Here is a 144,179-nt window from a genome sequence, read left to right as displayed (position 1 = left end):
TACGACCTAGCAAGGCGCCATTATCATTTGCTATTTATCTTGTGATGTATGTACCGTCAAGAACAATGTTCACCACTTATGGATTAAAGTTAAGTATTCCAGCAGCTTCGTACTATATTTGCTAGTCTCAATTACTTTACCTGTTCCAGACCTCACGCCAGCCTCAGTGAGCTTAAACGCGTGCCTTTGGGCTTCCTCTCATAGTAACTTGGCTGTCTTGCCAAGTCACAACAATTTAAATATGTTAAAATGTGAAATAATCTAGAATAAGCTGTAGCCAATCAGATAGACGGCTCCAGGAAAGGGAACCGCGCTAGTCAGTTGAGCGGAGATGTTCGGCACGCGGGAAACGCGGCCGGGGACGGGCAGTGCTGGTTCAGACGCGAAAGTGGACAGTTTGGATGCACACGCGAAAGCGGACGGTCGGTCTTTAGGCAGCTAGGAAGGGAAACGACTTAGAAAATTTCGCGTTGTATGGTATCGCCGGACTAGTCTCTGAGTGGTGAGCTGCCACGCGCCTGGTGTGAACTCTAGATAACTTGTATTTCGCGATGAGATTGTGAATGATCCTGTGCAATATGTATATCCGCCCGAATGTAACAGTAACTCTAAATACTACTACTTTCGCAATTGGTTTGCTTTCCGAATAAACATTATTCTAGCCAAATCGCAACTGTGTGACCTACATCATTTATGGGTCGTTAATTTAGTTCCCGATATTACTATTACCGTTAGTATATGTTATGTTAACTTTGTATTTCGCAAACTTGTCATCAGCCAGACAATTTAACCAATGGGTCACAAGTGTCTAATTTAGGGCGTGTAATGCGACACGTGCGGTTCAAATCCTAGACGAGTTTGAGCCAAGACATTTCGACGAAGAAGAACCGCACGTGAGCCCGATAATCTTTGAGATGTTATCTCGCGTAAGGAAGGGCATGTAGTCAACACACAGCTCTGCCAGCCGTTGTCAATTTTCGTCACAGGAGCAGTCAAGTAGCTCCTCAACTGCCCCCACAAGGGCTGAGTGCACCAAACTTCCCGACATCACTCGGCAGACCCGGACGACAATCCATCTAAGTGCTAGCCACACCCCAAAGCACTTAACGTCCGTGATCTAACGAGAAACGGTGTTACCACTGTAGCAAGGCCGTAGGCAGTTAATAAGTCATTGTTAATAAGTCCTAAGGCATAGGTATGCCTTATTTGTAGTTTTAGAGAAAAATTCTGGCAATGTCGAATACACATTATTCTTGGAAATTTCGAAGGTAGTGGGGATAAAACACAGGGACCGAAGAGATATTTGTAGCTTCTACAGAAACTAGACTGCAGTTGAAGCAGTCTGAGGCCACGAAAGGTAAATAGTGGTTCAGAATGAAATGAGACATATTCATAGCCGGATGCCGACGTTATTCAGTCTGTAAACTGAGCATGCAGTAGACGAGACAAAGGAAACATATGATACAAGATTTACACTGGTAAATTCTCCAGGGAGAGGAAATGAGAAATTTGATGACACTGTAATAGTCTAGGAGTGGGAAAAGGACTCCAAACAGCAGTTGGACTATATAGGTGGTGTCTTGGAAAGAGGTTATAAGGTAAACGTCATTAAAAGTTGAACAAATGTACTAGAATGTAGTCGATCTAAACCAGGTGATTGTGAGGTAGAAAATGAGATACTAAATGTAGCTGGTGAATTTTACTGTTTGGGCAGCGAAATAGATGAAAATGGATGAAATACAGCGGATATGAATCGCAATCTGGCTAAAGCAAGGAAAGTGTTTTTTTTTTTTTTAAAAAGCACAGTCTGTTAACTTCTAATTTTAGTTTAAGTGTTAAGCGTTCTTCTCTGAACGTATTTGCACGGGTAATCTTATGCGGAAGTAAAATGTGGATGATAAGCATTGCATATAAGAACAGAATAGAAGCTTTAGAAAAGTGATGCTGCAGAAGAATGGTGAAGGTTACACGGGTAGATCGAAAAACTTAGGAGCCGGCACTGAATCGAATTTAGCTAAATAGAAATTTGTATCATATCTTGACTAGTGACCAGAAGAAGTAATCGGTTGATAGGAAACATCCCAAGAAATGAAGGACTAGTCGATCTTGTAATGGTGAAAGTGAGGGAGTAAAAAATTATAAAGGCACGATGACATGAAGTAGGTTCAGATAGATGTAGGCTGCAATAGTTGCTGAGAGATGAAAAGTTTTGCGTAGCTATTGCGGAGAGCAGCGTCAAGATAGGTTTTGCCCTGAAGAGCACAACAACAATAGCAGCAAAAGCAACAATAAGGAGAAGGTATAATAAAGACACCACCACTTTCCTCTCTGTATTTTGTCTCTACTTTATTCAGAATTTTAAAAAAAATGTATTCCAGTAGATATTTTCAAGATCGTTGTCTACAACTATAAATTCAGTAAATAACTACTTGTCTTTTTAAGTCGAGAAGTGTACGAGAAAAGCAATAACTTGTAACACTGCGAACGATATGCCAGCATTGCGTTGTACTTGTGTAGATCACTGCGATCAGATACTCAGTCCGTGTTTCAGATCTGTACAGCCATCACGTGATTTTGAGAGCGCCATCAGCAAAGTTATGTTTGTGTTAGGAAAAGGGCGAGTGGAAGTTATAACGATGCTATGCCACCAAGTTTTGTTTTAAACTTGAGGAATCCGCGAGTGTGACCTATGAAAAGTTGAAACAGGCCTAAGGAGAACATTCCTTTTTCAAGCGCGCAAGTTTTTCACTGGCACAAATCATTTTTGGAAAGCCGAGAACACGTAGAAGATGAACGTCACTCAGGGATACCTTCAATTTCAAATACCGACGAAAACGTCGAAAGTGCGCATGCTCTTCTGAGATCATACCGACATTTAACAGTAAGGATAATGGGTGAAAATTTAAACACTTTCACTGTACATCAAATTTTGAATGAAGTTTTGTTTATGCTAAAGGATAGATGCTATAGGATAAGAAGGACGATCGAAGAAACGTGCGCATTGATCGATGACTGCCAACGACCATGAATGGCTGAGTTGTGTGGTAACATGTGATGAATCCTAGGTGTTTGATAACGGATCTGAGACAAAGCGACAAAATGAGGAGTGGCTTATTGAGACAGCTCCTCGACTGAAAGTAGTTCGAATTGGCAAATCAAATGTCAAAACAATGATTTGCGTTTCGTTTTTGGTAGTAGAAGTATCATGCATAAACAATTTATTCTTTCAGCACATCTACCAAGGCCGGGAACAAAGATACCGCCGATGTATAGGTAATGAGTACAGAACATGAAGTGAGAGTAAATCGAAGAAAGGCAAAGGTAATGAGAAGTAGCAGAAATGAGAACAGCGAGAAACTTAACATCAGGATTGATTGATGCCAAGTAGGTGAAGTTAGGGAATTCTAGTAAGTAGGCAGCAAAATAACCAATGACGGTCGGAGCAAGGAGGTCATCAAAAGCAGACTACCACTGGCAAAAATAGCATTCCTAGTCTATAGAAGTCTGCTATCATCAAACAAAAGCCTTAAATATGAGGAAGATATTTCTGAGAATGTATGTTCGGAGCACAGCATTGTATGATAGTGAAACACGGACAGCAGGAAAGCAGGAACAGAACAAAGCATTTGAGAAGTGGTACTACAGACGAATGTTGAAAATTGAGTGGACTGATAAAGATAAGGAATGAGGAGACTCTGCGCAGAATCGGAGAGGAAATGAATATGTAGAAAACACTGACAAGGTGAAGGGACAGCATGATAGGACATCTGTCAAGACATCAGGGAATGACTTCCATGGTACTGGAGGGAGCTGTAGAGGGCAAAAACTGTAGAGGGAGACCAAGGTTGGAAATAATTGAGGACGTTGGATAGAAATGCTACTATCAGATAAAGAGTTTAGCACAGGAGACAAATTCGTGGAGCGCCGCATCAAACCAATCAGAAGACTGATGACTCAAAAAAAAATTAAACAAATAAATAAATAAATAAGTTCCGAGGGGGACTACTTTGATATGGATAATAAAGTCGTTTGAAAAAATGAAAACGTTGTTTGATAAGAGACTACTATTACGACACACCTCGTATGTTCTAACGTAACTCGCGTACGCCTGCATGGGTCCCCAACCCATTTTGATCTTCTTTTAAGTTGGCTTCTACTTATTGAACTCAGTGTTTGGTAATAATCATTATTTCCAGCACCTTCCTTCTTTACAAAATGAATTATTAGTCAATTCTGCTGGAAGTCTGAGGTTATTTCGCCTATCTCGCAAATCTTCCATACGACATGAACTAGTTTTGTCACAGCTAATCGTCCCAAAGTACGTAATAGTTTTGAGAGGATGGCGTCTACTCCAGCGGTGATTTTTCCTCTTAGGTCTTTCAGTAGTGTATCAAATGCTTCTCGCAGTAGAACGCCTGCCTTTCGTCACCCACTTCTTTTCCCTCTCCATAATACAGACAACAGGTTTCCTCCCTTTGTATCTTTCTGTATAAATATCACGTACCAGTAAGGGAGTAGTTTTGGAGGCGGGATCTGAAAACTTTCTTGGCTTTCCCAGAAAGAAAAAAGTCGCGGTTTTGACTGCACACATGTGTTTCATATGACCATTCCCGCCCACTCTGGTTCACATGTTACATCGTTGTAGGGCTGCTGGATCAGCATTCCCTAATCGCCAGGTCACGACGCACTGGTGTTTTGTGAATATTCAGTGACAGCAAAAAATCGCTACAAAAAGAATTATTAACATAGAGTAATGAAATTTCGGGAACAGAATTGTCTAGGTAACACATTTAACAGATTACATTGCAAGCTCACAGGTTAATGTATACATGTGACAAACGGTAGCAAATGTGAAATACTGGTACATTAATAATCGGTGTGACAAACAGAATGTTGAATGTCGGCATGCAGACCGCTTACGTAGCGTTGTACAGGCTGCAGAATGTGAGCTTTTGGGATGGAATTCTCTGCCCGAAGCGCTTGGTCGGTCAATACAGGGGCGGTTAATGCTGTTTGTGGATGACACGAGGTGTAGTCCGATGATGTCAATGTATGCTCAACAGGCCTGGTGATCGGGCTGTAGCCAGCCGGGGTGGCCGAGCGGATCTGGGCGCTTCAGTCTGGAACCACGCGACCGCTACGGTCGCTGGTTCGAATCCTGCCTCGGGCATGGATGTGTGTGATGTCCATAGGTTAGTTAGGTTTAAGTAGTTCTAAGTTCTAGGGGACTGATGACCTCAGATGTTAAGTCCCATAGCCCTCAGAGTCAGTTGAACCATTTTTGATCGGGCTGGCCAAGGCTTCATGTCGAAACTCTGTAGAGCATGTTGGATTGCAAGAACGGTATGTTGGCGAGTGTTATCCTCGTTGAAGACATTTCCTGGTATGCTGTTAATGAATGGAAACACAACAGGTCGAATCACAAGACTAATGTACAAATATGCATTCAGGTTGAATGGGATAACCAAGACAGTGTTCATGCTGTCATACGAAGTCATACCGCAGAACGTAACTCCACGTGTAGGTCCAATGTGCATAGCATGCTGACAAGTTGGTTGCAACTGTCCTCCTCCTAACCAATGCTCCTCCTAACCATCACTGGCTCCGAGACAGAACCAGGTCGCGAATTCGCGCTTGATACCACTGCAGTCACGAATGGTGATGGTTTGGCGACAGTGGAATACACGCCATAGGACATCTGGTTCGGAGCTGTCTTTGAAGTAACCGAGTTGTGACAGTTCTTTGTGTCACTGCGATGCCAACTGCTGAAATTGCTGCTGCAGATACAGTACAACGCGACAGTGCCATACGCCGAACACGATAGACTTCCCTATCGGTAGTACCACGTCGTCGTCTGGAGCCTAGTCTTGTCGCGACGGTACATTCTCGTGACCACCGCTGCCAGTAATCATGTACAGTGGCTACATTCTTGCCAACTCTTCCTGCTGTATTGCAGAAGGAACATTCTGCTTCTCGTAGCCCTATTATATGACCTAGTTGTAACTGAGTGAGGTATTGGTTCAAATGGCTCTGAGCACTATGGGACTTAACATCTGAGGTCATCAGTCCCCTAGAACCTAGTACTACTTAAACCTAAGCAACCAAAGGACATCACACACATCCATGCCCGAGGCAGGATTCGAACCTGCGACCGTAGCGGTCTCGCGGTTCCAGACTGTAGTGCCTAGAACCGCTCGCCCACCACGGCCGGCAAAGATGTGTCACATAAGAAATTTTGTGTCTGTGTATATGAAGAGCATGTTTATCAATTACGAACGAACTAAGTACTTCGTTCAACGAATCCACATCTCTCCCTTTGCGTTTGCCATATCGAGAAGGTAGTCGTTATAGATACGAAGTAAGATCGTTTTTAATAACACTTTCAAATTTCGTCCCTGGGATGAAAACATGAACTGCATGGGGGACGAAATCAAGAACAGCCACAGACTGATAATCTCCACTACAGTAACGTGGGCCAAACACCTCACTATAATGACTCCACATCGGAAACTACAACACATAACTGAAATATAGCCCGAAAATTGAACACAAATCAGTGCTAATACTTGTGCAGTCCTGAAGCATATACTGCACACCTACCAGTGCAGTGCCACAAAATGGCAACAAGAAGGCGCTAACCTGTATGCCAGTGGAAAAAAATGGTTCAAATGGCTCTGAGCACTATGGGACTCAACTGCTGAGGTCATTAGTCCCCTAGAACTTAGAACTACTTAAACCTAACTAACCGAAGGACATCACAAACATCCATGCCCGAGGCACGATTCGAACCTGCGACCGTAGCGGCCTTGCGGTTCCAGACTGCAGCGCCTTTAACCGCACGGCTATGCCAGTGGAATGAGTCAGCAGCGCCACACCTCCAGGAAGAAAGATTTCGCCTCCCCCTGTCAACACTGATTTAGTCAGCTGGCCGTCGCTGGTTGGCACGAGTTTGCTCGCAGTGTTCAAGAGCAGCAGACGAGATTCCATCTCGAACTGTGGAAACCTGAAACACCTGCCGCTCACACCTCCTAAAACGGTCATCAGCCTCACCACCATGTTTAGCAAGGTCCTTGAGACCGTTCTGCTCAATGTATCGAGAAACATCTACAACAGCACCTAGCAATTCCTGTCTGTCAATGTGCTTCCATCTTAATTTTTCGTCCAATGACCAACTCCCATACCTTACGTATCTCCTATCCCACCAAATGAAGAACCGCAAATCCGCCACTTTTGTGTATATAGATCTTGAGGTAGCTTAAGACCGTGTATGGAATTCTGGGCTCCTCTTTAAGCTCCAGTTCTATGCACTTCCCCTTAAATTACGCCTCCTCATCTCTCCTTTCTCTGTTACCATCTATCTTATGTCACTATAAACAGCACCAACTCCAGTATCTAATTATTAAAACTGTATCTATTTACTGAAACAACTAACGGGCCAAACATGTTAATTGCATCCTTCCACAATCCTCCACGCCCTTAAAGCCCTATTCCAATGTATCCTCTGCTATGCCATTCTGGCATGGGCAACTGCTCCTCCCTCCTATTATCACGTCCTATGGATCCTTCAACGCCATCCTTCCCACATAGCCTTTCAAATCCGCTCACCCTCCTCCACCCAAATCCTCTACCTACCAAATTGCCCAGCCTGCTCCTCGATCTTGATACTTTTGAATGTCCTATGTTACCCACAAACTCGACGCTACCCACTCCCTAGTTTCCCCACTGCTCATTCATCCTGGTAGTCTGCTGCAACTCACCACCACATTGCCCCAACACTACGCCTCCATGCCCTTCGCATTCTCTCCCAACGAAAGTTTAATCGCCTTCCCGTACCTGACAGTGAAATCTGCCCTCATATGTATTCGTCCTATTAGATGTAGGAGATGCATACCACCCACACCCTTCCCCTCCAATCCTTTCCACTCACTTCCTAAGTCTTGGTTTGCAAACGTGTTCATCTCAACTCTTCTCATTCCCTTCTCTAAACGTCCCCCTGTAAACCACTTCCTACACACTAACTTTAAATACTGGGTTCCCCTTCCTTCTGGCAGTATATTACCACTCAGCTCTTCATACATCCCTGTATCTCTTTCAATAAATCACACAAGAACCATTCTATTTTACTTTATGCAACTATCTATCTGTTTATATATCTTCGTGTGCGTCACTTATTTTCCATTCATCTGTATCTATATTTTAATTAATCACCGAATCGGCCTTTTATATTTTAACTTATGCAACTGACGATCTATATTTTTTCCTCTACAAAGTGTTTATTTTTTTCAAACAACATGTCCAGTTTTTTGGTATTATGTTCTTTTTTTAAATTTTACTTTCAGGTGCCTGAAGAGCGGCAAATTGTATCCACTAAGAGCCCACCCTGCACATATGGTTTGAGAGGAGATGAAATAATCATAAAGAAAAAAATAAGAGCACTGGGATAGTGGGTTTCTGTTCCTGTATTATTAACCATCCTTATGTTCCTGTCAGCAGCTATTCACTTGTGGACCGGCAGGAGACTACTCCCTGCAGTTCAATGATAGTTTACCGTCCTATTATTATTACCCATCCGTCCCACATAGGGCTACTGGCCTTACTGACTGGAGCTACTCTCTAGTGCTAGACCAACAGCGGAAGTATTCTCTCTACGTCCAGCAGCTATTGGCGAGCATGGCTACGGCTACCCTATAGTGCTTAATCAATGGCAGCTACTCCTCCCCAACTATTGTGCTTTATAACCAGAGAAAAAAGTTTGGATTTTCCCGCAGATTTTGAATTTCTCGCTAATATTTGAGTTTCCTGCAAATATGAGTACTGGAGTTAGGCTGCACCATCTTGGCTTGTAACGTCAAACTTTGACTGCACCAGTATCCCAAAGAAGATAAAATAAAGAGAGTACTCTACATCCTTACACACCAGATAAGCAATACGCAGATTGAAGTATTATAAACAAAGAATATATTATTATCAATTATTATTATGTCGTCTTCAATGCAATGTAATTATCATTTAAATTTTACCGTCAAAATTCCAGTTTACCAGGCAAAATTTGAATTTCACGCCGATTTTTTAATTCCCCGCCGATTTTTGAACTATCTGCCAATAGGGCTTGGGGAGGGGATGGCTGGAGATTTCGGAGAGGGGGAGCGGGGATCCTCTGACGTATTAGGGATTTTCTAGAGGGAAGAGGGTAATTAATTGATCAATTTAATTAATTATTCAATTAACTTGATATCAGATTTGCGCTAGAACTTCCTCTTTTATCTTCCATACTTCAAAGGCAAAGGTCCCAGTTTCGAGGCCTGGTCAGGCACACGAGTTTGATCTCCCAGTGGGGCGGGCTTGGGAGGCCTGTGGATTTCCTAGGGGGGGGGAGGTTGGGGAGACCCTCTGATGGGTTAGGTATTTCTCAGAGGGAGGATTAATTGATCAACTTAATTAGTTAGTCAGTTAATTTGATATCAATTTTATATAAAGAGTACTCGAAAAAGAACATACTCCACTCTCACAGTGTCACAAAAATCACGAAAGTATTGTCAACGTCTGTATATTTTTATTCAAGCATTGTATGTTATGATGGAAGAACCAGTAAGGCTCTGAAATAAAACGTCGTTGTCAATATTCAAACTTTCTTAAATGATTCCCACTAAACAGAAACCCTATATCTTCGACAAGGAGACTATTTTATGTAAGAAAACTGTTGCTACTACGTCGGGACCGGAAACACCTGAACAGATTTGTAAGGTGCCTCTATCAAATGATACAGTACATTGGCGCACTGTCAACTAATACTTCATGTAATGTTGTAAATTTATTAACAAACACGAAATTGGCTCTACAGTTATACGGAAGCACTGCCATTTTCGAAAAAGCTCAATTAATATCCTCAGTGAAATTTGTTTGCTTATCAGAGATGATTGAGCAATATCTGTTTTGTCGAAAGCTCGATACAACCACTGGAGCTAATACACCAGGGCTATTCAGGAAGTAGGGAACGTTCAGGCATTAAAGAAAACTAAGTGCAGGAAATACATTTTATTATATACATCTGAAAGAGCGACTGCCATACTACTGTTCCACATAGTCACCAAACACCACGACGCACTTATAATAGGGGTGGACAAGCTTTGAAAGACCTTCGTCGTAAAATTCTGCCGTCTGTGACTTCAGCCAGTGAGTCATTCCCGCCTGGAATTCCACGTCGTCATCAAAGCGCTGCGTCGCAAGCCAGTTCTTCATCTTTAGAAACAAGTGGAAGTCGCTTGGTGCAAGATCGCGGCTGCAGGGCGGATGAGGAAAAACTTCCCATTTCAATGAATTAAGGAGTTCTTTAGTGCGGTTTGTCGTGTGCGGTCGGGCATTATCGTGCAAAAGCAAAATTTTGGACGTCAGCATTCTTCGGCGTTTGTTTTGAACTGCTCTACCAAGGCTGTGCAAAGTTTGACAGTACCAGACAGAATTTATGGTTGCTGCACATTCGAGATAATCAATTAGAAGCACACCTTGCCTATCGCAAAACACTGTTGACATCAGCTTCCTTGCTGACAAGGTTTGCAAACATTTTCTTAGTTTTTGGGGGGACCTTGTTTGCCCCCAACTCCATGGACAGTAATTTTGTCACGCAATTGACGTGTTTCACCCAAGTCTCACCAGTGGTTACGATTCGATCCAGCAATTAATCATCATGTTTGTGGTAGGCCTCTAGAAATTTCAGCGTTGCCCCCATTCGCTGTTCTCTATGGTGCTCTGTAAGCATTTTGCGCATCCATCGTGCACAAAATTTGTGGTAGCCTAGCTTTTCAGTGACAATTTCAAACAACAAAGGCCGTAAACTTGTCGAAAAGAAAGCGAAAGCTCAATTATTGTGAACTGACGGTTTTCATGAATCGTTTCATCAACTTTAGTGACAAGATGGTCGGTCACAATGCTCGCGCATCCACTCTTTTCTTCATAATGAACCTCGATTCGGCAATTTTCAAACGGAATGCACCATTTCCGGACGGAACATTCACTCATTACGTTGTTTTCGTACACTTCGCACTGTTCAGGATAAATTTCTATAGGTTTTAGATTTATTGCCAACAATAACCGTATCACAGACCGCACGTCACAACTGGCGAGATTTTCGTTTGCAGCGCACATTCCAAATTCGAATATCGATAAAACCAGACGCGCAGAAACGCTCCCAGTCTCACGGACGGATGCCTACTGAGCTTCCGAGCACGAAGATACCAAAATAATATACGCGATCGGCGCGCGCCTAACGGCGTCAGACGGAAACGTTCGCTACTTTCTGAATAGCTCTTGTACTTGCTGCTCTCGAGAATTTCTCTCAGGATTATGGAGTTAAGTTACAGGTTACATTGCTATGTATACTAAAGGCGCTGCTGCAGTCACAGGGAATAAAAATCCATCAGTAAAAACTAGGTATTGCGTTTTACATAAAGAGTATTTAATGTTGAAGACTAAGGGCGGAAATTGTTTGGGTGACATCATTCAAACGGTTGTTTGAATGATCATGTAAATAAAAGCTCGTCGCGGGAGTGTGAGAAACTCTGTAAAGAAATCGATGTAGTTCGTAAAGTGTTCTTATTACACAGCAAAATCTGATGGCTTTCGACAGGAAATTACTTACTAGAAATCTAGAACTTAAAGACGAACTAATTGCAGTTTTTAAAGCTAATGATACGAATTTGTTTGATGTCTGTGAATGTCTTTAAAACTCCGTTTGGTGTGCTGCACTAGAGATTGGTTGCGATATTTACAACAAACCTTAAACTTTGAATCCAAATAAGCAAAGAAGACATGATCATGTCATCAAGTGAAAAATCAGCTACATTTAAAAAAAGACCTCCTTTGCAATTTGGTCATATGAGAGAACCTTGCAACAGCTTTTCCAGTTATGAATATCTCATGAAATGAATTGCGTACAGAAGAAAAAAATGAGATAGATGTACACATAAAATGGCACCTACCTGGGCAGCAAGAAGAAATGTCCAAATATTTTCCTTGGATCTCAAATACTGACTGGGAACTGATTAATTGCAATTGATTAGGAAAATATACTCAAAGCAGTTTTGAACGGCACCTAAAAAGACCGATTTATCAAAATGTCATTGAATACAGTTCTGAAATCTAAATTTACTGAAAAATGCTTCCGAAGCATTCTGAATCTCAATCGAAAGTGAATATCTGGGTACTGCGAATTACGCAATATGCTATTTACTGCCCTTCGCAACGTCCTACTTGGGAAAGGCTGGATTCTTTTTAGTGAAGAACGTAAAATGTGCCAAAAGGTCCCACATTCTTGATGTGGATGTCGAGATGAGAGTCTGTCTATCACCTGTTCATCAACTTATAGATATACTATGCAAATAATCGCTACAGACATGTAACCCACTAGTTTAAATTTTATGTCCTTTTACATTTCTGATGTGATTGTTCCGTTTTGTGTCCCTGCTTAAGAGCCATAGTTTCTTGTATGTTCGTATGATTCCATTCAAGAGCCTTACATAATTACTTTGTAGGGTTTTTATGTCATAGACGTTTCCATAGCAAAAAAAAAAAAAAAAAAAAAATCGTATTGCCTGACTTATGTTTATTTAGATATGTTTCAATTCAAGTGTCTTACGCAATAAGCTCTTAAAGTTTGTATCTCATTGCTGTCCCATAGTAAAAGAAAGTTAATTTATTTACTTTATGTTTCTGCTCGTTTCCATCTAGGGAAGAGTCACATGAAGGGGTGCCGCGAAAATTTGAAACGGACTTGGTGGCCCCCAAGGGGAAAAGGTGAGAATCGCAAGTGTAATCCATTTAAAAAGAAGATTGCAGATACTTGGCCGATATTGCTGTCAGCAGCAAGTTTTATGTCTCTCATGTCATCTGAATAACGAGTATCGCCGGCCGTCGTGGCCGTGCGGTTCTAGGTGCTTCAGTCTGGAACCGCGTGACCGCTACGGTCGCAGGTACGAATCCTGCCTCGGGATGTGTGTGATGCATTCAGGGTAGTTAGGTTTAAGTAGTTCTAAGTTCTAGGGGTCTGATGACCACAGATGTTAAGCCCCATAGTGCTCAGAGCCAATAACGAGTATCCGTATATTACTTCGGGACAGTATGTATATGGTAATTCGAAGGGGCCAGATAAGTTAACAGGTGTGATGGTCGCCCGATTAGAAATGCTGGTACTTCAGCCTGGTCCCTAAAACGTGAAAAGTGTAGCTTCAATCTGTGACCTTCAGTCTTGTATCCACAGCTTGAAAAGTATACTAAGATACATTTTCCTGCAACAAAAGCAAACTTTTGTTTAAATTTACCCCGTAATTGTTCTTAAATGCCTCTTCCTTTTGTAATATTTTACTAGACCTGTGTTACTACGACACGTCCGACATTCATACTCCAGTGTTCTACTTTAGAAAAGTGAACGCAGTGCGTATTCTTCTGTTGGGGTAGAGAGAACAAAGTTAGCCGCCATATAAGTGCAGGGGGCGGGGACGTTGGCAAAGTTGGTGGCCTGGGCGTCGATTTGGCCGCGGCTAACTCTGGGCCCTGCGGGGATACAGCGGCCGGCGGGCGGGCTCGTTAATTTAGCTGTCAGCAGCGCCAGCCCCTGGATAAAGCGGGAGTTTTCAGCCTGCGCTTACCGCCTGCCCAGCCCTGTTATCTGTTACCACTTGCCACACCACCTAATTATAGATGTGGCCACAGTACTCGGGAACTGAGAGTATTTACACCTAGCAAGTAGAATGAACTTTAACAGCAACTACATAGTGAGTCAATGCAAGTATTGTGGCTTATATTGACTAAATCAAACATTTGAAGACAAATTCTTTGCAATCAAAATTGTGGTTTTGGTGACTGTAAAATCGATTGTATTAATATTTCAGTGCAATAGATCACTCTTAGAAGGATTATAGTTTTAATTAAGGGTCTCCATCACTACCGGCTGTGGAACTCGTTTTATACACATCAATAAATGTGAACAATGTGAACTTTTCTACTTATTTATTTATGTTGATTTTACTTTCGGCTCCGCTGTCAACTTAACCTACATTTTATGTCACATACTACGAAACGTTGGGGTGAAATTAATTTCAAATGGTTCAAATGGCTCTGAGCACCATGGGACTCAACTGCTGTGGTTATCAGTCCCCTAGAACTTAGAACTACTTAAACCTAACTAACGTAAGGACATCACACACATCCATGCCCGAGGCAGGATTCGAACCTGCGACCGTAGCAGTCGCACGGTTCGTGACTGCGCGCCTAGAACCGCGAGACCACCGCGGCCGGCTGAAATTAATTGAATTATTAGTTTAACACTATTATGGATCTTGTAAGGATACTTTTCTATTTTATGACACTTGATATAATTTCTTTGGGTCATTTGTCGACATCACATTATTGTGTGTGTACGTACGTTGCTTTTATCGGTGCTGTTCAAACTTCACAAAAAAGCTGTACTTTTCTGAAAGTGACTGAGCCACAAAGCATATAATATTACGCAGTCTGATTACTCTCGGGTTATGGTTTCATCGCAGACACACATACCTAAATGTAGCGGTATCTTCTATAGCATCTGAAAAGTGTTACTGTTGGTCACTGGCGAACATTCTACACTACTACCATTAAAATTGCTACACCAGAAAGATGACGTGCTAAGGACGCGAAATTTAATCGACAGGAAGAACATGCTGTGATATGCAAATGATTACCTTTTGAGAGCATTCACACAAGGTTGGCGCCGGTGGCAACACCTACAACGTGCTGACATGACGAAAGGTTCCAACCGATTTCTCACACACAAACGGCAGTTGACAGCCGTTGCCTGGTGAAACGTTGTTGTGATGCCTTGTATAAGGTGGATAAATAATACCATCACGTTTCCGACTTTGATAAAGGTTAGATTGTAGCCTATCACGATTGCGGTTTACCGTATCGCGACATTGCTGATCGCGTTGGTCGAGATCCAATGACTGTTAGCAGAATATGGAATCGGAGGGTTCAGGAGGGTAATAAGCAACGCCGTGCTGGATCCCAACAGCCTCGTCGAGATGACAGGCATCTTATCCGCATGGCTGTAACGGATCGTGCAGCCACGTCTCGAACACTGAGTCAACAGATGGGGTCGTTTGGAAGACAACAACTATCTGCACGAACAGTTCGACGACGTTTGCAGCAGCATGGACTATCAGCTCGGAGACCATGGCTGCGGGTACACTTGACGCTGCATCACAGACGGGAGCGCCTGCAATGGTGTACTCCACGACGAACCTGAGTGCACGAGTGGCAAAACGTCATTTTTTCGGATGAATTTAGGTTCTGTTTACAGTATCATGATGGTCGCATCCGTGTTTGGCGACATCGCGGTGAACACACATTGGAAGGGTGTATTCGTCATCACCATACTGGCGTATCACCCGCCGTGATGGTATGGGGTGCCATTGGTTACACGTCTCGGTCACCTCTTCCTGTTTACATTGTCGGCTCTTTGAACATTGGACGTTACATTTCAGATGTGTTACGACCTGTGGCTCTACCCTTCATTCGATTTCTGCCAAACCCTATATTTCAGCAGGATTCTGCACGATCGCATGTCGCAGGTCGTGTACGGGCATTTCTGGATACAGAAAATGTTCGACTGCTGCCGTGGCCAGCACATTCCCCAGATCTCTCACCAACTGAAAACGTCTGGTCAATGGTGGCTGAGCAACTGGCTCGTCACAATACGCCAGTCACTACTCTTGATGAACTGTGGTTCAAATGGTTCAAATGGCTCTGAGGACTATGGGACTCAACTGCTGAGGTCATTAGTCCCCTAGAACTTAGAACTAGTTAAACCTAACTAACCTAAGGACGTCACACACATCCATGCCCGAGGCAGGATTCGAACCTGCGACCGTAGCGGTCTCGCGGTTCCAGACTGCAGCGCCAGAGTGATTTCAGGTGTGCCGCAGGGGAGTGTCATAGGACCGTTGCTATTAAAAAAATATATAAATGACCTTGTGGATGACATCGGACGTTCACTGAGGTTTTATTAAGATGTAGCTGTGGTGTATCGAGAGGTTGTAACAATGGAAAATTGTACTGAAATGCAGGAGGATCTGCAGCGAATAGACGCATGGTGCATGGAATGGCAATTTAATCTCAATGTAGACAAGTGTAATGTGCTGCGAATACATTGAAAGATAGTTCCCTTATCATTTAACTACAAAATAGGAGGTCAGCAACTGGAAGCAGTTAATTCCATAAATTATCTGGGAGTACGCATTAGGAGTGATTTAAAATGGAATGATCATATAAAGTTGATCTTCGGTAAAGCAGATGCCAGACTGAGATTCATTGGAGGAATCCTAAGCAAATGCAATCCGAAAACAAAGGAAGTAGGTTACAGTACGCTTGTTCGCCCACTTCTTGAATACTGCTCAACAGTGTGGGACCCGTACCAGATAGGGTTGATAGATGAGATAGATAAGATCCAACGGAGAGCAGCGCGCTTCGTTACAGGATCATTTAGTAATCGCGAAAGCGTTGCGAAGATGATAGATAAACTCCAGTGGAAGACTCTGCAGAAGGGACGCTCAGTAGCTCGGTACGGGCTTTTGTTAAAGTTTCGAGAACATACCTTCACCGAAGAGTCAAGCAGTATATTGCTCCCTCCTACGTATATCTCGCGAAGAGACCATGAGGATAAAATCAGATAGATTAGAGCCCACACAGAAGCATACCGACAATCCTTCTTTCTACGAACAATACGAGACTGAAATAGAAGGTTCAAATGGCTCTGAGCACTATGGGACTTAACTTCTAAGGTCATCAGTCCCCTAGAATTTAGAACTACTTAAACCTAACTAACCTATGGACATCACACACATCCATGCCCGAGGCAGGATTCGAACCTGCGACCGTAGCGGTCACGCGGTTCCAGACTGTAGCGCCTAGAACCGCCTGGCCACCCCGGCCGGCCTGGAATAGAAGGGAGAACCGATAGAGGTACTCAGGGTACCCTCCGCCACACACCGTCAGGTATCTTGCGGAGTATGGATGTAGATGTAGATGTAGAAATTCGCGAGCAGTGGAGGTTCACGAATTCTAAAATCACTGAAACCTGATGTGTCATGTCGCAATCACCACGCGTGTAGGCACTGCTTCTTGTAATTGTGTGGGATGACGAGATTAACTGAAAGTATGATAACAATGATTAAATTGGCTGTCAATCGGCCCCGTTCCCCTAACGAGCATGCCATGTTAAATCGCACCTAGGGATCTGCTGTTTTCCCGACCGCGGCCAGCATTTCGCTCCATCACATCATGCTTCGGTTTCAGTATCCGCACAGATAATAAATCGAGACAACCGTGTGAAGCTACAGACAAACGAAAGGAAAACTACCACACAGATCTGGTAAAATGTTGCACATATTGTACCGAATGAACACATTAAGTGAGAGGTAGCCTGTTACCAGTGAATAACGGCTACTGCACACAATTTAAGCTAAGAAACGGCTGAGAATTAGTCTTGCTGCAGGTCAAGAGATAAGAACAATTCACCAAAACAAATTAAGGGCATTGTGATGAATGATTTAATCGTGAATTAACAGAGAATGTGCCGAGAGCTACGTGAAATGCTAATACACATGAGAATTCAGAAGATTGGATCAGGAAGTGGCTGTTCAGACCGCTGTTTCGGAAACATGATACATTCACCACGCCTATGGTTTCGTACAGGTACCACTGCATCGCATCGGAATTATTACCCATTAGCACGCACACAACGATAGTTCAGGTATACATGCCGACGTCGCAAGCTCAGTATGAAGAGATAGAGAATCTGTATGAGGAATTCAAAGGGTAATAGTGTACGTAAAGGGAGAGGAAAATCTAACAACTGGAGTGCAGGAGTAGAAGAAACGGTTAATGTGGACATGGAACAAGGATGGGAGCGGAGTAAGAGTAATTGAGTTTTGTAACAAATTATCGCAGTCTCTCAACGTGTTTTTCACTTAATGTCATAATTGCAATTTCAATAGCGTTTGGTGTGATTTATGTTTAGTTCCCAGTACACGTATGCAGAATTAAGATGTAGTGTCTTAATGCTGCTTGTGAGACAATACAGATGATAGGAAGAGAGAAGAGATCAGAGAATAAGAGAGAGTGAGAGAGGAGGAAGCAAAGAGATTGTTCTCATGTGTTAGAGAAATAGATGTTCACTGTAGGGGACATGAGATATGAGAACCGCAAGAAAGCTGTGGGGAAGGAGGAACCAGGCAGTTATATTTAATTTTACACTCCATTTTCTATTAGTCTAAAAAGTATTTGATTTTCCACACAAGTGATGCTGCAGTTATACCCACACTTGTACTCATTTTGTAACGGACACAACAAGATTAGAGGTTTATGAAACGCGAGATCTACAGTAAGTTGCAATATTTTGCCCTTGTTTGTGAAGTGTATATAAGTGTGGCATATTTGTGTGCTTGTGACGCGATAAATTAAAAGATGGTACTTTATTTTTTTATTTTTTAGAATTTACGTCGAACAGGCCACCCATAGACCAGTCTCCTGAATTCCAATTTTAGAATGGAACTGCATGTTATTTACTTTACTAAACTGATCAATAACTGAATATCGCGACAAGAAATAGTTTAACTGCATTGAAGTCTACATTGTACGATGTGGATGTAGATCATGACTGCTGGAAATGGAAACTTTTAGCGGCATACAGTCGACATATTCTTGGTAATTATGAACCAGACTGTAAGTTGACTGGTATATTTTCCCTGTTTCCATATATTCTGTTTACGACGTGTCGACTGCTCGCGAGCAACTTCCGCTGTTACCTCTGAAACGTATTCGCATTTGTAACCTCTTGGGATGCTTCATTATTTTTATGGCAATATATGGTTTTGTTATAGTTGTTCGTATTAAAGATTCGTTTAATTTTCAGCATTCTCAATTTTTATCTATCACAGTCTCATGTACTTTAGTCAAGGTGCTGTCTAATCACTTTTGTTTATTGCCTATAGTCTCTTGTTTTTACAGTCTTACAGCTAGATTAACTTAAGATTTACCGACAGTAGCGCTCTCTGTTGTTGTACTGCCTTATTTGAACTCTAGGTTCAATTTGGCTGTCTGTTACATCGTTTAGTCACCTATTGTCGAGTTTCATTCGATGACACTGCCGGCTCTGATTATTTTAAGGTATTTTCCGTTACTTTATTTCTCTCTGCCCATTCCTCCCCTTTATGTTTGCCTTCACACATTTATCTCTGGTTTTAATCCCTCTAACTTTATACACTTGGTTATGGTCTAGTGTATCTATTTCGGCGTTTCTTCCTCTAAATGTATTGTTACCATCGTTATGACCAACCGCCCTACCAGCCACTCGTACGTAATGCTTTGATAAAATTTTATGAGATTTAATTTGCTTTTTAAATTTCTTAAAACGATGTTCAGTAGTTTAGCGTAGCTTAGATGTTAAATCGTAATTTTGCATAATTATATCCTTGTTTTTCCTTTTTTTCCTAGAAAGTCTGAGGAAGCTTTAACCAGGCAAAAAGCGTTGTTTGTTAAAAATAGCTTGCAGCCGATAATGTTTCTTTATGTAATTAAGAAAACCTGATGCTGTACTAATCAGCCCATCATGGAATGGAAAAGTTTTAGATTCCGTTCTGGTTATGACCTGTGTTTGATTCGTTGTTAGCCATGGTAAGGCGATACTTGATTCAGCTGACAGGTTTTCAAGCTCACATGCTTTTTCAGACATACGTCATGGGTCAGGTCTTTGTGCCACTGCACTGGTGTACAGGGATCTCTCATGTAAACTGAATCGTATTGTCCTGCATAAAGTCTTTGTGGTTCTGCAATCAAATAATAATTACAAGGTTAAAAAATCTCATATCCTTACTTGAAATTCATTTCTTTTACAAATTTAACTGAATGGAGTAAGAATTCTCCAGGACGGAAGTTGTGAATAGCCATGCGGCTTTGCATCAATACTTCATGCGGAAGTAATTAATGGCATTACCCGGTCACAACAACGAAATGTGATAAATTTGTGCATATGCTGCTGATCAGGTAAGAACTAAATGTTATTTCAGGTATTTAAAGCTGTTTTCAATAAATACACTACTGGCCATTAAAATTGCTACACCAAGAAGAAATGCAGATGATAAACGGGTATTCATTGGACAAATATATTATACTAGTGCTAACGTGTGATTATATTTTCACACAATTTGGGTGCATAAATCCTGAGAAATCAGTAGCCATAACAACCGCCTTTGGCCATAATTACGGCGCTGATAAGTCTGGGCATTGAGTCAAATAGAGCTTGGATGGCGTGTACAAGTACAGCTGCCCATGCGGCTTCAACACGATACCACAGTTCATCGCCGGCGGAAGACTTCTCTCCATTGAGAATTACATGCTGCGTTCTGTTAACTAGGAACTCTTCAATCCAATCACACAATTGTTCTGATAGTCCATATGCTCTTACTTTGTTCATTAAACGACTGTGGGAACTGTATCGAACGCCTTGCGGAGGTCAAGAAACACGGCATCTACCTGTGAACCCGCGTCTATGGCTCTCTGAATCTCGTGGACCAATAGCGCGAGCTGGGTTTCACACGACCGTCGTTTTCGAAACCCATGCTGATTCCTACAGAGTCGATTTCTAGTCTCCAGAAAAGTCATTATACTCGAACATAATATGTGTTCCAAAATTCTACAACTGATCGACGTTAGAGATATAGGTCTCTAGTACTGCACATCTGTTCGACGTCTCTTCTTGAAAACGGGGATGACCTGCGCCCTTTTCCAATCCTTTGGAACGCTACGCTATTCTAGAGACCGACGGTACACCGCTGCAAGAAGGGGGGCAAGTTCCTTCGCGTACTCTCTGTAAAATCGAACTGGTATTCCATCAGGTCCAGCGGCCTTTCCTCTTTTGAGCGATTTTAATTGTTTCTCTATCCCTCTGTCGTCTATATCGATATCTACTATTTTGTCATCTGTGCGACAATCTAGAGAAGGAACTACAGTGCAGTCTTCCTTTCTTTCGGTGATAGCCGTTACTGCCTCAGCATTCTTTCTGTCCGCACTACTGACCCAACACTACATCTACATCTACGTGATTACTCTGCTATTGACAATAAAGTGCCTGGCAGAGGGTTCAATGAACCAACTTCAAGCTGTCTCTCTACCGTTCCATTCTCGAACGTCACGCGGGAAAAACGAGCACTTAAAGTTTTCTGTGCGAGCCCTGATTTCTCTTATTTTATCGTGATGATCATTTCTCCCTACGTAGGTGGGTGCCAACAGAATGTTTTCGCAGTCGGAGGAGAAAACTGGTGATTGAAATTTCATGACAAGATCCCTTTGCAACGAAAAACATCTTTGTTTTAATGATTGCCACTCAAATTCACGTATCATGTCTGTGACACTATCTCCCCTATTTCGCGATAATACAAAACGAGCTGCCCCCCTTTGTACTTTTTCGATGTCATTCGTCAGTCCCACCTAATGCGGATCCCACACCGCATAGCAATACTCAAGAATAGGGCGGACAAGCGTAGTGTACGCAGTCTCTTTAGTAGACCTGTTGCACCTTCTAAGTGTTCTGCCAATGAATGGTTTGCTCTGCCCACAATATTATCTATGTGATTGTTCCAATTTTCGTTATTTATAACTGTAATCCCTAAGTATTTAGTTGAATTTACAGCCTTCAGATTTTTGTGACTTATCGTGTAATCGAAATTTAGCTGACTTCTTTTAGTACTCATGTGAATAACTTCACACTTTTCCTTATTTAGATCAATTGCCACTTATCGCACCATACAGATAACTTATCTAAATCATTTTGCAAGTCGCTTTGATCATCTAATGACTTCACAGGACGGTAAATGTCAGAGTCATTTGCAAACAATCTGAGACGTCTACTCAGATTATCTCCTATGTCCTTAATATAGGAACAACAGAGGGCCTATAACAGTTACTTGGGGAACGCCGGATATTACTTCTGCTTTACTCGATGACTTTCCGTCTATTACTACGAACTGTGACCTTTCTTACAGGAACTCACGAATCCAGTCGCCAAACTGAGACTATACTCCGTAGGCACACAGTTTGATTAGAAATTCTTGTGAGAAACGGTGTCGAAAGGCTTCTGGAATCAATTTGACATCCCCTGCCGATTGCACTAGTGACGACAGGAGCAGTACCTGCTACCCTCTTTAAGTACTGCAGGTGGCGACCGGATTTCGTTACCAGAGTTGCCGAGAGAGAACTGTTGTTGCTAGATGCAAGTATAAACACTATCCTTGAGGGAGAGGCTGACATGTCAAACAGACCGTCAGGAAGTGGATCCCGAACGGGCTGTTGGACCAGGTGGCCATCTTCAGGTTTCGAACACATACGAGGAAGCCACCTATGTTGGGCACACAGAGTATGGGGACCGGCCGACTTTGCCCATTGTCGCGAAGAGTAAAGTCGCCCCCAGTGCTGAACTGTCAACTGCAGACTACTTCATGGATGCCACTGCGGGGCGACCACTGGGGACGCCGGCACCACCACAACTGCCCCCGCCAGCAACGACGCCGCAGACGCTACGCCTGGGCAGATGCGGCCCTACTGACGCACAGGTGCCGAGGCACCACACTCATCGACGCCCGGGTGCAGACCAGACTAACATGGCAAGTACAGCTCCGGAAGCAGATGTTGTCCCTTGCCTTGAAATGAGCATGTTTTCTCAGCTAATGACAATTTTTGATGCCCAAAGAGGCGAATTAGAAGAGATTTTAGTCACTAAACTAACCTCCCAAAGGATGTTCTAAGAGCTCAAGACAAAAGACTGATTTCCCGGTAGAGACAAATAGCCGATTAGAACAGCTTGTAAATGTTTAGAAGCAGTTAGTGATTAGGAATACAGAAATACAAGTCGCTGAGGAATGAAATAAATAGGAAGTGCAGGGAAGCTAAGACGAAATGGCTGCAGGAAAAATGTGAAGACATCGAAAAAGATATGATTGTCGGTAGGACAGACTCAGCATACAGGAAAGTCAAAACAAACTTTGGTGACATTAAAAGCAACGGTGGTAATATTAAGAGTGCAACGGGAATTCCACTGTTAAATGCAGAGGAGAGAGCAGATAGGGGGAAAGAATACATTGAAAGCCTCTATGAGGGTGAAGATTTGTCTGATGTGATAGAAGAAGAAACAGGAGTCGATTTAGAAGAGATAGGGGATCCAGTATTAGAATCGGAATTTAAAAGAGCTTTGGAGGACTTACGGTCAAATAAGGCAGAAGGGATAGATAACATTCCATCAGAATTTCTAAAATAATTGGGGCAAGTGGCAACAAAACGACTATTCACGTTGGTGTGTAGAATATATGAGTCTGGCGATATACCATCTGACTTTCGGAAAAGCATCATCCACACAATTCCGAAGACGGCAAGAGCTGACATGTGCGAGAAATACTGCACAATCAGCTTAACAGCTCATGCATCGAAGGTGCTTACAAGAATAATATACAGAAGAATGGAAAAGAAAATTGAGAATGCGCTAGGTGAAGATCAGTTTGGCTTTAGGAAAAGTAAAGGGACGAGAGAGGCAATTCTGACGCTACGGCTAATAATGGAAGCAAGGCTAAAGAAAAATCAAGACATTTTCATAGGATTTGTCGACCTGGAAAAAGCGTTCGACAATATAAAATGGCGCGAGCTGTTCGAGATTCTGAGAAAACTAGGGGTAAGCTATAGGGAGAGACGGGTCATATACAATATGTACAACAACCAAGAGGGAATAATAAGAGTGGACGATCAAGAACGAAGTGCTCGTATTAAGAAGGGTGTAAGACAAGGCTGTAGCCTTTCACCCCTACTCTTCAATCTGTACATCGAGGAAGCAATGATGGAAATAAAAGAAAGGTTCAGGAGTGGAATTAAAATACAAGGTGAAAGGATATCAATGATACGATTCGCTGATGACATTGCTATCCTGAGTGAAAGTGAAGAAGAATTAAATGATCTGCAGAACGGAATGAACAGTCTAATGAGTACACAGTATGGTTTGAGAGTAAATCGGAGAGAGACGAAGGTAATGAGAAGTAGTAGAAACGAGAACAGCGAGAAACCTAACATCAGGATTGATGGTCACGAAATCAATGAAGTTAAGGAATTCTGCTACGTAGGCAGTAAAATAACCAATGACGGACGGAGCAAGGAGGACATCAAAAGCAGACTCGCTATGGCAAAAAAGGCATTTCTTGCCAAGAAAAGTCTACTAATATCAAATACCGGCCTTAATTTGTGGAAGAAATTTCTGAGGATGTACGTCTGGAGTACAGCATTGTATAGTAGTGAAACATGGACTGTGGGAAAACCGGAACAGAAGAGAATCGAAGCATTTGAGGTGTGGTGCTATAGACGAATGTTGAAAATTAGGTGGACTGATAAGGTAAGGAATGAGGAGGTTCTACGCAGAATCGGAAAGGAAAGGAATATGTGGAAAATACTGATAAGGAGAAGGGACAGGATGATAGGACATCTGCTAAGACATGAGGGAATGACTTCCATGGTACTAGAGGGAGCTGTAGAGGGCAAAAACTGTAGAGGAAGACAGGGATTGGAATACGTCAAGCAAATAATTGAGGACGTAGGTCGCAAGTGCTACTCTGAGATGAAGAGGTTAGCACAGGAAAGGGATTCGTGGCGGGCCGCATCAAACAAGTCAGTAGACTGATGACCAAAAAAAAAAAAAAAAGAATAGTGATTAGATTCTTCAGTTTCTCCTGGCGCATTTGTTGCTCTAACAGCCCACCGGTATACTGCCCGTTCATAGTGTCCATCGTCAGGTGCGCTGACTAACTGAGCTCAAACCGTGTGAAAGGTGACCTTAGTTTGAGGAAGGCCGGCAGATACCAAGTTCCCTGTGAGTGTGGGAAGACTTATATCGGACAAACAGTACGCACCATCGAAGATCGTTGCCGAGAACATCAAAGGCACACTCGACTGAAATATCCAAATAAGTCGGTGGTAGCAGAGCACTGTTTGTCCGAGAAACACGAGATGGTTTATGAGCGTACCAAAATCCTGGCTCAGACCTCTAAATATTGGGACAGCGTTGTAAGGGAGGCTATCGACATTCGCACCAGGGAAGATCTTATCAACCGACATTGCGACTACAATCTCATCAAGGCTTGGGACCCGGCATTGAATGTAATTAAGAAGACTCTCAGCAAGAAGTACGAACTGGCGACCAGGGTGGACGTAGCAAGCACATCGACGCTACGACAGATTCCGACGCCCACGTCCTCGCAACCGCCGGCGCGCGGGCGTGGACGGCGAAGAGAGCGGCCCGCGGGGGTAGGGGATTTAAATCGGCCGCCCGCGCTCAGGAGCTCAGTTCGTAAGCGCACCTGACGATGGCAACATGTCTGATGACCGAAATATTGTGCCCGTTGGACACTGTGAACCGGCAGTATACCCGTGGACTGTTGGAGCAGTTAGTGATTAGTTTGCAGTACCTTTTACAGCTGCAGCCTAATAAAGTTACAGAGCAGCTTTACGTTCAAGCTCTAGGAATAACTGCACAAGGCGAGAGGCTGGACACTGCAGTTCAGGGAAACAAGGAGGCTTTATCTATCACAGAGGAGCGAGGTCGAAAGTAAATTTGCCGGAGTAAATGAACGAGTGATAATAATCCTTCAGCAAGTACACAGTCAGCTAACCACTCTAGGAACGCCTGACGAACAGATGACATACGGAAATGTTGCGTGCGATGGAAATATGGATTCACTCAGCTGAGGAGAAATTCCCAAGAAATTAGTACCAGCATAATGAAGAGAGTTCCTCACGGTGTCGGTTGTCTGAGGAAATAACAGAAGCCGAGTTAACTGGTTCGTTATGCGCCACGACAGAACAGCAGGCGTTAAGGTCCTAATAAACGATCAAACAATTTGTAAAACGTAACTATGCTTGCCAAACATTTGACCGTGTGCGGTGCTGATTGATGTGTTTGCCATGTACAGATCGTGTTTGCGAGAAATTTTGATTGACCGAAAATTTGACACGACGGGGGACTTTCTTTACGTCCATGTGTCACCACATATGTTTAATGAAAAAGTGTTTTATTACAATTTCTACCACTGTATTGCGATTTTCCACAACTATGAAAACCATAAAGTATAAAAATAAAAGAGCACTGACAATTGCTAAAATGGTAGAAGTATCACATCTTTCGCAGACTTATATTACGCATAAAGTGGTTATGAACAAAACCAATATTTTACGCATACAGTAGCATACAAGCTGAGTGGAATGAAATAAAAGTCATCGACATTCTCGGGTTCCTCCAAGGACGATGTGGGCTACGTGTTCCCATGTTGTGTTACAGTAATGAACTGACATTAGAAGATCATGTAGACGTGAATACATTTTTTCATACTTGTGCCTTCTTTCTCAATGTAAGGGCGAAGTAACATTGAATAAGTTATTAAACGTTTCACAGTCCGTCTGCAGAAAGATAGGTAATCATCAGATTTTGAGTGTTACACTTCCATTAACGGGTTTTCGGTTGCATATTGCTCATTTTAATCCATTCCCTGAACCAGAGTCATGATCTTCTTCTTTAAACACAGTGTTAACCATTCTTACTAGTGCCAAAATACAGCATACGCGAAAAGCGTGTGCTTCAAAGGTAAGGTTAAATTGACAGGCTTACTCGATACGTGTGCAGGCTTGTTTGACACATCCATTGACAGACAAGTGTGCTGCGTAGGAGGGCCGTAACTAGTTTTATAAGGCTATATTGTCCATTCGCAGAAAGTTGTTGTAATCATCAGGTTCTGATATTAATATTTCCTTTAGCAGATCTCTTATTTTAAGACATGCTCAGGACCAGTGTCGTGTTTTCTTCTTCCTCTTTAAACGCAATACCAAAGTCAATGCCATGGCTGCTCTGTCTGCATTTGTGGCCATTTTCACTACTGTCAAAATACACACGAACACTAACAGCATCAGCTCCAAAGTGAAGTTAAAGTGACAAATAATGTTTGAACTTGTACGGGCATGTTTGGCAAATCCGTGGCTGGATATTAGAGATTTTGGCAAACATGTTTGATCGTTTACAGGGCCTATGGGGCACAGCGTAGTTACGTCATCGAAGACTTGTTACACACGATCGCCCACCATCCTGCAGCAGAACCAGGGAGGCTGTCCCGTTCACCGTGGAGCACACCTCCTCTGCCGCCACCTGCCCGCCAGGCGTCACAGGTGTGCCAAGTTTCTTTTTACTAGCTGTGCTCCTGACTTGTCCTATTGAGTCTGCACCAAGTTGGGAAGCTGCCGGCACTATTTCTTTCACAGAAATAGAGACATCACTCTGTCTGCAGGATAGAACCCACTGACTTCCGTGCACAAGGCCCGATTACACTACTGGCCATTAAAATTTCTACACCACGAAGATGACATGCTACTGACGCGCAATGTAACGGTCAGGAAGAAGATACTGTGATATGCAAATGATTAGGTTTTCAGAGCATTCACACAAGGTTGGCGGCGGTGGCAATACCTACAACGTGCTGACATGACGAAAGTTTCCAACAGATTTTTCATACACAAACAGCAGTTAGCCGTCGTTGCCTGTTGAAATGTTGTTGTGATGCCTCGTGTAAGGAGGAGAAATGCGTACCATCACGTTTCCAACTTTCATAAAGGTCGGATTTCAGCCTATCGCGATTGCGGTTTATCGTATCGCGACATTGCTCCTCGCGTTGGTTGAGAGCCAATAACTGTTAGCAGAATATGGAATCGGTGGGTTTAGGAGGATAATACGAACGTCGTGCTGGATGCCATCGGCCTCATATCACTAGCAGTCGAGATGACAGCCATCTTACCCGCAAGGCTGTAATGGATCGTGCAGCCACGTCTCGATCCCTGAGTCAACAGATGGGGACGTTTGCAAGACAACAACTACCTGCACGAACAGCTCGACGACGTTTGCAGCAGCATGGACTATCAGCCTGGAGACTAAGGCTGCTGTTACCCTTGACGCTGCATCACAGACTGGAGCGCCTGCGACGGTGTACTTAACGACGAACCTGGGTGCACGAATGGCAGAACGTCATTTTTTCGGATAATCCAGGTTCTGTTTACAGCATCATGATGGTCGCATCCATGTTTGGTGACATCGCGGTGAACGCACATTGGAAGCGTGTATTCGTCATCGCCATACTGGCGTATCACCGGCCGTGATGGTATGGGGTGCTATTGGTTACACATCTCGGTCACCTCTTGTTCGCACTGACGGCATTTTGAACAGTGGACGTCAAATTTCAGATGTGTTACGACCCGTGGCTCAACCCTTCATCCGATCCCTACGAAACCCTACATTTCAGCAGGATAATGCACGACCGCATGTTGCAGGTCCTGTACGTGCCTTTCTGGATACAGAAAGTGTTCGACTGCAGCCCTGGCCAGCTCATTCTCCAGATCTCTCACCAACTGAAAACGTCTGGTCAATGGTGGCCGAGCAACTGGCTCGTCACCTTACGCCAGTCACAACTCTTGATGAACTGTGGTATCGTGTTGAAACTGCATGGGCAGCTGTACCTGTACACGCCCCCCAAGCTCTGTTTGACTCAATGCCCAGGCGCATCAAGGCCGTTATTACGGCCAGAGGTGGTTGTTCTCGGTACTGATGTCTCAGGATCTATACACCCAAATTGGCCGAAAATGTAATCAGATGTCAGTTCTAGTATAATATATCTGTCCAATGAATACCCGTTTATCATCTGCATTTCTTCTTGGTGTATCAATGTTAATGGCCAGTAGTGTATGTTCAGCTGTTTTTACACAACCACCCTAGTACCCTCCTCCACAGATTACCCGGTTACTTCGGAAAAATTCAGCGGGATGAATTCCTAAATAGGTCTAGTGGATTTTCTGAAGAGTTTTCGAGACTGGGCAGAGATTATGTGCATTACGCATGAGCAGTTACTTAATGTGTTCAGACAGCATTAAACCTCCGAAGTGAATTCCCAGTGCACTATTCTATGGGTTTCGATCAATTAAGCTACGAGAGTTCCCCAATACTTGAACTGTGTGAGTGGGGGAACTTGGCAGGAATTCCTCTTCTGTGACGTTTACTCACTGCATCACTTGGACCCGTTCGTGTAAACGGAGAAGATCATATCTGTAATCTACCAGCGCATGGCCAAGAGAGCGGTAGTGAGCCAGGAGCGGTCGCTAGACGTGTTGGTCATACTGGTCGAGTTTCAAGAAGAAAGAAACAGATGTCTTGCCATCAGTGGAGAGCAAAACCTGGCTCGGAGTAGCGCTCCAAATACTAGAAGTAATAATGAACGTCATTCGGGACGATCTAACATCAATATTCGCAACGGAAAGGTACAGGAAACCGGACAGATGTTATCAACAAAACAACAACGACAGAAATATGTCTGTGGGACGCTCTAGGGGGTGAGACGCACGTCTGATTACTGGCGGGGCGCCGCGGCCCAGACAGAGAGGGATAAATCTCCCGAGGAGGAAACAGCTGTTGAAACCGACCTTAGCTCGGATAACTAATGCCCACTACCCAATTCTCCCACTAGTGTGTGTGGGAAATCCAGATAGGGAGGTCGATATTCCATACTATCCGCTGGAGGACATGTTATCAGCGGGGTTAAATTTTTCAGTGCAGAGCAGAAGTTCGTTCTGGACACAACTGCTGCTATCTCGGTGTTGTGCACATAGTTCCGCGTAGTCAGTGGGTACACAGCTTTCCCACTAGAGCGCGCCCCGCTAAGCACAACAGCGCAGGCGCAGTGCTCGTCCGTCTCCGCACTACGAGATGGCGCTGTCTTAGAGACGGACCAAATTCTGCTTCCGCCGATCCACGTATTAATATGTAACGCAAAATGAGATTACTGCTAATGTAGAACCTTTTCTCCTCGCGGATCACACTCGCGCAGTGATACCTGAACGCGCGAGGTATTATAACGAGTGTACAGACCTCCGATTAGCCAGTCTGCATTAGTCTGTAGTCAAGTTTCAGTCTGCACCTCATAAGATTATCATATTCCTGTACACAGCCATGAAGAGCAATGTATAGACACTGCGTCAAGTATCAGAGATATGTGAGAATAAGATTAACGTACCAAGACGAAAGGAACTTCAGATTGTCAATGGTAAATAGCATCCAGAATCAAGTTAAGTAAAGTTTATGATTGTTATTATTTTAATAAATGTGTGTGAAAATTAATCAAGTTCTGTTTAAAGCTGGTCACCGTCAATCTGCTACTCTAAGCGTGCAAGTGGCATTTCTATCGTCTGACCTAACGGCAGAAGATAAACACGCCACGATAAGACCACGAGACATATTGCTGACACTCGCCTACTTCGTTAGAGCGACAAGTCAAATAATCTGATGGTATGTGTACCGAAGGTCTTACAGTACGCACACCACACTCGGTAATTTCCAAGACTTTATTCAGAGCTTTTAAATATAGAGTCAGATTAGAAGTACTTACAGTGAAAGCAATAAGTATCAGATGTGCCATAGGGGGCACGTAACAGCCTGTAAACAAACAGGTACTGTCAGAGGTCCCTATCCAGGGAATTAAGGTGTTCTAACCAGCTGTTGATTACCACTGTTCATGACACGGACTGGTGAAGTCACACTTAAAAGGTGATTTATTGCAAGAGGGAAGAGGTGTGCATAACACTGAATGGGGAAAAAGTGTGTTTGCCAGTTTGCTAACCACTTCCAGATCAAGCGAGGGGTGATCGCCCCCTCCCCCCTCCCTCCCCAGTCAGTACGAACTATCCTTGTCTCTGTGGTAGAGGCCGAGGGTCGGGAACCCGTTTATGTGCCAGCAGGCAGCCGTGACCGCCCTCAAGGACGACCACTCACCTCTGCCCCCCCCCCCCCCACATCGCACGATCTCTTACAAAATCTCCAGAGGAAACTGTTTACCCTCAGAGCAACAGACAATCCTGTTAATAACTTCCAAAATAAACCAGAGAGACTAACTTCCTATGTTTGATGTCTGAAAGACGGAGGACCATTTCACACACCACAGAGTAATATACCATTAGTCAAGCCGGTCAAATTAACCAGGTATTAGTTACAGAAAGAGACCACCCATAATCTGGGGAAGACCTTCTGGCGTGATTAGAGGGAGCATAGATTTTTTGCCGCTCTGGATATGGCCGCGTCGTAGAGGCAGATTCTTCTGTCGGATGTTTCCAGAAAATGTACAGCATTTCTAGACAACAGCAAGAGTTATGAATACAACGTTCTGCCATTTGAGCTTAATCTACAAGTCAATACATTCATCAGTGCCGCAGATTCGACTTGGGTCTAGATCTTCCCAGGCAAGTCACTTTGTATCTCAACGACATCGTAACCGCCTCAACGAGTTTCGCAGATCACTGCGGAACTCAGAAATAAGGATTGCACACAGTGGCTCATGCAGCATTGATCCTAAGACAAGAGAAATAAAAGTTTGACTTTCAGGAGGTAAAATCCCTAGACCATACCCTGAACAGTGAAGGTATGCGTGCGGGGATACAGAAACTGGAAGTTATTCGCCGGTTTCCGTCTCCTAAAAACCAGCAGCAGTAGAGAGCGCACCTAGCTAGGCTTGACGGCAATTTTTCATAATGACGTTGCAGGCAGTAACGTTCAGCTGACTGGGCTGATAAAGAAGAACGTCCTCTTCTGCCGGACTGAGAGCACAAACACGATTTCTGCAATAGGGTAGGACAAATAAAAGTGGTCAAGACGAGTGACTGGTTTTGGATTGACAGATTAACGCAGGAGGAAAAGACTTACAATTACTTCCAACAGGATGCAGCAACTGCTGAGACAGCGTTCCGAATCTTGAAGCATATTGACACAATCTTCGCGCCTGACCTGAGTTGTTAACAGTGTTCAGTCTGGTTGCGGCCGTAGCTGACCACCCATGTCACCTGTGTGATTGCTTGGTGTGGGGGGTCCTCAAGTCTAAGGTGTATCGCAACAACCCTTATGGTCTTCAAGAACTGCAGCATTTCGGATGAGACTGCAGCAACTCCATCAGTCCCGCTTCGACCTGCCTCCAGCAACTTGCTGACCAGGGCCCAAAAGTGCCAAGAGATGAACTGTGGTCACTTTCATCATATGTTATAGACAGGTTATTAGTGTATTTCGTTTCCTCTGCTGTATTTCTTTGTATCCTGGAACTCTGTTCTCTGAGATACTTTTATTTGCCACGCCCTGTATGTTTATGACTCGCTTCTAAGTAATATTTCAGTCCACCATACTGATTTTAGCATGGAATTCTTATTAGCCACAGACAATTCTTACTACGCCATTGCTGTGGAGTTATATAAGGAGTGCGGATTAGGGAGAAAATAAATAACATTAATTGGTTTGTTTTGACACCCACACTTTAAACGAATTCGAGAGACGGCACGGGGTGACTGAGAAGGAGCTACTATACTTTGTATGGAGCGTGCATGGGGTCCGACAGTACCTTTTCGGTCATCAGGTAACAGCAGTGACCGATCACTGGGCACTTACGTCCCTGAACAGCTGTCAGCACCTCAACGAAAGCTGCGCTGGGCATTAGCCCTCATGAATTACAGTACACCGTCCAGTATGTGCCCAGAAAAGACAGCGTGATACCAGATCTGTTGTCCCTTCTTGGAAGGCTCAGGGTCGATGGGGGCCATCAGGAGAGTAAGGAAATAGATGTACATCTGACAGAAGGTGATGCCGTTATGCGACAGAAACTCGAAGACATAATTCCACTACAGTCTCTCGAACCGAAACTTCCAGGAGCAAAGAACACAATGTTCATACATCGAGCAATGGAGTCCAAACATACATATTACAATGCGCTAAACAGGGTGCTGTATGTCCAAACACATCGTAACAGTAACCTCTGGAAACTGTGCTTTCCTCAACGAACGCAGGCCGACCTAGCAAGATGCTTCCACCTGCTATTCGCACATTATGGCGCTGCTTAGTGTCTCGCCATTCTTAAACAGGACATTTACTTCAAGAAAATGGAATCCGTCACAGTAAAGCAACTGGCGAAGTGCAGCTTGTTTCTAAAGGCCAAACCTGCTGTGGGAGGGTGTCCGCTGGGGTTAAAGGGGGGGGGGGGGGGATTACAAGTTTGATGGTTGATGGAACATCGGAACATGTTACTGCTTCGGCCCCAGCGGAATTAGTGTCAGTTGTCGTCATGGGTAACCTCAACGTCGGAAGCGGAGCAGCCTTGAATGCATTCACTAAGTGCTGCGGCCGAGCGGTTCGAAGCGATTCAGTCCGGAACAGCGCTGCTGCTACGGTCGCAGGTTCGAATTCTGCCTCGGGCATGAATGTGTGTGGTCCTTAGTTTAGTTAGGCTTAAGTAGTTCTAGTTCAAGGGGACTGATGACATCAGATGTTAAGTCCCATAATGCTTAGAGCCGTTTGAACCATTCACTAAGCACATAAAACCGTACCCAGTCAGGACGACGTCCGCTATAGGGTTGGTTACATGTTTTCGACGATATGCAAACGTTTTCGGCAGCGTACAAGGAATACTGTCGTATAACGGTCCTTGTTTCACTTACCGAGCCAGGATCACCGAAATGCGCGAGCGAGGAATAACCCTGCGCTGAACGAGCCTCTCAAGCACTGTTGCGAATCCGGTAGAGCGCTGTTTTCGCCTTAAGGGAAAGCTTGGTCGCATCCACTGTTCTGTAAAACACAGTAAATAGGTTGGGTACCAACTTCAGTTCGGAGAAAAAATTAATAAACTAGTTTACGATACTAATGGTTATTGCCCAGAGAAAATGCTGTTAGGGGAGCCAGTAGCGATACACGTTAGAACTGCGGCAGAACACCTGCCTCTACCGGTGGAAGATGTAGAAGTCAAATTCTGTAGAATGAGGAAGAAAGAGGAGCTTAGATAGGATTGTCATACCGTACTGTCAAGGCGCCCATAATTAAGGAGGAAGATTTTTCTTTCTGTTAGAAGTAAGGAAATGTATCAAAGTTTTATTTACTCTCTCACTGTCTATTTAAGGTGTAGAAATAATTGGGTTATCTTTCATATGACATTGTACACCCTGAAATTGATAAACAAAAAGGAATACTAAATATAGCTGACGCCTTTTGTTCATTTGTTGTTCGAAGGTTGTAACTGTTTCTATGTGTTCCGAGTTTAATTAGCAGTCAGAGGGAAGGTAAGTGCAGAGTGGTCCACGGAGATGTCGTCTTCAGTTTTTTCCGACATGGCAGATCTACATGTGTAATGTATAATACAAGCTCAATCAGTATTTTAGTCGTGTGCTGCATTATTTGCTTCTGTGTGTACATTGCCTGAGATCTGGTAACTTCAGTCTGGAGACTGCCATGGAAGCAGGTAGAGAGTACTGTCAGTGAAGAATTGCCGAGTTCGGCGGGTGGGCGATTGACCGTCAGAAAGAAAGGACAAAGTCGGTAGTTTAGGATCGTTGAGTGGAGACAGATTTCAGAATGTCCCTCCTGTGGCAGAGCGAACTAGGATAGTGCTTACCAAGGCACTGGGCGTAAACTGGGCACCAGAAACCGCTCCACCACCAAGTACACTACAGGCCATTAAAATTGCCACACAATCAACATGGCGTGCTACAGACGAGAAATTTAACCGACACGACGATGATTATGTGATATGCGAATGATTAGCTTGCCAGGGCATTCACACAAGGTTGGCGCCGGTGGCGACACCTACAACGTGCTGACATGACGAATGTTTCCAACCGATTTCTCATACACAAACAGCAGTTGACCGGCGTTGCCTGGCGAAACGTTATTGTGATGCCTCGTGTAAGGAGGAGAAATGCGTACCATCACGTTTCCGGCTTTCATAAAGGACGGATTGTAGCCTATCGCGATTGCGTTTTATCGTATGGCGACATTGCTGCTCGTGTTGGTCGAGGTCCAATGACTGTTAGCAGAATATGGATTCGGTGGGTTCAGGAGGGTAATACGGAACGCCGTGCTGGATCCCAACGACCTCGCATCACTAGCAGCCGAGATGACAGGCATCTTCTCCGCATGGCTGTAACGAATCGTGCAGCCACGGCTCGAGCCATGAGTCAACAGATGGGGACGTTTACAAGACAACAACCATCTGCACGAACAGTTCGGCGTCGTTGGCAGCAGCAAGGAGTATGAGCTCGGAGACCATGGCTACGGTTACCCTTGACGCTGCATCACAGAGAGGAGCGCCTGCGAAGGTGTACTCAACGACGAACCAGGGTGGACAAATGACAAAACGTCATTTTTCCGGATAATCCGGGTTCTGTTCACAGCATCATGATGGTCGTATCCGTGTTTGGCGAATTCGCGCTGCACGCAAATCAAAGGGTGCGTGTATTCGTCATCGCCATACTGGCGTATCACCCGGCGTGATGGTATGGGGTGCCATTGGTGACACGTCTCGCTCACCTCTTGTTCCTATTGACGGCACTTTGAACAGTAATCGTTACATTTCTTTTCCGGGACTGTTGTTGTCTTACTTTAGTATCATCATACACATTAATTGACGTTACTATTGGGATGGCTGAATGTGCTCGGCACCAAAGACAATAAATTGAAAAAAAAAACTTGTGGGAAAACTCACATATGACGGAGCCTGGTCCCTGAATTTTCTTTGTAGATAAAGCACTGTGTTTTCTGTTTGTTATCATGTTTCTTTCTTTTTATTTCGTCACATTAGCATTTTCAGAGTTTGGATTTGTTTGTTAATATTATCATAATTCTCACTAATACTCCCATTTTTAGGTGACGAATCTCACCCTAGTTAATGTTTCGGCTGATCAAAAAGTCAGTATAAATTTGGAAGCTTAATAAACCACGGAATAATGTAGATAGAGAGGTAAAAATTGGCACACATATTTGGAATGACGTGGGCTTTTATTAGAACAAAAAAAAAAAAAAACGAAGTTCACAATATGTCTGACAGATGGCGCTGGACAGCAAAACGTCAGTGACTGCTCATGACAATCGTGTATAAAAGAAGTTGTAAAGAGAGAGAGAATCAGATGCGCCAGCAGTTGCAGTAAGTTGATGTTACCTGAAAAGGTGCTTTTAGTGAAGCTGTATGATCAGAATGGGGAATGTGCCAGTTCAGCGTTACGATCCTATCGCCATAGGAAGGGGATTCGAATGGGTAGAGGTCCATTGACAAATGCAGCTGTGGCGCGAATGATTTCGAAATTCGAAGCCACGGGTTGTTAAGACGATAGACCCTGTAGCACCAACCGAGCACAAGGCGTAATGTTGCTGAGACAGTTCAGGAAGAAATGGAGACTGTAGCGGGTTCGTCTATGCACGGGGAAGTCAGCGCTCGTGCAGTCGCACGTCGCACCGGCATTCCATACACTACTGTTTGGTTGGCACTTAGGTTTATCCTCCAATGCTATCCGTACAAAATCCATCAGCATCATGTACTGTTACCTGGCGATTTAGCGAAGCGAAGGGCATTTGCGGTGTGGGCGTTTCAAAAGATGTCGAAAGATGACGATTGGTTGAGTAACGTGTTGTGGACCGACGAAGCTCATTTCACGCTCCGAGGGTCTGTCAACGCCCACAACTGCAGGATTTGGGCTACCGAAAATCTTTGAACTGTCGTGAAAACTCCATTGCACGACCAGAAAGCCACGGTATGGGTTGGATTTACCACAGCTACCGTTATCGGGCCTTTTTTCTTCGAGGAAATGCATGATCCTGGTTTTGTAATTGCTACCGTGACGGGTGAGAGGTACGCCGATATGTTACAGAATCGCCTCATCCCCAGCCTGGCTGATAGACAGCTGCTGGAACGTACGATGTTTATGCAGGATGGCGCTCCACCCCATATTGATAGATGCGTGAAAGATCTCTTGCGCGCGTCGTTTGGTGATGATCATGTGCTCAGCCACCACTTTCGTCATGCTTGGCCTCCCAGGTCCCCAGACCTCAGTCCTTGCGATTATTGGCTTTGGGGTTACCTGAAGTCGCAAGTGTATCGTGATCGACCAACATCTCTAGGGATGCTGAAAGACAACATCCGATGCCAATGCCTCAACATAACTCCGGACTTCCTTTACAGTGCTGTTCACAACAATATTCCTCGACTACATCTATTGTTGAGGAACGATGGTGGACATATTGAGCATTTCCTGTAAAGAACATCGTCTTTGCTTTGTCTTACTTTGTTATGCTAGTTTTTGCTATTCTGATCAGTAGAAGCGCCATCTGTCGGACATTTTTTAAACTTTTGTATTTTTTGGGTTTTTTAGTAAAACCCCATCTGATTCAAAGCATGTGTGTCAATTTGTTTCTCTCTATCTACATTATTCCGTGATTTATTCAGTTTTCAAGTTTATACTGACTTTTTGATCACCCGGTATTTAAACAACAAATGCTGATGATAATTCCTGCTCTGACATAAACGCAGATGTGACATGCGTCATGGGATGTCTCCTAATATAATGTCGGACCATCTTTTGCCCGGCGTAGTACAGCAGCTCAACGGGGTACGAACTCAACAACTCATAGGAAATCCACTACAGAAATATCGAGCCATCTTGCCTTTATAGCCATCCATAATTGCGTAAATGTTGCTGGTGCATTGTGTTGTGCACAAGCTGATCACTCAATTATGCCTCATAGACGTTCGATGGGATTCATATCGGGCACTCTGGGTACCCGACACATTCTCTCGAGTTGTCCAGAATGTTCTTCAAACTAATCGTTAACAACTGTGAGCAGGTGACATGGCGCATGGTCATCCATACAAATTCCATCTTTGCTATCGGACATGAAGTCACGAACGGTTTCATGTACCCTCCAAGTAGTCGAGAAAAACCATTTCCATTCAATGATCGCTTCAGCTGGACCAGAGAAGCCAGTCCACTCTCTGTAAACACAGCTCTCACAATTATGGAGCCACCACTAGCCTGCACAGTGCTTTATTGACAACTTGAGTCCTTGGCTTCGTGGGGTCTGCGCCACACTTGATCCCTACCATCAGCTCATATCTACTGAAATTGAGACTCATGTGACCATGCCACAGTTTTGCAGTCGTTTAGTGTCCAGACGATATGGTCACGAGCAAAAGAGAGGAGCCGCAGGCAATGTCATGTTACCAAACGCACTCCCGTCGGTCGTCTACTGCAATAGCCCATTAACGCCAAATTTCGCCGTACTATCCTAACGAATACGTTCGTCGTACGTCCCACTTTGATTTCTGAGGTTATTTCACGCAGTGTTGCTGGTCTGTTAGCACTTTCTTTCTTTCTTTCGCTACTGCCTTCATCCCGCATTGTGGGCAGGGTCGGGAAGGTTAAGTACATATTTCGCACGGTTAAGTTTAAGGGGTGGCCGGATGCCCTTCCTACCGCCACCCCACACCCCCCGGGATGGAATTGGTGTACTCCAGCTGTCAGCGTCTAGTGTAGATCGTGAAATAGTGTGAATGTGTTGCAGATTTCTGAGAGTCTTGTAACTGAGGCGGGACGTGGGGACCAGTCTGGTATTCGCGTAGTAAGATGTGGAAAACCGCCTAAAAACCACATCCAGGCTGGCACACACACCGGCTGTTGTCGTTAATCCGATGGGCGGATTCGATACGGGGCCGGCGCGCCTGCCCGAGTCCAGGAAGCAGCGCGTTAGCGCTCTCGGCTACCCTGGCGGGTCGCTGGTCTGTTAGTATTGACAACTCTAAACACTGCTGATCTCGGTCGTTAGGTGAAGACCGTTGGCCACTGCAGTATCTGTGGTAATGCTTGAAATTTGGTACTCATGGCACACTGTGATTATCGGAATATTGAATTCCCTAATTATTACCGAAATGGAATGGCCCATGCAAAGAAGTGAAAATAATTGCTAAATCAGGTATTGTAGCATGTCACCCACGTCATGAAGTTCTAAGCTCATCTTTCAAAACCACTTTGATCCAGTCTTCCTTTGCTCCTAACTGTGGATCCACATAACATTTTTATATTGTACTTGCTAATGAACTTAACATGTTTTCACACTTTAATATGGATGTATCATGAATAACCTCTTCACCGGTACCTGCTGAATGACCAAGATAACAAAATCGAACCAAGTATTCTTCATCTATAGTATCGTGACACAATCTTAATGTATAACAGGTAATTCCCTAACTGACTGGCTCATCAGCACCAATCGCATATCCCAAAGGATATAAACTTGAAACTTAGCGAGGGCGTTAATGCTATACTGTATGCATCCTTTCAGGAAAGATTTTTCGAAACTAGACCCCTAAAGGTGTGAAGTATGGTTGAAGGTTTTTGGAAAATATGTTGCTATTAAGGTACTTTTCAAGCTAGAATTAAGAAAATTGGGTCGTGCTGTGTCGTTCAAAAATAATGAAATACGGATTTCAGCATTTCTGGAAGTTTAACACCTACAGAGGGTGAATTTGAAAAAAAAAATTATTAACGAACTGCTAAAGCATCTTAAAGCTACACATGTGAATACTAATATTTGAATTCCCGGTTAGAAGTTAAAAAAATATGTGTTTCAATGGCTTTGGAAAATCAGCCCCTAAGTGGAGGAAATAGGGCCTGGCTAATTCACTAACCCACAATCGCATAGTGCAAACTACTAAAGCTACAAACCTGAAATTTGGACAGTGTTTGTTCTTGTACTATAGGCATCGTTTAGTAACGGATTGTTCGAAATTCCGCCTCTAAGGGGATAAAAAACAGATTGACGGATTTTTGAAAAATGTAACAACTAAAGCAATTTTGAAGCTAGAGTTACGAAAATTGGTATTTGGTTTCTCGGTCGGAAATAAAAAACGCGTTCTTCAGCATATTTGAAGATCCAACTACTAAGGAGGTAAAATAGTAGGTAAAAGCTTTTTTGAAAATAAAATATTAAAGTACTCATAAAGTATTTTTAAATCTACATCTGGTATCTGACTCCTCGGTTACAAATTACAAAATACCTGTTTCGACGTTTTTGAAAACTGGGAAATTTGTGGTAAGTCCCTAGGCTTACGCGCTACTTAATCTGAATGAAACTAACTTACCCAAAGGACAACGCGAGCACACACACACACACACACACACACACACGCACACACGCACACACGCATGCCCGATGGAGGACTCGAACCTCCGACGAGGAGACGCGAGAACCGTGGCTAGGCGCCTCAGATCACGCCCCTACCCTTCCCTGCGCATTTTTGGAAATTCGACACCTAGGGAAGTGAAACAGGGGATGAATATATTTCATGAAAATTTTCATTATGTAAATATTTTTTGAAATTTAGCTTCTGAATATCTTGGGTCCCTGTTAGAGAAATTTTATGAAAATATTTCGTTACATTAACACATTTTTAAAGCTACGTCTATGAAGGCTGACATTTGACTTATAAATAAATGTGACTTATAAATAAATGTGTCTTAGAGAATGAAAGTTTCTACCGAAACACCAGCAGGACAACTCAAAAGGCAGGGTTAACAAAGAGCTCCGAGTCCAGGTGCCGGATTCAGAAGTACGTTCTACGGCCTTAATTTGCGTGAAGGGCTTAAAAGATGTTGCGATTTGTGAACAACATAAAAATTCGATTCAAAAAGAAATCTCTGTGGGGCGTACGGTCCACGCGAGCAATGCAGCGTGCACTGCGCTAGTGTATTATAATGATACACTCTGGAATTAGGAGAGTAAGCAGATTTTCATCGTAGTTTGGGAACATTTCTGAAGTTTTTACTTACCACTTCAATGATATGTATATTTATTTATTATGGTCCATGAACTTTCCTTTTTGTCGCCGTTCTTAGTGGTAGCCAATACATTTGAATGGATACAGAGCACCAACTTCATTACTTTATTTAGGAAATAGCGTAACACTTCTAGGTTACCTGAGAAGCAAAAATACTAACACCTTGTTCTCTCTTCTCTACGTACTATGATCCATACTTATTACGGAGAAATCGTCTTCCTGTGCTGCGATGTGAGTGTCGTTTTTTGGCGGGTTGAATGATCTTTCCATGAGATACCACGAGAGACAGTAACTGTATCACAAACTTTTGTCTCAAATGTATGAGTAATAATTATCTTTTTCGAAGATTAAGTAATAAAAGAAAAAATAATGTATCTAACATGTATTGTTTTTAAAGATGAAGCTTAGAACATAGAACTGAAATCATGAATGACAATTACTTTATTAGTAGAGGAAGAAGCTCAGTTTCACTTACCATGATTTTTTACTTCCTCCGTGGGCTAGTTCAGCAAAGGTAATTATTACTTTGGTATCGATCTTATGAAATATGAGTGCAATGAACTTAGTTGGGTTGGGCTGTTTGAGGGGGGAGGACACCAAACAGCGAGGTCATCGGTCTCATCAGAGTAGGGAAGGACGGGGAAGGAAGTCAGCCATGCCCTTTCAAAGGAACCATCCCAGCATTTCCCTGGAGTGATTTATAGAAATCACGGAAAACTTAAGTCAGGATGGCCGGACGCGGGACTGAACCGTCGTCCTCCCGAATGCGAGTCCAGTGTGCTAACCACTGCATCACCTCACTCGGTGCAGTGAACGTAGACCGAATTATTAGTAACCAAGCAGTTATAATTACAGTTACATTTTTAATACAGGGGGTAAAGGTTTTCAATAGGGCTTTCTACTACCAGTTTCAATTCTCTTGAAATGCGGAAGTGGTTGGTAAAGCAAGCTACAATTTAAATGATTTAAGATGAACCAAGGGTAATTTCATGTCTGTGATGATAAAGAGCTAATAAATAATTCAAATTATAAAAATGTCTCGACAGACTACATTATTAAATATTCACTCGTAATTATTCCTTTCAAATTCATTTCATTATTTCGTCCCGACTTTCGCTTCGGATATCTGTTCGGCCCAAATTACCGCCATTTTTGTAGTTCGTCTGTTTCAATTATCCTAATAAGCAAATACTGTAACAAGTAACAACGACCGCGATTCAAATGGAACAATTCATTAGAGAAGACTTAAACAGGTTCATTACTCTATTTTTCGAAAGCTGTCGAAGGATTTTAATTTATTGCAAGCTTAGACATTTTCATTTATCCGAAAGTTGAGACATTCTAAGTATATCGCTCAACTTCTATAATATCTCTCGCAGCTAAATATAAGAGTAATTACAGGCAAACAAAAGTATACATTTCTAAATGGTGAACTTCTTTCTATTTACTTGTCTTATTACGTTTTATTAAAATTTTTTTCGCACTACGATTTCCAAGAAATATGTATTCAAAAATACCAGCTACTGCTGTTTTCATATAAATTTGGTCTCCTCATGAAGAGCGAAGTAGCCTTTCAAGTTGCAGCTCTAAATCTCTCGAAAATTGATGCTACTACTATAATTACTTCATCTAGAAAAAGCACAATACGACGTGGGTATGCTCGCTTACTTAAAAAGTAATGTAAATAATTGACACGAAAACTGTAAACACCACCGTACACCACAGTAAACCACAGACCACGAGTGATACACAAACAAACGAGAGAGCAACCCTAGAACCAACAGAGGACGTTCCATGCAAACTGCACAGCAGCTGCCTAATGACCAATGACGTCACGCCTCACCAGAAAGGGCGACCGCCTGAAACTCAGCAAACTTGAATACAACACTGTGTTTGCAATAATTCTGCCTATAGTTGTTCATCGAAGGAAAGGACGTTTGGTACATTATGTCAACGCTACAGGTATTGCCTAAATGTATTTTTCAATATTCGTTTGTGAGAAGAAGTTGAAAGAGTGCAATTTTAAGGTAAAATGGATCTCGAAGAGTGTATGAAACAGTTCCTTTAGTTCAGTATGGGTTCCTGTATTGTTCCCTTACTTCCCACTGTTCTTGTTTTACTTGAGATGTAAGGCAGCATGCTACCACCCTCGTTTAATCTCAGACAAATATTAGTCTTGTAGTGAGAAACCCCCCCCCCCCCCCCGCCCATGATCCATTGACCTTGCCGTTGATGGGGAGGCTTGTATGCCTCAGCGATACAGATGGCCGTACCGTAGGTGCAACCACAACGGAGGAGTATCTGTTGACAGGCCAGACAAACGTGTGGTTCCTGAAGAGGGGCAGCAGCCTTTTTAGTTGTTGCAGGGGCAACAGTCCGGATGATTGACTAACCTGGCCTTGCAATATTAACCAAAACGGCCTTGCTGTGCTGGTACTGCGGACGGCTGAAAGCAAGGGGAAACTACGGCTGCAATTTTTCCCGAGGGCATGCAGCTTTACTGTATAGATAAATGATGATGACATCCTCTTGGATAAAATATTCCGGAGGTAAAATAGTTCCTCATTCGGATCTCCGGGCGGGGACTACTCAAGAGGACGTCGTTATCAGGAAAAAGAAAACTGGCGTTCTACGGATCGGAGCGTGGAACGTCAGATCTCTCAACCTGGCAGGTAGATTAGAGAATTTAAAAAGGGAAATGCATAGGTTAAAGTTAGATATAGTGAGAATTAGTGAAGTTCGGTGGCAGGAGGAACAAGAATTTTGGTCAGGTGAATACATGCAGGAGTAGGTTTAATAATGAATAAAAAAAATAGGAGTGCGGGTAAGCTACTACAAACAGCATAGTGAACGCATTATTGTGGCCAAGATAGACACGAAGCCCACGCCTACTACAGTAGTACAAGTTTATATGCCAACTAGCTCTGCAGATGATGAAGAAATTGAAGAAATGTATGACGAGATAAAAGAAATTATTCAGGTAGTGAAGGTAGACGAAAATTTAATAGTCATGGGTGACTGGAATTCGAGAGTAGGAAAAGGGAGAAAAGGAAACATTGTAGGTGAATATGGATTGGGGCTAAGAAATGAAAGAGGATGCCGGCTGGGAGAGTTTTGCACAGAACATAACTTCATTATAGCTAACACTTAGTTCAAGAATCGTGAAAGAAGGTTGTATATATTGAAGGATCCTGGAGATACTAGAAGGTATCAGATAGATTATACAATGGTAAGACAGAGATTTTGGAAACAGGTTTTAAATTGTAAGACATTTCCAGGGGCAGATGTGGACTCCGACCACAATCAATTGGTTATGAACTGTAGATTGAAACAGAAGAACTGCAAAAAGGTGGGAATTTAAGGAAATGGGACTTGGATAAACTGAAAGAACCAGAGGTTGTACAGAGTTTCAGGGAGAGCATAAGGGAACAATTGACAGGAATGGGGGAAAGAAGTACAGTAGAAGAAGAATGGGTAGCTCTGAGGGATGAAGTAGTGAAGCCAGCAGAGGATCAAGTAGGTAAAAAGACGAGGGCTAGTAAAACTCGTTGGGTAACAGAAGAAATATTGAACTTAACTGATGAAAGGAGAAAACATAAAAATGCAGTAAATGAAGCAGGCAAAAAGGAATACAGACGTCTCAAAAATGAGATCGACAGGAAGTGCAAAATGGCTAAGCAGGGATGGCTAGATGAAAAATGTAAGGATGTAGAGGCTTGTCTCACTAGGGGTAAGATAGATAGTGCCTACAGGAAAATTAGAGAGAACCACTTGTATGAATATCTAGAGCTCAGATGGAAACCCAGTTCTAAGCAAAGAAGGGAAAGCAGAAAGGTGGAAGGAGTATATAGAGGGTCTATACAAGAGCGATGTACTTGAGGACAATATTATGGAAATGGAAGAGGATGAGGATGAAGGTGAAATGGGAGATACGATACTGCGTGAAGAGTTTGACAGAGCACTGAAAGACCTGAGACGAAACAAGGCCCCGGGAGTAGACACAATTCCATTAGAACTACTGACGACTTTGGGAGAGCCAGTCCTGAGAAAACTCTACCATCTGTTGAGCAAGACGAGCAGACTTCAAGAAGAGTATAATAATTCCAATCCCAAAGAAAGCAGGTGTTGACAGATGTGAAAATTACCGAACTATCAGTTTAATAAGTCACAGCTGCAAAATCCTAACGCGAATTCTTTACAGGCGAATGGAAGAACTAGTAGAAGCCGACCTCGGGGAAGATCAGTTTGGATTCCGTAGAAATGTTGGAACACGTGAGGCAATACTGACCTTACGACTTATCTTAGAAGAAAAATTAACGAGAGGCAAACCTACGTTTCTAGAATTTGTAGACTTAGAGAAAGCTTTCGACAATATTGACTGGAATACTCTCTTTCAAATTGTAAAGGTGACAGGGTAAAATACAGGGAGCGAAAGGCTATTTACAATTTGAACAGAAACCAGATGGCAGTAATAAGAGTCGAGGGGCATGAAACGGAAGCAGTGGCTGGGAAGGGAGTGAGACAGGGTTGTAGCTTCTCCCCGATGTTATTCAATCTGTATATTGAGCAAGCAGTAAAGGAATCAAAAGAAAAATTCTGAGTAGGTATTAAAATCCATGGAGAAAAAATAAAAAATTTTAGGTTCGCCGATGACATTGTAATTATATCAGAGATAGCAAAGGACTTGGAAGAGCAATTGAACGGAATGGACAGTGTCTTGAAAGGAGGATATAAGATGAACATCAACAAAAGAAAACGAGGATAATGGAATGCGAATTAAGTCGGGTGATGCTCAGGTAATTAGATTAGGAAATGAGACACTTAATGTAGTAAAGGAGTTTTGCTATTTGGAGTGCAAAATAACTGATGATGGTCGAATTAGAGAAGATATAAAATGTAGACTGGCAATGGCAAGGAAAGCGTTTCTGATGAAGAGAAACTTGTTAACATCGAGTATAGATTTAAGTGTGAGGAAGTCGTTTCTGAAAGTATTTATATGGAGTGTTGCCATGTATGGAAGTGAAACATGGACGATAAATAGTTTGGACAAGAAGAGAATCGAAGCTTTCGAAATGTGGTGCTATAGAAGAATGCTGAAGATCAGATGGGTAGATCACATAAATAATGAGGAGGTATTGAATAGAATTGGGGAGAAGAGGAGTTTGTGGCACAACTTGACAAGAAGAAGGAACAGGTTGGTAGGACATGTTCTGAGGCATCAAGGGATCACAACTATCATTGGAGGGCTGCGTGGAGGGTAAAAATCGTAGAGGGAGACGAAGAGATGAATACACTAAGCAGATTCAGAAGGATGTGGGTTGCAGTAAGTGCTGGGAGATGAAGAAGTTTGAACAGGATAGGGTAGCATGGAGAGCTGCATCAAACCAATCTCAGGACTGAAGACCACAACAACAACAACAGTGAGAAAATGTTTTCTTCTGCGTACTAATAGCACGAAACCCCACAGAAATTGAAGTTTAATTTGTAGTTTCATGTACTCATCAATCATTCCAGTATGTGCCGTCGTATGATAAAGCAGCCTGTAATACTGCTATTCTTCGGCTGTTAGCGACAGTATGCCAATGGATTGATTGTAACTGAATTTGCATAATTCCTTGCGTCCATTCACAGCTTTAAATAAATTATCGTACCAAAATATTTTGATGGAATGTTCAAAATAGTTTTTTTAGTAGTTGTTTTACTTGCATCTTGCCAAGAATGTACAAAAAAGAACTTTGTAGTTGTACCTGAAAAAAAGAGTATACACGGTAAATTCATATCGCGTGAGTAACTGATGGGCAGTAAAACCGACATTTATTGATTATGAAAATACTGTCTTTATGATATGAACAACAAGATGAAATGCATCAGAGCAGAACTGAATGATAACTTATCAACAATATTGAGCAGAAAAGATAAAAATATTTAAAACAGAAGGAATAAGAGGATCGTCATAACAAAGACAACACGCTTCGTAAAGTTAAAACAGGGACGACTGAAACTAACTAATACAATGTTTCATTTGTTCTATTTATTGGTTTCCCCGGCTAATAGCTGATGCACTGGAGAAATTAGATTTATTTTTTCAACGTAATTGCTCACTCTTATTGTTCGTGGGTAGGGCGTTGAACATACCGGTTACAGACTGAACAAATTTTTGAACACCGTCGGATACCTCCATCGTGATATAATGTCGTAGCAATGTAACGTTTATAATGGCTACGTACGTCTCGCCGTGATCTCTCCCAGGCCTGAACGCCGTACTGAAGTTGTCTCAACGTACGGGACAAAATTCTCATGCTCCGTTTTTGGTCTTATTACAAGATGTCGGGTACACATTAAACTCAGAAAGTAAAATGAGATACTTTCTGATTATGCGTACAGTGTGAACAAGGGTTTCCCATGGGAAATATTAACAATATAGTTGTTGTACAGCCTTGTCATTCTCTTCAGTTCCTGGCAGGAATACAATGTCAGTATTAATTCAAATATGCAGGGTGGAGCAAATCAAAGTGGCCCGGATGAGTGGATACGGTTGGACGTAAATGTATGCATGTAACCACCCCGAGTGACGCGCACGCCACGTGATCCACAACGGTTTAGTGCGTAGTGCGGGTTTAGTTAGTGCGAGCGGAGTAGTGCAAACGGAACGGTGGAGCAGCGGGTGTTCGCTGTGCAAAGTTACGCGACAACAAAGTTGTGGCAACGGTGTGGTCAGTTGTTTGCTAAGAAGTTTAATGGTGTCGAAGTGCCAGCAAAGAGAGCCACGCAATGCTTAGTCCGAAAATGGCGTCAGACAGGATCTGTTTTGAGCAAGTCGAAAAACATTTCGTACGTGCCCGCACACCAGAGAACGTGGCTGCAGTTCACCAGGTAATCATTCAGAGTCCTACCAAATCAACCTGACGCCTGACGCAAGAAACCGGCGTATCACGTCGATCATGCAGCCGAATACTCCACCTGGACCTGTACTTGGATCCCTGCCGAGTGTCTATTCTTCACGCATTATAAAAGGCAGACGCTCCTAAGCGCCTCGAGTTTTGTGGTTGTTTTTGCACTGAAATAACAATGAATGGTTTGATTATTGATTTCTAATGAAGTCTAGTTTCTCCTAAGTGGTTATGTCGACTCACAGAATCACAGGTTCTAGGCAGTGGAGAATCCGAATAACTTCCACGAAACACCACTGCATGATCAGAAGGTTGGAGTTTGGTATGCAGTGTCTGCACTCACCATCATTGTTCCCATCTTCCTTCACCAGAAGCTGACTTCAGCGCGTCACATTGCCAACATTTTGAAATCATTTGTGGGAGCATTAACGGAGGAGGCAAAGACCTACAGTTACTTCCGACAGGATAGAGCAATTGCCCATAGAGAGAGCCGATCCTTAGAGCCCATTTACACAATCTTCACAACTGTCAGAGTTGTTAGCACACATCCACATTTACATTTAAATGTATACTCTGCAAATAATCCGTAAGTTACTGGCAGAGGGTTCATCAAACCACCTTGGCAATAATTCTCTATTATTCCAGTCTCTAACGGCTTGAGTAAAAAAAACCAACACCCGTTACTGTCCGTGAAATACCTGATTTATCTTATTTTATCATGACGATTGTTACTCTCTATGTAGCTCGGCGTCAACAAAATATTTCCGAGGAGAAAGTTGGTGATTGAAATTTCGTGGAAACATTCCGTCGCGACGGAAAACACTCTTGTTCTAATGATGTCCACTCATGATACTATCTCCCCTATTTCGGAATGATACAAAACTTCCTGCTCTTCTTTGAACTCTCTCTCTGTACTCCGTTAATCCTGTCTGATAATAACCCAGACCTCACAGCAGTACTACAATAAAGGTACAGTGGGCAGACTCTTTAGAAGAAATGTTACATTTTCTAAATGTTCTGCAGTCTTTGGTTTGCCTTCCCCAAAAGATTTTCTATGTGCTTTTACCAACTTCAATTGCTCGTAATTGTAATTCCTAGGTACTTGGTTGAATTTACGGCCTTTGTATTTGCCTGTTTTATCGGGTATCTGTAGTTTAAGCGATTCCTTTTATTTGGGGTCAGTTGCCAACTTTACACGATACTGATATCTTTTTGCAATTAGTTTTGATCTTCTGATGACTTTTCTAGACGATATACGACAGTATCACCTGCAGACAACCTAAGAGGCCTACTTAGATTTTCTCCCAAATCGTTTATCTAGATAAGCAACAACAGAGGGTCTATGAATGTACATTGTGGAACGCCAGAAATCACTTCTGTTTTACTCGATGACTTTCCGTCAGTTACTACGAACTTTACCTCTATGCCAGGAAATCACGAATACAGTCACATAACGGAGACGGTACTCCACAAGCAGCAATTTCACTACAAGCCACTTAGATGGTACAGAGTCGAAAGCCTTCTGGAAATCTAGAAATGCGGAATTAATTTGATATCCCTTGTCAGTGGCACTCAGCACAGTGTGTGAGTAAACAGCTAGTTGTGTTTCACAATAATGGTGTTTTCTAAATCCGTGTTGAATGTGTTTTAATAGACCTTGCTCTCCGAGGTAATTCATAATGTTCGAACACCATATATGTTCCAAAATCCTCCAGCATATAGACGTTAATGATATAATTTATTGTATTTATATGTATCTAATTTATTGTATTTGTGATATAAATTATTGTAATCTAATTTTTATGCTGCTTCGTCTTCCTTCAGTTTACAGTCAATCCAAACATATTGTTAAAAATGAATGCAAGGAGTGTAATTTTCATAATCGAGTCCCTACAATTGTGGACATAAAAACATCCATTAATCTCTGTGGAATCAGATATCTGCGCTTACTATGCAAGGGCACCGACAAAATCTGCTGAAGTTCTTCCACGTGTAGAAATTTTCCGCTGTCACAACGAACATTTTATGGGCAGCGAAAAATACTCTGCATCTGGAATAATAGGTCGCCATAAATCCCAGGGACAATGGTGCTGTGTGGTAATATTTTTATTCGAATATTTTCCTCGGTCCCTGTATCTGTTGCTGGTATGCAATATATGAGAGTCTCGAGGCTTCCACTCCAGAACGCGACAAGAAACGTACCCTGCAGCATCTGAAAATCAGACTGACTGAAACTGCGTGTCTCGTGTTAGAGGCTCTCTCTCCTGCAGGTAATTCAGAGAATTGGTGGTGCTGATCGAGAATACCACAATGACGCACAGACAGTTTCCCTTATGGAACATGTGCGAAATGTGATTCTAAAATTCGCAATAGTTAGCATTCCTGGATTATACGCGGGATCTCTGGTGAAATGCATCTTTTATAGAATAGTATGATTGTAAAATGTGATGTGAAATTACCGAACTATCAGTTTAATAACTCACAGCTGTAGAATACTTACACGAATTCTTTACAGACGAATGGAAAACTGGTAGAAGCCGACCTCGGGGAAGATCAGTCTGGATTCCGTAGAAATGTTGAAACACGTGAGGCAATACTGATCTTACGACTTATCTTAGAAGAAAGCTCAAGGAAAGGCAAACCTACGTTTCTAGCATTTGTAGACTTAGAGAAAGCTTTTGACAATGTTGACTGGATTACTGTCTTTCAGATTCTAAAGGTGGCAGGGGTCAAATACAGGAAGCGAAAGGCTATTTACTATTTGTACAGAAACCAGATGGCAGTTATAAGAGCCGAGGGGCATGAAAGGGAAGCAGTGCTTGGGAAGGAAGTGAGACAGGGCTGTAGCCTCTTCTCGATGTTATTCAATCTGTATATTGAGCAAGCAGTAAAGGAAACAAAAGAAAAATTCGGAGTAGTTATTAAAATCCAAGGAGAAGAAATGAAAACGTTGAGGTTCGCCGATGACATTGTAATCCTGTCAGAGACAGCAAAGGACTTGGAAGAGCAGTTGAACGGAATGGACAGTGTCTTGAAAGGAGGATATAAGATGAACATCAACAAAAGCAAAACGAGGATAATGGAATGTAGTCGAATAAAGTCGGGTGATGCTGAGGTAATTACATTAGGAAATGGGACACTTAAAGTAGTAAAGGAATTTGCTATTTAGGGAGCAAAATAACTGATGATGGTCGAAGTAGAGAAGATATAAAATGAAGACTGGCAATGGTAAGGAAAGCGTTTCTGAAGAAGAGAAATTTGTTAACATCGGGTACAGATTTAAGTGTCAGGAAGTCGTTTCTGAAAGTATTTTTATGGAGTGTAGCCATGTATGGAAGTGAAACATGGACGATATATAGTTTGAACAAGAAGAGAATAGAAGCTTTCGAAATGTGGTGCTACAGATGAATGCTGAAGATTAGATGAATAGATCACATAACTAATGAGGAGGTATTGAATACAATTGGAGAGAAAAGGAGTCTGTGCCACAACTTGACAAGAAGAAGGGACCGGTTGGTAGGACATGTTCTGAGGCATCAAGGGATCACAAATTTAGTACTGGAGGGCAGCGTGGAGGGCGACCAAGAGATGATTACACTAAGCAGATTCAGAAGGATGTAGGCTGCAGTAGGTACTGGGAGATGAAGAGGCTTGCGCAGGATAGGGTAGCATGGAGAGCTGCGTCAAACCAGTCTCAGGACTGAAGACCACAACAACAACAACATGAGGTACGTTCTATGGCCACTATCGAACGAGAGATGCTATGTTTGTACTTATGCCGTTAATTTCTTATGGCCACATATGGCTTTCTGACGATAAGGAATGTCGATATACGGTAAATCCACGTTCTATCACTAGCGCTCTGCTGTTAATCAGTTGACATTTGCTAATGAAGAGGATTGAGGTTATGATGCGCTGTGAGACCGAACACTGTGCTGGTCCAACAACAATGAAGAGACAATGTGAAAGTGTGACTAAGTGAGTGGTGGAGAAGAAAGAAAAACCTGTGGTTTATCGTACAAGACAGGAAAAGAAAAAGAAGCTCTCCAGCAACAGCCAAGCTCGCCGGTATGGGACCAGTACATCAAATGTTAATGCTTCATAATAAGAGTATCTACGTGAGACTCATATGACTGAAAACAAATAATATAACATTATATAATGTGTCACAATATTTGGTTTTAGGTGATCTGCAAATGTATTATTGTCACTCCTCGTCAGCAGAACATAAGACGAACTTGTTTACTACGCTCTACAAGCAAGACGAGCATATAAAACGCTCGTTCTTAATGGGCGCATGGGCACTGTTCCAGCAGAAGGTCGGCGACGTGGGAACTACACCGATTCAACGGAAAGATACTGCCAGTGTACATTGATTTTCATCGTTGCTGGTAGTGAGGGTGCGCATAAACAGCTACGTAAGATCTTTATGCCAACTGCCTTGCCGCAGTGGTAACACCGGTTCCCGTCAGATCACCGAAAGTTAAGCGCTGTCGGGCTGGGCTAGCACTTGGATGGGTGACCCAAGCGGGGTGAACTGAGCCCTTGTGAGGCAAACTGATGAGCTACTTGATTCAGAAGTAGAGGTTCCAGTTCCATATCCGCATTCAATGACGCCTGTGGGCTGAGGATTACCCGGTGGCAGTCGGTGCCTTTGGGCCTTCATGGCCTGTGCGGGAGAAAAAAAAAGATCTTTATGAACGTTTTTGGTATTTCAAAGAAATACTGCATATGTGAGTCACTACAGTAGATAGCGTACAAGGAAGTATTACTTAATGCCCAATCTCAATAAGAACAGATTCTTCACTTCGTTCACAGTAAAATATCCCAGTAGCACTGTGACATATATGTTTGACAGAAAAGTTTTTCTGGCGGATTTTCCTTCCGTATCGTTCAGAAAGCCACGATGCAGAAGATGTGACCGATTAGTGCTACAAAGTACGGCAAACCACCAGAATGCTGACAAAGATAAGCAAGGACTTGAATTTTACCATCGCAAAGCCGAAAGGGCCGCACCACACTTAAGTACTGTTGCACCTGTTGCAATGTTGCCAGTGATACTTGCAGGCTATCATACATCTCGAACCGGTTATGTTCGTATCGCTCCTTATACATTAAGACTGTTCTGTCGGAGACAACTCTCATGTTACAATTTCGATGTACATATGCATGTCACTGGTAATGCGACTTTGTATGTGTGGAACGAGACGGCAGATGGCAGGGGAGCCAATGAAATCGCATCCTGTTTATATGCATTTCTCAATAAAGTACTTAGCATCACAATGAAGAAAAAGCTGTGCGTATGGAGTGACAACTGCTCTGCACAAAATAAAAATAAAATTCTTCTATTGATGTACTTGTTTCTAGTGCCTTATGGCACTTTGACCATAAATATGCAATTTTTGGACGTAGCTTTCTGGCATGCGATCGAGATTTTGTAACCACTGAAAAGAGAATGAATGCAGCGAAATATTTTGTTCCAGGTGAGCTAATGAAGTTAGCGACCTTATCACATCATGCAAAACCACTCAAAGTTCTGGAGATACATGACTCGCACTTTCTTGGCTTTTACACAGCAGCAGAAAACTTGACCACCACCAACAAACTTTTGATATTAACTGCCTCGTGGATTCGAATAAATGCTCCTGGACAAGTCAAAATAGGAACCAGCTGAAAGAATGGACAACGTTCAATGTCCTGGAGAAGGGCAAATCAATCTCTGGAACTGATGGAAGTTAACAACCGAAAGTGCTTATCACGAAAGAAGAAGACGGACCTATTACGTAAGATACAGTATTTACCCAAATAACACAGAAAGTTTTACCAGAACATTTGTGTTTAAATGCACGTAATATATCACAAGATGTTATTTGATACTCTTATTCTCGGTTGCTTTGCTCCTGTAATCATTGTAAAAACAATACAGGAACAATGAATTTAGCCGTCTACCATGATGTCATGTTCTCTTTGATTTTGATGGGATACTATTTGTTCAGTTAAGTCCCTGTATTACTTACCACGCACTCGCTGCGGCCTACAATGTGACTTACTAATGTATTAGTTGTATCAATGCATGCCACACAGAATAAATTGGTTTTCTTGCAATAGCTCGAAAGATTCTTTTTAGTCCCTTTTGAATTTACGATCTTCAAATGGCGTCAGTTATTGTCATTGCGTAAACGATAGAGCACGATACTGCTCAGCCTTTGACTCCTACATGATTGTTACTACCGTCCCATGTACAAGTTTTGTATCGCTTGGTTAATCAGTTTTAGGATACCAAACGAAGAACATGTATGGCAACACCGTCTCTGATGAACTGCTTGAATTTGTGGTGGAAATGGCTTGATGCTTAAGATCAATGCTAATTTACTCGAAAACGGCGCAAAGTATTGAACGTTTTTCCTAACAGTTATTTCTCAGCGCTGCTTACCCTGCAACGCCTTTACGAACTGTTGAGGTTGTACAGGCTGAATCGCCTGCTTCGGGTCATTGCTTCAAGGAGATTCCCTTTGGTTATCAGGATGCTGTTATTGGATTAGCCACCCCAATACACACAACTTTCAGGCCTCGCTGCCAACTTTTGTGGATTTAAGCTGTACATGAGCCCAACAAGCGCCGAAGGGAAAGAAATGACAGCTCCAAACAATACAAGCCCCACTAAAATATATTCTACACTAATTTCACTCATTAAAACTATACAGCTACATAATATAATTGACACCAACACCAGGACTTAATAAAACTTTCTGCAACAACAAATACGAAGAAGAAATTTAATTATAGCTCCCCGTACAGTCTGCTGTCTCGCGTAAAATGTAGCATCTGTGCCGGATCATTCAGTGTCAACAGTTCGATGATAGACAATTTCCAAACCACTTTGGAACGATGGCTAGTTGCCTAACGTGTCTCTATAGTCTTTTTTTCACCCCACAATATTTTCTTTTATTTATTGACAGTGTATGATACCAATGAATGTTTGAAGCACACTAAAATGGATGATCTGTTCTGATCACAAAACCATCAGGTACGTAGACGTATCTCCGAGAATGTTTCCTCACGCCCTATCAGCAGGAATCTAAATGATCATTTGGCATTCCATCTTCTCAGACGTGTACGACCTTTCGCAGTAGTCGGTACCCTACAACATGACATATTGTCATGGGCCGTGGACCAAGCTGCTACTTACCGAACTTTCTCAGTTTACACTGAATAAAGGAAAAGTTCGTGAAACGACGACGCAGTCCGTCACCATCTGCAAGGGACATCTAAAATTACTTGATGGACTTCTTTGTTTTATTTTATTTGCATTCCAGTTCAAGAATGCAGTTGCTCGTTTGGTTTGTTCACACGTTTCCAGTTTATTCATCTTAAAGGTAGAAACTCTTCCGCGAAACACCCTGTCGAATTAAACGTATGTTTCTTGTAGTTAGAAGTTAACTTACCCCCAAGATTGTTCCACAAGTTATCTCCAAGCTATCGATTAATGTTTACTACTATGATTTTAATGTCAAGAAATTCAGACATTTCTGTACAAGACGCTATAAATTCGTCATTTTAGAAATTTCAAGCATAAATTTGACTGAACGGAATCCTCATAACAATCCCAGCAGTTGCAATTAATTTTATTGTTGATGTCAATGTATTGATCTTGTATTGATACTCAGAACGAAGGACAGTTTTCACAAAATGAAGTATTTATTACGTACTATAATTTTTTTAGGGAACAGTATGTTTCGTAATGTGCTGGGGATTGATTATTCACATCAAAACAAGATTTACTTACAAGGAAAAATATCATGAAATCCTTTGTTTCTACACTACTGGCCATAAAACTTGCTACACCAAGAAGAAACGCAAATTTTCCCTATTCGTCTGCGTCACGTCATCGCCAATAGTGGCACATGTCATAACCAAAATCTGAATACCTTTAGAGACGTTTACATGCTGAATATAGTGTGTACACTCCGTAGTTTGTAACTAATTTACATTTCTTTCATTTAATTCAATAACTGTCAACCTTTGTTTATCAACGCTAAGTCCGTTACTTTGTTAGGTGAGCGAGCCTTCTATCGAAAACACGCCTTGGATTAATGATCGTTCGCCTGGCACGTCGGCCAGCCTAAATAACCTTTTCAGGACTCTTTTCACACACGTTTCGGAAAAAGCACGGCTGACTTCAAATTTGGCATCATGAAACATGATACACATACAGGTTACTTTTGATAACTCATTGAATCATTCGTACAGTTGATCGGCAGATAGCGGACGCGATCTTTCTGCCATAATCTGAGTGGCAGCGATACACTTCTTATCGCCAGACTCAGCGCCAAAGCCGGAGTTAAATTCCAAAGCCTCTCTACAGTGTGTCATGGAATCAGAGCATGTAACATTGTTCGTGACGGGCCACCTGGTGGATAGAGACATAAGTCTCGGATGTCTACTTGTTGCATTTCGTGTAGATTAGGTTGCGTGTCAGTATGGGATTTCATTTTCTCCCTTTGAATCGTATAAAGCAACACAAAATTGGCATTGAATTCTACAAGCACTCAAGATAGCTATCCACACAACGCAAGTACACCTTCGAAACACCGTATTTGAGCGGAGGAACGAAAGACAGACGACCTTCACCAGGACAGCAAAGCCAGCTTCCTGAAGATGCTCCTATAACTAATTTCTTGCGTCTGCGACAGACTTTATACATGTATACATACTCTGAAACTGTTCATAGTGAAGTATCGGTACCCGATGTAGATGACTGCCGTATTTTCTGATTGACTACTACTTATTGTATGTACATCACCGCACTACTTATTCGCCTCGTGTGGATAATCTTTCGAAACATTGTTGCATCGCCGTTTACTATTCAGGATTTTTTATTGTTTGACAATATTCGTTCATAACAGTAACATACTGTCAAAACTGGGATTCCGAAACTGCATGCTATATTTCCTCTATATTAGTAAATATTATTTACAGGTATGTTGCCTCCACAGGCGGAGAACAAGACAGTTACACAATCCGCAGTAACCCTAATATGACGCCCACTACTATGGTGATTTTATGAAAATTAGTCTGTATTTATTTCTGATGGTTCCACGAGACATATCCTGGCCGTTCGGTAGTTACACTAACGTAACTATCCGGGAGGCAATGTTTATTTAAAAGCAAACGCATTTATTATTGCTCAGAGTAAGCTCTTACAAATTTCAGCTGTACCTGAATGATGTTTTCCTCGCCTCATCTATAATCTATTGCCGTCAAAACTACAATATCAACTAGCGTCCGGTTCAAAACCAATGTTCTCGCAGCCGATTTAAAGCCTAAATCGTACTTCTATAGTTCATACTTGAATTTATAACTTTTTGCCTCAAATACTATGGTGAACAGCAGCTATCCACTAACAGCCTTATACCGTACTAAATGTCAGCCAGTCATTGAAAATGAAGGTAATTAATGTTAGAAAATTTTATTTTAAAGACCACAATGAAATCCTTACAAGTATTATCCCAGAGTAACTTTGGCTGTGCGTACACGTCACTAGCTGCCTACCTTTCAGAAACGAGAAAGGTCTGCCTGGTTAAAACTACTGACATAAGATGCCTTCTCCTCCTACTGAAGCTTACCTGCATATTCACGTCATCGGTTTAGCTAATATCGTGCAGGCGAGACAGATTACGTGTAAGGAATCTAGAGGGTTCTGCAGAGCAGGACACAGTATCTTCTCTCACCTCGACTATAACAGACGTCTTTCTTTGGAGGCAGAACCTCTGATTCTCCACCGCCCGACCAGCCACCAACAGAACACGAATCGAATGCCCTCCTCTCCTGTTGCCCACTTTATTCTGTTGCTCGACCTCCTATAGTGGCCTACACCTGCTAACTGCCTACCCTATGTGCAACACGTGTTCGCCGTATACTGAAATACACTCCTGGAAATTGAAATAAGAACACCGTGAATTCATTGTCCCAGGAAGGGGGAACTTTATTGACACATTCCTGGGGTCAGATACATCACATGATCACACTGACAGAACCACAGGCACATAGACACAGGCAACAGAGCGTGCACAATGTCGGCACTAGTACAGTGTATATCCACCTTTCGCAGCAATGCAGGCTGCTATTCTCCCATGGAGACGATCGTAGAGATGCTGGATGTAGTCCTGTGGAACGGCTTGCCATGCCATTTCCACCTGGCGCCTCAGTTGGACCAGCGTTCGTGCTGGACGTGCAGACCGCGTGAGACGACGCTTCGTCCAGTCCCAAACATGTTCAATGGCGGACAGATCCGGAGATCTTGCTGGCCAGGGTAGTTGACTTATACCTTCTAGAGCACGTTGGGTGGCACGGGATACATGCGGACGTGCATTGTCCTGTTGGAACAGCAAGTTCCCTTGCCAGTCTAGGAATGGTAGAACGATGGGTTCGATGACGGTTTGGATGTACCGTGCACTATTCAGTGTCCCTCCCGCATGCCCACTATACGCCCTCGCTCAAAGTCCGTCAACTGCACATACGGTTCACATCCACGCTGTCGCGGCATGCTACCAGTGTTAAAGATTGCGATGGAGCTCCGTATGCCACGGCAAACTGGCTGACACTGACGGTGGCGGTGCACAAATGCTGCGCAGCTAGCGCCATTCGACGGCCAACACCGCGGTTCCTGGTGCGTCCGCTGTGCCGTGCGTGTGATCATTGCTTGTACAGCCCTCTCGCAGTGTCCGGAGCAAGTATGGTGGGTCTGACACACCGGTGTCAATGTGTTCTTTTTTCCATTTCCAGGAGTGTATATTCGACCGCAGTTCCCATGGTCGTGGAAACTCACGATACAATGAGTTAAATTTTAATTTTTTTTTTAATTTTCACTAAACATATGAGGCGAAAGTTAGTCACAAACATCGCCTCCCATCTTGTCAAACTTTCGGTCAATCTGAATTTCTGGCAGACAAGTCAAACACGATCTATGCTTGACAAACACGTCAAACAGCACCCTACCATGAGTAAATATTTGGCATGTCAAGTTTGATAAAATGCTTGATCGTGTACGAGGGCCTTTAGGGTCCTAGCTTCAACACCGGGGTCACCTACTTTCGCCACTACGCAGCCAGCCACCCCCGCCGGCCATGCCGCTGCTGTGTGGTGCCACGTGCATATGGCCCCTGCATACCGCCCTGCCGTCGCTGCCAATTTCTGCGCATCGCGACGCCATGAGTGAATTTAAAGTGTTGTCATCAATTAAAAAACTGCAGCCATTTTTCAGAGCAGAACGTAGAGAGCGAACATGGACTCTCAGATCAGTCATATACTATGAACAAATACTGTGGCTTTCACAACTCAGTTTTGCATCAAATGCGATTATTTTGCTCCTACTGCTGTAATGTAAAAATATCTTGAGTGAGATCTATTTTTCCAGAATGTCACAGAACGTCTTATGACACGCTCAAATACAGGGTGATTCAAGAAGAATACCACAACTTCAGGAATTTAAAACTCTGCAACGACAAAGGGCAGAGATAAGCACTATCTGTCGGCGAATTAAGGGAGCTATAAAGTTTCATTTAGTTGTACATTTGTTCGCTTGAGGCGCTGTTGACTAGACGTCAGCGTCAGTTGATGCTAAGATGGCGACCGCTCAACAGAAAGCTTTTTGTGTTATTGAGTACGGCAGAAGCGAATCGACGACAGTTGTTCAGCGTGCATTTCGAACGAAGTATGGTGTTAAACCTCCTGATAGGTGGTGTATTAAACGTTGGTATAAACAGTTGACAGAGAATGATTGTTTGTGCAAAGGGAAAAGTTCTGGACGGCCGAGAACGAGTGATGAAAATGTAGCACGCATCCAGCAAGCATTTGTTCGCAGCCCAGGAAAATCGACTCGCAGAGCTAGCATAGAGCTGCAAATTCCACAGTCAACTGTATGGAGAGTCCTACGAAAAAGGTTAGTTATGAAACCTGAACGTCAACTGCCCGGGGCGATGGATCGGCCGCCAGGCAGCCTGTGACAGAGCACTTCATCACTGGCCTCCAAGAAGCCCTGATCTTACCGACTGCGATTTTTTCTTATGGGGGTATGTTAAGGATATGGTGTTTCGGCCACCTCTCCCAGCCACCATTGATGATTTAAAACGAGAAATAACAGCAGCTATCCAAACTGTTACGCCTGATGTGCTACAGAGAGTGTGGAACGAGTTGGAGTATCGGGTTGATATTCCTCGAGTGTCTGGAGGGGGCTATATTGAACATCTCTGAACTTGTGTTTGAGTGAACAAAAACCTTTTTAAATACTCTTTGTAATGATGTATAACAGAAGGTTATATTATGTTTCTTTCATTAAATACACATTTTTAAAGTTGTGGTACTCTTTTTGAATCACCCTGTATATTTGGAGAAAAACATTTTCTTGGACGTTACAATACTAGGCTGTGGATATTATGTCCCATTAATGGTACAGCTTCTACGGTTTTGTTTCTCTCAACATTTTGAAATATAATATACAGAGTTAAATTTTGAATCTTATTGTCTTTTGTTTGGACGCGTCCTTACTGGAACGACAATTTAAACATTAAAATGTTGGTTGTTTGATTAGGGGAGGGAGGCAGGAGACTAAACAGCGAGGATATCGGTCCCAGCGTAAGAGGGAAGCATAGGGAAGGAATCGGGCAGTGCCCTTTCAGAAGATCCATTCCAGCATTTGCCTGAAGCGATTTAGGAACAGTACGGGAAATTTAAATCAGGACGGCCGGACGCGGGTTTGAACCGTCGTCCTCCCGAATGCGAGTCCCGTGTGCTAACCACGGCGCTCGCTATTAATTTTTTTGTCAGTATGCTTACTGTGAGGTATACTAGTAGATAAGCACATCAGATGTGTGTCAGTTGAGTAGTTAATGACTGTAAAATTGATACACATAATTCAATTGGATCCGTCTACTGCAGTATATTTCTTATCCTCGTTTAAAACTCTATTTGTCGTTGAAATATTTCGTGCTTAGTTCTTGTGATGAGGAGAATTTTCTGTATGTATGTTTCTTAGAGTTTTCGACTTATCCCCAGGAATTTTCGGCTACCAAAATGTGTCTTGGAAGCACAGAGTCTCCCAGCCGTTCATTGTATTTTCTTTTGTTTCACTTTCGTGCCACGATCCATCCTATATTCTTTCAACTATTCCTGCACCCAGATAAAGATGACGTGAGAGAATTAAGGCTACGGTAAGTAGATACAGATAAGGTTAATGAGAGGGAGATGTAGGGAGATATTTACACATGTATTAAAAACCCCTTCTGTTCGCAATTTTTCACAAACACAACTCTTATTGATGTAAGTTCACAAGATTGATGACTGAACAACAAACGAAAGGTAATAATAATGATGCCTGTAAAAGTCTCCCAATTGAGGTAAACAAAAGTTCACTTCTAGTTTTCCAAAAAGGTTCCTGGTAGCAAAAACACACACTAGTAACAGTCCAATTCAAAGACGAAGACGTTATCTTAAACGGTCGCAGTACACTAAGTCTCCATTCGGCGTGAACTGAACTTCGGGTCTGGTTCTAGCCCTAAATAGCTGTCTCCAGTCAATCAGGTTTTGACGTAGTTGTACTTCCTGCAGGCCATGGCTCGAGCTCCCCCTGCGGGAAGTAGTGCTCGGAACGTCTGTTTCCATTATCTTGTATGTAAATAGCCGGTGTTTACCATGGTGCTTTTCGTACGCCTTCGGCATAGACGACTCCATCCTCTGTGGTGTAATATGGGTTGCCGGCCCTCAGGGGCTAGCTTGGCTCCGGTATAAAACCTTCCATTAAAAATATTTCTGTCTTTCAAACCTCCTTTGCGTTACCACATATGACGTCTGACTGATCTCATTTGTACTAAGAATGCAGTATATGCGATGTGCCTATTTGCTTACAACGCCCAGACTGGGATGCGTAAGTTCTAGTAAATGTTCACCAACCTGCAGTCTTTTATAGTTGTTGTCTCCTGAGCAGAAAACAGCATGTAGGTCGTAAATCAGTTATCTGGAGACTGTAATAAACTCTTAGTGAGGAACTGTTTTGTTAGAAATGATTAAGTTTATAATAAGTTTGTTTATGCGGGATGCCACATGCTTTTTATTAGCAGAACACGAGAAACTACACATTTGCATTCAACTTTAGAGTCACAAATGATTTCTGTTCTTGAACAAATTAATAAAGTTCATATTTCCGTAATTAGTATCACACTGTTCCCAACTATATATCCAAATAACCACACATTGCTAATAAAATGTTAACTAACAGCAACCAAGGAACACCACATGTATGTCGTCCGGCACTGCTGAACCAGTTCTGATCTTACAGTCGAACCACTTCGCCCGCCATCCAAGATCGGCGAAGTGCTTCGTCCGCCTTTTCGTTTTGCATTTGTTTATTATTCTGCTGGGGATTAGTACTTGTGAAACAAAGGAGTGATAGCGCGCTATTGAAAGATACTTTAATTTGAAATTCAAGTAAATACGCTGTTTAATTTTTCAAATAATAATTATAGAAGATAACCATTTTGGCACGAAACTTCCAACTAGTGAAGCATGAGAAGGAATCCGGCCGTGACCTTTGAATAGAAGGGAAAAACCACGATTTAGACGGTCTTTCTCACGATACCCGTACCGAACAAATCATCTGTCATGGGAACCTCACACCACGTTACGTTATCTTGCAACTGCTGTCTTCTCAACCGCTCCAAATAGAGCTTCTAGTACCTGAATATGATGACTCAAAGTCAGAAATACTATGAGGTCTACATCTAAATCTACTTGATTACTCTGCTATTCACAATAAAGTGCCTGGCAGAGGGTTCAATGAACCACCTTCAAGCTGTCTCTCTACCGTTTGACTCTCGAAAGGCGCGCGGGAGAAACGAGCACTTAAATTTTTCTGTGCGAGCCCTGATTTCTCTTATTTTATAGTGATGATCATTTCTCACGATGTAGGTAGGTGCCAAAAGAATGTTTTCGCAATCGGAGGAGAAAACTGGTGATTGAAATTTCATGAGAAGACCCCACGGCAACTAAAAGCGCCTTTGTTTTAATGATTGACACTCCAATTCAAGTATCATGTCTGCGACACTTTCTCCCCTATTTCGCAATAATACAAAACTAGCTGCCCTTCTTGTACTTTCTCGATGTCATCCGTCAGTCCCACCTGATGCGGAACCCACACCGCACTGCAATACTCCAGAATAGGGCGGACAATCGTGGCGTAAGCAGTCTCTTTAGTAGACCTATTGCACCTTCTAAGAGTTCTTCTAATGAATCGCAGTCTTTGGTTTGCTCTACCCACAATATTATCTATGTAATCATTCCAATGTAGATTATTTGTAATTTTAATCCCTAAGTATTTAGCTGAATTTACAACCTTCAGATTTGTGTGACTTATCGCGCAATCGAAATTTTGCTGATTTCATGTAGTACTCATGTGAATAACTTCACACTTATCTTTATTCCGGGTCAACTGCCACTTTTCGTACCATACATATATCTTATGTAAATCATTTTGCATGTAGTTTTGATCATCTTATGGCTTCAAAAGACGGTATATGACAACATCATCTGCAAACAATCGAAGAAGGCTACTCATATTGTGTCCTATGTCGTTAATACAGGTCAGGAAAAATAGGGGGCCTATAACACTTCCTTGGGGAACGCTGGATATTGCTTCTCTTTTACTTGATGTCTTTCCGTCTGTTACTACGAACTGTGACCTTTCTGACAGGAAATCAAGAATCCAGTCGCACAACTGAGGCGATACTCCGTAGGCACGCAGTTTGGTTACAAGACGCTTGTGAGGAACGGTGTCGAAAGCCTTCTGGAAGTCTAAAAATATGGAATCAATTTGACATCCCCAGTCGATAGCATTTATTACTTCATGAGGATAAAGCGCTAGTTGTGTTTCACAGCCGGCCGCGGTATTCTAACGGTTCTAGGCGCTCAGTCTGGAACCGCGCGACTGCTACGGTCGCAGGTTCGAATCCTGCCTCGGGCATGGATGTGTGTGATGTCCTTAGGTTTGTTAGGTTTAAGTAGTTCTAAGTTCTAGGGAACTGATGACCGCAGAAGTTAAGTCCCATAGTGCTCAGAGCCATTTTTTTGTGGTTCACAAGAACGATATTTCCTGAATCCGTTCTGACTATGTGTCAATAAATCGTTTTCTTCGAGGTACTTCATAAAGTTTGAATACAGTATATGTTCCAAAACCCTACTGCAAATCGACGTTAGTGTTACAGGCCAGCAATTCAGCGGATTACTCCTACTTCCTCGCAAACGCCTACGAATACTGAGTCTGCAAGGTTTCCAAAATAACTGGCGCACACAATCATTTGAACCTTATTGGGAGTGTGTTCCTATTGTAAGACCAGGCACAGATGTGAAATCCGCGTCTAGGCCTTAAGAAAAGAAGGAAACCCTTAGATTCTAAGCATCCTGGCGTTGTGTCAGATCTGGAACTAAGCGACTTTACGCCCCAAGCACTTACACGGTCGTAATTACATGATTAGCACATGTATGTTGAAACCGATGAGACGTTGTATGGACATGCCGGACAGCGAAACAAAATGGTTCAGAGGGTTCAACTGGCTCTGAGCACTATGGGACTTAAATTCTGACGTCAACAGTCACCTAGAACTTAGAACTACTTAAACTTAACCAAGCTAAGGACATCACACACATCCATGCCCGAGGCAGGATTCGAACCTGCGACCGTAGCGGCCGCATGGTTCCAGAATGTAGCGCCTAGAACCGCTCGGCCACTCCGACCGGCGCTACAGCGAAACGAAAGAAATTTACTTTGTCTGCCTTCATTCTCTGTTCTTTCTGCATCACTAAACGTTTCTTCTCAACACCTTTTTTATTTTCTGTTCATTTCTTCTGTGTTATATATTTGGCAATTGCTTTTTACTCGTGAGCTAAGTGCACGAAGCTTCGATGTTATAAGCGACGTAATATACTATAAGCTACAATGAATGATGGACAATTGCTCCGTTGTACCACGGTACGTTGCTACGTGAAGATGCGATAACTTCTGGGTATTATCCAACAGAGGACAACGAAGGTTTTTTGATGTGGAGATACGTATGAGGCTTTTTTTAATGAGGTTACTTGCGAGCAGACAAGACATCCTGTGGTTAATGTGGCTGAAGGTATCTACGTGCGGACAATTGTTCCTGTGTCAGTTCGTTTAAGTAATTTTTCTGTTGCGCAGATGATCTTCTCTGGTGGAAGCTGAGGCGGATTCAATAAATATTAATTATGTTCCTCTTTGTATGAGAGAGGATGGCTGAGTGATGGTAAAGGTGTAATTTCATTGTCGCCCCATATGGGTCACTGTGGAACCGTTAACCATGTCTTATGTTAATGCACAGCGAGTTTCCAGTGAGACAACAATTTCTTCTTCATTCATCCTACAATTAAGTCAAATAACTAAGAAAGCCTTAGCAGAAACTTTTCAGTCTGTTTTTGCCTCATACACGAAAAGATTTGTTACTCTGAATCGCGGTAGTGTCTACAGATGTGGATGTTACCAAATAATTGATTAATAATTTAGTGCATGTTACAAAAAAGAGAGTTAGAGAGAAGTGTGTGTGATAAACCCCTTCCATCAAAGACATTTCTCTTCTTCATACTTCACCTGCGTTACCACAGTAGAAGTGTCACTGATTTCATTTCTACTAAGGTTTCTGTACACGCGAGGTGGCTATTTGGTTACACCGCCCTGTGTGGAATGCATTCGTTCTAATACACTACTGGCCATAAAAATTACTACACCAAGAAGAAATGCAGATGATAAACGGGTATTCATTGGACAAATATTTTATACTACAACTGACATGTAATTACATGTTCAGGCAATTTGGGTGCATAGATCCTGAGAAATCAGTATCCAGAACAACCACCTCTGGCCGTAATAACGGCCTTGATACGCCTGGGCATTGAGTCAAACAGAGCTTGCATGGCGTGTACAGGCACAGCTGCCCATGCAGCTTCAACACGATACCACAGTTCATCAAGAGTAGTAACTGGCGTATTGTGACGAGCCAGTTTCTCGGCCACCTTTGACCAGACGTTTTCACTTGGTGAGATATCTGGAAAATGTGCTGGCCAGGGCAGCAGTCGAACATTTTCTGTATCCAGAAAGGCCCGTACAACACCTGCAACATGCGGTCGTGTATTATCCTGCTGAAATGTAGGGTTTCGCAGGGATCGAATGAAGGGTAGAGCCACGGGTCGTAACACATCTGAAATGTAGCGTCCACTGTTCAAAGAGCAGTCAACGCGAACAAGAGGTGACCGAGACGTGTAACCATTGGCACCCCATACCATCACGCCAGGTGATACGCAAGTATGGCGCTGACGAGTACACGCTTCGAATGTGCGTTCACCGCGATGTCGCCAAACACGGATGCGACCATCATGATGCTGTAAACAGAACCTGGATTCATCCGAAAAAATGACGTTTTGCCATTTGTGCACCCAATTTCGTCGTTGAGTACACCATCGAAGGCGATCCTGTCTGTGATGCAGTGTCAAGGTTAACCGCAGCCATGGTCTCCGAGCTGATAGTCCATGCTGCTGCAAAGGTCGTCGAACTGTTTGTGCAGATAGTTGTTGTCTTGCAAACGTCCCCATCTGTTGACTCAGGGCTCGAGACGTAACTGCACGAGCCGCTACAGCCATGCCGGTAAGATGCCTGTCATCTTGACTGCTAGTGACACGAGGCCGTTGGGATCCAGCACGGCGTTCCGTATTACCCTCTTGAAACCACCGATTCCATATTCTACTAACAGTCATTGGATCTCGACCAACGCGAGCCGCAATGTCGCGATACGATAAACCGTGGTTGCGATAGGTAACAATCCGACCTTTATCAAAGTCGGAAACAGGATGGTACGCTTTTCTCCTCCTTACACGAGGCATCATAAAAACGTTTGACCAGGCAACGCCGGTCAACTGCTGTTTGGGTATGAGAAATCGGTTGGAAACTTTCCTCATGTCAGCACGTTGTAGGTGTTGCCACCGGCGCCAACCTTGTGTGAATGCTCTAAAAAGCTAATCATTTGCAATTTACGGCACCTTCTTCCTGTCGGTTAAATGTCGCGTCTGTAGCACGTCATCTTCGTGGTGTAGCAATTTTAATGGCCAGTATTGTAAATGTTCTCCAACCTGCAGCTCCTATAGTTGTTGTCCCCTGTGCAGAAAACAGCTCGTAGGTTGTGAATCCGTTATCTGGAGGCTTTAAGAAACTCTTAGCGAGGAACTGTTGTTTTAAAAATGATTAAATTTCCAGTCAGTTTGTTTATAAGGGGTGCCACTCGCGTTTTATTAGCAGAACACGAGAAACTGAGCAGTTACATTCCACTTTAGAGTCACAAATGATTTCTGTTCTTCAACAAACTAATGAACTGAATATATCCGTAACTTCTATCACACTTTTCTCAGCCATATGTCCAAATAGCCACATATTGCAAATAAAATCTTAACTGACAGCGATCGCGGCAGACAACATGTCTGTCTTCCGATACTGCCGAACCAGCTCTATTAACTAATCATAGATTATTAACAAGGATTTAACTAACGCCGACAGCGGCAGGCAATATGTCTGTCTTCCGACGCTGACGAACCAGCTCTGATCTAACAGCCGAACCACACTGAGAACGGTTGTATAAATTCCTACGTAAAAAGTGAACTTCGTCAGAAGATGCCGGTTCCCGTGCCTTACTCCGCCCACAGGCGTCACTGTATGCGGATACCGAGGGACATGTGGTCTGCACACCACTCTCTTGACCGCATGTCAGTTTACGTAACCCGAGCCGCTACTTCTGAGCCAAGTAGCTCCTCAGTTTGCCTCACAAGGGCAGAGTGCACCCCGCTTGCCAACAGCGTTCGGCAGACCGGTTGTTCACCCACCCATATACTAGCCCAGCCCGACAACACTTATCTTCGGTGAGCTGACGGGAACCGGCGTTACCATTGCGGCGAGTCCGCTATAAATTCCCACCAGCGTAATATAAATTACGTTTCCCAAATTCGAACACTTACCACACCGTGGCTGCGACTGATTATACGCTGTCCAGTCACTTTAATGTGACCGTCTGTCAAAAGCTGGAATAAAAATAATTTTGAGCACATTTCCCTTGGAGTGCAGCGGCTCTTTTTTATTGCTTAAAATGGAACATGAACAGTCACAACCGCAAGAAACTTCTTTTTTCTCGTGAAGTTACCGGTTGCGGTCTGTTTTAAACCTTCTTCAGACATAACACCATGTTGGGAGGCGGTGGCAGTGAACGGGGTGGGCTCAACGACTCCGCAATCACTGTTCAGCCAATTAGCGATCATGAAGTCGTTCTGCCTCCTCCGATCACTGTCACCGCCTCTCAATATGGTGTCATGTCTGAAGAAGGTCTAAAACAGACCGAAACTGATAACTCCACGAGAAAAAAGATTCTTGCGACTATGGCTGTTCATATGAATTTTTAAGTAATACCGAATAAAAATCTTTTCCAACACGAATCACTGCAAGACACGGAGGAAGAGAGTCAGTGAACTTCTGAAGGGTACAGCACAAGCTTTCTCGATAGAGGATCCAAGGCATGCGGAGTCTGTCGAGGTGGTTCCATAGATTCTGGATTGGGTTCAAGTCATTGGAGTTTGGTGGCCAGGGGTGTACGGTAAACTCATCCTGGAGCTCTTCGAACCGCGCACTTAGACTGCTGTGCGAAATGTTGCATTGTCCTCCTGGAAGATGCCATCATGCCCACGACAAACAAACTGCATATAAGGTGGACAGGGTCCCCAAGGTAACATGCATATTGGTGTTCTCCCTTTCCATAATGACGAAATCACCGACGGAATGCCAAAAAAATGTTCCCCAGACAATAACGCTCTGTCCTCCAGCTTGGATCATTCCGACAATTGTTGCTCGGTGTTCGTTTCCAGACGTGTCAAGCCGTACCAGCCAACGGCCATTTGTTCTATTAAGCACAATACGTGATTTATCAGAAAAGGCCACTTGCCGCCATTTTTGGAATTGGCGTGCAACTTCCAGCCTTCGTCGTCGATGGACAGCTGCGTGAACCAAGCGCCTTCTGCGAAGACCCATATGCAGCAACCATTACTGGGCGGTCGTTGAGGACAAACAGTTGGTGCCCCTTGGTGCATCCGGACGCTCAGTTGTTCAAGAATTGCATGTCTATTCGGCATCACACATTTCCACACCTGTCGTTGATCTCTGTGACCTACGGCATATGGTGCACCACAGTTTCCTCGGCGCCGATTTTTAATTGCACCATTTTTTCATGCACGGAATACTTAAACCACATGGGCACGTTTTACAAACTTACAAAGAATTGCTGTCTTAGCCGTTTTGGAAATGTTTCCATCCTTCGCTCCAAAGCCAGTGATTATCTCGTTTGGACGTTTCTGCATTGCGACAACAACTGCTTTATATACATTCCACCGCTAGTGCTGCCACATGTCGTCTGTAAGTCTTTATTGTACGTTGACGTCAGATATAGATGGTGGTCACATCAATGTGACAATGTATAATACACAAATAAAGGTTTTTACCTTGTTTCAGTCACTCTTTACTTAAACGCACATTGAAACTACCTCTTTAATTATTTTTGTTAAACACTGACCTACACAATTTTTCTGACAAAGACAACTCAAACTTAACGTATTTATTTACTACCCACAATATACGAGTCCAACGCAATCTGACTGCTATACGTTTGGCATCCAATAATTAACACAATAGAGTGAACCTGAGCAAGAAGTCTTAACAATAATACAAATCCAAACAATATGAAATTAGAGAAATCTTAAACTACCTCCAAATCTGTTAATTTCGTAAACACATTTCAATCACGAATCCCAACAGAGCAAACCACATTTTTTTTTCATAAGTCACCTACCTCACATAAAATCGCTGCGAACATACAAACTGGTGCTTACAACATTATGTATTTAGAGAAACTCGCCTGCATCATATATACAGATCAAAATCCATGTCGTCATATGGATGGCCGTCGGATCACGTAGTGAACTTACGTTAATGACTGAGGGAGGAAATACCAAGTATTTCTAAAACAAGTGTTGCATTCTGTCAGCTTAAACTTTGATTCTTCGACCAGAAATGCTGATAAGAATGCACTTTGAGTTTTACTGTCTACCAACGAAAGTAGCATTAATGAAAATAAAGTAATTAGTGTTAAGGCACTAAAAATAGACTTTTGATCAGTCATGTCTCAGAATAAGGAACATTTTATGTGGAGTCGCGAAAACCCTTGAATGTAGAGAACGAGTTACAATGAGACTGGGTGAAACTCACAGTTGTTGGAATGATGGTGGTTCTCATATGTACGAACCTATGTAACGAACGTTAAGGCGATTAGACAGCGGAACAACCAGCAAAACGAATGCTACCTAGCGGCAAGAGCGTGATAAGCCCCTAACATCTGTCATTAGGTCATCTCAAAGCAATGAATGTATGAAAAGGGTTCAGAGTAATGGGAAATATATAGTGTAGCTAAAGATGAATTATAGTCACAGACAACGCAATTTATATTACGCTGGTCGGAATTTATAGCGGACTCGCCGCAATGGTAACGCCGTTTCCCGTCAGCTCACCGAAGATAAATGCTGTCGGGCTGGGCTAGTATATGGGTGGGTGAACAACCGGTCTGCCGAACGCTGTTGGCAAGCGGTGTGCACTCTGCCCTTGTGAGGCAAACTGAGGAGCTACTTGACTCAGAAGTAGCGGCTCGGGTTACGTAAACTGACATGCGGCCAAGAGAGTGGTGTGCTGACCACATGTCCCTCGGTATCCCCATACAGTGACGCCTGTGGGCGGAGTAAGGCACGGGAACCGGCATCTTCTGGCGAAGTTCGCTATTTACGTAGGAATTTATACAACCGTTCTCAGTGTGAATGTGCAAAAAGTTAAAATGTGTAAGCAAAGTCATCTAAAAATTTGTAGTACATAGGTGCAAATCGGTAAAAGACATTATAAATTTGTTTCCTTCGACCGTCTAGGAGAATTTGCAAGATATGTAAACCAAATAATATACAGGGTGGTCCATTGATACTGACCGGGCCAAATATTTCACGAAATAAGCATCAAACGAAAAAACTACGAAGAACGAAACAAGTCTAGCTTGAAGGACGAAACCAGATGGCGCAATGATTGGCCCGCTAGATGGGGCTGTCATAGGCCAAACGGATATCAGCTGCGTTTATTTAAATAGGAAACCCCATTTTTAATACATCTTCGTGTAGCACGTAAAGAAATATGAATGTTTTAGTTGGATCACTTTTTTCGCTTTGTGATAGATGGCGCTGTAATAGTGAGAAACGTATAATTACGCGGTATGGACAGAATGGCGATGTACTTCCAACATGATGGATGCCCGGCACATAGCTCGCGTGCGGTTGAAGCGGTACTGAATAGCATATTTCATGATAGGTGGACTGGTCGACGAAGCGCCATACCATGGCCCGCACGTTCAACGGATCTGACGTCCACGGATTTTTTTCTGGGGGAAAAATGAAGGATATTTGCTATCGTGATCGACACAGCGCCTGACAACATGCGTCAGCACACTGTCAATGCATGTGCGAACATTACGGATGGCGATCACCTCGCTGTTGAGAGGAATGTCGTTACACGTATTTCCAATTGCACTGAGGTTGACGGACATCATTTTGAGCATTTATTGCATTAATGTGATATTTACAGGTAATCACGCTGTAACAGCATGCGTTCTCAGGAATGTTAAATTCGTGAAGGTACATGTATCAAATTGGAACAACCGAAATAAAATGTTCAAACGTATTTTTTTTTTCTTTATTGTATTTCAATTCCCCATCGGGGCGGGCTGGCAGCAGCATATGCGCTGCTCTTCAGCCGAAAGACATAGAACAAAACAATAGAAGACATTTAAAAACAGCAAAGGAGAGAAGAAGGCGAACATAGATATAAAAAGGAAGAACATCATGGAAGGCAATAGAAAAAAAAAAAACGAGGTGACTGTAAAATGGAGATAAAAAACTGTTTAAAAGTAGCACACACAAAAAGCCACACACTGCGACGATTAAAAGAACACAAGGCACAGTATGACTGGAGCATAAAGGTGTTGACGGATGGCATAGCACACAACGTAACACTGACGGCGAACCTCAAGGCAGTACAAAATTAAAATCACACCTCTTGACGCACACGAGAAACAGCACTAAACACAACACTGATGTGGCACACTGATGATGATCAATACAGAGGATCTGCCAGGTTCAAGGAGATGAGGGAGACCTGAAGAAGGGAGGGAGGGGAAGAGATGGGGGAGGGGAATGGGGGGCGCGCGGAAGAGGGCCAGGTAGGGAGGGATGTGGGAAGGAGAGAGGCAAGTATGGGGTGCAGGGTCTCAGGGGAGGGGGGACGGAGGAAATTCCGCTCTGGGAGAAGGAGGAAAAAGGAGAAGGTGGCCCTGGGGAGGGGGAGGGGGACAAGGCCGGGTTATAGTTGGAAGGAAGGGTATATGTCACGGCGAAGTTCGTCATCTGGGAGGGGGAGGCGTTGGAAATTGCCCTGATGAAGGAGATGGAGGGTGTGGAGGTGGAGAGAGGGAGGGATACAGCGATAGAGGCGCGGAAATGGGCGGGGGGTGGAGAGGAAGGAGGAAACCAGAGGGTGGGGGGGATCAACCCTGCGAACAATGTAAAGGATGCGGAGATGTTGGAGGAACAAGAGGAGGTGGGGGAAGGGGATCAGTTCATACAGGAGCCGTGTGGGGGAAGGAAGGCGGATACGGAAGGCAAGGCGGAGCGCATGGCGTTCAAGGATTTGGAGGGCCTTGTAAAAGCGGGTGGGGGCGGAGATCCAGGCGACGCTGGCATAACAGAGGATAGGACGGATGAGGGATTTGTAGGTGTGGAGGATGGTAGAAGGATGCAATCCCCATGTCCAGCCGGACAGGAGTTTCAGCAGGCGGAGGTGGGAATGGGCTTTCTGCTGGATGGTCAGGAGATGAGGGGTCCAGGTGAGGTGTCGGTCAAGGGTGAGACCAAGGTATTTCAGGGTGGGGGTGAGTTGGATAGGACGATTATAAAGGGTGAGGTAGAAATCGTGGAGGCGAAAGGAGCGAGTGGTGCGGCCTATGATGATTGCCTGGGTTTTGGAGGGGTTGAGACGGAGGAGCCACTGGTTACACCAAGTGCTGAACTGGTTAAGGAGGGTTTGGAGGGTACGTTGAGACCGTTGAAGGGTAGGATAGAGAGCCAGGAAGGCGGTGTCATCAGCATATTGGAGAAGGTGGACTGGTGGGGGTGGCTTGGGCATATCAGCTGTATACAAGAGATAAAGGAGAGGGGAGAGGACAGAACCCTGGGGGACGCCAGCCGTGGGATAAAAGATACGGGAGTTGGTGTTGTGGAGGGTGACATAGGAAGGACGGTGCGAGAGGAAGGAAGTGACCAGACGGACAAAATTGATAGGCAGGGCGTAGGTTTGGAGTTTAAAGAGGAGACCGGGATGCCATACACGGTCATAGGCATTTTGGAGGTCAAGGGAAACAAAAATGGCAGAGCAACGGGAGTTGAGCTGGAGGGACAGAAGGTGAACAAGGTTGAGGAGTTGGTCGTCAGCAGAGAAGGAGGGTCGGAAGCCACACTGGGTAAGGGGGAGGAGGTGGTGTTGAGCAAGGTGCCGATGGATACGGTGGGAGAGGATGGATTCAAAGACCTTACTGAAGATGTAGGTGAGGCAGATGGGACGATAGGAAGAGGCGGCAGAAGGGGGTTTGTTGGGTTTGAGGAATAGGAGGACGCGGGAGGTCTTCCACAGGTCAGGGTAGAAGCCAGTAGAGAGGATGACATTATAGAGATGGGCGAGGACAGTTAGGAAGGAATAGGGGCTTTCTCGAAGGTGACGGTAGGTGACACAGTCGTGACCAGGGGCCGTGTTGCGTTTGGACTGGAGGAGAAGTTTAATGTCTTGTGCTGTGATGGGAGTGTTGACGTCGGAGGGGGGCAACTGCCCCAAGTACTGGAGACTAGGAGCAAGTGGAGCGACTGAGGTATCAGCACGTTCCATGACGGTGGGGAAAAGAGAATTATCAAAGTGGGGATCATCAGGGATGGAGAAGACCTCGGAAAGGTGGGAAGCGAAGTGGTTGGCCTTACTGAGGTTGTCTGGAAGGGGGCGATCGTTATGGAGAAGGGGGTTGTGGGGAGCGGAAAGGGAACCAGTAAGACGATGGAAGGCGGACCAGTACTTGGAGGAGTTGATAGGGAGGGTGGCATTGAGTCGCGTGCAGGTCCGGCGCCAGTCCCGACGTTTCGTTGCTGTAATAAGGTTCCGTACGTGTCGCTGTATTTGCCGGTGGCGTTGGAGTGTATCCCTGTCACGAGTGCGGAGGAAGGAGCGATAGAGGCGGCGGGATTCACGGAGGAGGAGGACAGCCCACGGAGGGAGAGTGGGACGGTGTGGGTGGATGGTTTTAGTAGGAACATGGGCCTCCACAGTGTCAGTAATTACCGTCTGAAGGAAGGACGAGGCGCGGGTGATGTCGTCAGGATGGCGATAGGTAAGAGGGTGGCTTTCGACCTGGGTGGAGATGGAGTCCCGGTAGGCATCCCAGTTGGCACGGCGATAGTCATGGACGACCTTGGGAGGGGGTGCAGGTTGCGGAGCTGGAGGGTGGCGGTTTGCAGACGTTATGGTGAGAAGGACAGGGAGGTGATCGCTACCTGTGGGGTCAAGGACGGCGACAGTGATACGCCCAAGGAGGTTGGTGGAGGCAATGACAACATCGGGGGTGGTGTTACTTTCGGGTCGGGTGTGCTGGGGAATGGGAACAAGGTCACCCTGGATTGTGGAGAGGAACTGATGCCACCGCCAAAGGGCAGCAGGAATGCGGCTATGGATGTTGAGGTCGGCGGCAATCACATAGGTGGAGAAGGTGTGGTCAGTATGTGAGATGAAGTCATAAGGAAGAGGAGCAGTAGAGCGGACATAGGTATTGGTGAGTGAGGGGAAGAAGACGCTAAGGATACGGTGTTCAGTGGGGTCATTGAGGAGAGGTTGTGGCCGGACGGGGATATGCTTAAGGTGGCCAATCGCGACTCCACCCTGTGCACGAGGACCAGGAGCATCAGTGCGGTGGAGGATATAGGGGGAGGTGCGGATAGAGTGGTGGGGCTGGAGAAAGATTTCGTTCAAGAGGAAGGTGTCGACCTGGTGGTGGGTGAGGGTGTGCATGAGGAGGTATTTGTTGGAGCGGAAGGAGCGAATGTTCTGGAAGAGGATGCGAGACTCGTGCCGCGCCATGACGGGAAGGAGGGGGGGAAGAGAGGGAAGGGAAGAGACTTAAACTAGGGTGTCGAGGCGGGTGAAGGTGAAGTGGGCTTGGTTGTGGGAGTAAGTGGCGAAGGTGTTCAGGTGGAAAACAGAGCGAGCAGCAAGGGATATTTGTTGGAAGGTGTGCGGGCGCTGAAAAGGGTGAATGTTTTAGAGTACAATGGTAATGAACCGGATGATGTCCTCGGCCGTGGGGGGTGGATGGAGGGAATTGTTAGGATGGACAGGAGGATCGACGGGACGAACTGGGACTGTAAGTTCAGGGGTGGCTGGAGGGGGTTTAGCTTTACACTTGTGGGAGTATGTGGGATGGGGGCCATTGCAGGTATTTCAGGAAGGAGGAGCAGCGAGGTTGGGGCAGTTCTTGAGAAAGTGGGAGGCCTTGCAATGGGGACAGGTGGGGGGGGGGGGTTTGCAGTTGGGAGTCAGGTGGTCATTGTACATCAGGCACCACTGGCAACGGTAGGATTGGGGAGGGGATTTGGAGGATTCAACAGGGTGGCGACGGTGGTATATCAGGGAACCCTGGGTGAGGAGATGGTCTATGGATGGGGCGGACTCTGAGAATACCCGCATGAGGTAGGTGGGACCAGAGGCATTGTGGATACGGTGGGCAGAGCGGATTTCCAAGTCCGGGTGGGAGTTCAGTTCTACCAACACTTCATCCGCTGTGATCACCGGGCTGAGCTTGGTGATCACAGCGGTGTAGGTGGGGGGGCGACGGGGAGGCTGGGGCTGACGAGGAGTGGAAGCAGAAAGGAAGGGTGTCAGAGAGGCGTGGGGGCCAAACATAACTCATGGGAGTTTTCGCAGGAGGTCTGTGTGAAAGGATGGGGACGGGGACTTGATAAGGACTGAGTCCCTGCGGGGAATGAGTTGGGATATGGGAGCACCAGGTAAGTACTTTCGTATTTCCTTGGTGAGGGTACGACCGTCGAGGAACTTAGGATCGGGAGTTGACAGGACAATAGTGTGGAGGGTGGGGGCCAAGGTAGGGGTGGCAGGAGGAGGGGTGGTGTCCATGGTGACGGCAGGGGGAGGGGTAGGTGGTGTTGATTTTTTGTGGGAAGTGGCGGGAGCAGAGTCGGTAAGGACGCGCTTTTGGGGTTTTTTGGAGACTGGAGGCTGGGAAGAGGAGAGAGGGACGGGGAGGAGAGGGAGGTGGCGGGTGGCAGATCCCTGTGGCGTAGTGGAGGCACCGGGAGAAGCAGCTGGTTCAGTGGTGGCGATGGTGGCTCGGCGCGACGTGATGCGTGCGGGAGATGCAGAAGATGAAGCGACGGGGTCGGTGAGAGAGGGGAAGCCAACCACCTGAGGGGCGGCAGCAGAGGCGGCAACAGAGGCGTACGTGAGGGCGGGGATAGTAGTGGGAGCTGTTGAGGGTGTGGAGGCTGGAGGAAGGGTGTAGAGGTGTGGGTAGACAGCAGTGGAGGAGATAGGGGGGTGGGTAAGTGGGGGAAGGGAAGGGGAGGTGGAAGGAGGGAGGCCAGAGGCGGCACTCCAGGAAGTGACTGTGGGAGAGGGGGAGGGGGAGGTGTAGATGACGGTGGAGGTGGGAGTACTCATTGCAGACGAACGGCAACGGACAGACGGACGTGCAGCAGGCGGCGTCGGCGTCGGCGATGGGCAGCGGCGAACAGACGGACGAACAGCAGGCGGCGTCGGCGTCGGCGGCGAACAGACGGGCGAACAGCAGGCGGCGGCGGCGGCGGCGGCGGCGGCGGCGGCGGCAGCGGTTACGACGACGGCGAAGGACAGCTGAAACGTCCCCTTTGAACAATTCTACAGGACTGTGCTTAAACTGACACACAATACTTTGTTAGCGCAACGCAATCTGACTTTCAAAACTCCCTACTAAAGAATGGCCCTGACAAACATTAAACTATACCTTTCACAAATCACTTACCTCACAAAAATCTTCGCTGCTCAAGCTACTGCAATACAGCGAGCGCCACTACTGCCAGCTAAATAAAAGATTCAAACTATGGAAGGCACTAACTACTGATAGGGATAGTTAGCAAATGAAAGATATTAATAGAGAACAAACAATGTATTTACCTTGATATCATCATGTATAAATATACCAATTCATGACAAATTTCAAAACTCCGCCATCTCTCTCCCCACATCCACCACTGCTGGCGGCTCACCTCCAACTGCGCAACGCTACGCGCTGTTCACAGCCAGCTGCCTAACACTTCAATGGCGAGTATTACAACAATGCAAAGCAGCCACAGACTGCACACAGCACAGCCAGTGATTTTCATATTGAGCGCTACGTAACGTTGCCAATAAGAAAACATAAACAGCCTACTTACATAGAGAAAACATAAACAGCCTACTTACATAGAGAAAACATAAACAGCCTGCACACAGCACAGCCAGTGATTTTCATATTGAGCGCTACGTAACGTTGCCAATAAGAAAACATAAACAGCCTACTTACATAGAGAAAACATAAACAGCCTGAGAAAACATAAACAGCCTACTTACATAGCCCCCATGCTCCCCACAAAAAATTTTTACAAATGGTGTTGGGCACTGGCCAATACAGATTTGACAAAAATTTTTCACAATTACAGTAACAAAGATATAAAATGCACACACTTATTAATATTATGTTGGTCAAAAGATCAAAATTTCTCACAGTCCATAAAGACAGTCCACATTGTTCATCACAGTAAAAATGCAGAGTTTTTCTCAAAGTCCAAGCAGTAAAAGAAAATGCACATAGAAGTAGTGGATTTCCATGCAGTCTTGAAGAAGTAGTGTTGACCTTCCAACGGAAAGACAGTGCTGACTCTCGACATGCAGACAGGTAATGGGCCACAACAGAGCAAACCCACAGCAGAGTCATTTGAAGTTTGGAAGAATATTGGTAGGTAGGTCATCACAGAGCAGACCCACTGGAGTCCTGGTAGAGATTGTGGTATTGGTGGGCCACCAGAGGTGCAGACCCACTGCAGTCCTTGTAGAAATAATGGCGTTGGTAGGTCATCATAGATGCAGACCCACTGTAGTCCTTGTAGAGATAATGGTATTGGTGGGCCACCAGAGGTGCAGACCCACTGTAGTCCTGGTAGAGACGGCCAGCAGCCATCCGTTGCGACTGTGCAGGTGCACAATCACCATCGAAGATTCTTGCAGAGAATATAGCAAGTCCATAAAACACCACTTGTGCACTCACAAAGTTTTTGGAATTGTCCTTAGAACCAGCAATGCTGTTATCCAGTCCCTTGCAGAATCATTAACACACATGCAAACACTATCAGTCCCTACTTCTCAAATATTGTCCATATACTATGACCAACAGAAACGTGTGCAGTGAAATGTAACTGACAAGTTAATAATATCATGAACTGGTGACAATTACAATTTTATAACATAAGAATACAATAACAAAGGTACAAAACACATCATTAAAAACATAATAATACAGATAACGTTTGTAGTAATAGGGGCTTTACAAAAGAATAGAAATAAACATATACATCAGTGTTACAGGAATTATGACATAAGTACATACATAAAATAATGAGAATAGTTTTCGAAACATTAATTTCACACATGAACATTGAAACAGAACAGAATTGTAAACAACTTTACAAAGAAAATAACATATTATTAATGCAACTTATATTTGAGGATAACAGTATTCCTCCTCATAGTGAATATAGCTTAGTATTAGAAGAGAAAAAAATTCTATGAAACAGTACACAGAGACAGGAAGAAAACAAATACACAAGGGTACACAAACACATAGTGGGATAACACCAATAGGAATGGACAGGGTTCGTTTTCAGTGTAACATTTGGTACTGCAGTCCAACCCAAAACTTCATATATCTTTCCTCTTATTTCATCCTTTGTTTCCACCAAAAAAATTCTATCTAAGCATGCTTTCTGTATTTATATGTTCACACATTTCTTACCTCAACATTTATTTCCAAGAAAATCCTACCTAAACCTGTTTTCTCAATGCATTTCTTCCAATTCATCGCAACTCATTCTCTTAGAGGCTACCCCCTCTTAAGCTAACTTAAATCTACTGAGCTCAGATGCTAAACTAAGGGACGAGGCAATGCAGCAGCACGTAAAACAATTATTATAAACAGCAATGAAAAAAATGGAAAATTGCAAAGCAAGCTACAGTATAAATTAGCAAAAGTCAAATTCAATAACACTATGCCTGGCAAACAGCAGCAACTTATACCTAAACATGACATAGCGCAAGCAGAAAAAATAGTACACTAGAGATAACAATGCAGATAAGGGAAATGTATAATCACATCTTAATGTCTATGTAATTAAAGTGGTGCACCACAAGAAGTTATTCTACCAAAAAGTTACCAATTACTTGAAAAGAAAATTATGAATGCAGTTAATAGTTCCTTCTTATTGTTCTTTCCTTTCCAAGTGCTCCTTTTTTAAAGAATGTGGATCATAAAATAATTATTTAATAGATCTGTTGACAGAAAGTGTTCACATTAGCAAATGCATTTTATTTTATAAAAGCAATGCTGCAACACAGCTGGAAAACAGATGTCAAATGAAATAAGCAACTATGAAAAGCAAAGCATAAAAATATCATTCAATAGTCATGTGACATTTCATAAGTTAGTAGAAATTCTCTCAACTCTCGTAGAAAGACGCTTGTCGTAATCAGGTGTGCAGATGTACGAATATTTCCCATCAATTCATAAGCATTTCAGTAATTAGCACAAAGTGCGAGTAATCATATGTTTTCAAGTAACGAGGGTGTCGCATTAGCGATGAAAGGCACACCCTAATGGCTTGTTCTCCAGGTGTTTGACACGTCCCGCGTCCCCTTTTTTTTTCTACCTGTGCCGCTGAAAAGGGCTCGCAATAATGGCTTTTTCTCCAGGCGTCTGACACAGCTGGGTGCCCGCGACGCATTACGTGCAGGTGGTCACTTAACTTTCGTATGGAAATATTTACCGCTACAGTGACAGTCATATATACAAAATTTCACAGGTCGAGAATTTACTTTGCAAATGTGTAGAAACAAAATCCTATGAATATAACAGTGTCCAAAAAATGTTCAGTGGCATTGTGATACATTCACACATGATTCACACATGTCATAACTCTTAAAGTACGATTCTTGGTTTCCAACATCCTTTTTCACAAGTCAAGAATCCCTACCCACTATTCATTATTCCTTACCTCATTATACATATACATATTCGTCGACACTTCTTCAATATTTCATCATGAGAAATACGTAGCATAATAAACATTCCTCAACAACATAATACACATCGTCGTCCTAATAATAAGATCATAACACCTCAGTCAAATCTCAAAATCGTCGTAACTTCCTCCAATATTTTCTAAGCCTAAAAAAATTCTCTGCTCATGTCAAAAGTGTCAGCTGCCTCAAACGTACTTTAAAAATCATGATCTCATACCAAATACATCATTCAAAGCTCTCATAGTACCACAATGATTCCGAAAAAATATGAACAGTTTACAAAGTACAGACAAAATACAGTTTCATAAGTGTGAAGTTATCCAACGGTGTAATTGCGTAAACATCTGTCACTGATGTAGTAAAAAACATGTTTATCTCTCAGTTAAATGATCAGATAGCTGTGTAATTTGTGTGTTAGAGAAATATGGTACCGATGTGTAAAGTTGTATAAGCAAATACCATATTAGCTAGGGCTCCTTGTGCTTGCCAAACACATGGTACACAAAGTAAGCGTGTACCCCCCTGAGGATTAATGTAATTATACCCTCAGGTGTTACAGATTACACCAATGGAATGAAATATATCACGGAAAACTTTCTTTGTTATTCAAAAATCTTTAAAAATAAATGTTTTAAGTACAAAATTAATCTCTGAAATGCGTGTCCTGTAGCGCTAAATGTGCGTCTTGTTGCAACATAATCTCTTTGGAAGTGTCGTAGTTATCGTCCTCCGAAAGCTAAGTTCTGCAGAAGCCAATGTACTTACCTCATGATAAACAAAAGTGAAATGCTTTGCGTATAGATATCGTAGTTATAATGCTTATTGGCGTGATGAAGAAAGTACTGTACAGTAACGTAATGTTGTGCCACGAAAAAGGCTGTCTCATTGTTGCTATACCACAAAAGTTACTACTAAAACACGTTTTTCTTTCCAGAAGAATTCAGCCAACTGTGCAGATATAAAATAGATACACCGCAAAAGCAACATTGTAAATTGTCACTCATTAGTAGCGTCGTGATAAAAATCGTGTAGCTGTCACATAAACTAACCTCTGTGTCATCTGATATCTCTCAGAAAGCACTTTAAATTCAGAATGTATTTTCAAATAAACCAAAATGTTGCATTAAAATCTCATTAGCAGTACCAGATATAATGTTATTTTTCTCGGAGCCAGCCGGCGCACGTGTATGCCTGCGGTGCGAGTCATTGTCTGTCTCTTTGTTGCCGCGCGTCGTTACTGGGATTAGGAGGCCTAACTTCTACAAATTCACCTCCTCGAGAGGGCCCTGCTCTGTTTGAATCCCGCCAGTTCTGATGAAATTCAGGTCTGTCGCTTTGTCGGTAGTTTACACAGTTTCTTTCGTGTCGGTCATGTGGTGGAGAATTTCTCCCTGAATCGTAACTGCGCGCTGGTCCGTTGCGTCTAAAATTATTCTGTCTCCCTTGATAGTATTTATTTTGGTTCCCGTATTGTCTGTTTATCTTATTATCTCTGTGATAGTCATTACCACGGAGAGGTGATCTTTCCCTGTAGTTATTACTACTCTGCCAACGGTTGTCATACGGGTGGTGTCTGTTTTGGTCACGATTTGTGTTGTGAGAATAGCCTTGTCGTGTAAAGTTATTACTTCTTTCATCGCGGAATTGCGACGGATGTGACCTGTAATTGCTGTGTTCCTGGTTTCGCGTTCCGCGATTGTCAGTGTCAATTTCTAATTCTTGTAAGAGTCCCTGAAATGCTTCAATGTCGTCTTTGCAACGTCCTGCTAAAATAATATGTCGTAAATGTTCAGGCAATTTGAGTAAGCAAATGCGGATGAGTTCTGAGGGGCTGTATGGGTTTGAAAGATACTGATTCTTATGCAACATGTCTTCAAAATATTTCATAAGACTGGAAAATTCAGATTGTTCGAAACGTTTCATCATTATGATGCTATGTTTTACACGGTCTTGTGTGGCTTGAGACCAATATGCTGAGAGGAAGGCATGGTAAAATTCTCCCTCACTGTGGCGATCGTGAATGACCGATCGCATTCTTACAGCTGGTTCATTCTCTAAGTAGCCACACATAAATTCTAATCTGTGTTCTAACGACCAGTTGGGAGGAAAACAATGAGAGAATTGATGGAGCCATGCTTGTGGATGAATGTCGTTGCCAGAATTCTTAAATGTTTTGAATTTACGTGTAGTAATGAACAGCTTATAGTCAAAATCATCATGTCGGCGAGTCGCATGTCGGTCATTGTTACTTCGTTTCGGCGGGTCCATCTCAAAATTCAATGCGCCTTGCCAATTTCTTTCATAACTTCCGAAATGCCCTGTGTTATTATTTTTGCAGCTTTTCCGTGTTTCTAAGTCCCTCTTCCCGTGTTGGAGCGCAAGTGTCTTCTGAAATACGTAATTCTTGTATTACCTGTGTCAGCTGATCTTGTACTTCCCGGATTTCTCTTTGGTGTTGCGTATCAATTTGATTCAGATTTTGTTTCAGTTTCCTAATTTGTTCATACTCTTCTGTGTCAGTGAAGGCTACAGGTGTTGTGTCATTCAGATCATCATCTACCTTTGTAGATAAGTTATTTAGCTGATCCGAAAGTTCAACTACTTTCTCTGACAATGAACTAATTTCCTCCATGTGTCTTTCTACTGTGTCCTTTAAGTTTTCCTGAGTTTTTGCAAGTTGCGTAACCGAATCGGTAGATGCAACTGAGTCAAATTTAGCTTGCAAGGTCTCATGATTTTCATGAACAATAATTTGCAGTTCTTTTATGGCTGCTTCGTGATTCTGTAATGCATTTTCATGCCGCGAAAAAATAGGTTGAAAATGCTCACAAATTTGTGTTTTTACGTCGTTACAGACTTTTTGACATTTCGATTCGATTTTATGTAACTCAGTAGTTAAATCTTCACGTGTTTGTTCAAGTGTGGTGTCTAACTTTTGAAGATTTTGTTCCATTGTGTCTAACTTTTTAAGATTTTGTTCCACTGTGTCTAACTTTTTAAGCTTTTGCTGTGTTTGTCTCTGATTTTGTTCCATTTGTTGCATTAATTGCAATAATAATGTATTAGTGTCTGGAATCTGTTTCTCTACGCTTTTCGGCAGTGCATTTGCACCGACAACATTCACATTTTGACAAGCAGAAAATGTGTCTTGACTTATTTGAGAAAACGGTGATGACCCAAAACCTGAATCTACAGTATTTGCGAAACTGTGTCCTGTCATTTCGGATTCCTGAGGCGAGCTGTTGCCGACCGATCGATCGATAATGCGTCCCTCTTCACTAATTGTTTCACTGTCCACGCCATTGTTTGCCGCCTGCTCCATTTCCCTATGAACAGTTACCAAATTACTACTTTGAACATCAGTTAATTCATTACTCGGTGGCGCTAACACACTGCCTTCGTCTTCACTGTCATTTCTCAGTTTACTTTGGAGCCTAGTATTACGTTTTTCACACGCCATTATTGTCACAGTATTTCACACGACAACACAGATAAACACAATTTGAAGAGCAAAATAAAATAACGTAGCAATGGAAATAACGTCTAGTTAATTGCAGCTGCGAAATACTTGGTGCAAATCTACATGCATGCCACAACTGTTTTACTCTACAACAATGAAAACTACAACTACAAAGGAGATTCTCTCTACAATTACGCGCTAGCAATAAACAAAAGCTACACTAAATACACAAACTACAAGAAAAAATCAGAAGATTCCAGTGAGGTATCGTAGGCTAAGTGTCGACATATGAAACGTCCCCTTTGAACAATTTATACACGAGACTTCCCCTTAGAACAATTATACACGACTGTGCTTAAACTGACACACAATACTTTGTTAGCGCAACGCAATCTGACTTTCAAAACTCCCTACTAAAGAATGGCCCTGACAAACATTAAACTATACCTTTCACAAATCACTTACCTCACAAAAATCTTCGCTGCTCAAGCTACTGCAATACAGCGAGCGCCACTACTGCCAGCTAAATAAAAGATTCAAACTATGGAAGGCGCTAACTACTGATAGGGATAGTTAGCAAATGAAAGATATTAATAGAGAACAAACAATGTATTTACCTTGATATCATCATGTATAAATATACCAATTCATGACAAATTTCAAAACTCCGCCATCTCTCTCCCCACATCCACCACTGCTGGCGGCTCACCTCCAACTGCGCAACGCTACGCGCTGTTCACAGCCAGCTGCCTAACACTACAATGGCGAGTATTACAACAATGCAAAGCAGCCACAGACTGCACACAGCACAGCCAGTGATTTTCATATTGAGCGCTACGTAACGTTGCCAATAAGAAAACATAAACAGCCTACTTACATAGAGAAAACATAAACAGCCTACTTACATAGAGAAAACATAAACAGCCTGCACACAGCACAGCCAGTGATTTTCATATTGAGCGCTACGTAACGTTGCCAATAAGAAAACATAAACAGCCTACTTACATAGAGAAAACATAAACAGCCTGAGAAAACATAAACAGCCTACTTACACAGCCAGCAGGCGGACGGACGGACGGACGAACGAACGAACAGCGACAGCAGCGGGCAGACAGACAGACAGACAGACAAACACACACAATCTTCGAAGACGGAGATTCCACCCTGAGAGTAGCCCAGGCTTTGCAATCTGACGCTTTCGAAGGAGGGGATCCAACCCTCTAGATGTTCAAACGTACCTACTTTTTTTTTTCCTTTATTGTAATTTTCAGCACCTCATACAAGGCGGGCCGGCAGCAGCTTAATACGCCGCTCTTCAGCCGTATGGGGTACAATAATATGAGATAGGTGACACAGAAAATACAAAAAATGGCGGGCAAAGAAAGTAGTTACAAAAAAACAAAAAACAAGAAGCCGTTCACGTTGGACGAAAAAACACTAACACTTGTTGACACGGCGCACAAAACACGGAGAGCTGCGATGGCACATGTGAACAGTGGAGTTGTAACTGCACGAAACACAAAACGAAGCACACACACTAGACACTGACGGCGATGATCTCTTGCGCGCGAATGTTCACTATGCGTGTGCGAGTCCGGGGACCTGCCAAGAGAGGAGGAGGAGGAAGGGGAGTGGGAGAGGGAGAGGAGAGAGCAGAGATGCCACGGGCAGGGGAGAAAGGGGGGAGGGAGGAAGGGGGAGGGGAAGCCCGGGGGGAAGAGTGGTGGAGGGAGGGGGCGGGGGAAAAGGAAAGAGAAGGGTAGGGAAGGGAAGAGAAGGGAGGGAGGGTGCCTATAGGAAAGGACACCGGAAGTGGGTGGTGGGGCAGGGTCAAAGTTGATAGGAGGGGTAGATGGAGGGAAGGAGGACATCATCAGGGAGTGGGAGCTGGCGGAAGCCACCTTGGGAGAGAGTAAGGAGGGTGGAGAGATGGAGACCGGGCGGGACGTGGGAATACAGGCGCGGCAGCGGGCGGGGATGGGAGAGGATTGGGGAGACGAGCGGGTGAGGAGGATCGAGTTTACGGGAGGTGTACAGGATCCGTATCCTTTCAAGGAAAAGGAGGAGGTGGGGGAAGGGGATGAGATCATACAGGATCCGCGTGGGGGAGGGGAGACGGATGCGATAGGCGAGGCGGAGAGCATGGCGTTCAAGGATTTGGAGGGATTTATAAAAGGTAGGGGGGGCATAACAAAGGATAGGGCGGATGAGGGATGTATAGGTGTGGAGGATTGTGTAAGGGTCCAGACCCCACGTACGGCCGGAAAGGAGCTTGAGGAGACGGAGTCGGGAATGTGCCTTGGCTTGGATTGTATGGAGATGGGGAGTCCAGGAGAGGCGACGGTCGAGGGTGACGCCAAGGTACTTAAGGGTGGGAGTGAGGGCGATGGGACGGCCATAGACGGTGAGATAGAAATCAAGGAGGCGGAAGGAAGGGGTGGTTTTGCCTACAATGATCGCCTGGGTTTTCGAAGGATTGACCTTGAGCAACCACTGGTTACACCAAGCGGTGAATCGGTCAAGATGGGATTGGAGAAGGCGTTGGGAGCGTTGCAGGGTGGGGGCAAGGGCGAGGAAGGCGGTGTCATCGGCAAACTGGAGGAGGTGGACGGGGGGCGACGGCGGCGGCATGTCCGCCGTGTACAAAAGGAACGTACCTACGTTCTGTATTTTAATTTAAAAAGCATACCTGTTACAAACTGTTCGTCTCAAATTGTGAGCCATAAGTTTCTCACTATTACAGCGCCATCTATCACAAAGCGAAAAATGTGGTCCAACTGAAACATTCATACTTCTTTACATACTACACGAATACGTAATAAAAATGGGGGTTCCTATTTTTTAAAAAACCTAGTTGATATCCATTTGACCTATGGCAGCGCCATCTAGCGGGCCAACCATAGCGCCATCTGGTTTCCCCCTTCAGGCTAGACAAGTTTAGTTCTTTGTAGTTTTTTTCGTTTGACGCTTATTTCGTGAGTTATTTGGCCTGGTCACGATCAGTGGACCACCCTGTATAAAGAGGCTTCAGTATTGTATAGCTGGTGAGTTGGTCATCCCAGAAACATACTGCTCATTATAGTGATACGTTCCTTTGCACTTTGATTGCAAACTGATTTCCCTTAGAATAAAGCTGTACGTATGTCTGTATGAGATGAAGGACTATGGATGAATGAATTGTAGCCAATGCAATCCTCACGCATCTCAGAGCAAAGTCTACGTTTCGAACTCCTAGACATCGATGCGAGTAGGATGCGGCTTTTGGGGGGAGAGGGGATGGGGGATGGCCTTCGCATACCAGCCATAGACACGAGCAGCATGCATCGGAAGCCGATGGCGCACGCTTGTTGGTTTACAACTCCTGCCCGCTGGCGCCGCTCCACCGGCAACCACCTCTTCATTATGCAGGCGCCTCACATTCCGGGGAGTGCCGTGAAATTTCATTACTCTGACCTGAGACATCTGCCGCCTCCCTGTCCGCAGCGCTATAAGGCGACGAAGCCGACACCCAAGCAGTCAGCCGCAAAATGTAGAGACGCTGCAGCATTCAGCTTCACTGTCTAGAACATTAGCAAGTCGTGCCTTAAACCTACTTGATCACTGTGCTGTAAATCAACATGATGTCCACACCTCGGAAATGCTAATTTGCCAAGTAGTTTTCAAACGGAATAATTTATTGATTTGTTGTTGTTTTTGTGGTCTTCAGTCCTGAAACTGGTTTGATGCAGCTGTCCTTGCTACTCTATCCTGTGCAAGCTTCTTCATCTCCCAGTACCTACTGCAGCCTACATCCTTTTGAATCAGCTTATTGTATTCATCTCTTGGTCTCCCTTTACGATTTTTACCCTCCACGCAGCCCTCCAATACTAAATTGGTGATTCATCGATGTCTCAGAATATGTCCTACCAACCGATCCCTTCTTCTTTTCATTTTGTGCCACAAGCTCCTCTTCTCCCCAATTCTATTCAATATCTCCTCATTAGTTATGTGATGTACCCATCTAATCCTCAGCATTCTTCTGTAGCACCACATTTCGAAAGCTTCTTTTGTCTACTTGTCTAAACTATTTATCGTCCAAGTTTCACTTCCATACATGGTTACACTCTATAAAATACTTTCAGAAACAACTTCCTGACATTTGAAGCTATACTCGATGTTAAAAAAATTTTCTTCTTCAGAAACGCTTTCTTAGCCATTGCCAGTCTACATTTTATATCCTCTCTACTTCGACCATCATCAGTTATTTTGCTCCCCAAATAGCAAAACTCCTTTACTACTTTAAGTGTCTCATTTCCTAATCTAATTACCGCAGCGTCACCCGACTTTATTCGACTACATTTCATTATCCTCGTTTTGCTTTTGTTGATGTTCATCTTATACCCTCCTTTCAAGTCACTATCAATTCCGTTCAACTGCTCTTCCAAGTCCTTTGCTGTCTCTGACAGAATTACAATGTCATAGGCGAACTTCAAAGTTTTTATTTCATCTCCATGGTTTTTAATACCTACTCCGAACTTTTCTTTCGTTTCCTTTACTGCTTGCTCAATATACAGGTTGAATAGCATCTGGGAGAGGCTACAACCCTGTCTCACTCCCTTCCCAACCACTGCTTCCGTTTCATACCCCTCTACTCTTATAACTGCCATCTGGTTTCTGTACAAATTGTAAATAGCCTTTCGCTCCCTGTATTTTACTTCTGCCACCTTCAGAATTTGAAAGAGAGTATTCCAATCAACATTGTCAAAAGCTTTCTCTAAGTCTACAAATGCCAGAAACGTAGGTTTGCCTTTCGTTAATCTTTCTTCTAAGATAAGTCGCAAGGTAAGTATTGCCTCACGTGTTCCAACATTTCTACGGAATCCAAACTGATCTTCCCCGAGGTCGGCTTCTACCAGTTTCTCCATTCGTCTGTAAAGAATTCGCGTTATTTCTTTGCAGCTGTGACTTATTAAACTGATAGGTCGGTAATTTTCACATCTGTAAACACCTGCTTTCTTTGGAATTGGAATTATTATATTCTTCTTGAAGTCTGAGGGTATTTCGCCTGTCTCATACATCTTGCTCACCAGATGGTAGAGTTTTGTCTGGATTGGCTCTCCCAAGGCTGTCAGTAATTGTAATGGAATGTTGTCTACTCTGGGGGTCTTGTTTCGACTCAGGTCTTTCAGTGCTCTGTCAAACTCTTCACGCAGTATCATATCCCCCATTTCATCTACATCTACATCCTCTTCCATTTCCATAATATTGTCCTCAACTACATCGCCCTCTATATACTCATTCCAACTTTCTGCTCTCCATCCTTTGCTTAGAACTGGGTTTCCATGATTATTTGTTGCTAATAAATAAGAAACTCTCCGTAATGATCAAAAAATCATGTTCATTCGGTGACGAATCGACGTTCGACTTCCGAAGCTATCTTCAGATAACAATTGAATGTCGCATACACAGATAATGTGACCGAGCGGCATATGCCAGAAAGGATACACTCCACAATATTCCAAAATGACCACACCAATGATTCAGTCCCACTTAGTTCAGATTTGGCTGAAAAGAACGAAGCTATAAACTGATTAGAACCTCAAACATCTCACTCTGATTACTTGGTGACTGACTGAGAGTTTTAAAATATTTGTTCACTACGTTATTACACTACTCGCCGACCACTGTTAAACAGTGATCGGTTCCCAATATTTCTTAGTACATGTAAATACACATTGAAAAAATTGGTAGATTAGGTCTGTATTTAGTGTAGTCGTTACTACCACACGTAATGTGTTTTTGCTTCGTTTTGAACACACCCGGCGGATTGTCACACTGCTGCTACGTACATATGATCGAACAGAGATCAGGCAGTAATGAAAACTTATCCTCCTATTTTACTGATCGAAGGTCACCTGCTATTCTTCCCGAAAGCCACTGGCGACCATCATCAGTTTATCTGAAACCAATCAACGTTCGTTTCTTTGCTTTACTGTTTAGATCCACGAAAATTTAGCTCATCGCATACTTTTTTACAGTTAGCGAAAACACTTACGCTGTGTGTACTTTTCTTCCTCAAGGCACGTGCTGCTTCGTTCCCATGATCTTGAGGACCTCATTCTGATCCTACCCGTTTACCGTAAGTGCGACTTTCATATAGTCATACGGACATAATGATGATGAGGACCCATACTCCGAGGAGTGTAGGGGACGATGCGGGAGACCTACACCGCTGACTAGGCAAGGTCCCAGCGGAGGTGGTTTGCCATTGCCTTCCTCCGACACTAGTGGGGATGAATGATGATGATGAAGACGACACAACGCCCAGCCATCTCGAGGCAGGGAAAATCCCTCAACCCGCCGGTAATAGAACCTGGGACCCCGTGCGCGGGAGGGGAGAACGCTACCTCAAGGCCACGAGCTGCGGACATACAGACATAATAACTGGAGTCAAAAAAATATCTTGGAACAGTGCGAGACAACGTGAATGTCTTTCACCAGGCGGCAGAAAGAGGAGGAGAAAAGTAAACTGAGGTTATATTTACAGGAAAGTTTTCTACCACTGTTAAAGAGAGATGTGTAGGGACAAGATAGTTGTTCGATCCGACAACTTATTAACAGATGCGTAAAAGTCATTCAGTATTGTCATAGAAGCGTTCAGAGCAATTATTGGATGCTCTCTGTCTGGTAACGACAGTAGCTATTTAAGGAGATTTTGACAACGGTAACATGTTAACGGTATCTACTTACGTAAGAAGTGTGATAAAATAACCTCCTATCCGCACTCTCAGTCCCCATTTCCCAATTCACTGAAGAACATTCTCCTCTCATGTGAATTTGCACCTGGAAGATCATATCTTTATTACTTGGTTGGGAAGGTTTTTAAGAATTTGTGTACTTGACATGCAGCTATTAACTTTCTTCTCTCGTGAGTGTCTGCAATAATTTTCTCAAAGGTTTTGCAGTTTTAATATTTTCTAACTTATTGTAATAATTAGGAAATTTAGCAGAAATTCAGCGATCAGACTGAGCAGACACTTACGGGCTAAATTTCACAGTTCAGATGGATAGTAATCAAGGAGTCCTCAAAGAACGACACTTTAATGCACTCTAATTTTCTGAATATATTGTTGAAACTTCGTATTTTACCCGTTATCCCCAGGTGTATATGGACGAGCATCTAAAACTGCATTCCACCGTGCCATCTGTCTACACTGTTGCCATAAATTTTGAAAAAGTGTTCCAAAACAGCTTCCGAAGTAGCTGTCGCCAAGCTTTTTTCCTTAATCGCCGGTATTGACACTAAGAGCCGCAGGTGAAGGGTGTGGGAGGGAGGGGAGATTGGAGGGGAAGGGTTGGGGATTTACAGTGGCCTCTGTCAGATAAACTAAATTTTCACCAAACCGTGGTTACTGACAGAAGCTGATCACTTAGACATTTTGAATTTACATTTTATAGAGCATCACACAAAATATTTTTAATAGAAAAAGACAATAACATAATGGAAGTTCATGCATTTTTCTGAAGTCTGTCATAGTCGATAGTTTTAGGTACCTAAGCGGTAATGTGGCCAGTGCCATCACAACAGACGTCTGTGTCTGTTTTTCTGATTTCAGAGCGCACTTACGAGGCGTCTCCACGCCCCAGTGTCCGAAGGAGTACCAAGAGACTGCTGCAGACTGTTTCCAATCGTACTTTTGTATTAGGCCTAATATAACGTAACGGAGATAGCTGAAAATAATCTAACTTAATCAGTAGTGACACAAATGGATCAATTGGAGGATGGTACGTTTGTATGTAAAAGGGTTTAGTAGTCAGTCTGATAAATCGTATTACGCGTAGTATGTGGAAGTGGGTAATACTTATTGGGCTGCACACCGTGGCCACTTTCCCAAGCCAACAGTATGGTCGCATTTCTCGACAGGACACCATGTTGCGGTTAGTTAATCACAGAAGACACAATGAAACTGAAATAAATAACAAGTAACTATATTTTTAGGCCAAAATACGTTGTTTAAACATTGATCTTGTACTCTCCGTACAGGTGAGGTAACAGTAATAGTATAAATGGGTTATCGTACATCTGACGACTCGCAAAATGTCTACTAGAGAACGGCGGAACAAGCTTCCTCTGTCAGTCTCAGTGACTACAATGGCGATGTATAATGGAACTAGTGTGACCATTTCTCGGCAGGGCACAAAATTATGCAGTGGCCTTTTTCCGTTTTGGCTACTTTATCACACCTTCTCCTGCCGATCTTACTATTATTAGGATGTTCCATTAATTACTAACATTTACTTCAATGTGAGACACGATCACAAATGTTTCCTAGAAGTTTTGAAAGTTTTCTTTTACTCACTGCACTGTATTACAACAGCGTTAATAAGAATAATGCTACAAACATGAACCACACTGGAAGATAACGGTCTCTATAATGCATTCACGAATCCAAGTTACACCTGTTTGGCATTTATACAATAGTCGATGCTAGTTGCGCATGTTCGTGAGTTGTCAGCACTGGAAGACAAATATTAAAATATTTCGCCTCTTACTTCTACTAATCTCGAACTGACCCCGCTACATACCACTATGCCCCTAACGAAATCAGAAAACTTCACTTAGCTCAAATCCGAATTCACCAACGTCATTTAAAATTAAGCAAATCTTAAAATATTCCAGTCTCTATAAGTATGAATATTTTTTGTTTCTTACTTATCAAGATAAATACACTCTGTACAGTAGTCAACGTTTGTGGATCCTGTTCTTAGTTGGTACTAGGATTTTTATGAAATTCGACGGAGAACCGCGGGCCGCGCGAGTGCTTTATTCGTTCCGCGTATGACCCGCGGGCTGCTGTGTGACGGCCACTGTTCTAAAAGTGTTACGCTCTACGCCAGCGATGATCATGCGCATTCGCCAATTTCCTTGTAAGCCTCTTTCTCTGCTGCTAATATAGCAAACCGCAGGTCATTCTTGTGGAATTCTAACACGTATGCGCGAGAAGAAATGTACGAAGCGTTCCCAGGGGCGTATACTTCCCAACATGGATGTTCTTATTCCCATTACATGCCTATCAAAACGTGAAAATATTACCGACTTCTTGTGAGTCTTCTAAAATCATTGCTGTCTTTGTAATTTGGCAACTAATAGGTTTCTACCTCTCTAACTTTCAGTTTAAAATGTTGCAGCTTGATGAAAGTCTCAAATCAACTACTTCTTCCGTAAAAAACTACTGTAAATTCTGACACTTCGTTGTCAAACTTTTTGTAACCCTTTTCTCTAAATTCTGCTTTTTCTCGTTGCTATATGATTCTTCTACAGCAGATCGTGTAATGTGTTTTCTGACTGTTCAAATAATGTGCTAACGGTTTGGCCTCTAATAAGTCCAACGTTTAGCCTACATTCTTCATCTGTTCTTCCAAAGTACCTACCTCATCACGTAAGATTTCTATCTCACTGGTGACTGGAATTCCATTAATCGTGCAGCTGTCTTACTATTTAACAACTGTTCGACGAATGCAGTTCACACCTTTGCTTACTGTTCATTGCTAATGAATTCATTGAAGTTACTTATTTTCAGAGTTTGACTCTCCTTGCTCTTTCTTCTACATTCATTTCCAACTAGCCTTCCATTACTGAAATTTTAATTTCTTTTGATCGAAATAGTCACTCTCCTCTGCCTTTATTTGTCCGTAAAACACCCGCTTCGGTATTATACTTGTTACAATTATGTGTTTCACCAAAGCTCCCTTCTTTTATATCACTATTTATTATTTTCTCTATCTCACTTAGCTGTTCCATTCCTGCCACACTATTCTGCAAGGCAGTGCAAATTATCTAACACTTGCCAAAGTTTTCAATTTATAGATGCTTAAATGCAGTCTTCAGGTCCCAATTTACTGTTCTCTTGTCCACTATGGACGCCATGTGTAACGCACCTGCAGGATATTATGTAAAACATCCTACTATGGAATACTGATTACATGCGCATTGGCCACTCAACATCTTGTTACAGCAAAAAATTTCAACTACACATAGTACAAGTTCTGTATTTTCACATGCCGGAAATGAAAGAAGTCAAATGAAATAATACGTAACAAAGAAGGTTGTGAGAGGTGTGATCAACAATTTAGAATAAGACAGACGAGCACAGCATTTATGTAACAAAGAACTTGACATTGCCAGAAGAAGCATTCACACATGCACACCAGCTTAGTATTAAGCATTTTCAGAACTGATAATGCAGATTTTAAAGATAATATAATACCGAAAATATTGTGCACCTTACTCAATATTGAGAAATCATCGTACTGATGGTGAAATACGAAATACCAGCAAAACTGCATCATGAAGGGTGGATGCTGAATTCTTCTGACAGTATTAATAATCTTACAACGACGCTGCTCAGATTTGTTACCTCATTTCAATGAAACAGATTATTCCTTCCGTCATAGTTCTAATATTTCACAACAGATCAAATTTTGTCATAATGGGCAAAATATTCACTAAAACTGTGAGTTTTTCTTTTGTCAGACATAACAATTTATTTTGAAATTTAAAATTGTTGAATACACGACTAGATGTGCACCTTCTTTTGCTAGGTATTCGTACTGCCCATGTTGGTACGGAAATTTTGGTCGCAGTCTTGTCTATCGCAGTGCCCCATGTGAAATTTTTTGGCTACTACTTGATGACATTAAACAGCTTCCAAAATCCACTCAATACTGCCACTTCATTTCCAAAAGGTGACATCCGACGGGCACCGCTATGACTCACCATTACTGATCACAGACTATCTTGGCAACTGATTGACACTGAATTCTGTTTCTCAACAACAAATAATTACTTTGCGCTACCTGCTGCAGTTGTTTCTCAAATGTTAACAAATAGTGTACAGGTAATTATTATCTCTCGTGCTGTACGTTCTACTCTTTGGAAATCATTTAAAACTTCACTGAAGAACGATAAGGGAATATAATTTGGCACAGACAGTATAAAGCCTCATATATTTCCACACATTATTAACAAATGACACTGTTTTCTATCTCCGCAACAAAATGACATATTGATAGATATGTTTCATAGTAAATTACATAATATATTCCGAAATAAAGATAAATTATGTGTCGTTAGAAAAACTGCAGTCTGATTTCGCACGGCAAGATTTATAAGTCGTTTAATAATAAACTGCTAACGAACGAAACGCCGGGATATGTGGGAATTCAACTGACTGGTCGCTAATCGCAGTGTGAAATGATATCGACCGTTTTTACCTGTTTACACGAATTAAATTAAATACACTCCTGGAAATGGAAAAAAGAACACATTAACACCGGTGTGTCAGACCCACCATACTTGCTCCGGACACTGCGAGAGGGCTGTACAAGCAATGATCACACGCACGGCACAGCGGACACACCAGGAACCGCGGTGTTGGCCGTCGAATGGCGCTAGCTGCGCAGCATTTGTGCACCGCCGCCGTCAGTGTGAGCCAGTTTGCCGTGGCATACGGAGCTCCATCGCAGTCTTTAACACTGGTAGCATGCCGCGACAGCGTGGACGTGAACCGTATGTGCAGTTGACGGACTTTGAGCGAGGGCGTATAGTGGGCATGCGGGAGGCCGGGTGGACGTACCGTCGAATTGCTCAACACGTGGGGCGTGAGGTCTCCACAGTACATCGATGTTGTCGCCAGTGATCGGCGGAAGGTGCACGTGCCCGTCGACCTGGGACCGGACCGCAGCGACGCACGGATGCACGCCAAGACCGTAGGATCCTACGCAGTGCCGTAGGGGACCGCACCGCCACTTCCCAGCAAATTAGGGACACTGTTGCTCCTGGGGTATCGGCGAGGACCATTCCCAACCGTCTCCATGAAGCTGGGCTACGATCCCGCACACCGTTAGGCCGTCTTCCGCTCACGCCCCAACATCGTGCAGCCCGCCTCCAGTGGTGTCGCGACAGGCGTGAATGGAGGGACGAATGAAGACGTGTCGTCCTTAGCGATGAGAGTCGCTTCTGCCTTGGTGCCAATGATGGTCGTATGCCTGTTTGGCGCCGTGCAGGTGAGCGCCACAATCAGGACTGCATACGACCGAGGCACACAGGGCCAACACCCGGCATCATGGTGTGGGGAGCGATCTCCTACACTGGCCGTACACCACTGGTGATCGTCGAGGGGACACTGAATAGTGCACGGTACATCCAAACCGTCATCGAACCCATCGTTCTACCATTCCTAGACCGGCAAGGGAACTTGCTGTTCCAACAGGACAATGCACGTCCGCATGTATCCCGTGCCACCCAACGTGCTCTAGAAGGTGTAAGTCAACTACCCTGGCCAGCAAGATCTCCGGATCTGTCCCCCATTGAGCATGTTTGGTACTGGATGAAGCGTCGTCTCACGCGGTCTGCCCGTTCAGCACGAACGCTGGTCCAACTGAGACGCCAGGTGGAAATGGCATGGCAAGCCGTTCCACAGGACTACATCCAGCATCTCTACGATCGTCTCCATGGGAGAATAGCAGCCTGCATTGCTGCGAAAGGTGGATATACACTGTTCTAGTGCCGACATTGTGCATGCTCTGTTGCCTGTTTCTATGTGCCTGTGGTTCTGTCAGTGTGATCATGTGATGTATCTGACCCCAGGAATGTGTCAATAAAGTTTCCCCTTCCTGGGACAATGAATTCACGGTGTTCTTATTTCAATTTCCAGGAGTGTATATTTCATCTGGATGTCCATAATTGATTCTTAGATCAAGTGATGATTATCTGCAAGTCATTTTGTAGTAGTTACGTAAACTTGCGAACTTTCTGTACACATGTGAGTCGTTAACGAGCTGCCTTGTAGATGCTACTGACGAGGAATCAATCCCAGAAATGAGAATACGACTTGATTAAACTTGGCGAGTATTTAGACGGGACAAAATAATGAAAGACATATTTTTTCACTTGTCACCACTTTCCCTTTTAAGTGGTAAAACGCAACCCCAAGGGAAATTTGGCTTATTAGGTATAGAAGAAAAATTTTCGAAACAATGATATATAAAAAATGTATTTAATACAGGAGCTGAAATATAATTACCTTTCTTGAAAACTGCATAATCAACTTTTGGAATAATCTGGTTTGCAAGATGCCTCTCCACCAATATTTAATTTTGAAAATGAGAACTTTTATTACAACGAAAATGAAAGAAGTTTTCATGTCACATCCGCCTAAGTGCGTAATACTAGCTAGTTCCTGTAATAGCATTTTTGGAAGATAATCTGTACACAGTGAGGTGTCGGGGTTTTTACAGCACTCCTAATTAACATCTCTAAACGTACATTATCATCGTACTTACTTCTTTAACTTTTTTGTAAAGCATTATTTTACGTTTTAAATTCACGCATTTTCCAGTTTTTCTCACATGCACGAATTTTATTGATTCTAAATAATAAGTAATTCATTATTATATAAAGTCTCAACAATAATGATTATTGGTAAATAAATGCTTGAAACATAACGTTTGTTTTACACCATGCGCACAAAACGAACGAAATTTCTTTAGGTAATACACACGATGGTCACACAATATAAAAAAGAAATCAACATGATCCTCAAGTTGTAGCAGGTGATCCTCTAAATATCCTGATTCGTACCAGGGTTCTTTCCATTCTTTGAAAAACTGTCGTGAAAGGAACTGATTATGTACTTGTGACTGCTTTGATTATAAGCTTTCTCAGGTGCAAATTGACATCATAATCATTCAGCAGAAGTAGCTTTGGAAATCCTTTCACAAAGCTGTTCCAACATCAAATGCCACATACTTCCAACGGTTAGCCTTGTCCCATCGAGACTTTTGGGATCACCAGATGAACAAGTTCCTTGTCCTCAGCAACGACGCTTAAAACGATTATTTCACATTAACCACACCAAGAATCTAGCATTAATACAGACTTTTCTCCTGCAATGGGAGAGAAAACTTTTCACAAATATCGTTGAAATTTTTCAGAAGTCTGTGTACAAGATTTCGATGCTGTCACAAGAACATTTGGGACTTTACAAAAAAGATTATTTTATTCGCCGACCAAACTCTCCATTATTTTTCCTAACAACTGGAAAAAGGTTGGTGGTCTGTGTGAAAAAACTATTTTGAGCGTCGTACTCGAGGGCAAGGAACTTGTTCAATTAGTGATCACAAAAAGCTTGACGGGATCGATACAGCCATTGGATGTATATGACATTAGATTTTGGAAAAAATTTTGAAAAGATATTCAAATTAGTTCTGCTGAAATTATCATGATATCGATCGCCCCTTAAGAAATAATATATGCAAGCTGCAGTGTCTTGTGCATAATCAGTACTTTTTCGCAAGGTACCCATTATATTGAAATATGTTTGGTACAAAGCAAGATATTAGGAAGATCAGCTTCCACAATTTGAGAATCCTGCTGTGTTTTGTTTTATATTGTGTGTCCTTCGCGTGTGTTGCCTGTAGACATTTCATTTATTTTATGTCCATGGAGTAAAAGAAAGTTTATGTTTTAAGGATATCTTTACAGGTAATTATTATCAAAATGATTTTGTACCATAATAAAGAGTTACTTATGATATATAATTAACACATGTATGAGAAACTGTAAACTCTATAACTAAGAAATTTAAAACTTAAAACTTAAAAATTACATTTTAAAACATAAATCAAAAATAAGTAAAACGAATAACTTGAATAACAACGAACGTATAACTGTTTTATTTTTTTAATTTTTTTAATTTATTTATTTACTTTTTTTTTGTTTGGTCATCAGTCTACTGACTGGTTTGATGCGGCCCGCCACGAATTCCTTTCCTGTGCTAACCTCTTCATCTCAGAGTAGCACTTGCAACCTATGTCCTCAATTATTTGCTTGACGTATTCCAATCTCTGTCTTCCTCTACAAATTTTGCCCTCTACAGCTCCCTCTAGTACCATGGAAGTCATTCCCTCATGTCTTAGCAGATGTCCTATCATCCTGTTCCTTCTCTTTATCAGTGTTTTCCACATATTCCTTTCCCCTCCGATTCTGCGTAGAACCTCCTCATTCCTTACCTTATGAGTCCACCTAATTTTCAACATTCGTCTATAGCACCACATATCAAATGCTTCGATTCTCTTCTGTTCCGGTTTCCCCACAGTCCATGTATCACTACCATACAATGCTCTACTCCAGACGTACACCCTCAGAACTTTGTTCCTCAAATTAAGCCCGGTACCTGATATTAGTAGACTTCTCTTGGCCAGAAATGCCTTTTTTGTCATAGCGAGTCGGCTTTTGATGTCCTCCTTGCTACGTCCGTCATTGGATATTTTACTGCCTAGGTAGCAGAATTCCTTAACTTCATTGACTTCGTGACCATCAATCCTGATGTTAAGTTCCTCGCTGTTCTCATTTCTACTACTTCTCATTACCTTCGTCTTTCTCCGATTTACTCTCAAACCATACTGTGTACTGATTAGGCTGTTCATTCCGTTCAGCAGATCATTTAATTCCTCTTTACTTTCACTCAGGATAGCTATGTCATCAGCGAATCCTATCATTGATATCCTTTCACCTTGTATTTTAATTCCACTCCTGACCCTTTCATTTATTTCCATCATTGCTTCCTCGATGTACAGATTGAAGAGTAGGGGCGAAAGGCTACAGCCTTGTCTTACACCCTTCTTAATACGAGCACTTTGTTCTTGATCTTCCACTGTTATTATTCCCTCTTGGTAGTTGTACATATTGTATATGACCCGTCTCTCCCTATAGCTTACCCCTACTTTTTCCAGAATCTCGAACAGCTTGCACCATTTTATATTATCGAACACTTTTTCCAGGTCGACAAATCCTATGAAAGTGTCTTGATTTTTCTTTAGCCTTGCTTCCATTATTAGCCGTAACGTCAGAATTGTCTCTCTCGTCCCTTTCCTAAAGCCAAACTGATCGTCACCTAGCGCATTCTCAATTTTCTTTTCCCTTCTTCTGTATATTGTTCTTGTAAGCAGCTTCGATGCATGAGCTGTTAAGCTGATTGTGCGATAATTCTCGCACCTGTCAGCTCTTTCCGTCTTCGGAATTGTGTGGATGACGCTTTCCCGAAAGTCAGATGGTATATCGCCAGACTCATATATTCTACACACCAACGTGAATAGTCTTTTTGTTGCCACTTCCCCCAATGATTTTAGAAATTAATTTGGTGTATTAAAATACTTTAAGAACACATATTGTGCAGCAGGATGTGGCGTGAAAGCTTCTTTAATTTTTGTTGCAACAAATCTTTCCATTTTTCAAAACTAATTAATGGTGGTGGGTATTTTGCAGGATTTCAAATTATTACTAAAGTTGGTTATACAGTTGCCAAGAAAGTTAACTTCATTTCAACTTCTAGTTGAAACCAACACATGTTTTACATATCATGATTTCGAAGATATCCCCCATAAATCTAATATGCAAAATTATCTTTTATGGTGTGTTTTACTCCTTAAAAGTGAAGTTGGGCAAGAATGAAAGGGACCAATGACCGTAGCAGTCTGGTCCCTTTAATCCCCCAAACAAACCAACCAAGAATGAAAAGATACGTATTACGTTATTTTCACTCCTCTACGTACCTGTCAGGTTTCATCAGGATCGTTTATTTCACCGTGAATCTTCGTTTGTTAGTAGTAATGACTCCTCATAGCCTCTAGAATTCCACAACTAAAACTGCCACAGACAAATTGAAGTGTACCTTGAAGAAAGTTGGCTTGCTTTCAGCGGAGCCCTTGTTAATCTCGGCAGTGTACGAGTGGAGCATAAGAGTGGGAGTTGGCCGTGGTGACGTGGTTCCGCCTTCCCCAGACCTACAGAGAGCCGGCGGTGGCGGATTTTCTCTGGAGACTCCAGTCAGCAAGCAGCCGACTGCAATCTCCGGCCGGCAGAGGGCGTACCGTATGAGGGGGAGGGCGGTGGGTCTGCCGGGACCGCAGTGTGGGCAAGGGCTGAGCCGGTGCAGGCAGTGCGACTGTGCGCTCTCACAATCTGTGCTGAAAACCTAAGACGGAGACCGTGGAGTACGTGTGTTACTCCAGCGTCTCTGGCGGTAAATGGTACGGCGAGGGCGACGTGAATGAATACCGAGTAAGTTTAGCAGATTATCAGCTCTTACGTTTACACAAGGTTCTTTAGAATTTGTATCCCAGAGATAACGACAGTGCCAGAAAACATGACATGAGGATGTATCGCAGTATCTAAATTGCGTTCAATTATTAAAAGAAATTAGAAAAATTAATGATAAACTTTATTACTCACTGTTAACTCATGAATGCAGGTTACCAAGACAAAAGAATACAGAAACAGCGCGCTGTTTCGTCGCACGATTATAATAGTGACGTAGTTGCCGCGCGGGATTAGCCGAGTGGTCTTAGGTGCTGCAGCCATGGACTGTAAGGTTAGGGACTGGCGACCTTAGCAGTTAAGGTATACGAAACGCCCTATGCTTACAATGTTAAATTGAGCTAAAAGTTAGGAACATTTTCTCATTTGTTATTTGGACGATACTCTTCATTTTTTCACAGAACGCAGAGATATGTTCTGCTTTTATGCTGAATTACTAATTTTGAAAAAATAATGTATAGTTTTTCAGATATTTAATTTTTTGTAAATGTTAAAAGAAGTTATACATTTTAACAAGTATTTTAAAATTTACATCCATTAATACAAAATAATTCCACATGTCTTTCAATTCAGATATATTAGGAAGGTCTTAAGGAACAACTACAGACAATTTCATCTTTCTACTATAAATAGGCCCTCAGTAAATGTACCTTATACACAAAACACTAAAGCTACGGGAAATTAGCTTCAAAGTTTTTACTTCAGTACGAGCCTGCTCCATAGCTTGTATCATCAGAATCGTCCAACAGCTTCCTCTTGATGGCTCTGCTTTGCTGTCTAGCCATCTTTGAATATACTTTTATGGCATTATCTGAAGACCTGAGCCTTTCCTTGTCCAAACAAAGCATAGCTGCGGCAGTTTGTAGTCCTACACAGAGCCCCAACTTATGCAGAACTTTGCACTTTGTTATATTGCTCTGATTGAATGATGAAACAGCATCATAAACGCCAAAGTGAAGTGTGTTTATATCCAAAAACACAGTTTTAGGTAGTTTTTCCAAATCACATGGTTCACACACTCATTTGGATTTTGAGTCTGGGCATGATGATATTTCTTTAGTAGACTAATATCTGCGAGGTCTAGGAATATTGGTTTTATTTCATCCATTATGGCAGGTGGCAGGTGATGAGGGTGATTGTATTGTTTCTTAGTTAACTTGCCTCTGTTGTACTTGCACGAACTAACGTCTCCTTTTGAACATAGCCCATGTTGGGGATTCTCATTGTTTGAAGCTGTATGAAAAAACAGAGCCTAGACTGCTCTTCTCATTAATTCTGCATCTGCTGTATTCTGTTTTATTGCTAGACCATAGCACTTCTGAATATGATCTATTGTCTCATCTGTCAGTCTATTTTTCCAATCTAAAGTTTTTCCATCGCTCAGTTTCTTGCCTTCCATGCTAGTCTTGAGCCGTCGAAGTCTTGGTCCCATCCTTTTCTGAACATGACCAACACACTCCAGTTAGGAAATTTTCACATCGTTACCATAGGGTCTCAGTTCCTCAGTTTCTTTGAAAGCCTTTGAGTCACCATCTCCAAGTTAATTTATGTATCTAACGTTGTACCATATTACTGAGCGTTGATAAATACTTCTTACACCAGCAACTTCCATACCACCACTTGACCCATAGTAATTTACCATGCACTCCTCTTCATGCTTATTTTTCATTTTCTCCTTGCATCTGCAATGCTTGGAAAGTATTGCTACATCAACTACCTTACCAGTGTCCACACTTGTAGCTGTTACTACACCATTCAGAGATGTGTGGCCTCTCTTCTGCCAGCTTCCATTAAAAGTTATGGACAAGTCTCTGCTATTATTATTTTCAACAACTGCTTCCTCAACAGCATCTTTCATGTTTTCCTGTGCCAAATCTTCTACAGCAGAGCCTATTGCAATTATGTGTTTGTTAAATTTTGAAGGTGGAGGAGGGAGGTTAATCACACCACACAACATGGCACCTGCAGCCCTGCCCTTTCCTATACACCGTAATCCATAAACCAGTATAATGTTTATATCGTATAGTTTACCTGTATCTGCAGTAACCTGTGAGGAATTGAAGAAAGTAACACTGTGTTTGCAATAACTGCACATCAACTCTAATTCACAAGCAAGTCCTACATGTAAGTTTGTTTTCAATGAAACACCACATTTTCCACATTGTTTTCAGCACACATTGTTCTACAAAACGTCTGATAATAAAGAGACGTTAATTACCTCATATTTTGTAGTCCCAGTATTTAGTTTCTTGTATTCTTCTTCAATTCCAGCTAGTTTTATTCTTGAAGCACTTTCTGGAGTAGTGGCAGCAGCATCACTCAATGTATCACTACCAGTGTTGAGGTTAGTCGCTACTGGGACATCAGATACTGATGAAGATGAATCAGACGAATTTTTAGTACACTTTACTTTCTTGCGCCAATGTACACGCTTTCTAAATACCTTCAGACTAGGTCTTGGCATGTTGAAGGAAAGAAAACTCAATGACTTCTCCACATACGACTTTCACAACAATGACATGGATGTACTCACAAAGGAAACAATACAAATGGTGCAGAATCTATTGTCAACTGTCTAGCAGTGTAGCCAACAGAAAAGCTAACTCTCTTGTGCTCAATTATATCTCTGGCAAGGCTGTCTATATCAGGTATATTTCGCGTCTCATATACAAGGTGCGGAACACCGTGTGTCGAAATAAATTTAAAAAATTATTTAAAATAGTTCTATTGACGTCATCCAAATATTTTATACATGATATTAAATGGGAGAGTCTAAATTTTTCGAAAATGCATTTACCAAAAAATCGATATTTTCATCGAAAAACTCATTCCGTATACCCTTAAGTCACTTAAGATTTTACACACATTTGGACGGTGACGTTGCCTTGTGCCAGGTTTTCGTTTGACGGAGCACTTCTTTTCTCGTGGTGGAGGTGGGATAAACAAGAATACCACCATTTTGTTTACACTGGGCGTAATTCGTACGTTTCTCGGCCGGCCGGAGTGACTGAGCGGTTCTAGGTGCTACAGTCTGCAACCGCGCGACCGCTACGGCCGCAGGTTCGAATCCTGCCTCGGGCATGGATGTGTGTGATGTCCTAAGGTTAGTTAGGTTTAAAAAGTTCTAAGTTCAAGGGGACTGATGACCACGGTAGTTAAGTCCCATCGTGCTCAGAGCCATTTGAACCATACGTTTCTCGTCTAAACGTGGACAGCTGCGTGAAACTCTCTCCAGACTTCTTCCCCTCTGTAATGGAAGACATTTCCAGTTGTGTACTTTGCATGACTTACATTTCTTCTTACAACGGAAATTCCCAGTCGCTGCCTCCCCCCCCCCCCCCCCCTCTCAAAAAAAAATGGCTCTGAGCACTATGGGACTCAACTGCTGAGGTCATAAGTCCCCTAGAACTTAGAACTACTAAAACCTAACCAACTTAAAGACATCACACACATCCATGCCCGAGGCAGGATTCGAACCTGCGACCGTAGCGGTCGTTTGCCTCCCGACTGTAGCGCCTAGAACCGCTTGGCCACTCCGGCCGGCCCCCTCTCAAACCCCAGAATTAATGGTAAGAGCGCCCAGTGGCAGCCCGTCAAAAACTGAACACCGACCTAGCATGAAAACTGTAAGAAGTTGTACTGGACTAAGCAAAAGTCGATATAGAAACAGTGAATGGTCCAAGCACAAGAAGTGTAACATAGAGCAATGTGGCAGATCCACGGGTCGTGGTTAAGTGGTCACGGTGTTGGCTGCAAGGCGGTCGAGCCGTGATCACATCATTGTTATTGTTATCATTTTTTTTTCGTTGCTTGCTGTGCTCAAATTTGTGTTCTCGTCTTGGGGTAACGTCCGTTCTGCAACAGCGAGGTGTAAGGAAGGGACCTATAACGAAAATTGATTCCTTACAACTACTCTATTAGCAACCGAAACGAAATAGCTTTCGAATGGGAACTGCAAACTTTTGCTGACAAGGCGACAAGTTAACTGAATCCTTCACCGGAAATCACGTCTCGTGTGTCATACACAGCATTAGTGAAGTATGTGTGTCATATGATAGGAATTTCTCACCGACGCACCTAACTTGTACAACTAGTGAGTAAGTCAGATATCCCTCTTAGCCAGATTTACGTGTTCGTTTGAATGTGAATGTGATCACTACCAAGGAAATGATGAAACCATAGCGGTTTGTCAGATGACGTGCAATAAACGAACGCAATAGTTTCGCTGTCACACAGTTTTCCCTGTGCTCTGCCAAAACATATATTTTTTTTAGTTTTCGTAGGTTCATCCTTATGGCAAGAGGTCTTTGGCAGACGGCCGTTTACTACTGTTAGAAAATAAAACGCCTACAGCCGTCCTCATGATTTTATTTATTTTGTTGCAACCAGTTTCGGCGCTTCAGTGTGGCATGTTTTTAACACTTTTGAAGTTTTGGAAATTTTTACTCTCGAATTCCTTTAGTGCAACGTAGTTCACACCGATTTATTTGCTATTTTAATTTCTGTGTGAGGTCTATGTGGTATCTCGCTGGCTCTCACTTTTCATCAGATGTACTTTCAATGGTAGAGTGTTCTTACTACCTGACTCATATTCCACAGCGAATGCATAGGATAACAATTGTTAAGACTACAGAAAGGGAACAACCATTTCAATGACCAGACAGACAGTTCATAATGTTGTGAAAAGTAAGTAAAAATAAGTGGCTCGTTCATTTTGCAGTCAAACACTGTGACCATTTAAACATGACGCCTGGGCTCTTCCATATTGATCTATGTTGCGCTTCTTGTCTTTTTTTCAGAGTTTATTACGCCTCTTTCCTCTTTTCATGCTTGATCTGTGTTCACATTATGGTGGGCTGTCCACTGGGCCATCTTACCGCTAAATCCGAGGGGGTTGCAATGGGGAGTTTCAGTTGATACACTCTCCACAGTCTCACGAAATACAGCTTCTTTAAAGGCCACCTGATCCTGACGGTCATTTTGCCTCGTCAGTGCTACATTACAGTAACAATAGCGTTTTCTCATCTGCCATGCTAAGTCATGACTAGCCTTACACTCGTACATGCTTCAGTAAGAGAGAACGACTCAAAGTGTGTGAAGTGACCACAGTGCCACAGTTCTTCTGCTGACTTAAGCTGTCACCAGCACAGTGTTCAGTGCAGATGAGGCGAAGATTGGTTAGTAGGTGCTGGATCAAGCGCGCCTATCATGAGAGAGGCCAGAGATACACTGACAAGCAACACGCCACCAACGCCCTCTTAACAGAAAGTATTATGGGCCGCCTCTGGTGACAATAGGGCCTCACTGAGTCACTCTTCCGTTTCGGGGTCTGTCAGTATACACGCGGAGCAGCTTAGTTCATGAAATGAAAGGTCGTGTGCCTAGGGCCTCCCGTCGGGCAGACCGTCCGCCTGGTGCAGGTCTTTCGAGTTGACGCCACTTCGGCGACCTGCGCGTCGATGGGGATGGAATGATGATGATTAGGAGAACACAACACCCAGTCCCTGAGCGGAAAATATATCCGACCCAGCCAGGAATCGAACCCGGGCCCTTAGGATTCACAGTCTGTCACGCTGACCACTCAGCTACCGGGGGCGGACAGCGTAGTTCATCACAGACTATGACAATACATAGATACCACATTAGTGGCTACACAGGACTTGTACATTACCAGCAGTGAGACTTAAGTTGTAATAGCATCATTACCAACATTGTCTGCAAGATGACTATTACTGAAGAACTTGTACCACAACGAATGGACTATATTCAACTTAAGTTCCCAGTTCATGTAAATACAGTACTGTAGTATTCCACGTGTGCATTTGTGTTGTAGAAAGAGGATACCGACCACCCATAACAACGTCCTCTCCCCTGCTTTCTTGAACTTCATTACCCTACAGTTCTTGGAACTAGAGCGGGAACGAAGTAAGCCCAGTAGTATAGATGTAACAAAGGTGTCTTCTTGTGTGAAGTATGAAATCTGAACATTAGACTCATACTCGTTTCGTTTCTGTTCTCTGACACACACACGCACGTACACACACACACACACACACACACACACACACACACACACACAGATGAATACACAAAAGTTAATGTTCAGCCATAAATGACAAACAAGTCGAGCTAACTATTTTCTTTACTTCATAACAACCTAAAACTTCTGCCATAAGTCTGCGAAGTGGCAGGCTGGAGAAGAGTTTGTACCTCTTTAATTCTGACGAATTTTGCATGAGAACGAGACATGCACTCGACCCCCTCCTTACATGCCACCTAATTAATTATGCACACAACGGTAACAAAACGAAATGATGGTGGACCCTGGTAGTTTTTAAAGTAAGGCGTGCACACTCTCAATAATTTAATAAAAATCGTAATCTACTCAGAGGAGAAGAAGACCACTTTATCATAATAAACAATATGAAATGGGATTCTGCATATATCTACGAAATGACATGTGGATTAAATATTACAATGATGTTTGTTATACATCAGAACATAAAGGCACATGATTATCGATACAAAGAGTACGTTACAGGACAGGGTATACTGAACTATTATGAGAATATGAGTTGGCTCAAGAACTACGGGCTCTCCCTGTGAAGCAGGAGATTGACGATAGTGCCTGTAGGTCCTGATAAATCAAATGTTGCTCTCCCGACTATATTGCAGTATCGCGATGAATAGTGAGAGCTCAAATGGGATCACATGGAGAAACAAGCAAGGTGGGGTGGACTGGTAGCAAAGTGAGCGAACGTACTGTTGAGGACTTCAGTATAAGATTGGTAGGTCCTACGATGCTCGAGCCACAAAATACTTTATCAGCCCTGAAATCTGGAGCAGGTCGTTAGTAGGCAGTGTTCTGATGATGTAAGTACCTACTTCTGCTGTGCAGCATCTCTGTTTCAACCTCTGACCTCGAAGGCTGTCCGAGAATTCAAAGTCCTGCCAAAAAAAAAAAAAAAAGCGACTAAGTTGCAGGACCGTCCGACTCCAATGAAGATCGCCGGCACGGTAGCTCAGCGTGTTCGGTCAGAGAGCCGGGAACCGGTTGGCCTCTGTAATAAAAACTCAGTGGATGGATCAACCACCGAACTTGAACAGGATGTCTTACGACGTCCGCAACGACAAAACACACACAAAAAAAAAAAAAAAAAAATCTGATCCCGAATACCCTGCACCCGCACAATGTAAGAGCGAAGGCAACATTGCTCAACTCCCTACTACCCTCGAAAACCGCGAATCAGCAGTTAGTGCTGATTCCAAAATTCCCCCACACTGTCTCACAATATTATTCGCGCCAATAGCGACCATTTCCTCCAGTTTCGAGTATGGCTTTATGACGTCAAGTAGCCTCAGCTTAAGTTGACCAATCGTGCCTCTGCTATTCAGCTGAGGACACTGAACTTACTGTTTGACCGGCTATCAAAACAACATGCGTAGACCACCGGCCATCTGGCGCCAGACAGTTGCGCCCAGCAGGGCACGCCCCTCAAGTATTCTCAGAATCATGAGGACAATGCAGTCAGTCACCGCCAGCAGCCTTCGTTCCAGACGCGCCGGAATGGTAAATCTATGAACTTCAGCGACTCTAAGTTGTCTCGCAGATCGTTTCACCCTGCATACAATAGGCGAAACTCGACAGACGTCAGGTGTCACGCCAGGCGTTTAAGCCCACTGATGTACGACCCTCTCAGTATTCGCGGAATTGCAGCCACCAACCAGAAACGCAGTATGTCGCGTCCTCCGGTGCTCATCTCGCACAGGCAAACTAGGGAAGTAACTCAACATGCATAGGAATCAAGCGAAAAGTAGTTCTGAGCTCTCGGTACAAATACACTCATTACAATAACCTTAATAGACCTGTTACCACTGCGCAATGACATAAAACTTCAATAAAATTGATGAAAATAAGAGTCGACATGCAAAAGAGGGCATGGAATCTCTCAAGTTGGCACATCTTTGCTTGTGTACCGACAATGGCACGTCTGCACGGTGTGTGGGCTGGCCTGATAGAAGTGATATCGGAGGCATAATGGGAGGAGAGGAGGACGGACATGTAGGCATTTGGAGCAATCTGTCAGGAACATATGTGCGGCCAGTACCAGCGATTCACGCGACATGACGCAAGGCTATTAAAAGGTTAACGTAAGAAGTTGGCTGACGGTTCGTAAGTCCTGTGTATTGGAATCAAATTATATACAGGGTGTCCATAATTAAACTTCCAGTTTCAAAACGCTGTAGAAAGAATAACACTGTTCAGAATAATATTATATTTGACAGCTTACTATTGACTGATGGTAACACGCCATAGGACAAATGGAAAAGAAGACGAAAATTTGAACAACAGATGGCGCTGTAGGCGGCAAAATATGCACACCAACAAACGCTCGGCACACGGCTGTTCCTCAACTTGCGTCCGAGACGTCCAACATGACTTTCTCCACGAAGGATCCCGCTAGTACAGGTAAAGCTGCTTTACAAGAACGGTGACTGTGCTCCAGTAGTCCTGCAGAAGTTCCGAACTCAAGTGTATGAAAAAAGCCATTGGTCCGATATCGGCTAAGGATCTGGAGATAATCATTACAAAATTAGAAGAGACAGGTTTTTTAAGTCAGTGTGTCACAGGGAGGAAAGCAATTGATCCGACGTCTATCGAAGATATGGCCACAGCATTGCAGGGGGGATGGATCGGTCGTGCGCAAGCATGCAGTGCACAGCGAATTGCTTGAAAGTTGTACATGCATGCGAGCACGGTGCGTAAAATTCCACGAAACATCCTGCATTGCTGTCCCTACAAAATCATCTGTGGTCAAGACTTGATACCTGCTTGTCTTCCAGCAAGACAAACGTTCGCTCTGCAATTTCTTGCTCTCTTCGAAATGGTAATGAATGGCCATGGAACATTCTGTGGACAATCGAAGTGCATTTCCATCTCCAAGGTCAATACACAGACTTGCAGAATATGGGCCACGGAAAATCCACACAAACATCTACTGGTACCACTTCATTCTACGAAGTTAGCAATGTGGTTACGGTATCGTATATCGTGGTATTTTTTGAGGAGATGATTCCTGCGGGTTCTGTTACCTGCACCGTCACTAGTAAAGGCTATGAGAGTCATTTGCGCAGTGAAATCATCCCAAGCCTTTGAAAGCGTGTTTGCCTGCTTAAGATCATTTTCATGTATACTGCACAGCGAGTAAATTAGCTGCCGCAGAGGCATTTTCAATGTGCTTGAATTATAGCCGTCATTTGCCTACACCTGGCCGTCATTATCACCTGATCTTACTCGGTGTGAATTTTGGCTGTTGCGTTATCTGAGACATATTGTGTTCAGTTCTCTAATTCGAACGTAGTTGAAATGATTGCATACTTGGGTGCAATGCATTCAGCACGTGCAATATGATTTGTGGAAAACTGAAAACCGATTTTTCACTTCTGATTTGGTATGACCATGACCTGATTGGTGGGAGTACCTAATCAGCAGTGTCTCATCTGTTGACTTCCGAACTAGTGCAGTGATGCAGATTGCGCAGTACGGATGGTGTAATGTATGTCTCAAACCACAGCCGTAGTCGTATATGAAGCTTAAATCCGAATGATGGTTTGGCCGATGGATATGTTAAGGCCAAAGAGCAAAATCGACCAAAGCTGGAAGTGGCCGGCCAAGGCAGGAAATGGCCAGTGTCAATGGAAATTGAAATTGACCACCCAATATCCGATCTTTTCTTGATTTCGGGATTAGACCTCCCAATTAGCGAAACGGAGTCGGTCTATCGGCCAACATCGGAATAGAACGAGATGTGATTTGAAGAGATTGTATAATATTTTACTTTATGCCAGCAATTCATTTTATGAATATTACAGTCAGTTATCACTTGAAGTACAATATGAACATTTTAACATCTGTAACTGCACAGCAGCTTCGATATTTGATGAATGTATATGACTTCAAACTTCGTACAATCCAGTCACTTTATCAGTCTCATTTATTACAATTACTCATCACTTATTAGAACAAGATAAAACGTTTATGACATTTGGAATTGCATTTGAGAGTTATTTTTACATCTGCAGCGATTTCTTGCGCAGTTAGTAGCGCAATTGCATCAAGTATATCCTTGGCCGCTGGTCAATGATTGTGAAGAAGAGATGGTTCGTAACGGTTTTTATTTAGTAACCATGGCTTCTCAAGTTCGTGTTTCCTCGTGCCGAATGGAAAACTCAATTCTGAAATAAAGTTGCTTTACAACACCATTCACTGTTCCTATCTCGTAGAATGCATTCACGACTCTACGCGACAACTGCAAGAACGCTTCTGCGATCACCGAGACCTCTCTGAGCCTCTGGGTTTCGAACGCCAACTTTCTCTCCAGCTTTTCCTGGCGGCAGTTTTAAAACTGAATTTTTGAGCATTTTCGCACCCCGTGCTTGCAAAGTGACATTAGATCGTAATCTCTTTTCCCTGACGTCATGTTTGATTTGACATAGCCCAATGTGTTCAATCCCTTGTCTTCATTCGTATCATTATCATATTCTGAACATCGTCGCTGGCGCGTTCGGAGGAACCTTGGCTTTGACTGTGTGTAGATTTTCCGCGTAGCAGTTTCAATTTAGACCACATGTTCTTTGGTTCATTTATAACTTGTTTCGAAAATTCTCTCCCATTGTGTGACTGAAGCACTCAGACGATCTATAATGGTGAATATATCAAATAGCTGGTAAGCTACCTCTGCTCCTTTACTTTGCAGGAGTCGTAAAAAAATAAACTAGCAGTAGGGCAGTGTGTGTATTTTAAAATATCTGTATAGTTCGATGGAATGTTCCTTGGTACATGCAGTCAGTTCCGTACTGTATTTCATTTCAAAGGAAGGCAATCTGTCGAGCAAACAGAATGTCTCTTCCTGTGCGGGAATCATACGAACTGTGTGAGAGCATTATGCGACTTACACACTCGAACATATAGAATGTTAGGGCCGGTCGTCAGTCGTGTACGAATAGTCACAGTAGATAAGGCAACCGCTCACGTAACGCGGAAAATCCGGGTTCCACCCTCGGTTCGGCACAAATTTTCTTCTGTTGCTAGAAGATCGCATAGCCGGTGTACAGTCGAATTCGCAGTTTGACTATATATTTTGTAATGTAAACTACGTTAAATGATCCTAGTAGTTGAGTATAAACTTAATGTCAGGTTTACCTTGCAGGTCTATCAGGTCCACCTGGTATGATAAATTCTTTAAATATCACAGGTTCGGAAACTAAGAGGCTCTCTGTGGATGAGGCGAGATAGTCTGAAGAGGGCTGCATAAGCGGAGATACAATGTGATGACTTCTATGCTCAAATTTTTGCATTTAGTTTATAGTTAATTTTCCATTCGTGTGAGACCTCCTTATGTCAAATGTTCCAGTGAGTATTATGCAGCACATCGAACAGTTCTTCTGTATGCACGTCGCATGTTTCCTGTTACTGGCGCAATAAGTCATTATTTTCCATCAGCTTCAGAGACGTCTTATTTTCTTACCAGATGATAATTAACGTTTTCTTTTCTGTGCTTTGCTATGACTTGTTTAACTTTCTTTGAAAAATTACAATATCTGTTTTTATTTTATTTATTTATTTATTTTTTTTTTTACTTCCAGCAGAGTGTCTAAAGTGTCCGAGGACCTGCATTTCCTATCAAATGTTGCAAATGTTGGCCCACGTTTGCATGAATGCTATCTGGCTATCTTCGCCCCGCTGATAACTCAAGTGTTAAGAAGCCGTGCAGCAAGCACACGGAGGAGTAATATGAATAAGTAAAATTGATGTACCACTTCATGCCAGCTCCAGCTGCGGCAGCTGATTTACCACCTTTAAAGGAAAACGCCCAGAACCATATACATATCACAAATAAAAAGACACCAGAGTCCTGGTAACCGGAATTCCCTAATTTGATTTTGCATTACGTCCAAACCGGTCGGCAGGAAAAAAGGTAAATGTAAAAAAATCTTAAAATTAATATATAATCGGTTTAGAGGTAGTATTTTTCACTTTCCGCGTCATCTGACATTCCTGATCATTCGGCAAGGCCACGGCCAGTTCAGGTTGGATAAACGGGACTCTACTGTTTAGCCTAGTACAATCTATATAAATATAAATCAACTGGAACATGTATAAAGACCATCACCTGAGATCAGCTAGAACGATTTGGGTGATTTTCTTCTTTTTTGTGTTCGTTGTTCTGGATGGTAGTGGTAATTTTGGCGTAGAAAGAAATAAAAAATTTTCTCTGTTTGACAGGGCATACGTGTTCGAAACAAAAAATCTGTTTATTATATATAAATATATATACGGGATGTTTCAAAAAGAATATACGTATTTCGAATGCATGTGTTTATTAAATAAAAATATGAAACTTTACTCACATCTTTACGAACCCCTCAACTTCAGATTACAGATATTCAATATGTCCTCCATCACCAACAAGTAGTCACGGAATTGCACTTCGCAAACTCGAAAACACAGAATGATTTCTGCTGCGGAGTAGCCATTTTAAACATATGACGGTTACCAAGCAAAACGGAAGACAACTGACATCTACCGGCAATTGATATAAACTAGACTATGTACTCGTTTCTCCAACAGCCGAGCCGAGGCGCAGCGATCGATAGTTTGCATAAAATAATACTCTGTAATATGTATACTCTTTTTGAAACACCCTGTATAATGTATAAAGGGGAAACACTGTTACCGAAATTCTTGGGACGTTTTTGATCGATTTACGCCAAACTTTTACTCCACGCTCTAACGAACGTACGGACGTACACTGGCTATATATTTTTTTAAATATATTACTTATGTAAATATGTGTGTAATATATTAAGGGGAAGCGGTGTTACCTAAAATCTCGAAACACCTTCATGGATTTATTTCTGTTACTTTGACGGCACTCTACTGACCAATGAGACGGAAATGGACATAGAGAGGGAGGTTAAGCATAGGGAGATTGGGGGTAGTAGGAGGTGTATCGAGAGAGAGGGGGATCAGGAGATGGGCAGAGACAGGGTGGACAAGGGATTTAGGACGCATGCCGACGTCGCAGGCTGAAGATGGAGAGATAAAGGAAGTATATGAGAATATTGGACGGGCAATGTAATACGTAAAGGGAGATGAAACTCTAATAGCCACACGGGACTGGAATGCGGTGGTAGGGGAAGAAGTAGAAGAAAGGGTTACGGGAAAATATGGGCTTGCTACTAGGAATGAGAGAGGATAGAGACTAATCGAGTTTGTAATAAAATTCAGCTTGTAATGTTGAATATTCCGTTGGGAATATCTCAGTTAGATTGCATCAGCGTCAAGCAGAGATTTCGAAATCAGGTAGTGGATTACAAGGCGTACGCAGGAGCAGATACAGACTCAGATCAGAATGCAGTAATGATGAAGTTCAATATATTAGTCAGGAAGAATGAATTAGCAAACAAGTGGGATATGAATGTACTAAGGAATGAAGAGAGACGCTTGATGATCTCTGAGGCTACAGGTACTGCAATAGGGAATAACTCAGTAGGCATTACAGTTCAAGAAGGATAGACATCTCTAAAAAAGACAGTCACTGAAGTTGGAGAGAGAAATGTAGTTACACACAAGGTAACTGGCGCAGAAACCACGGGTAACAGAAGAAATACTTCAGTTGAGTAATGATAGTAGAAAGTTCAAAACTGTTCACGGAAATTGAGGAAAAAAGAAATACAAGGTTCTGTAGAATGAAATAAACAAGAAGTTCAGGGAAGCTAAGATTTTCAATGACTGTATGAAAAATGTGAAGAAATCGAAGAATAAATGATTGTCTGAGGACTGACTTAGCATATAGGAAAGTCAGAACAACCTTCTACATGGGTGGTTACATTAAGAGAGTAACGAAAATTCCACTGTTAAACGCAGAGGAGAGGACGGATGGGTGAAATAAGTACACAGAAGGCCTCTTTGAGTAGGAAGATTTGTCTGATGTTATAGAAGAAGAAACAGACGTCGAGTTAGAAGAAATAGGGCATCCGATATTAGAATCAGAATTTAACTTTCGGAAAAATATCATTGACACAACTGCGAAGATTACAAGCGCTGACTAGTGCGAGAATTATCGCACTATCAGCTTAACAGTTCAAACATCCAAGTTGCTGCAAAGAATAATATACAGAAGGATGGTGTAATCTCCCCACAAAATAATTTAAATGAAATAGACAATACTTAATACAAATGGGAGCCGAGTGTAACCTCCCCACAAAAATTTAAAGATGAATGACAATATTATTTAGAATTACTTATGGACATTGCGCTAAGTGTAACCTCCCCACAATGAAATCTACTGACAATGACAATTAAACAAAAATTAGCAATCTGACTCAAATATAAATTCTTCACAAAAAATTAAAGTCTATTCAGTGATGAGAAAATTCAATCAAACGAAAGTATCGGTCTTTGGCCCTGTGTAAAACAATCAGAATTAAAGTCTTACCTCAGAATAACTGGATGTCAAATTTCTGCTCTTTTTCGTGCGCACGGCTTGGAGGAACTGCATTGCAAACAATAATATTCCCTTTTTTTTGTTTTTTGTGATTTTACTGAAATTTTTCTTTAACGGAAGTGGAATGAAAGGGGAAGTGCAACGAAATTTTAAGTTCAATAAAAATTAAATTTTTGAAAAAATGCTTTTGAAATAAAAATTATTATTGGGGCACTTGTTGGAGAATAATTACAATAAATAAATTTTTACATTATCTAATGATTATATTAATTAACAGTATACCTCATTCAGCATCTTGACCAGTGTTGCCGACCGCCTACATCACACAACCGCACTGGGTTGCTACTACTGACCGACCGCTCTGCATGACGACTATTAGCGTACTGCACTACATGACGACTACTGACCGACTGCCCGTAACTAAATCAAGCTACAGACTGCCACGACTACAGACAGAGTACTACTCTGCATAGTGACAACTAGCGAAATGCTCGCAACACTCGCGCGGTCAAGCGCATACTCTCTGGTCAGAGACGCTGCAATGCCTCGCCATCGCTGCTGCGTTACATACGTGTTTCATAACCCTCCACTGGGGGGGCAAAAATTTGGCAGCGATGGTGAGTCATTTGGACTTGCCAATCGCGGCAAAATTTTTAATTAACTAATAAACTTCTACAATTTACAGAATAATTAGATGTAGTACATAAAGTAAATGTTGTGCACACGCACTAAGTACAAAATATATCAGACAAAGACAAAATGTGAGTACAAAACATAGTAACAAATCAGAAAAATGTATATACAAATTATTTGATAGATAACAAAGTGCACAGGCACTGAAAAAATTCTTTAGCATATTCAGAACAAATAAACAGACTGGCAAAATATTATGTTGACAAGTGACATGAGTGCACATGCACTGCAGTTGAGAACATATCAACAAATGATGAAATGTATATACAATTAGTAACAAATGACATTAGTGCATACGCATTGAAGTATTGAATATACAGTATGAGTACAAATCATATTGAAAAATGAGAAAAGTGCACAGGCACTGAAGTTCAGTAGAAAACATATTAACGCCTAACATAAGTGCACATGTACTGTAGTTCAGAACATATCATTAAAAAAAAATGTATATACAATATAAAAGACAAGAGTGTACATATACTGTACTTCAGAACAAATCGAAAAAAAATGTCTTTAGCATTTTCGCAATAAATAAACATAATGGCAAAAAAATCATGTCCAAAGTGCACACGCACTGAAAAATGTCTTTAGCATTTTCACAACAAATAAACATAATGGCAAAACATCATGTCGACCAGTGCCACAAGTGTACTCGCACTGGAGTTCAACAAATCGAAAAATGTATAACCTATGAACATAAATGATGTTACCGAAAAAAATTTTTTTTCTTTATGTGACAAGAATCAGGATAGGAAACGGAAGGATTGCATCATGGTTGTAGCACTTTAGATTGCACACAGCTGTTCTGAAAGTCCATATCTTTCCACCGAAGTACAACACCAAGTGACACAACTTGAAGTTCTTTTCCCATCAGAATTTATCAGTGTAGCCAAGACACTGAACTGTCGTAGTAATGTTCCATGTTTTCATTTTGGCAGTACATTAGGTACACCAAACAGTGGGACCATAATAACGTCTTCATCGCTCACGGTGGTGGACAGCATGACGTGTCGACACCACGATCTTACAAGGCACACCAACGTAGAATTAGTGCAAAACCAAAGATAGTGCTCCATGATCACTGGGATAAACAGGACAAAATGGACATTGCAGTAATTCAGGGTAGTTAGCTCACGAGGTGAAGGACATCAAGTCACATAATATTGACAATTACAGACTTAATTAGTAGTTTGTGGCATTCATAGCCCAGTTATTGAACATTTCTGTACCAAGTATGTAGTATTACAGAAAAATGTTCATTAATTGTTTTACATAGAATCAGTAGCCTTCTTTTCCTAGTTACAAAGCATTATGAAATAATCGCATTCTTTTCCAGTTACAAAATATAGCATAATTAATTAATCATTTGTCTTCCAATAGTAATAATCATTAGCTTTTTCCTAACCACAAAGCAGTATGAAACAATAGCATAGTTAATTAATTATGTGTCATTCCAATCTAGTAAGAATCATTAGCCTTCTTCTAATTACAAAGCATTATTAAACAGTCACATTCATTTCCAATAACAAAGTATGGCATCGTTAATTAATCATTTGTCATTTCAATGTAGTGAGAATCATTAAGTGTAATCTCCCCACAAAATAATTTAAATGAAATAGACAATACTTAATACAAATGGGAGCCGAGTGTAACTTCCCCACAAAAATTTAAAGATGAATGACAATATTATTTAGAATTACTTATGGACATTGCGCTAAGTGTAACCTCCCCACAATGAAATCTACTGACAATGACAATTAAACAAAAATTAGCAATCTGACTCAAATATAAATTCTTCACAAAAAATTAAAGTCTATTCAGTGATGAGAAAATTCAATCAAACGGAAGTATCGGTCTTTGGCCCTGTGTAAAACAATCAGAATTAAAGTCTTACCTCAGAATAACTGGATGTCAAATTTCTGCTCTTTTTCGTGCGCACGGCTTGGAGGAACTGCATTGCAAACAATAATATTCCCTTTTTTTTTGTTTTTTGTGATTTTACTGAAATTTTTCTTTAACGGAAGTGGAATGAAAGGGGAAGTGCAACGAAATTTTAAGTTCAATAAAAATTAAATTTTTGAAAAAATGCTTTTGAAATAAAAATTATTATTGGGGCACTTGTTGGAGAATAATTACAATAAATAAATTTTTACATTATCTAATGATTATATTAATTAACAGTATACCTCATTCAGCATCTTGACCAGTGTTGCCGACCGCCTACATCACACAACCGCACTGGGTTGCTACTACTGACCGACCGCTCTGCATGACGACTATTAGCGTACTGCACTACATGACGACTACTGACCGACTGCCCGTAACTAAATCAAGCTACAGACTGCCACGACTACAGACAGAGTACTACTCTGCATAGTGACAACTAGCGAAATGCTCGCAACACTCGCGCGGTCAAGCGCATACTCTCTGGTCAGAGACGCTGCAATGCCTCGCCATCGCTGCTGCGTTACATACGTGTTTCAATGGAAAAGAAAACTGAGGACGTGTTTGATGACGATGAGTTTGGCACCAGAGAGGCAATTCTGAAGTTATGATTGATAGAGGAAGCAAGACGATGGAAAAATCGAAACACGTTCATAGGATATGTCGACCGGGAAAAAGCGTTCGTCCATGTCAAATGATGCAAGGTGTTCGGAATTCTGAGGAATATGGGGATAACCTACAGGGAGAGACGGGTAACGTACAACATGTTCAAAAGCCAAGATGGAATAATGAGAGTGGAAGACCAAGAACGAAGTGCTCTGATTAAACGGGGTAAGACGGGGATGTAGTCTTTCGCTCCTGCTGTTCAATCGAAAAAGCAATAATGAAAATAAAAGAAACGTGAAAGGATATCAACGATTCGATTTGCTGATGATATTGCTATCCTCAGTAGAAGTAAAGACGAATTACATCATCTACTGAACAGAATGAACAGTCTATTGAGTGCAGAATATAAACTGAGAGTAAATCAGAGGAAGAGGAAATTAATGAGAAGTAGCAGAAATGAGAACAAAGAGAAACTCAACATTAGGATTGATGGTCACGAAGCAGATCAAGTTGAGGAATTTTGCTACCTAGGCAGCAAAATTACCAATGACGGAAGGAGCGAGGATGACATCAAAAGCAGACTAGCACTGCCAGCAAGGGAATTCCTGGCCCACTGAACTCTACTAATATCAAACGTAGGCTTTAATTTGAGGTAGAAATTTCTGATAATGTACATTTGGAGAACAGCATTATATGGTAGTGAAACAGGGACTGTGAGAAAATCGGTACAGAAGAGAATCGAAGCGTTTGAGATGTAGTGCTAGAGAAGAATGTTCAAAATTAAGTTGATTGATAAGGTGAGGGATGAGAAGACTCTGCGCAGATCGGGGGGGGGGGGGGAAGAATGTGTGGAAATCAATGACAAGAACAAGGGACAGGATAATAGGACATCTGTTCAGACATCAAGGAAGAACTTCCATGGTACTTGCAGGAGTTGAAACCGTAAAAACTGTTGAGGAAGACAGAGATTCGAATACACCCAGCAAATAATTGAGGACGTAGGCTGCAAGTGCTACTCGAAGATGAAGAGGTTGGCATAGGAGAGGAATTCGTGGTGGGCTGCATCAATCCTGTCAGAAGACTGATGACTCAAAAATAGTGTAGTTCCCAAACATATTTAGTATTTGCGAAGCATTGCTGGAATGACAGTGTAACATAAATAACAGTAATCACCACAGTATTCACAGTGAAATCGATTTGTCTAAATGCGGACAAGTTACAGAGGAAACACAAATACCAGGAATGAGTCGTAACGAAGCCAGTTTCTCGAAAAAGAGCAGGTTGCAGTCTGAGATAGGGGAGGGACTTTGACCGAGAACCAGCATTTTCCACGTGCACGGCAAACTTAACAGTGAAAGCGAAAGAATAGGTGCCTATCGGGCTTATTCCATCATCGCATAGTGCTTTGTCCAGAGATCTCCATTCAGTGCGTGAAATGGCCGCCCAAAGCAAACTATGTTGTTACATTTGAGTAATTGGGCCTTGGTCACACATCTTAGTGAAAGTGCGAAATAGCCGGTCATTCAGGATCTGGCACTTCGGGATTTGACCGTAACACACCTGCTGATGCCAATGGTGTAAAGCTCCGATACTGCACAGTTGAGGTTTAATCAGGGACACGCAGTGTAGACGGTACGTGCGAAGTTTTCAGGGAACTTTATTGCCATTTATCGCCGTACCTTGCCTGTCCATCTTAGACGAAGTATGTTTTCTAATCGGTGTGGAGCCGGGTTGTCACTAATGAAATGCGTCAGTGTTTGTTGTAAGTGCTTTCAGACAACGGGTTGAATCGCTGTAAGTTCTTGTACTTCCATAGTTCGTAGGGTTCAGCGCGTGTTATTGCTGAGGCGCTTCGGGCCGCGTTGCCTGCCTGCTACGCGTGCGAACGCAATCACTTGTGCGTGTGTAAGTTTGCACCAAGCTTGTAACATTACTTACAATAATGCTGACTGAGTTTACCTAGTCTTTTACCGGTCCTTTTGCACCAAGCCTGCGTCATTATTTTTAGTCTAGTTGATGAGTTCACTTGTTTTTTATGGTTTTATTTATTTGTTTAATTTTGTCAGAATGTTTGCTACTGTGCTGAAGGTGGCTATTGAAAACTGTGCCTGGAAGCTGAATTCTAGCACTCTTCTCCTGAAGATTGTGTTATTAGATGAATATTGCAAGTGTTACTGTAGCTTAGCTTTTATATTATTTGTTAGTTCATTAGTATTAGTTGCTGGAATTCAGTTTTACACTGTTATACAGTAATTCTTAACAGGAAAAATCTTTAAGTAATGGTTTTAAGGTTCGGGGGGTTAGCCGCGCGGGATTAGCCGAGCGGTCTTGGGGGCTGCAGTCATGGACTTTGCGGCTGGTCCCGGCGGAGGTTCGAGTCCTCCCTCGGCATGGGTGTGTGTGTTTGTCCTTAGGATAATATAGGTTAAGTTGTGTGTAAGCTTAGGGACTGATGAGCTTAGCAGTTAAGTCCCATAGGATTTCATACACATTTGAACATTTCCGGGGTTAAAGGGGAAAGTGCCAGTGCCATGAACAAAGGGACTTGTTATTGAGCGTCTGTGATGGCAGGGCTTTAATAGTTTCCCTTTCAGACGAGCCTCTGGTGATATCATTTGTATTAATTTTGTCAGCCTAGTTATGGCGACATCGATGGACCGTTACATTGTATAAGTCTAAGGCGTCCACTTGCATTGATAGCACTGTGGCGATGGATCCAGATCACTTGATAAGATTTACAAGATTAACTAAAGTTATGTATTGTATACATAAACAATAACTGTGGTGGTACAGATTTGATTGACGATTCCAAGAAATGATTAAATTTAATTGTGTTTTGAAGTTTTATTTAATTATTCGTTTTGTGTCTCCGTTGCCACTGTAGAGTCTTGTCCCAGGATAAGCAAGGAGAGAATTTTGTTTGGTATCTGGTATCCTCTTTCTGTAACACAACCGCACACATGTATTAACAGGGTTCTTTATTCATAAGAACAAGAAGCTACTTATTATTACGCAAGTTGTTGTGATACAAGCACTTCTGTAATAGTCCACGTTAGCCTCACTGCTGGTGAAGTACAAGTCCGGCCGTCCCGCTATAAACAATACTCTGGTCGCTAGCTACTGACTGACTATGCGCCAAAAACTGACTCTAGTGACTGAGACTGCGACTCCGACTGCGACTGACTCCGCATCTGGGCTGACTGTGACTCACTGACGAGGCCCTCCGGTCCGCGGCGGCGATCTGACTACTGGTGGTCGAGAGGGCGTTGGCGATGCGTTGCTTGCAAATCTGTCTTTAGCCTCTCTCCTAAGAGGCACGCTTGATTCAGCGCCTATTATCGATCTACTAGTAACCTGTTTGCCGACCAGTGTGCCGGTGACAGCTTACTCTAGCACATTCCTCCCTCGCTCAACCCCCCCAAAATACCGCACCGTTGTCATGCAGGAAGGCAGCGAACGCCAACGGGGAGGGAGGCAGGATGCTGGACGAAGAGATGACCCGGGAGCCATGTCTGTGAATGACGGCGTACTCCTGACCGTTCCCCACAGTTTGGCTTGTGAGGCAGCACGGACATCTTCTGGAAAACAACTGCCAGGGCATACGCCCAGGCCTGAGGGCGTGTCGTGGGGCGAAGACGGCGTCGGTGGCGGTTATGGGACATTCAGGTCCATTGGGTCCGCGAGCTGGAACGGCGGGGGATAGAGCGCACCGTCTATTCGCTCCTCCTGCAGTAGTACCAGTAGGCAGCTGCGAAGCCCGCGCGGTCCCGTGGGGCCGTGAATCTGGAGGAAGAAAAGCAGCACAATCACGGGGCAAATGACGCGCACGGGTTTGATTCTGGTGGCGGCACTCCAAAGCATCGGGGCCTGCAATGATATACATAGAAGAGCCATTGCGTTCCGGGATTACGCCTTGTTCCTAGCACCCATAGTTCCAAAGCGATAGTTGGAGACCCTTGGCAGCGCCGGATGCTTAGGTGGGTGTAACAAGTGTAGCAGCTTCCGATGGCGGAGACCATGGAAAAGTTGCGCCCGTGATGATCCGTCTTGTGGGTGGGAGCGATAGGAGGTGAGAAAGAGCTACAGCGCCTGTTCCCATGTATTGGTGGTGCAAAGCTTGGCCATCTGTTGTTTGAAAGTGCATACGAAGCGTTCTGCTTCTCTGCTTCTCCATTGGACAGTGGGTGAAATGTAGCACTTGTTAGATGACGAATGCTATTGCGTTCAGAAAACTGTTCAAAATCAGTGAAGTGAACTGTGGTCCGCAGTCCGACACAAGTACTTCTGGAAAACCTTCTATGCAAAATATGGAGGACAACGCTTGAATGGTGCTACGTGATACTTTTTTTTTTTGTCATCAGTCTACTGACTGGTTTGATGCGGCCCGCCACGAATTCCTTTCCTGTGCTAACCTCTTCTTCTCAGAGTAGCACTTGCAACCTACGTCCTCAATTATTTGCTTGACGTATTCCAAACTCTGTCTTCCTCTACAGTTTTTGCCCTCTACGGCTCCATCTAGTACCATGGAAGTCATTCCCTCATGTCTTAGCAGATGTCCTATCATCCTGTCCCTTCTCCTTATCAGTGTTTTCCACATATTCCTTTCCTCTCCGATTCTGCGTCGAACCTCCTCATTCCTTACCTTATCAGTCCACCTAATTTTCAACATTCATTTATAGCACCACATCTCAAATGCTTCGATTCTCTTCTGTTCCGGTTTTCCCACAGTCCACGTTTCACTACCATACAATGCTGTACTCCAGACGTACATGCTCAGAAATTTCTTCCTCAAATTAAGGCCGGTATTTGATATTAGTAGACTTCTCTTGGTCAGATATGCCTTTTTTGGGATAGCGAGTCTGCTTTGGATGTCCTCCTTGCTCCGTCCGTCATTGGTTATCTTACTGCCCAGGTAGCAGAATTCCTTAACTTCATTGACTTCGTGACCATCAATCCTGATGTTAAGTTTCTCGCTGCTCTCATTTCTACTACTTCTCATTACCTTCGTCTTTCTCCGATTTACTCTCAAACCATACTGTGTACTCATTAGACTATTCATTCCGTTCAGCAGATCATTTAATTCTTCTTTACTTTCACTCAGGATAGTAATGTCATCAGCGAATCGTATCATTGATATCTTTCACCTTGTATTTTCATTCCACTCCTGAACCTTTCTTTTATTTCCATCATTGCTTCCTCGATGTACAGATTGAAGAATAGGGACGAAAGGCTACAGCCTTGTCTTACACCCTTCTTAATACGAGCACTTTGTTCTTGATCGTCCACTCTTATTATTCCCTCTTGGTTGTTGTACATATTATATATGACCCGTCTCTCCCTATAGCTTACCCCTACTTTTTTCAGAATGTCGAACAGCTTGCACCATCTTATATTGTCGAACGCTTTTTCCAGGTCGACAAATCCTATGAAAGTGTCTTGATTTATCTTTAGCGTTGCTTCCATTATTAGCCGTAACGTCAGAATTGTTTCTCTCGTCCCTTTATTTTTCCTAAAGCCAAACTGATCGTCACCTAGCGCATTCTCAATTTTCTTTTCGAATCTTCTGTATATTGATCTTGTAAGCAGCTTAGATGCATGAGCTGTTATGTTGATTGTGCGATAATTCTCGCACTTGTCAGCTCTTGCCGTCTTCGGAATTGTGTGGATGATGCTTTTCCGAAAGTCAGATGGTATGTCGCCAGACTCATATGTTCTACACATCAACGTGAATAGTCGTTTTATTGCCACTTCTCCCAATGATTTTAGAAATTCTAATGGAATGTTATCTATCCCTTCTGCCTTATTTGAACGTAAGTCCTCCAATACTCTTTTAAATTCCGATTCCAATACTGGATCCCCTATCTCTTCTAAATCGACTCCTGTTTCTTCTTCTATCACATCAGACAAATCTTCATCCTCATAGAGGCTTTCAATGTATTCTTTCCACCTATAGGCTCTCTCCTCTGCATTTAACAGTGGAATTCCCGTTGCACTCTTAATGTTACCACCGTTGCTTTTAATGTCACCAAAGGTTGTTTTGACTTTCCTGTATGCTGTGTCTGTCCTTCCGACAATCTTATGTCTTTCAATGTCTTCACATTTTTCCTGCAGCCATTGCGACTCAGCTTCCCTGTACTTCCTATTTATTTAATTCCTCAGCGACTTGTACTTCTGTATTCCTGATTTTTCCGGAACATGTTTGTACTTCCTCCTTTCATCAATCAACTGAAGTATTTCTTCTGTTACCCATGGTTCCTTCGCAGCTACCTTCTTTGTACCTATGTTTTCTTTCCCAACTTCTGAGATGGCCCTTTTTAGAGATGTCCATTCCTCTTCAACTGAACTGCCTACTGCGCTATTCCTTATTGCTGTATCTATAGCGTTAGAGAACTTCAAACGTATCTTGTCATTCCTTAGTTCTTCCGTATCCCACTTCTTTGCGTATTGATTCTTCCTGACTAATGTCTTGAACTTCATCCTACTCTTCATCACTACTATATTGTAATCTGAGTCTATATTTGCTCCTGGGTACGCCTTACAATCCAGTATCTGATTTCGGAATCTCTGTCTGACCATGATGTATTCTAATTGAAATCTTCCCGTATCTCCCGGCCTTTTCCAAGTATACCTCCTCCTCTTGTGATTCTTGAACAGGGTATTCGCTATTACTAGCTGAAACTTGTTACAGAACTCAATTAGTCTTTCTCCTCTTTCATTCCTTGTCCCAAGCTCATAGTAGAATTCATAATCACTGCAAGTGGGAACTTGCTAAAAGAGTCTACCACTACGAGCCCACGAGTTTTCAAAAATGGTCCTACAAAGTCATGTGCACTCGTTGTCATAGCGATTGAGTCTTAGGCCAAGCTGAGTATGTCTGTGAGGGAGCGGACTGGATCTCCGCGCATGCGTGGCCCTTGGCCCTTGAGCCGTGGTAAGATTTGTTGTTTTGAAGAGCGCACCGCAGCGCGTAGTGTGAAGCAGTCGCCCTCCGTTTCTCGCGGTGGCGCTGCTGTGGCAATCGCAGCTTTGGTGTCTCCCTCTGGTGGGAAAGGCAAAAGGTAGCCTGTTCACGTGCATTTAAGTGGCGCAGTAAGCTCGCTAGGAGGCCAGTCTGGTCAGTTGGTCAGCCAGGTCACTGTGGGGCAGTCGGTGTCTGTCTGTCGTCCAGAGTGCTAGTATGTGATAGGCCGCCAGTGTGCTCGAGTTTGTTCAGGCAATGGGCATTGGCGGTTGGATCGATCGGTTGGTCGGTCACGCACTGAGACACAAAATGACTTGTCCATCTTGAGCGTCGGCGCATGTGAGGTCGCCACGTCAGTCCAGTGGACCGCGCCGTATAGCGAGGGGTAGTGGCTTCGCGGCCGACACGAGAGCAACAGGAGTCAACCCACGACATCGGTCTGGCCGGGGCGAGCTGCGACGCCGTGAGACGGGAGATCGGCGCGCCTTCCTGTGTCCGTTGAAGCGGCTGGCAGCGGACGGTTCGGGAGAGCGTTTTGGGCGTGCTGCGCCAGGTCTTCACCTGAAATCGCAGTTTATTAAAAGTTAACTGATTCGTGATATGTTGTTTCATTTACTTGTTAAATTCTACTTGTGCTCTTGGTCAGTCTCTCGTCCCCAGACCGAGCGAGGTGGCGCAGTGGTTAGCACACTGGACTCGCATTCGGGAGGACGACGGTTCAATCCCGTCTCCGGCCATCCTGATTTAGGTTTTCCGTGATTTCCCTAAATCGCTTCAGGCAAATGCCGGGATGGTTCCTTTGAAAGGGCACGGCCGATTTCCTTTCCCATCCTTCCCTCACCCGAGCTTGCGCTCCGTCTCTAATGACCTCGTTGTCGACGGGACGTTAAACACTAATATCCTCCTCCTCCCGTCCCCAGCTTGCTCGTCTGTCTTTCGTCCGCATTTGTTAGGCAGTTACTGTCTGTCCCTCTGTCGGCCTGCAGTACGTTAACTGCTGCCGCTCTCATGTTTGTCGGATTCGGTGTTAACGAATTAATATCTTAAGGTGTAAAGGCCGAATTGCTGAAATATGTTTCTATCTTGCCTATCATCTTAAGAGGTGGTATATGTGTAATGTACAGCTTGTTTGTATATTTTATGTCAGACTGCATTTCACGGTCATTTTAGTATATAAAGTTGCCAACCTTCCACCGTAAGAGTTCTTTTAAAAACAGGTAGCACTTTCGGTGGCAAATAATTCTTAATGTGAGTGCTTTGTACCATTTCCATCCCTCCTGCGGGGTGCATAGTTGATGTGTTGGTGTGAGTTGTTACAATTTTTCAGTTTAAAGTAATCTGGTGTGTTGCAGATTTGCACCAGTGTAGTATTTCAGAGGTTGTTGTGAGCGGTCGTGACTACGGCCATGTTAAAAGGTAGCGGCAAGGTTCTCAGCCCGAAAGCTCATACCGTCAAAAAGAAAAAAAATTGTTATTTCAGCCTCTGAATAAATTGTATCTTGATATTTACAGAGTGCTTTCTGATTATTATTTTAAATCTGTTAAAAAAAAGGGAGGCTTTTAGGAATAAATTTCAATTTATTGAAAAAAAAATATTTGCTTTCATCAGTTACCCACTGGCAACTACTTCCACGCTCACATAGTGCGATTAAATGTGTTAATGTTCTTGATGAATCTCTAGTAAATAAAGTAAATTCTTATGAAAAGATTTTGAAAGTAAATCCAAGGTTCAGCCCTGTGACGTCATCTGTTCAATATCGGCATCCATACCCTGCCAAGTACACTGCTGGCGCCAACTGTTTAGTGCGAACAATTCTCCATTGTCCTTGGTGGAGCAATCGCAACACATCCTTTTGCAACACTTTGGGAATAAGCACACGCGATTGTCCACTGTCATTTTGAACTGGACTCACACCTTGTACCAAAGGGTTATGCCGACGATCACAGTATCGGCACACGACTGAGATCTGGATACCGTTCAATGTAATGCAAAAAATCTTGAGATCTGGGTCTCCTTCCGTGGCCTATGCAATTCTTCTGTAGTGCAAGGAAAAAGATACCAGCAATTCAAAGTCCTCCGTATGGCTTTGGCAACAAGATGCGGCAGATGCATCAAAATCAAAATATCGACCAACCGGAAATTGGGATAGGGCGTCTGCATTGCTATGCTTGCCGTAGGTCTGTACTCAATTTCATACTGATACTGCGAAAGCAACAAACCCCAACGTTGTAATTTTTGAGCAGAGCGTGTAAGAACTGGCTTTCACGGATTAAAGAAACTCTGCAAAGGCTTGTGATCTCTCTCTAAAAGGAACTTGCGACCACACAAATAGTGATGGAATTTGGTCACACCATACACAGTAAAGAGAACCTCTTTCTCTATCTCAGAACAACTGCACTGAGTTTGAGTTAAAAACTTTGAGGCAAAAGCAATAGATCTGCCTCGCGCGTCAATTCTGTGCGAAAGCACAGTGTCGATTTCGCAGGAAGAAGCGTCAACTTGCAAAACTACTGGTTTGGCAGAGTCAAAATGCACTAAACATCTGTGACTACGGAAGGCAGTTTTGACTCTCTGACTAGCGTCTTTAGTCCAAGCAAAAGGCACATTTATTGTGACGCAAGCGACGCAATGGAGCCGCGATCTGAGTACCATTCGGTATGAACCGAACGTACTATGTCCACTTGCCTAATACTGACTGCAGTTCAGAGACATGCGAGAAACAGTCAAGTCATAGATTGCAAGCAAATTAGTTTGGAGGGGATGCACACCCAGACTGTTTATCACATGACTTAAGTGCTGCAGTTCAGTTTGAAAAAAAAAAAAGTAACACATTTCGAGATGACATTCGAGCCCTGCCTCTGCCGACACTCGTAAAAGATTACGCAAATTGGCAACGTCTTCCTCTGGTGCACGACCTATGATGACAATATCGTCAAGGTAGTTTGAACAAAATGGCATATTTGTAGTCAGCTCTTCCAAGTGACGTTGAGAAATGCCGGGTGAGGAAACACTGCCGAAGGGAAAACACAAATACTTGAACAGTCCTAAGTGTGCATTTATGGCAAGTGCTTTCTATGATTCTTCATCCAATAGAATTTGCATGTACACGACACGCAAATCTGTCTTAGAAAAGTAACATCCTGCACCAAGCCTGTCCATGAGTTCCGCAGGGCGAGGTGATGGATAAGTGACAACTGGTGTCTGTGGGTTGACAGTAGACTTGAAGTCAACTCAAATGCGAATGCTACTGCATTTAGAAAGACGTGGTGAGCCTACATGGCACGATTAAGCAAAGTTAATAAGGCACCTGTGTGTAACTGAAAGTTCACAAGGTGGCCAGCAATTCCTAAGAAGATAAATAGTTTGTTAGAACGTCGTTGCACAACGGTAGGGCGAGAATAAGGCAAATCTTAATCTTGCTCTGTAAGAACCTCTTGTAGGTTTGTGAAACACAGCTTTCAGTGCATGTGCACGAGCCTATTTTTCTCTGGAAGCGAGCTAAATTGGCGTTTTTGTCCCGTTGAAAACAAACCGCGTGGCCATGGCCCTTTTCTTCCACACATGTAGTACTTTCCGTTACGTGATGGGCAATCCTGTCATATTGCTCCAAGATTTGCCATAATTGGGGAAATAATGGATCAGAATATTTAGGGTCAGTTCCCGTATTCTACTATCAGGGACACCGAATGTTATTGCATCCCTAATCAGTAAATCTTTATAAAAGTTGCCACAACATAATCATGCCCGTTAATTCCGTGTACCACTGACGGTATGTCTGTTCCGGCTTTTTCTGCAAGCGAAACAATTGATCTTGGACTTGGACTTGCTGGTCCTATTATTGAGTTAATGTAGCAATTACTTACTCGTAACTGAGTTCATCCTACCGGCCTGTGTGACCGAGCGGTTCTAGGCACTTCAGTCTGGAACCACGCGACCGCTACGGTTTCAGGTTCGAATACTGCCTCGGACATGGATGTGATGTCCTTAGGTTGGTTAGGTTTAAGTAGTTTTAAGTTCTAGGGGGACTGATGACCTCCGCTGTTAAGTCCCATAGTGCTCAGAGCCATTTTGAGTTCATACTGAGATGCAGTTGGGATCAGTTTCTGAATTAACCTGAACACTGGGGACCCCGCAATCGAGAGAAAGTGTTGTAGCTCGACAGTACCTTGAACTCGATAAACTTCATACTGTGCTTGGAACTGTGTCAGCTATGGGAGCCATTCCTGTGTCGTTAAATTGCCGGAACAGTTGTATGCTGGTCGGCGACACTTTTTAGGGCCGACATGTTGGTTTGTTGTGTGGCCGAAGCGGCTTGTGTACCGTTGTCAGCAAGGCAGCGGGTTATTGGTTCGGAAACTGGAAAATTTATGTTACATCCGCCATGCTGACCGTCTGCAGTGTGGTGGCAGGGGTGGAGAGGGTGGGATGGCCATGGTTTACACAAATACGTTATAGCAAAAAAGCAAGCAAAACCGTTGACAAGAGAAGTTTGAATAGTGCTGCGGCTCCCGTCGTGGAATACGTGCAAGAACAGAACAACAAATTATCAAAATGATCGCCCCTGCAAGCTAAAACGGAAGAGAAGCAAGCAAACTCTTCTACTCTAACGAATTGCCTTCTTCGCCACTTTTGTGTTGTTGTTGCCACTGTGGAGTCTTGTGCCAGGGGAAGCAAGGTGAGGATGCTGTTTGGTGACCAGTATGCTCATTGTATAACACAACTGCACACATGTATTAACAGAGTTATTTATCCATAAGAACAAGAAGTTACTTATCTTTAAGCAAGTTGTTGTGGTACAAGCTTTTCTGTAATAGTCCACATCAGCCTCACTGGTGACGAAGTACAAGTTCCATTACGTACAAAACTCTGGTCGTTTCGTACTGACTGCCTCTGAGCTAGAGACTGTGACTCTGTCTGTGTCTGCAACTCTGCCTGCGACTGACTCTGTCTGCAAATGGGCTGATTTTCTGTGACTGACCGGGCCCTCCAGTCAGAGGCGGCATACCAAATACCGGCAGTCGTGAGGGCGTCGGCGGCGCGTTGCTTGCGAGTCTGTCTTCGGCCTCTCTCCTAATAGGCGCGCTTGACTCAGCAACTATTATCGATCTTCTTACAACTTCTTTGCCAACTAGTGTGCAGGTGGCAGCTTATGCCAGCACATCTTGGGTATTAATTAATGTTTTAGAGGGCCACTCTGCTGTTATTGTACCCAGTTCCGAATCCACTTTAGCAAAAACAGTTAATAATAAGTTAATGCCAATATTACTAAATTATCTACAAACACTTGCACCTCTAGAAATACACTAATGTCTCGAGCATAACAGGAGCTCATAATTTAGGCCCATGAACATTTTTACAGGGTTCTTGTTTTCTTTTGGCCATTATTTAATACCAAAATGAGGACGAACTTACATTTCATTCTTTACCACAGGAGCTGCATGGGGTATCCACGGCTCCTGCTCGGATCAAAATATTATGAAAATATATGTCTCATATATTATTGAACATTTAATAGCCAAGTACAACTGATAACAACAATAGTTTGCAGCTAAATAGTTCCCTGCAACGAAACTATCGACCTGGCTTAGAGAGCTGTCCACTGTTGGTATTGTGCCAGTTGGGCTGTGTGTCGTGCACCTCTGGGAGGAGGGCGTTATGTGGGGGACCACAGAGCAATGACGAGGAAGTGTGAGCTGTATGTGGGGCATGACGTAATGGAATGTGTGGATTGTTCTGTAAATGACGTGGAAATTTGCAGTGATAACTGTGGTTAATTAAGTGAGTCGAGATTTTGAGTCACTGCCATCACAGAGGAACGAGGCCCATGTAGCATGGACAAGATGGTACATCGCTTTTGGTGCAACGTGGTAGGTGTGAGCTGCTTCCGATTTTGCAGTATGGACGGGACGAGTCAAAGTCTCTTATGTGGTAGGCCTCCTGAGCAATTCCTTATTGAAAGGAATTAGGTGCTCAGAACTGACATTATTCATTGCTTGTAGTCACTATGTTTTGCTCATACTCATGATCTTTGCGTTGTGGCCTCCTGAGCATACGTTAATGGTGACTGTTTGGCTGTATGGCCACAGTGTATAGTGTGGTGCGAGTATAGGGTCCATAGTATCGTGAAGTGGAGACTTGGCTACAATGCATTTTTGGTATCAAATCATTTCCACCTAAATGTGGAGCGTTAACAACGTCATTGGGTCACCTGTTGATTTTTCTGTGTCTTTCTGGGCAGCAGGAGCTCCATCGTAAAGTATATTTGTTTCAGAAGAATCTTAGGTATGGTAGTACCAGTTATCTGCGTGGGCAGTAAACAGAAAGGCCTGAACAAGTAATGGCAGATGGATGAGTGGAAATGTATAACTATGGTGACAAAATATGTAACTTCATGCGCCACTTCGCTGATGTTCACAACATATATAGATGTTTGTTTTATATCCTTATGTACTAAGTTAATGTTATTTTAAATTTATAAATGAACGAATTAGATTGTAATTTTAGATTCTAGTAAAGCGATTATTGGTTTCAAATTTAGTAATGCTATTACTAGTATTAAATGAAAATCTTCAAATAAGGGTACAGGGGACCCTCTATTGAAAATTAAGATATAGAGATGTGCGCGTAAAGAGTGACTGGGAACACATGAAACGTTCACACTAAAATCTGTATTGGAATAATTCTGAGCTGGCTTCGTTGTGGAGCCATATGTGTCCTATTAGTATGATGAGATTTTCGTTGTCCCTATGAACTGTGGGATTACTTATATGTCTGGAAATAAGTGATAGAGGAACCGTGTGGTATTGGTTGAAGCATTATGAACTTTATTGTCTTTCTGTAACAGCTTGTTGCTGTACATATTTTCCGAGTTTAATTTGAGTAGTGGAAGTCCCACGTCAAAGTGCCCTGCATTGTGAACTGTGAGGAACTATTAACATTTCACTGCATTTCAATGGACCTTTAACGTTGAGACCAATAAACTGAGGCAACTATCACACTTTTTTTTCATCTGTCTGTTTTGTTACCTAATAAAAGAAAAAAACGTTTTTGAAAGCATACAAATACATCTCTTTATCTCCAGTTTCTTAGTGTGTAGATAGATGACAAATTATGTACTCGTATTTACACGTAACAAAATGAAAACTTATCTGGCAAAATTAACTGGCGAACCCGGTAACTTTGCGACCTGTGTTAAAACTAGCGTAAATCACTGAAAACCAAAGAAATAGAAGTTCGAAACACAGGAAACACTTTACACATTAGTATTAAGTATTTCAATGCTAGGAGAGGTAGAAAGGATGTAACAGATTTTGGAACCTGCCTACTCGTCATGTGTGGGGTGTCTAGGAAACATGCTTTCTCAAATCGCTCAGATTGAATTAAAGAGTTTTATTACGAAATGAAGCACTGACAATGTCTATCTTTGACAACAACACAGAAGTGTCACAAGCAAAGGACGACATGCAAATAAGAATTCGCTTCAGTGTATAGAGTTCCTAAGACTCTGGTCTGGAAGTGCCTAATCTGGATGCTGCTGTAGAAGTTCCCGAGGCCAATAGGGAGCGGCACTTATGTTCTCCTCACATAGAGGCCTCTGCTGTCGCGTTGTCACAGCGCTTAGTGACCGCGCGGTTTGAGGCGCAGTGTCACGGACTGCTTTCCCCCCCCCCCTCCCCCTTTCCCCGGCGGAGGTTCGAGGAATGTGTGGTGTTCTTAGCTTAAGTTAGTTTAACGAATGCGATGTTGGCCTGATATCTTCGACGATGCCCTTTGGCTACACTGACTAAACTATTCTTTTAAGATACCAAATTAAGATAACCGGAAGATGCATAAATAAGGCGTAACACGTCGTTGAAAAATAAAAAGCTAATATTGCAACCAAGACTGTTTTAATCAATACTTAAGTTAGTTTATGTTGTGTGTAGGTCTAGGGACCGATGACCTTAGCAGTTTGGCCACTGAGGAATTTACACACACTTGAAAACTTTGTCGCCGGCCGGGTGGCCGAGCGGTTCTATGAGCTACAGTCTGGAACCGCGCGGCCGCTACGGTCGCAGGTTCGAATCCTGCCTCGGGCATGGATGTGTGTGATGTCCTTAGGTTAGTTAGGTTTAAGTAGTTCTAATTTCTAAGGGACTGATGACCTCAGAAGTTAAGTCCCATAGTGCTCAGAGCCATTTGAAGCATTTGAATATTTTGTCGCGTTGTCGTCCTGGAGAGGGGTCGATCAGCGTACAACTGGCTGACGGCTTGTCAGAGCCCACTCCGCTCTAAATTCTCGACTGGCGTGACTGCGCTGGAAATTTATGCCCGAAAAATTTAAACTTTCAAAGTTAAATGTGGATTTTAGTCTGACGTTTTTATCATAAAATAAAATATGTCCTCGTTTTTTACTGTTAGGGGGATTAATTAGACGCACATTGTCTTTATCTGTGCCACTGGAAAATAAAAGCATTCCCTCCTGTCTGCAGTACGAAGATATGACCTCTTGAATGCACCATCTCCGTAGAAATGAAAAAAAAAAAAAAAAAAAAGATTTGCCGGCCGAAGTGGCCGAGCGGTTCTAGGCGCTACAGTCTGGAACCGCGCGACCGCTACGGTCGCAGGTTCGAATCCTGCCTCGGGCATGGATGTGTGTGATGTCCTTAGCTTAGTTAGGTTTAAGTAGTTCTAAGTTCTAGGGGACTGAAGACTTCAGCAGTTGAGTCCCATAGTGCTCAGAGACATTTGAACCATTTTTGAAAAAGATTTGAAAATTCTTGATAATTACTTTTATCAAGAGTTTTACCACAACAAACATTCCAAGATTGCGTAAGATCCTGCACCATTCTGGCATTCATTTTATTACGTTCAAAAATGGCTGAATAATGATCCTCTTCAGAGCAAAAATTTTGATACCTGCGTGCTCCCAGTTTGGTTCGAATGATCAGTGGCATTTTATTGACCTGTACAGAGATGCAAGAAGCTCGATCGAAAAATAAGTGTGAAAGAGGTAACAACAAGGCAAAATTTTAGAATGACAAAGTTGTTCCATTTCTAACAAGATTCCCGGTGAAACATTGGCATGTTTTATTGTTATACTAAACGCACCACCCTGTTTTATTTCTATAAGTGAATCTGAGACGTAATTATATACTGCACTGAACAAAAGAAATAGGTTTCACTTTCATGTGGACGGTGCGAGACATTTTTTTTAGACTGCCAGAAAACGCGTGTTCCACAAGCCAAAAAAGTACTGACAAAGACCAGGAAACAATGAATAAACCTAAAATGCGCACCATATCCATCATTTATGGCTTGCCCTGTGCAGTGAATACATTGGTGCCTCTGTTGGATGATTAAGAAACGTGGTACCCCTCGAAATATAGTCTTAGTCAAAAAGTGGCAAAGTTTCCCTGTTTGGCGAAGTTGTTCCAGTTCACGGCACACGATACGACGTGCAGATGCTAATTTACGCATCGCAGTTTGCTGTCAAAATATATATTAACCGGCAGGAGTACGCGGTGACGTCACAAGGGTGCGGAGATCGCCCGCCAAGCCCCCTTCCCTGGGCGCGGCTGGGGCGGCCGTGCGTTAATTACAATGCAGCCCCGGGGCGACCCAATTACCCGCCGGCTCTACAAAGCGGCAGGCCGGCTCTGTGATACGCCTAGTTCCCGCACAAGCACCGCCGTAGCACCGCCAAATACGCGTCGCCAGAGGCCAGCGCGGTGACGGCATCGGCGACCTGTCGAAGCGAACCGCACGTCAAGACAGCTGCACTGCTCACTTGCACATACAGTATGATTCTATCAGCTGAACTATGCGAGTCAAAATAAATTGCTTGGACGAGACTATCGTATAGTGTAGCTCCCATTAACATTTAATATTTCCTCTCATTGCGTTCGAAGCACTGACTGAAGCACGTCATGTCTGTATACAGGGTGTTACAAAAATGTACAGCCAAACCTTCAGGAAGCATTCCTCACACACAAATAAAGAAAAGATGTTATGTGGACATCTGTCCTGAAACGCTAAATTTCGATGTAAGAGCTCATTTTAGTTTCGTCAGTATGTACTGTACTTCCTCGATTCACCACCAGTTGGCCCAATTGAAGGAAGGTAATGTTGACTTCGGTGCTTGTGTTGACATGCGACTCATTGCTCTACACTACTAGCATCAAGCACATCAGTACGTAGCATCAACAGGTTAGTGTTCATCACGAACGTGGCTTTGCAGTCAGTGCAATGTTTACAAATGCGGAGTTGGCAGATGCCCATTTGATGTATGGATTAGCTCGGGGCAATAGCCGTGGTGCGGTACGTTTTTATCGAGACAGATTTCCAGAACGAAGGTGTCCCGACAGGAAGACGTTCGAAGCAATTGATCGGCGTCTTAGGGAGCACGGAACATTCCAGCCTATGACTCGCGACTGGGGAAGACCTAGAACGACGATAACACTTGCAATAGACCAGGCAATTCTTCGTGCAGTTGACGATAACCCTAATGTCAGCTCCTGTACAAAGTAACGTTGACCACGTCACTGTGTGGAGAGTGCTATGGGAGATCCAGTTGTTTCCGTACCATGTACAGCGTGTGCAGGCACTATCAGCAGCTGATTGGCCTCCACGGTTATACTTATGCGAATTCTTCATCCAACAATGTGTCAATCCTCATTTCAGTGCAAATGTTCTATTTACGGATGAGGCTTCATTCCAACTTGATCAAATTGTAAAGTTTCACAATCAACATGTGTGGGCTGACGAGAATCCGCACGCAATTGTGCAATCATGTCATCAATACAGATTTTCTGTGAACGTTTGGGTAGGCATTGTTGGTGATGTCTTGATTGGGCCCTATGTTCTTCCACCGACGCTAAATGGAGCACGTTATCATGATTTCATACGGGATACTCTACCTGTGCTGCTAGAACATGTGCCTTTACAAGTACGACACAACATGTAGTTCATGCACGATGCAGTTCCTGCACATTTCAGTCGAAGTGTTCGTACGCTTCTCAACCACAGATTCGGTGACCGATGGATTGGTAAAGGCGGACCAATTCTATGGCCTCCACGCTCTCCTGAACTCAATCCTCTTGACTTTCATTTATGGGGGCGTTTGAAAGCTCTTGTCTACGCAACCCCGCTACCAAATGTAGAGACTCTTCGTGCTCGTGTTGTGGACGGCTGTGATACAATACGCCATTCTCCAGGCCTGCATCAGTGCATCAGGGATTCCATGCGATGGAGGGTGGATGCATGTATCCTCGCTAATGGAAGACATTTTGAACATTTACTGTAACAAAGTGTTTGAAGTCACGCTGAAGCATTCTGTTGCTGTGTATTTCCATTCCATGATTAATGTGATTTGAAGAGAAGTAATAAAATGACTCTAACATATATATATATATATATATATATATATATATATATATATATATATAAAAAGAAATACGTCAAGGCGATTTGCTAGCGCAAATTCGCGTTTTTCTCTTGTGAAATTGTTTCATGTGGTCTGTGAAACTTGTATGAACAGTGAATTCACATCAGTGGTATGACAAACATCAGCCTGTGGCTCAAACAAATTGGAGAATTCGAGTTTGTAACAAAACGAAAGCGGGAAGCGAAGATTCCCTCAGCAAACTGTAGAGGAAGCGGTGGTAATATGGAACACTTTTCTTTAAATTACTGATTTTGAAATGTGGCTGTTTCGTCAAAAATGTCACTTTTGCTAGTTTATGCATCCATTATAAAGCACCAAGGATGATTTTGATGAGAAATGAACATGTTAAATAAAATAGTTTTTTAACTTACTGTAATTTATGAGCATTTTTAAATGGGGTGGTAATGTGAAACAGATTATAAATAAATAATAAATTAAACATTTTTATTAATGCAATTATAAAATTCTATTTTGTCCTTAGACCGAAAAAATTCACAAATTATAGTGTAAATTTTTAGTCGAATTGTTTCTATGAGCTACAAATACCAAATATGACTTACAATTTATAGTTCTTCATGAATAAAGGTGCAAATGAACACTCCAGTCCCACACACACTCCACAACACATGGCACACTGAACCAAAAGTTCTCCTGACTTTGACTTTTTACATGTGTTTCCACACAACAACCTGGGTCATCGTTTTCAGGAACGTCTTTTCCAACAGATTCCATCAGGTGTGTCCTTGCTAGAACATTCCTACTCATTACTTGTTGTTGTTGAGAACACTCGTAGTTTCCCAGTGTCAACAGAGTTCTCTCTTGTAGGACTGTTTTGCATTATGCTGGTTCCTGGTTGCCTTTGGTGAACTCCGTAAGGCCTATAACACGGAGGTACCTGAACTGATGCCTTTTTCTTCTACACTTCAGCGAGGTTAGGACAGTAGCCGAGAACGCTTTCAGATATCTGCCTGGTTCAAATGGCTCTGACCACTATCGGACTTAACATCTGAGGTCATCAGTCCCCTAGAACCTAACTAACCTAAAGACATCACGCACATCCATGACCGAGGCAGGATTCGAACCAGTGACTCTAGCGGTCGCGCGGTTCCAGACTGAAGCGCCTAGAACCGCTCGGCAACAGAATCCGGCTTATCTCTGCCTGATGCCTTCCTTTTGAACTTGGGACTGTAGAGGTCTGTTGTAGCTTCTCATAGCCTACTGATATTAATGGACCTGTTACGTGATCTTCCGTTCGGCCCTATCGCCTACCTTTGAATCACATCCGTTACTAAAAATGTTCAAATGTGTTTGAAATCTTACGGGACTTAACTGCTAAGGTCATCAGTCCCTAAGCTTACACACTACTTAACCTAAATTATCCTAAGGACAAACACACACACCAATGCCAGAGGGAGGACTCGAAACTCTGCCGGAATTAGCCGCACAGTCCCATTACCAATTCCAGAAGTTTGTACGTCATCATCTTCATCATCAAAAAGGGCTTCACAACTGTTAGCATCCTGCTCTCCTTCATATTCATCTGCAATGAAACCAGCTGATGTTTAGTGGATAAACGCCGGTACCTTTGAATCCATTCATTGCTGCTGCACCACTTTCGACCCTGAGGTATGCCTTTCCGAACTTCTCCACAGTATCATAGATGTGGCTACCACCTGTTCTTATTGCCTGCCTAATCTCTTCACTGTAGTATGTCCTTAGGGCACCTATATACGCTCTATTGTGGGGCTGTGGTCTGTGTGTAGTATGAGGTGACAAGCAGAGAATTGTCACATTGTTATCTTTACTTTTATTGTGACATCTATACTACTGGGGTGAGAATAATGCCCATCCAGTATGAGCAATTTTGGGGATTTAGCTGAAGGTTTCGTGTGTTTAATGAAGTGGGTAAATCATTCAATGAATAGATAGAACTGTACCCAGCCTGAAGGGTGACATTTTCCAATAGCTGCAGCAGGTGCGCCTTTCATCAGTCTGTCGAGTGAAAAGTCATCATCGGAGGAAAGAAGTTGCCACCTGCACTCATGCATACGATGATCGTCACCAGACTTACCTTCCCTGCAGCAGCGAGAGCTCCTATGTGCTTTCTTCACTTCATGCCAGATACACGTGGCATTTTTGTGTGTACTCCGCTAAGACCAGACTCGCCAACACTGAAGATCCGGTCAGGAGAATAACGATGTTTAGTGTATTTGACTTCGAGAAGATCAGAAAATTTCATGACACTCTCGGTTAAAGGTAGTGGCTGGAGCAAGTGATGTTCCTTCAGGCGTTCATACTGATAGCTGATTCTTGTGTCTGTTCATGAAGTGATCGAGCGAAGCCCTTCCAGTCATATCGTAGTGAACGGATTGCTGATTTCCACTCTTACTGTCGGCGGACAAGCCATTCGCTTCACATCATCACGAGTAAGTCCACAAAATTCTTTTCCAGCAAGTTCAAGTGTGTGAAATCTTATGGGACTTAACTGCTACGGTCATCAGTCCCTAAGCTCACACACTACTTAACCTAAATTATTCTAAGGACAAACACACACACCCATGCCCGAGGGAGGACTCGAACCTCCGCCGGGACCAGCCGCACAGACCATGACTGCAGCGCCTGAGACCGCTCGTCTAATCCCGCGCGGCTAATTTCCGTCAGTAGGCAGTACTCAACAGGGCCCTTTTCAGTTTCTTAGGATGAACATGTTTTCTTCCTAATTTTTCATATAATAAAGTATTTAGATCTATATCCTTTCTAGCCACCTTTCTAATGAGTTTTGGTGTATTGAAATGTCTTGTTGGTTCATTTAGAGTTTTGGTTTTATTCCTGACAGCAATTATTACTTCAACCATATATTCAGGTTGCCATTTCTGTCGCATTCCCCTTTTGTCAGGTCATAACCTGCTTCTTGCATAGCGACACCTAAAAAACAAAAGAGGGGTTGTAATATGGAACAGCGTGTTTCATATTTCCAGCCAACACAGCTTTAGAAAAGAAACAATGAAACTAGATTTTCGATAAGCAGTTTCAAGTAACTAAAGTTACTATTTGTAAGTTTAATTCCATTACTAAACCGTAAAGTAGAAAAAGCATGCCAACTTGTAAATAAAGACAGCAGAAAAAATATTTGAATAGATCCTCGTAAAAATTTCTTTAAGTTGGGAAACAATGTGCTTCTACTCGCGCCTATAAACAATGAGATACTGATCCATGCTGCGTCTAGTGGCGGAAGCAGAACATTACGATTGTGATAACTGAATCTGTCGCCAGATGGCATTATTAGTCATCAAATACTACGTTGTTTCATATATAACCCTGCTTCATATTACCACCACTTTCCCTATTCCTTTTTCATGTCTCCATCGACATGAGCAGACGTAATTTATGTATGTCTGTCTCTGTAATGGAATTAGTGTTGATTTTTAATTATATAAATTAGAATGGTGTTACATTTATGTTTCATTTAAATGGAAATGTACTCCCCGAAATTATTAATAGGTATATAATTTTTGATTTTTGTAATATTTGTTTCAGAAAATGCAGCTGAAAATATGAGCTCAGCAGATCATGGAAAAGAGGCGCATAATGTGCGGAATGCAATTCGCGTTCAGCCATTGATTTCATTCTGCTATAACCAAAGCGCATTCCTGAGATTATCTGCACTTCATTTAACAGTGAGTTGCAATCATTGTAAGCAGACGAAAATTACGTATTATCTGGCCATCGTCTCCAAACTGTGAATCAACTACTCTCGCTTCTGTCAGATACAAGCCCCTCGGAACTGATGGTGGTGTTAAATTACTACGGTTCGTAAATGGTGAAAACCTCTAGAGCCAACTTTGGTTTGAAATCATTGGATTCTTTTTAGAGGCGTATGAGGTGCAGTAGGAAGAACACCCACCGCCATTAACAATGATCGTTGCTCCATTGCTCAATGACAATGACACAATGTTAACTTTCTAACCACACTTTTACACATTCTGTCACTTTTTTCCAAATACTAGAGCAAAACAACCCGTCACGTTTGGGAATGATATAACTGTGATCGAGATGTCGTTAAACTTCACTCTTTTATAAATTTCTAAAACGTGAATGCCATGGTAAATAGAATGTATTATGATCGTATTTTTTAATAGCAATTTGACTAAATCTCATATTTATTGCATGTATCTTAAACTAAAAGAATGAAAAAATAGAAAAAATGCCGATTACCGAATGAACATGCGTTTCTGATTTGCCTCTGATATTGTTTTTCAAGAATGCAACTTTCCCGTTTTTTCGCTCCACTCCACATTACTTTTGTTTCGCCTGTGAAAAACCTGGTGAAAACTATCCCCATTTGTCATTGTTCACATAACAAATATTCCACGAGAGTATCCAGCTCTCATTGCAAGAAGCGTATTTTTAATGTCATGGTACATTGCAGCTGTTCGTACGAGAGCGTCAGATAATTCACAAGTGATTTCAAATTTTATGTTTTGAAATTTTCTAGCAAACCGTTGGAAACGTTCTGAAAGGACAGCTTCAAGGCTTTCTCTGCTACAAATCAGAATGGTATTCCTTCAAAATTCTTTGATCTCTGGGGTGATAAGGGCAACTGGTTTCAATTTTTCGGAAATACGCCAGGCAACTGTCGATGATGCTAAGTAAATGGTGTTACTCATACAGTATATTTAAAGATTTACAAAATATATCGTAAAGCTAGCAGAACAAACGGCATACAATTTCCTTCTTAATTTATCCACACTTCGAGGTTCGCGGTACACGTGGTACATTACAGCATTTTTATAAAAAGGCCTAATTTAAGGCTTTCTCGTATGGACTGTCACTCCACCGCATATGTAGCAAGAGTTACCTGCGTTTACAAGCTATTGATTTACGTGACTGATAGACCAGTTTGCCTGTGGGAAATATATCATAGCAAAATACTCGTAAAATCAGGATAACATTATTATAAGAAACAGCAAGCAATCTGCTACCCTTCACGTGATGAAAAGATGCAAGGAAGGTACATGATTACTTGATGAAATCCCGCTGACCCTTACAAGCTCAAGACTTATTGTAAGCTACTTATACGGGGCCCCTATGTTTATTGACAGAGAGTGTAGACACAGATAATTATTGCAGTTTGATAACAACAGATAATATGCGAATCTTAATATCAATTTGAAACTGTTTGGTACCAAACTGACAACGTTTAGTTCATACGCCACTCTGGCACTGTGGCTTTGCACAAGTGAAAGGTCTACCCTAGCAAGCCTTCCATATTCCCATTCAAGTTTTAACCGACTTGGTATTCTCCTTCAACTCGAACAGTACTGCAGAGTCTCAGCAGTTATGTTCCACTATGGTTGCAGAGCCTCTGCAATACTGTTCCAGATTAGGTGGACTAGTTTTATGTGAATAAAATTTTTCTTTTATTGAACGGAGTTATTGTTACTGTCCTCAAGGAAACAATGGAAAGGATGTAGAAGAATATCTTGGAATTTTATTAGTAATTTTTCGTGATATGCACAGCACATATTTCTGATTCGGTATTTTGCCTCCTGTTCTATCACACTTTTTCGCCACTTAAACATGAAGATGCATTACACTCTGCTGCTAATACACACAAACCACAAGTTAGTTAAATATACAGGGTGAAGAAGAAATGCCGCACTTGGCGGTCAGCTTGTGATTCCTCATTCCAGTTCAAGGCATTAGGGTATCGAGCGAAACCTAGTCCTGCCAATGGGTATAATGGAAATGCGATTTAAAATAAGAGGCCCTGTCAACGTTGTAACAGCGTGCAGCGATACCAAGAACCGGTAGTATACAGTCCGGGCTGTGCTGGAGTTGATCCACTAGCTCTGCAAGATGAGGCAGTGCTGTGGGCCACGGGTACGCAAATTGGCCGATGTTATACGCGCTTTCTGGTCAAACATTTCTTTTTTTCATTTAAAGCATCCAATTGCATCAGATTTACACGTCCACAATGCGGTATCTTGTGTATTACTTTCTGTTACAGTTACCTTTATTTAAAATTGAGACGTAACATGAACTTCGTACAGGCGTAAACGACCACTTTGTTTCCTTCATGACGAAGATAAAGCCAACAGTAAACTGTAGTAGATACAATAACATCATCTGTATGCAGTGAGGTACAAAAAACACAATAGATGTGCTAGAGTGGACGTTCGACTACACGCAGTAATGCCGTTCTGTAGATATGATGTCTTGGCTTATCTTCACAGAGCCGATATGTATACCTAAGAGCAACATTCGCGTTAGAGAAGATGTACAAAGTGATCACTTTGCATTTGCAAACACTTCGCCATTCGCTGGATCTTATTTTTCTGAACCCTAAGCAATACAGCTGCTGCCACCATTCCGAAACGGTATGCACGCGAGCTGTTAGGTCATATACATACATGGTTGGAGTAATATAAACAGGTTCCTTGAAGTACCTCACAAACAAAAATCTAGGCGATGAAGGTCCGGGGAACGCGGAGGCCACAACATGGGACCTCCACGACCAATCCGTTTCCATGGAAACGATTAATTTAAGTAGTTACTAACAGATAGGGCGGTGCATCATCATGCTGAAACCATAGCTATCGCCGAACACAGAGTGACACTCTTTGTAATGCGTCAGGTAAAGTATTTGCAAAGAAACGTACAATAAGGGGCGCTTTCAACTTGTCCAGGAATAAGTAAGGATCCAACAGCACTCCTGCCTCGATTCCAGCTCACAGGTTTACGCCAAAGCGTGCTGGAAAGCGGAGTTCGCGGGTGACATGTCGGCTGTTTTCCGAACAATAATGGCGGTTGTGGAGGTTGTAAATAGGCTGTTTACGTTTTTGTGTTTGTAACGCCACGTAGTGCTCTGTATGAAAATCGCTGATTGCGCTGTGTGCAGTCCGTGGCTGGTTGGACTCATTGTTGGAATATTCGGTAGAGTAGCGTTGGGCAGTTGGATGCGAACAGCGCGTAGCGTAGGGTAATTGGAGGTGAGCCGCAGCAGTGGTGGATGTGGGGAGAGAGATGCCAGAGTTTTGAGAGGTTACTATGAGCGGACGATCTGGACGGGTGATAGACTGATTTTTTATATATATATATATATATATATATATATATATATATATATATATATATATCAAAATCTTTCATTTGCTTAGTATGCCTATCAGTAGTTAGTGCCTTCAGTAGTCTGAATCTTTTAT

The sequence above is a fragment of the Schistocerca piceifrons genome, chromosome 4 (genome assembly GCF_021461385.2).
Source record: "Schistocerca piceifrons isolate TAMUIC-IGC-003096 chromosome 4, iqSchPice1.1, whole genome shotgun sequence".
NCBI classification, from domain to species: Eukaryota; Metazoa; Arthropoda; class Insecta; order Orthoptera; family Acrididae; genus Schistocerca; species Schistocerca piceifrons.
The sequence above is the reverse complement of the archived record's forward strand: the minus strand, read 5'-3'. Positions refer to the sequence as shown.